This window comes from Amphiura filiformis, chromosome 16 (genome assembly GCF_039555335.1).
Source record: "Amphiura filiformis chromosome 16, Afil_fr2py, whole genome shotgun sequence".
In the NCBI taxonomy this organism is placed as follows: domain Eukaryota; kingdom Metazoa; phylum Echinodermata; class Ophiuroidea; order Amphilepidida; family Amphiuridae; genus Amphiura; species Amphiura filiformis.
In genome coordinates this window covers 42,610,974-42,745,293 of record NC_092643.1, presented here as the reverse complement: position 1 = coordinate 42,745,293, position 134,320 = coordinate 42,610,974, and the positions used below count along the sequence as shown (strand labels likewise).

Genomic DNA, 134,320 nt, shown 5'->3' with positions numbered 1-134,320 from the left:
TAACTCAATAAATACAGCATCTATAGGTAAGCAAATATGATCATCGTAAAAAGCATGATCGACTCAAGAAACGGTTTTCTCATTTTTTATATTTTGGTCTATTTCCGATTTTAGGCATCATTTTGTGCAAATAGGCGTTTGTGAATTTTAAAAAGTTCAATTTGATGCCTTATATGGTCAATATTTCAAAAAATAAGCCCAATATCAGCTAAAATATTGAGCTAAAAACTAAATAAAATATTTTGGAAAGAGTGTTTTTCTGTTATGATGTACCTAACAAATATTGCCAAAAACTCACTTTTTTGTGATTTTCTTCAGAATTGTTGTTTTTACCCCAAATCTGTATTTATATTAAGATTTATTGATGTCTTGCCTTCATAAAAATGTATACTTTTATATGTCTTGCGCGAATAATTACAAAGTTATTGCACTTTTACTACATGCATGTCTGAGGGTACACAGCCACCTTAACATGTTCACTCATGGTGAGAGCCAGGGGCAATGGGGCTTGCTATGTTAAATGTTGACCATGTTGACGGTAAAGTGAAAACTCACGACATGGAAGTTTTGCATTTGTACCTTCCATCGGTTTCAGTTTTATAACTTGTTTTTTTTTCTGTATCGTTGCCTTCACAAATTAAAGAAAACATCCTTGCAGTCATTTTGGTCACCTTGATTTTTGAAATCGACCCTCACTTTGGCTATAAGGCTATGATTTATTATCTGCTAACTTATTTTCTGGGCTGACTGTATGTTCTGAAATAGAAGGGGTCCAATTTGGTATACGTTTGGTGTCGGAGACCGGGTCGGATAGCGCGGCCAAGTGGTCATGGTGGTCAGGGTACTTGCCTTTGGAAAAGTATGGAACCTATACAAACATACTCCTTACCTATACAAACATACTCCTTACCCATAATTCTACTTTTCCTGCTATATTGTTATATGTATTAGCATACTTTGTTACTTACAGCACCGAGTGGTGTCCTCGTAATGGTGTACCACAATTTCTTGCCCAACATTGTTGTCCCAAGGTCTGTTGCATCAAGTCCGATGTCTTGCTTTAAAACATCGATGTATGTCCTGACCTTCCTGATTTCCTTTCTCCATGTTTCCGGTTCGAATTATTTAGTATTTTAAAAATCAGAACATATCATACAAACTGCATTTAGGTATTCAATATTATACCGGGTGTCCATTTTCCAAAATTCTGAATAAAGAATGAATCACATTTGATTTTGACTGAAAATTACTTCCGGTAATCATGGTTTGTTGTCACGTCACTTCGTAATTGTTAAAACGTTATTACGTCAATAATATAGGTTTGGATTGAACCATAATTAGTCGGGTTCACTTTTCGAACACCCTTAGATTTAGAATAACATGTTTGTCAACGATGAGAAGATGATTGAATTAACTGTGTTGTTAGAGTTTACAAGGCACAATGTTATGCATCATCAGTAAATAATCAAATCACGGCACTCCACGCATGAAATCAAGATTACTTCCAATCCGTCGTGCTTTCTCTCCAGTTTTTGCATTATAGTGAAATATTACCGAAGAAATAGGCTAATTCAATTTATACTTTCATGATTTCCACTGATTATACCATGTTATTTCGGTGATATTCTGTCGTATTAGAGAAAAAATGATGAGAATGTACATTGCAAATTGTCGCGTTCAACCAAAAGAACACGATTTTGTTAATTGTGACCTAGCATATAAAGGATGACTTTAGATTTGAGGTCTTATAATTCTAGCTTGTACTCCATGCCCTAGTGGCATCCTTCGGGGCGACTTGGGATTTTCCAAGTGTAATGACCCAAGTTTATTGATACTGATATTCTAATGCCTATTAATCCTCACCCTATTGAGCCACATTTTGTAACACAAACAACAAAGATGGGGGCGGGGGTGGGGTGGTATTTCAATCCCATATATTTGTTTATAGATTTGTTTGTGGTACCATTGCATAGCTTTGTGTCTCCGCTACCCAATGATACCAACATAAGTACAAACACACCATGTAAGGTTGTTATGACGTCATAAAGTGAAAGCGCCCTCGCAAAATTGAGAAATTCTAATGTACACAATTATATATACAAAGATTTAGGGAACATTGATATTTAGTTTAACCTTAGAACTACGAAGAGATTTTTTCCGTTATAAAAAAATGCGAGTGTTTACGCACAAACGACCTAATCTAATCGTAGATCCATCCTTTGCGCTCATTTTAGTGATAAAATAATTACCTCAGTACCTTACCTGAAGGTAGGACCGGCCATCAAAAATGATCATAGAGGGGGGTTGGTGAGGCGCACCATTGGTTTCTACAGTAAAACTCATGATTTTCAGTTCGTTCTTGTAAAATCATTTTAAGAGCTACTGACTATTACAATATTCCCTTTTATATTTAGGAGAAAATTCGGTGAAAATCGCATGTTCGTGGAATTTTAAAATCAATTTTGCCAATGCTTTATGTACACAGCAAGACTTCCCAAATTTGCATGGGCGCACCCACATTATGGCATCATAGCGACATTATATGGGGAATGGTTGTACTTATTTTGGTATCAATGGATAGAAGAGACCCATAGCTATACATTAATATCAAATATAACGGTTATAGGGCCCATTCGTAGTCCGTGTTACAAAATATGGCTCAATAGTTCTAGCGTTAAATTCCACATCCCTTAGAATAATTTCACAAGAGCCAAAAAAAAGAAGAATTTTACTGTAGACCAACCACCCTTATGGTCGGCTTTTGCGATATGCCTTTCAACCAGGTAAGGGGGGGGGGAAGGTTAAAACACAAACGATGGATATACGATTAGCTTAAGCCATTCGGCCAACCACAAGCATTTTAGTATTGCGGATGAAAAACGTGCGGGTTGATACCCCCGAGGATTAACAAGGGTCGTATTGTTATTGCTAGTATTCTATTATCAAATTTAATGTTTTTCTGAAAAATGTCCAAAAGACATTGTACAGGGTGTCCCAGAAAAAATTACCGGGCGAATAAATTTGGACATAAGTCGAGAAATAGCCATCAGAATCCAAAAATCTAAACATCATCATGTAGCCCATCTTATTCTGCATCCTATATGTCAATTTTACTGGAATCGGTTGACTGATTGCGAAGAAATGAGCGATTACATAACGCATGCGTCAATTCACTTCATTCCAAGTTTGAAAGAAAGACCATTCAACACAACGCGCACTATAGTGGTTAACTCAGTGGGCTTCATGTTTTGTTGAAATCCCTTTCGTTCTATTTAAACAATATCATTTTCTTGCAAAACATTTAATTAGGTTTTGATCAAATTTGAAAACCTGCACGATACTGAAAATGAAAGCTTGCATGTAAGATGATGCTCGGTACTTGTAAATATCTTTTTCGTTAATGTTGATATAAATGTTGCATAAAAAGTATTGCATGAAAGAATTCCAGCTGGCTTAAAACATTTCTCACACACATTAAAGTTTTTGGAATATTTCGTAGAAATTGTAATGCAAAGTTTAAATCTTTTAAAACTTAATGTTGCATGGTATCAAAAATCACACGTAAACTGTAAGTGTAAGCACTTGATCATTGTCATTCGTGGCTCAAAATGTTCTTTGGAAAGTTAAAACATAACATATTTGCACAAGCTAAAGAATTAAAGTTGGAAAGCTTCCATATACAGGAAAAAGTTTTCTCGGACAAACTGTTATTCATCGGCAGTGAAAGTATGAATAACATAACACCGTCGGATTATAAAATAGATAATGTGGACTAAATTTAATGAGATACTCAAACTTTAGGAAGTGGTGAGCGAGTACGAAAAAAAGCGCCTGTGATCAAACTTGGAATGAACTGCATTGATGCGCGCATTATGTAATCGTTAATTTCTTCGCAACCAGTCAACCGAATCAAACAACATTTTCGTACGTGATGCACATGAAAATAGGCTATGCACTACATTTTAAATTGTTTGATTCTGATGTTTAATTCTCGACTTACGCTCAATTTTATTTACTCGGTAATTTTTTCTGGGACACCCTGTATGTATTAGGGAAAAAAAGGCGAACTGAAAGCATTTTAATCCTGCTATGGAAATGTCACTTGTTAATTTTGATTTGTTAATTGAACCAAGGGAGCTAATTTGAAAATAGCAAGTGACAAAAAGTGGTTAGGCGGGATACGCAGACATATCATGTAAATAATTTGTGATTTTTGTCCAGTTCCGGTATGTCAAATCTAATTTTGGTTCTGAGGTCACCTACAAAAATCTAGTAAAATATCAAAATACATTTGACCTTAGTTGTAGGTGACAAATAAATGTACAATCGTGCGGTGTTCAAAGAAGCCACCCTTTACAGAACCAAAGAGTGGAGTTAGTTTCCACTGGATATACCGTATTTCTTACCCGGTAACACCCGTCAATTGATTAACCATTTGACGGATAACCATCACGTTTCCACTGACATGCTGACGCTCTACTCGGTAAACGATGGTGCGCTCTGGTGTAGAGCGGAAGTAGGTCTACTGTATTTTGTTTTCATGACCTTAGGTCGTCCTGTGCCACGCGCATTGCATTTTGGGCATGTGTTCGTAATAAACAAACATGCAGAAATGTAAAAACATCGCCTGTGATTTGCACTAAACAGCGGTCGCTGACCAGACCTTCCACTTACTAAAGTGTGTACAGAAATACGACGGATCGTACCCAAATATGACAGCGCTGCTCATTTGAATAAATTAAATGACATCATCATGTTTTGGGGACAACATAAGCGTTGGGCAAATCAATCGATCTCCGAATTTGCAAACATTGACTTGCCGTTGCAAACCAGGTGACGATACTCTTCCGGTCAGCTTCCGGTGTCGTCTTTTCTTGTATGAGCCCAGCACACCGGTAATACTCTAAACTAAACCGCTTTACCCGTGCCAACCTTTCCCCAGTAGAAACACGCAGATTGAATGACCCGAGAAGTTTCCATATTTGCAGCAATAAAGGTATTATCTTAGTCAGACTCATTGTGAGTCAAGGGCCGTGCGACATAAATTGATTATATAATATTTACAGTTTGCGCGAAATAGTACCCAATGTCTGGTATGACGATGTTAAACCAGCACCTGGTGATACCTAAAAAATCAAATGGGGAACTTGGTAGCTTGGTGTAACTTACGTTATGTATTTTGAAAAATTATCGATGTATAAAGCAAATGCTTTAACAAATAGTGGGTAAGTCACAATTTTAGCTTATCTTGACGCAGCGTTCCATACATTTTGACTTGGGCTGTTAAGGTTCTATTCCACATTCAAAACAGACAGAAAAATCCAGCGCGTGAACATTTGAAGGTTCAAAACTAAGCCTTTACGACCCAATGAAAGTAGTAAAATTTACGAAAAATACGAAGTAAGCATTATGATTTGTATAATATATACATTTTATCGCCCTTAGATAATTTTGGCATCCTATAAGTAAATTGAAGTTGTTGAATAGATAGATAGGATAATATTTTACCTTCAGTGTTTAGCCAGGATACATATACCTTGACATCTTGACCAAACTGTAATGTATCCGACCACTTAACTGCCTATGACACGTCAATGTGCTATAGCCAAAATATACTCAATATTTCCATAGAGAGAAGCTGCTTGTTTTATGGTGTGCGTTCAAATATATAACACGTCTACATAGTCTATGTGCACCTTACCCAGTCTAACATTGTTTTCTCGTTATGTTTGTAAAAATAGTTGAATTAAATGTTGATTACATGTTGTCTCAATTTAACAAAATTTCCATAAAGAAGAACAGGTTTTGAAGATTTCTGGGTACAACAACGTTCCACAAAACATTGCAACTTATGTGATGTGTTTTCAAAAATTATCAATGAATAAAGTTAATGCTTTAAGGGCTCGGATAGCGACGTTTTTACGTATTACGTGGGGCCTGAGAGCACATCAAACATATCGAATTGCATTTTGAAAACGAGGAATGGCCTTCTGATATCAAAATTATTTGACATCAGAAGGACATTCCTCGTATTCAGAATGCAATTTTAATGTGTCTGATATGTTCTTATGTCCCACAAAAATATTTTGCAAACGTTGCTATCCGAGTCTTCAAGAAGAGTGGGTAAGTGACCATTTAAGCTTATCGTGACGCAGCGAGTCAAACATTTTGATTTCCTTGTAAGATTCTATTCCACATTCTGCGCGGGAACATTTCAAAGTTAAGAGCTAAAAAGCATTATGATTTGTATAATATATTCATTTTATCGCCCTGAGATCATTTTGGCATCCTCTAACATTTTCGGAATAGATAGATAAGATACTACCTTCAGTGTTTAGCCAGGATACACATACCTTGACATCTTGACCAAACTGTAATGTATCCGACCACTTAACTGCCTATGACACGTCAATGTGCTATAGCCAAAATATACTACAATATTACCATAGAGAGTGTAGTGAAATAACTAACACGTGTACATGGTCTGTATACACTCATGGGTTTGGGCATTAAAATATCCAAAAATGAGTACTTTCCAACGGCACAGCTCTTTCATGGACAACTTACCCTTTTTATGGCCATAGTAAGAAAAGTTTTTGGGATTTAAAGATATGGACAAAAAATATGCAACAGAGCAATCATTCAGGGACTCTTCTGTCACATTACAATGTCTTGACATACTTCTTTAATATGAAACAATGTCAGCAGAACTCCTCCTGGAATTTTCTACTGTAAAATATATGAAACTACGATTATGACATTGAACTTTGGCTATTTTTAGCGTTTCATTGGTTGATGAGTAGTAGCTAGTTCAAGTCAAGTTAGCTCAATTGGTAAGACGTTCGGTGCAGTGGTATTTGGCGATGCGAGTTCAACTTTTTTGAAGGGTCGAAGGTCATTATTGAAATTCACTTAAACAAAAAACCAGAAATGTGAGGAATTCGCAATTATTTAGGGGTCCTTCGGAGCTGAAATGATCAACATCAAGGGTCTTTCAGAAATTTGGTAAAAGTCAGGGGTCTTTCAGAGCTGCGTGGTCCAAAACAGGGGTATTTCCGGGGAAGCGTATCCGTATGGTCATTTGTGTTGAGTGCCCCCACCCCCATTGAGCTAACTTGAAATTCCCATATAGGCAAGGAACTATCTGCATAATATCTCGGTTACCTCATCCGTATTCGGAGCTAATCCTATCTGCGATCGTTTAATAGAGGTTATCCGTGTTCTATAAGCTGCATATCCTACCAGCGACTCATATACCTTGTTTAGGACTTTCAAAAGAAGTACCTGCATGTACAACCATGACTATTTCAAAATAGCCCGCCAAAGTCATGCAGGTAACTCCGAGGTCGTGCATTGAATTAGTTTGAATGAGGAATACTACGGGAACCAGCGCCTTTTGTTAGAAGTCACGCATGAGTAAAGTGGATAACCTCTATATTGTGGTACAATGTGCACTTATTATTGCTAAATGATTTATATGGTGTGTCTTGGGCCACAGTGGTCGACGAAGTTTCAGTACTTGTAAAGTGTGCCGAGGCTTGGAGGGGGGTATGAAAGTGCGTACTGCGTAACGAATTACAAATCTCTGTGCTTGTGTATTTTCTTTTTCTCGTTTTTAGTTTTACGATACTAAATGATAAAGAGATAGACATTTGGAAATGAGGCAACGGATTAAAAAACACGTAGTCAATCATTACTGTCATAATCTTTTTAAAAAAGTTTTTTTATTAATACCATTATTGGGAATCCAAGAAATATTCCCCACATGAAAAACACACATCAGTTGTACGTTCGATGTACAATGTCTTTGAAATTTTCAAATAACATAGTACGTAAATATAATTTACAGCGAAAGCAACAAAAAATACATAATAATTATTAGGTTATGATCATATAAACAAAAATAAGTTATCAGCAACAAAATGCTACAGCTGCTTTACAATTTTGACAGAGGTCAAAGGTCACCTGTCATAACAGCAACAAAATAACGTATAGGTGGTGTAGTAAAAAAAGTAAATGGGTATTCAAACGAATTTGACGTCTCGAAGACGTGTAGTATGAGATAGATGACTTGATAAGTGTTAAAATATCACAATTACAATTACAATAGTATAAAATAATACAAGATGATGCTCCATAGCAGCAAAAATCGGTTAATTGTTGTACTATATTTTACATAGGAATTCAAATGATCTGTACCCAAGCTTGACAAAACTACCAGTATTAAAATGATGGTTTTTTTTTTATAACAGCCTGTAATTTGTGAACCATTTATATCAAGTTCGTCTTGCACTCTCAGGTGTGATTTTTAGACGGAGGTATTAAATAGATCATATTTTCATTTTCAAAGGACTTGTACAGTACATATTTTAAAAATATTTCAATATTACAGTTGTTATATTGATTAAAAACGGTCCTTCATTCCATCTACAGCCTGCCAATGAAATGCACCCCTGTCTCACATTCTAGGAATTGTGAAAGGGACCAGCTTCAAAAATGAGGTGAACAGCTATCAAGGCGCCAACCCGTCAGCTTTACCATGAAGTAAAACTGTTAATGTCTTAAAATGTCTTGTCATAAATAATGAGTTTACTTGTCAGCAGAACATTTCGAGAAATCAGATCCACTCCGTGTGTCGACCCGAAATCTTCTGATAAAACCCCTTTTTCATCAACCGATCTTGTGGACGGTATATGTACAATAGTGCCTTATTTCATGAGTTGTTTCTTGTTAAAGGTAAGGTATACCATGACGTCGTAAAAACTCTGCCAAGTTAGGTACAAATCATTTCAACTCACCCTGTCTGACCGTCATCTACAGTATCGCAAAACGCATATAACAGATTCCGTCCGCATATTGTGGCACAGTGCCACAACTAGTTTTCTTACCGAATAACCACGCTATTCATTTTTATGAATGACCTTATTCCGTTCCATTAAGAATTAAAAAAAACAAACCAGGAGAGTCAGTTGCGTAGTGTTGTCTATAGAACTTGGATGCTCAATACCAAGATTGCTGGTGCGAATCTCAGTGCAACTAAGATAGTTTCTCTTATTTAAAGATAGTTAGTTTAAAGGTTTCAAATCATTTATTGTAAATAAAAAAGTGTTTGATTCTGTTTAAGATTAGATTACGTGAATAGCTGCCCGTTAAGACAAGTGAATTAGTCGTGGTACTGTACCACAAGATGCGGACGGAAAATGAAACATGCATCACAAAACAAGGAAATGGTATAGGGACTACAACATGCTTCTACGTACAGATTTCTAATATTGGGTGCACAAAAATAGTTGTTCTGCGGGTATTTTCATGTACACTACCCATAAATTCTTTTACTATGTCCATTATGTAACAATGTGTATAAATCTGAATACCATCTGCGTTCTTAATATCTTGTCGAGTTATTTATTAGTACAGCTGCCAAGCTCCCACGCGGCATTTTGTGATAAAGGCATGAGGATGTCCACACATGAAGGTCCAAAATTGATTTTACTATATGTGGAGCCATATTTGGGATTTAACATTTGGCCGCTAGAGATAGATTTTTGAAACCCGAGTGATCCTACGAATAATTTGGTATATCTTTCAACAAGATGGTGGATTAAACAAAAAAACCCATGTATGACATTTCGTGACCTCTAGCAGTCATTAGGGGTCGTATCCAAAATGGCCCTACCAGCGTGTTTCCACCAACTGATTAACCGTTTGACGGCTAACCACCACGTCCCCACTGGCGCACTACTCGGTGAACAATCGTGCGATCTGGTGTAGGGCGGAAGTACTGTATTTTGTTTTTATGACCTTGGGTCATCCTGTGTCACGCGCATTGCATTTTGGGCATGTTTTCGTATTAAACAAACATGCAAAAATGTATTAACACATGTGGATGTGCGTATATCATTTGTGACTTTACACCAAACAGCTGTCGCTGACCAGACATTGCACTTGAATTTCACTATACCAAATAAGGCAGATCATATCCAAATAAAGGCAGCGCTGCTCATTTAAATAAATTAAATGACATCATCGATGTTTTTGGGAAAATCCAAGCTCCGGGCAAATCAATCGATCTCCCGATTTGCAAACATTGACTTCCTATTGCAAACCAGATGGCGATATCCTTCCGGTGTCGTCTTTTCTTGTACACGTGAGCCCAGCTCTACATTTTGTTGCATGAAATACTTTTTACCCTCACAATTCTAACAAATATTAACGAAGTTATAGCAATTTTATCATCGCTGTTTCGAGTCAGTTAAATTGCCGCTTGAGCATATTAACAGGTAACACTCTAAACTAAATCTCATACCCGCCAACCTTTCCCCAGTAGAAACACGCAGTACGTCTTAAAATAAACTTTGGACCATACTTCATGTGTGGAAACTCGCATGCTTTTATCATGTAGTGCATAATGCTTCATCCGTGTAACAGATGCACTATTTTCTTGACATGATTTAAGTCAATTTTCAACAATGCTCTGCTGTCTCAATTTACAGGTTACATATCAAAATGCATCAAACATTAACAAACAAAAAATAAAAAAATTTAATTGTATAATAAACCAAATACAAGTTTTTCTAGCTTGCTCTACTTTTTATCTCGACCTCGCCTTAATTGTGGTGGCTGGATAAATTCTGGTTTGTAACTAACCAGAGTGATCTTATCAACCAATCAGAGTGTTTTGAGGGCAATAAGACTTTTTGCTAGCTTAATGTTTGAAGCTGAAAAATACACCTCATTTGCCAATGACGAGCAATCTAGAATTATGTCCTGGTAACGCTATAATTGTTGTTGTTGCTCATTGTTGTTTGTGTTGACGTAGTTGCTGTTGCTTGTTGTTGTCATTTGACGATTTGTCGATTTTCAGTTACATTTTGACCTATTCAAATTGTCATCATTAGACTGTGTTAAGATCGATTTAATTGCTGTTTTGGTCACGTGATGGCATCAATATTCTTTTGAAACAACTTTGGCTATTACCATCACGTGACCAATACACCCAATGGGTAGTCTCTGCGAAGTCTCGATAAATACTGGTGAACACGTCAAAAATAATTCAAATCATTGGCGATTTCAGAATTGTTATTATGTTTTTTACTTGGAAAATATTACTGGATTCATTTTAATTGATTTTTTTCATAATATCAGTCGCTCGACGCTAGCAAATGGAGTATAAATTAAATGCTTTTTGATGACTTATTACTAGAGATCGAAGTCGTATGAGCTTAGTTGTACATACCTTTATAACGAAATATGGGGGTTTTTTTTGCCCTTTCTTTTCGATAAATTGTCTTTTTGTTAGTCAAAGTCATTTTGATTGCATTATTAGCACATTTGAGACTTAAAATCCTTTAAACCTTATAGCATAGTTGGATTTGCGTAAAGAACCACAAGTGTGAAATGTCTTTCGGAGGAGACTTCAAGCGTGTGTGACGAAAACCACTCATAAATGTTTTAGACGTTTCTTAATTTCCAATTTAAGAAAGACATGATATGCGCTTATGAGAAGCGGTATGAAGAAAGGTAGCTGATTCTGATATCTAAATATGGAGAGTTACTTGAGCTCTCTGATGTGTTAACTATGCTATTACAAAGCGTTACAATGGAGGCTGAAAATAGCACGCACTACTGCAAAACAAAGTCGATAATAGACAAGCATTTGATAAATTACATCTTAATGCTATAGTGACGGGCATTATGCAAACTGATATCAGTGTGAGACATTTAATTACAAAATGGATTATTCAATATTGCTTATGATATTCATCATGTACATCAAATATCATAGTTGATATAATGTCCTGCTTCACAACAATCAAACAATAAATACAGGACTCAGTGAACTTGAAAGGTGTATGTATTTCTATAAACAATTATCAAATGAGGAAGTCAACCACGTGACTTCCGTACAAAGTTGTAATTGAAGGTCACGAAAAAGGGTATTATTCCATCACTTATTGCCAAACTGGAAGTGGCAGTGAAGTTACAAGAAACACCTGTACACACATTTGCATCGGGCTATTCCATTTAAAATCCACACTACCCCTGTGGAAGATTTCGACATATCTTCCACAGAGGGAGTATAAATTTCAAATGGAATTAACACATTAGGCAGCTCCATTTGAAATTCATACACACTCTGAGAAATATTTAATCTGAATCTTCCATAGAGAGAGAGAGCGAGTGAGTTTCAAATGGAGCTTCCTAATCATGTTCATTCCATCTGAAATTCATACTCCTCCTGTGACAGATATTTCCAAAATCTTCCACAGGGGTAATGTGGATTTTAAATGGAATAGACCATTAAAAGCCATCTGGTGTCTTTGTTGTTTCCTTTTTGTTTTCATTTTTGAAATTGATATATTTGTTTGTCCGATGGAAGTGCGTCTGTAGGACGTTACATATTCCCCACTGTAAGCATAAGGCGGAACGTCCTTTTAGGGCCGGTAAAGCTATCGGCGCAAAATAGGGGATAATAACATTTATTATTTGGGAGTGGGACCCAACAAACACAAAAGGGCTCAAGATAATAGGATGTAAATTATAATTATCTTTAAGCCATGTTTGCTTGCTGGGTCCACAATTAAAATCTTATTGTCTCCACCGGTGCACCGGTGTACCGATAGCTATATCGGCCATAAGGAGACAAATAAAAACGGGCACGAGTGACCCAAATTTTACATTTTGGGATTTGGTAGGCGCATGAAACTAAAAACAGCCGTTTTTTGGCTAAAGTGGATTGATTAGGAAAGTTGTTTGAAAACAAGACATTTTCAAAATATATTTGCAAAATATCAGATTTTTTTTCAATTTTTTCAAGCTTTGGGTGATATTTTAGGGGTGTTTTGCCGCCAAAGTGAAAGTGTAGAGTGGAAACAAATACGATTCCACTATACGTTTCAATGTTCTTGTCAGAAACGTAAAAATCAACATAATAAGGAAGTATCAATAGATTTCCTAAAAAGCCCATTGTTAATTCAGTGAATTAATGAAATTACTGACAGTATATTGAGATTTATCCCGTTTATTTCTGTTCACCATTTGGACATAGTATACATAATTATCTATCAAAATATGTACATCACTTTTAAACTACCGTCCGGCAGTAGGTTCAATTTTTTGAAATTTTATTTTGAAATTATTTTACATTATACATAATTTCTATTATCATTCTAATTAAAAACTATTGTACATTATACACTAAGAACGATTCATGGTCTATAACAATGCCTGAGCTGAAAAATGTGCAATGGCGCTGAGTTATAGTCGAGTCGCTTCCATAGAGATGTCGCTTGACTGTGGCCAGTGATATTATAGGGAGATATATTTTCGTGCTGATACGAGTACTCTTATTGGTCAGTTCGTGTTGATACGAGTACTCTTATTGGTCAGTAATTAATTGCTCATTAATAAGCTTATAAAAACCAAGGCGGCAATGAGTTTGTATAATTTAGATATCTGAATATATGAACTTAACATCTTGCGTATTAATTTAAAATAAAAAACAAATAATGGGAATAAATAAACAAAAAGGAATTTGGTATAAGCTTACCAATCATTTAGAGCATCAAATTTAAAAAAGCTTGCTGAAGCTGTGAATATCGTGACACATTAGGCTTATGAAATCCATTGTTTGTAAGAATTGAATTGGATATGGAAAACTAATCATCAGCGTGGTACATAGGAATTACTGCATAAACGATCTATGTCCAACAGCAAAACATTAAACCCGTATCCGCTGTGACCCCTTACTAATATATGCACATTAATTAGTTGGTATTAGCATGGACTCTATCTGATATAAGGCAAATTAAAGAGTATAATCAATCTACAAAAACGAACTTCTAAAGTCCCCGGGAAATTCTTTGGTAATCTTTTTTTATTTTCATTTATTTTATTCATTTCTGACAAAACTAATTGCAACTAATATTTCATTCATATGCAACATTTGCTGCAATTGAAACGATGAATAATTTTCAAAAATAAACAAAAACAAAATAAATCAAGTGCTAAAACAACAGACCAGTCAATATTTGTTCTAAAAAAATCCACACAAACTTTTCGGAAATGACTCAAGCAATGCTTTAAATTAATACTAAACTTAGTCATTTTGTAGCAAGTCGTCGCCAACCCAATATTTGACAAGATTATAGTAGATTTTGAGGCGTTGTTTTTGAGAAACAATAGGATAGTCTTGATTTAAAAGTGCCCTACATCTGATGTATTCTTACTAGGTCATGGGTCACGGGTCATCGTGAACTTTGGCCTTGATTTGAAGAATGACTCAAATCATAACGTGGACTTACAAAGGACTGGTTCATCATAAAATTGAATGATGACATTTCAAATGTAAATGTAAACTGGACTTTGCAACATGCTATATAAATGTTGGAAATCCAACCAGTAAGTTAGATTTAAAAAAAATAAATAAAAAAAGTTAGTATTACATATTTCCCTATAATTGTATTAAGTTTATGACTACTTTTTGACGGAGCAATAAGAAAATAATTTGATACATCAGATAACTTGCTCGCCCTCCATCCATAATACCACTGTCCCAGCATTTATAGGCAGTGAAACTGTAGGTTTATGGTAAACACATGCAATCTTCTATCAACATAAGCTATTCTTAAGATACATAATATACATTTCCAGCAAAATGCGGTCAACGCACTTTTAATAGAATCAATCTAAATCCCCATACTGGGTGTTTAAGGAAACATGCTTGGCTGTACAGCAATAATTCCGATTACATTTAAAGAGAGCTACAAGAAGTTTATGTGCAATAAAATAATACAATAATAGGCACTCCATTACAGTATTTGGATAACTCATTAACAACACAAATCGTACCTAATTGCAGCTTGCATTCATGTGTTTATGCATACAAATCAGTACAATGAAGTTAAAAGAAACCTATTCAAAATAAGGTATAATTCATTCGCTAATTGGATGCCTTCAAGGCAAATTTCTACATTACTTACGGGATATTACAATTAAACATATTTTGCAAAAGACATGCTGCCACAGATATATCCACAATTATGTTGAGTTATTTCAATCCCATATATAAGTCAATGACAACATGAAAATGATTTCTTTTTATCGTCTACAGATTTGTATTTCAAAAGAAAGATATAAAGCGAAAATATGCCACGTGCAAAATCGATGTAGCTGAAGTGAATAAAAAAATAATTCAAAGCCATAAAGCGCCCACGTGCATTTGTTCGTATTAAGGTGCTATATGATTTCTACAATGTTATACATAAAAACAAGATGTATTGTTATTTTTAAGGTATAAGGAATTACACCCAGTTTGTACCGTTGGCGCTACCGGTAGCATGACTGCAATGATGCCTTTTCAGTCACGGTATAATAGCGATCAGACATGCATTTTTAGCTGAACATGGTCACGTGTAAAATATCTAATCGAGTCAATGCTATTATTATGAAACAGCTTCGTGTAAGATCTTACGAGTAAAGTTGGATCAAGACTAGTGTTATTTCCAATGGGTTTAAATGTCAATGAATTACATAGTTGACCCAAATTAAGTATAAATCTTTACCCAAATTAAGTATAAATTTCTTATAATACCATGTCGCGAAAAAAGATTGTAATGATGACCACTTTTCAGTACCACGTTAAAAACGATATGTAGTTACATGATATATCATACGGCGTTACAAATCAGCTGATAGCATTTCCAGTACAAACCGGCTGTAAAGCCTAACCTAATAATTCCCACTGTCGTCAGTTAGCTTAGGTGATTAAAGATACTGGATTAAAAATAATCGCCACGTGATACACTTGGGCGCTGACATTACAGCGTACAGACAGGATGTATGGATTGAAAGTGTTTGGCTTTCTTGTAGCATCCATTTGAATGGAAGGCGGCAAGCATGACCAGCATTTGCAGCAAAATGTTAGACTTATTTGCAACTTTCCGTTTATAAATATTCCGTTAATAGTTTCAAAATTTAGTTCCTGATATAATTATAAACATTAAAAAAAAATCAGAGCCCCCATATGTAATAAGTTACCAATAACTTGTGCCTGACAAATTACCAACGTTTGTGTATAGTGATCCGTCACCTAAGTAATTATAGTTACTTGGTGGTCTTGTTATGGCAGCACCCGTGGGTCACGTGCGATTCTTCTTAATGGGTTATTTTTAACCACATATAGCGTACTGGTCGCATTGATATGACATAGTGAAAAAAATATGTTTGATTACGAGAGAAAACGCCAAGAACAACCTGTTTGTGCGAATTTGGCTTCAGAAACGTCAACTAGAACAGGTCAATGTCTTGGTCAAAGTTCAAAGTTCAGAGAGTCATGCAATTTACAATTTGAAATAAGCAAACATACAAAGATGTTTTTGCCTTCGGTATAATAGATATTAACATTGGCATGGTATAGATAGTAAACATTTTGAGATGAAAAATGAATAACCTTTGCAGACGAGACAAATATCAGTAATGATTTGAAGATAAACACCTTCTCGATCTTTTGGATCCATAATTCATCCATTATTTTTCCCAATAAACAAAATCCCGAAAAGTGCATAGCCCTTCGGTGAGTATACCTTTACGAATATAGATATACAATTCATAGAGATATCATTATATTACAAAGATATTACATGTATTAAAGATTATATAAAAACACCAAACCCAAACAAAAACGAAATAAATTAACAAATAATAAAACTACTTCAATTCTATTCTAAGATGCACGAGACTTTAGATGTTTAGTATCATTTTTTTCCGATATTACAAAAAATGCAGTGCGTCATCAACAAATACAATTATTTATTATGAAAGAGTATAGGAAGAATAAAATGCATAGCAGCTTTTCTGCCTAGCTTCCCGAAAATAATTTGCCACAAAACCGTCACATAAAGCTTCGTTAAACCTACGGGCATCGTACCTGACCGACCTGAGCTTCAACATCTATAATTACACATTTCCAATTGCATTTTTATTATTATATTATCCAGTAGGATTATTATATCACAAGATATAAGTGTGTATTTCTAAAATGAAGAAAAAATATGAGTGTTGTGGTTGGGAGGGGGGGGGGGAGGTAAATCCCTGTATATATATCACTGTGTGACGGATGTGTGACGAGTGGATGAGTGGGGTGTGTGGTAGGGGTGGGGTGTGTATGTAAATGTGCACTGTATGAACATGTCAATTTAAGGGTGTGTGGGCCGAATGGGGTAGGGGTGTGTGTGACAGGGTGGGGTTGTAGGGTGTGGATATTCGGATGGCTGGTTGGTGAGTGGTTTGCGTGCGATTTTTCTTGTCTTACACATGTGCGGACTCCTTTTTTGTTTCTTTAGTTGCAATAACATGCCATACAGCTTGATGATTACTTAGCAATATCTAAAAAGATAATAAATAATTTAACAAAAAGATATTAACGAACAAATTATTTGAAAATATTAAACCGATTCCCAACCTAAACCACTGGCGCCAGCACCGTCTTGTAGTTGGACTAATTTGAGATTCGTACGACCTCGTTGAGTTCCTACTTGGAAAATAATCATGAGCGTATTCTGACAGGCTAGCTGTCCGTGTGGCCAGCTATATCTAATGCACAGACTGACACCATTATGAATCTTCAGCATGTTTACCGGTATTGACTCGCTCCTGGCCATGTAATCGCCATCATGGTAAAAATCAATTAGCCAAAATATAGTAATATACTTACTGCTATTTAAAAACAGTTACTAATTATACACACTTTGTACTTTAATTAACAAAGCTGATTATTCATTATTATTTTTGTATGAATTTCATGTATTTCGTTGGGCCGGATTATTTGTGTATGTTATTTCCATAAAGTTTTTTGTGATTTTGTGTGTGGGATGTGTGGAACTTTACAAAGCTGAATATTCATTATTAATGTTTATGAATTTCATGTATTCTTGTCAGTATTTCGTTGGGCCGGATGATTTGGGTATGTTATATCATCAAGGTTTTTGTGATTTTGTGTGTGGGATGTGTATATAAGCACGGGGTGTGCCGGGACCGTATGTGGTGGATGTATGGTGGATGTGTGCGTTTATAAAGACCTGCAACCGCGGACCTTAATCTGACTTTTACTGCCTAAATGGGGACACACCTGCAAATGAGGACGTCCGTGGTTGCCGGAATCAGCGAACATGCAAAGCAGCGTGTAAGTCGCCGTTTAAACCAATGTTTGTTCGGTAGGGGATCTAGCACTGGTATGTAATAAGCCTGGTGTGCTCGTTGTTTGTCCTCGGTTGGGCGGTTAATTTAGGTCCCCGGGGTCCACGGTTTGGTTGGATTTTTCTAGTCGAAAAAGGTTCTCGGTTGCAGATCTTAAGTAGGGGTGTGCGGGGTCTATTTTATTTAAAAAATGTCCAGGACATTTTAAAATACACACATACACAGTGAGAATATTTTTGCAAAGCGTGGACGTTCTCGCTTTGGTTTTTAAATTAAACTTGTTTCATATTTTAAAAAAAATGTAGTTAAACCTGACGAGAAAGGTCAAATGTAAACCACTGTAAAAGGGTCATGAGATGTTCATTTTGTATTATTTTTAAAAACTGAAATAGGTCTACACCATGACTTTGGAAAGAGTAAGCAAAAGTACGCAATTACACCAAGTACACGTTACATGAACAATACTTAAGATTTCAAACACGATTAATTATTGCAAATCTGATTAATCTGAAATTTCAATTACAATATGTATCACTCGTAATTCGAACACTTGAATTTCATTACCACTGCCCTTGCAAAAGATGTAAATAAATATCACGCGCAACTGAAGTATAAAGCATAAGAGGTTTGTACATCCTCAAAAATGCATTAATTAAAAGTGCTGTAACTTTTAAAATAATTATAAATTCGAATGTGTAAAAGTATTCATTTTTGGAAGGAAAATTAGTCAATAAATCTAAACACAGATTTGGTGTAAAAACAAAACTAATGAAAATCACAACCCCTCCCCCAACACCACATTTTTTGCCCATATTTTAGGAAACACACTATAGTAAAAGTAAAAAACCCAAATTTGGCTTATGTGTATTTTTTGTAATCTAGCCATTCCAGGAACAGCTTTATACCATTTTTGGCTAAAAAAGGTAATTTTTAGTACAAAAGAATAAGTTACAACACCTTTAATTCATGCATTTTTGAAAGTGCATGGCCACGTTAAAGCAATATTTTGTTTGAGTAATCATAGTAATGGTGGAAATCGAACAAAACTTAATATAACACGGCCAGGTAGTCAATATGTTTATATTATACAACAAGCGAGAATAGATTATTTTAATTGAAAAGTCTGCATATATTTTAAGCTTTATTACTATAAGATTGTGTTAAAATACTGAGTAGGTTTGCTGATCGTTACGTCGGCTACTACTGTAATATAGCTGCTATGGCTGTGGCGACTGCTACTGCTGCTGATGATGCTGCTGCTGCTGTTGATGTCGATGTTAATGTGGAAGCACTAGTGAACTTGGCACAACGTGCCATTTGGTTTCAACGTAGCACAAATTATTGGTGCCATTCCTGTCCAACACATATCGTTGCATGGCTGGATCATTTTCCAATTATCCTCATTAAATTTTGTGCTTGCATGTCCGAAGAAGAAAAAAAACCCTGCTGTCCCATCCTTCCTTCCTTCCTTCCGTCCTCCCTCTCTTCCTTTTCTCCTTCACAGCGCATTTAATGAAAACACACACATGTTATTCAACGTCAAGTTAAATAGAGCCCTGTAAACGTCAGAAATCTGGGCGGTATGATTGGTTGTATTTGATAGTAGAAAGTACCTCTGGTTTAGTATAGTTTACCACTGGATGCATATTGCTTGCTTCCCACAACATAGGTGCGTTCAAAATAAGTCCAAGTGTACCAAATAGACATAGTATACTAAACATCCATAGGAAGATACGGTCAATTACCATAGCCACGAATTTCCACTCCTCTACCGCCTAAATTGAGGGAAAAACATAGAAATTGGTCAAAATTTGGATTTAATAGGCATCATCATACATACAACACATATCGATATTAAGGGGTACTACACCCTGTGGTAAATTGTGACTATTTTTGCATTTTCTCAAAAATAATAACACACTGGTAACAAAAGTTATGTATATTATTGGGGCAAGGAATACAACTACTACACTGAAATTTCAGTGATTCAAGACAAGCGGTTCGTTATTTATGATAAGAAATGAGGTACATCCTAATTGTACCTTATTTCTTATCATAAATAACGAACCGCTTGACTTGGGTCACTGAAATTCCAGTATAGTAATTGGATTCCTTGCCCTATAATATACATAACTTTGTTACCACTGTGTTATTAGTTTTGAGAAATATGCAAAAATAGACACAAATTTATCGAGGGGTGTAGTACCCCTTAAATTTCAATTTATAGGTTAGAACGGTTTTTGTGTGGTATATTGAATACCTTCATCAGCTTTCGATAATTTATGACACAATCAAGAGCACCACGTCTTGGATTTCCATTTTGGTCGGCCATTAATTGCCGATACGACACTGGTAATCAGTATCAGGAATGAAACCCTGCATGTCAAATCGGCATCATCATGCCTACAGCTCGTCGATATTATGGCTGCCATGTTTTGAATGGTATAGCGTCACTGCCGTAACCCATAATTTCTTTAACTCTTGCCACGCTGGTGTCGACTGCAGTCGACAAGTTTCAAATTTTATTTAAAAATCAAAACATTTTATAATTGGACATTTTCATGACCATATTTGGAATCAGCATGAGAAATGCATTAAAATGAGTACAAACAATTAGCCTAGTTTTGGTTCAGAGGTTCTTGACATAGCTCTTGATATTTTGAGAAAATATCGCAAAACTTGATCTTTTTATGTTGAAGCCAATGGCTAGCATGCAGAACATTAAGGGCGTAGCTCGTAGAGTATGTAAGCATCACAAGAGGGACGTTATAAGGTGTGACAACGGTGTTGTAAATTATATCATGGTTTGTGATTGTAAAGTCCTCGACTGTGAAATCTTACTTACTCAGCAAAACATATTTGACAATTCACAAAATTGGCAGGTTAAAGAAAATACAACTTTACATAGTCTGTACTCTTGATATAGTAGTCGTGAACTGTGCTTAATCATGGTACGTTTCAACCATGCAGTCATGTTATCTCGCACTAGACTAACAGACCAGCGAACAATTTGACGATCGAAAATAATGATACTTTTTCTGGAATTGAATAATGAATATGATCGTTCTGCTAGAATGAAATGGATCATAAATTCTTGCGAGATATTATGAATAAATTCGGCGTAAAGCTTTAATCAAAATTGTACGTTTTGAAAAAGGGATTTTGGTGTTTACACTAAAGATAGAAAAAGCATTTTGAAACCGAATATAGATGATTGAAATTGTTTTCCTGAATATTTTGAAAAATATCTTTGAAGTAGGCTTGCTGTTATTAGTTTCTAAGTTTTGCAACGGTTAATGCATGTAGTTATGAACAAATGGTTGAACCGTTTGTTGCACTCTATTGATGCTACGTACTTTGAATAAACATGTGTACATGCAGAGTTTATATGATATCTTTTGGTAAAGGGCTCGTAATTGATGGAAGACAATTTCTTTGCTCTTTATTCAAATTAAATAGCCAAGAAATTACTAATTTAATACGAGCCCTTTTCCAAAAAAAATTGACACCTATCATATGGCTGTTTTATTGGATTTATATTGTCATATAGGCACTCTGTTTACACAGGTTTATTCAAAGTCCGTAGCATTAAGACATTGCAACAAACGGTTCAACCATTTATTCACAACTACATTATCCGTTGCAAAATTTAGAGCGTTGTGTGCTAAAATACCCAAAGGCAGCTATTTATTTGTTCACCAAATCAAAAGTGTTTGTATCTAAATAGCTGTGTGTTGGTCAGGTGTTAAAACTGCATCAACCATGCCCTTCAGTTTCGTCAATTAAAACAAGTCTTTAAAGATATCTTATAGCCTTAAAAGTACAACCAGACCATTACCTTTGACTACCTTCAAGTTTGAGTCGATATCGTAAGTCGTTAGAATACTATTTATGTTAGTATTACGTGTGGCTAATTCTTGCTTGTAAAGAAAGAAAGAAAGAAAGAAAGAAAGAAAGAAAGAAAGAAAGAAAGAAAGAAAGAAAGAAAGAAAGAAAGAAAGAAAGAAAGAAAGAAAGAAAGAAAGAAAGAAAGAAAGAAAGAAAAAAACAAAAAAAAAAAAATAGAGAGAAAGAAAGAAAACAAGAATAAAGAAAGAAATAGAAAGAAAGAAAAAAAGAAAAAAGAAAGAAAGAAAGAAAGAAAGAAAGAAGAAAGAAAGAAAGAAAGAAAGAAAGAAAGAAAGAAAGAAAGAAAGAAAGAAAGAAAGAAAGAAAGAAAGAAAGAAAGAAAGAAAGAAAGAAAGAGAGGGGAGAGAAAAAGAGAGAAAGAAAGAAAGAGAAAGAAAAGAAGGAGAGGGAAAGAAAGAAAGAAAGAAAGAAAGAAAGAAAGAAAGAAAGAAAGAAAGAAAGAAAGAAAGAAAAAAGAAAGAAAGAAAGAAAGAAAAGAAAGAAAGAAAGAAAGAAAGAAAGAAAGAAAGAAAGAAAAAAAGAAAGAAAGAAAGAAAGAAAGAAAGAAAGAAAAAAAGAGAAGGAGAGAAAGAACAAATAAAAAATAAAGATATAAAGAAAGAAAGAGAGAAAGAAAGAAAAAAGAATGAAACAAAGAAAGAAAACAATAAAAATAGAAGAAAAAGAAAAAAACAGAGAAATGAAGGAGAAAGAGAGGAAGAAAGACAGATGAAAGTCAAAAAAAGCTTTTCCACTCACCTTTGCGTTCTCATCTTCAGATTTAAGGTGATTTACAATAATTTCCACACTATCTACTAAGTCAGCACATTCCGTATTGATTGGAGAAGCGTTCGAGCAACCAACTAATTCCTTGTCTCTGTGTTCTATTTCCTCTAGTAAAGATGGTGTTATTGTATTTAATATATATCTGGAAGTTGCTTTAGTAGTGCCGCGTTTATCTAATTGTCTATGACCATTCAAACCTTTAAAATAGTTTTTTTTAAGTTGACCTTTTGCAACTTTCTTTAATTCCTTATACTTTTTCATATCCTCGATCACATCAGGTCTTCGAAGACAAACTACAGTTGGTAAATATTGAAGAAAAACAGTTTTGACCCAATTAGGCATGGTGTGAGTTCTCGGTGACCGGAAATGTACATTAATGACCACTACAGTTAATGTTATTGATGACGTCACAAGCACCATTGTAAAAAGCATATATCTTCCAATCAGAGGCAACGTTGTGGAGGTTGGCGGGATAATGGACGGGATTAAAAGTAATAACACAATAAGCGCCAGTAAAATGGAAATTGACAATGTAATTTTCTCCTGGTTATCAGAAGGTAGATAGAACACCAAAATTGTCAGAAATGAAATCAGTAGGCACGGTACAACTAACGTTACCACATAAAATAAAGGCTTTCGATGTAGTATAAATTCGAAAGTAATATCAACGTAAAATTCATTAGGACAGCATGGGTAGTCCACCCGGCTTAATTTTGCCGGTGATTCCATGATCTGCCATTCGCCATTCTCCCAATAATCTTCCTGGTCGACGATTTTATCGCTCATTAGCATGTCAACTTTGGCAGTGTCATGTGTCCATGGTCCAAATTTCATAGTACATTTTTGTTCATCGAAGGGAAAATATTCGATGTTAATTTTGCATGAACTCTTATAGATAGCTGGCGGAACCCAGATGACCTTCCCGTCAGACGATACTACTGCATTCACCAGAAACTGAACATCAAAAAAGCCATCGGCACTGGAATAAAACAAAACAAACCAACAATACATTAGAATAAGATAGTACAGTACTTGTATGTAAGTTTATACTTTCTGGTGATAAACAATTTCTAAAACTTTAAACTGACTTTTAGCACAACAAATTCAACTAACCTTACATTTTCAATGTGTGACACATTTCTTCATTAGAAAAAGTCATATGGTGACGTGTTAGACTTGCCCTTTTGTTGACCATTGGCAACTTTTGGTCGAATGAGGGCGTTTTATAAAGATGGCAACTCCAGGCCTTGATAACGATTTAGTTAGACAACGCCCTCATTCGACCAAAAGTCGCCAATGGTCAACAAAAGGGCAAGTTCAACACAACATCACATGACTTCTTCTGATGAAGATCTGTGTCACACATCGAAAATTCAAGGTTAGTTGAATTTCTTGTGCTGCAAGTCAGTTTAAACTTTTAGAGATAGTATATTATACAGTAGCTTGATTCAAGTGTTTAGTTTCCGTTTGTTTATTTACAATTCCATTGAATGTGCTTTGAAGCTTAAGTAAAATCTGTTCTACCCTTTTGAGTCTCCTATACAGAAAAATATTTGGACAACACTTTCACAACCATGTTAATAGTCATCCTTCTTGCTTCTTGTTGATTTACTAATTTAGTCAACAATATAAGTTCAAATACAACTCAGCAGCAATCAAGACAAGCTCAGAGCAAAATAAACTGTGTCTTAATTCAATGAAATCAAGTTCTACGAAGAAACAATTAGCTCTCAAAAACAATGGAAAAAACTATATATAAGCCCCTAATAGAAGACAGAGCCTGAAGAATGAAGAAAATTAAGGGGTAAAAATAATATGAGTGACGGCTGTCCCTAAAAAGAATAACACATTCAACTTGCTTTCTTGCCCTTCGGGGTCAATATATATTGGAACTCTGTTAGTTGCAAGTCTTCACTATGGGAGTTTCCGGCCTCAGTCCTGCTGGGCTTACGGTCTTGATGTTTTTTGTTGATACTGGGCCCCAGCCCGTCAGGGCTTTAAAAAAACCATCAAGGGCTGAAGCCGGAACTCCTATAGTGAGGACTGGCAACTAATGAGGTTCCAATATATAATGGCCCCGCAGGGCAAGAAAGCAAGAGTATCCTTAATGGAACGTTGACCAACAGAGGGCGTCAGTGTGGTCATCCTAAACTGCTCTAGATAATCAGTTTAGAGCCATATGTAAAGTGATTATATACGGCAGTTTAGTAAGGAGACCAGGTTGAATGACGACGAACGGTTTGATAAGAGAACATTCGATTTGAAAGCCTTTACTCTAAAAAAAAGATACCGTTAGATATATGGAGCTTTATAAATTCTATAGACTTTGGATTTAATGATGAGATCGACGACCCATGGCTTGATAACATTCAAATTGAAAGCCTCTGCAGACAATGATTATCCAGAGTGTAGTAAGATACCGTTAGATAGATATATAGAGCTTTATTATTTCTATTTAATGGCGTACCAGAGTCTGGTACATAATAACTATTAACTTAAGTTTTGCGTTTGAAAGTTGTCTAATTATCTTGATTTTGAAGTGAACACAAGTTACCACTCTGTCATTTGTGGATACAAAATTGTAATTTTTTGGGGGTTTGATATTTTTCCCCTTAATAAAATCAACCATGAATGATTATAGTTGGAAAAATCGGAAAAAAGAAAAGAAAAAAGTACACTTACTTATTATAAAGTAAAATATCTGGTCTCCATATTTCAGAAGCTGGTATATGAATAGATCCTATTCCATCGTAGTCGTCTTTGTTCCAAGCTAAAGAGTGGTCTTTCCATTCCTAAAGAAAAAAACAATTGAATATTCAAATGGTGGACAATAACAATTGTCATATTTTAAGATTGTGTACCAGACTAACCAAACCAAAAGTTGCAAAGTATTGTACTTTACAACAATACAGGATTGAGAAAAAATAGTTCAGCATGGGTCCGTTTACTTTTGGGACATACTGCTACGGTATTGTTATGTTCTTAATTGAATGGTATTAGACATTAGAGTTAAACCTGCTGTTGCAATATATGAGGGTTTTTTTTGACAGTCAACCTTAAATACCATATAAAGTAACCATTAGATGGGTAGTTTTGTTCTGCGTATTTTGATACCTATTTTTTATTACTCAAATTGGTATAACATGGGAAAATAAAATCGAATTGTGCCGAATGAGGTATCAAAATACGCAGAACAAAATTCTTCATCTATTGATTACTTCATTTGGTAAATTAAGTTTAGTGTCTTTAAGCTATTGCTTTTATTTTAGGTATTCGGATACTTTTTGTGCTCAGTATAAGATACGGTAATATGAATGTTATAGTCCGGGTTTCCTTACAAATAATAAGAAATGTTGGGATTGTTCGTTTACTTATACCAATATACAATAATTAACACCATATTCTCAACTAAAATGAGACAGCCCGTTATTGTAACACGTAATGGCACAAAATCTTTCGACTTGAATACGGTCCAACTAAAGGTCTCATAACCTGGTCTCGTAATCATATTTCCTTAATAAAACAAAGTCTGTTCCAGCCTTTACATATCAAGGTATTCATTTAAACTGATTGCGTCTTTAATTTTCGTTACCACAGCTGTTTCAATTGTAGATTACTACCCTATAGAGACTATTATAAAATGCCTGTTGTAGTCATACAGATATTTTAGCTCGCTTGCCTGCTCGCCTAGTGTGCCGTGCTGATCGCCCTATTTGGCAGCCTCTAGTAGTGAACCGCTAACTTGGAAATCGTCAAAACAAAATTAGTCCCTAAACAAGCCTGATGAAGGGTTGTTCTAACGAAGCAAAATAATTCACGCAGTTGACAATGTTAATCATAAACGGAATACAAGCATAAAAATATAAGCTTATAAATTTCACTTGCACATAATGTAATGTATGAAATGAAAGCAATAAAAGTGTTCGTTTGGAGCCTGCTACACTTCACTATGAGCTACTACGGTATAATCTGTAATGGTTCTACCAGTCATAGTGTACACAGCTACGTATCAGGTTTATGTTAAATATTTGAATTGCTATCTCACAATGAGCCCGTGGAATACCCTACAATTCCACCTGGAATGTAATTTTAATATGTGTTTCGTGTAAAGTATGCGATATAGCTATACTGTCAGTAAAAGGATCACTGGCACGGTATCACTTGTCACAACAACGGCAGTGGGCTGAGTCTCTTTGTAAATACCAAGTTGCCTATCATCATAGTTCTTTGACACACAACTATACAGTTGTTTTTATAGTTCAAGCTTCAGGAATTGGCGACGCTTTTCCCTATTATAATTACAAAACACCATCACAAAGGACAAAAGGACAAAAAGGACATTGTCAACATCTAGAAACACTAAAGAATCATCAGTCACATCAGACACTGCTGATGACGGAGAATGGTTTCTCTGAAATATTCGGTTCAAAAAGTGAGTGTTGTTGACCAGTTTTAAATCTACCTTTAATGGTGCATTATGTCTAGCGCGCAAGCCATAAATGCTTTATTACTATCGTCCAATTGCTGCTGCTGCCGCTTGGTGTAATTATACAAATCATGCACATTTGTTAGGAAAAGACCAAATTTGGCACAGATGTAAAGTGTGATATGATGAATGATTCTGGATATATGACCGAATGAAGATGTGAGAAACATACAGTTAATTATGTGATTTTTACCCCAATTGCCAAATGCTTTAATTCTAAAATTCCTAAAACAATATGACCAGTAGCAATGATAGTCATAGTTTAAAAAAATTGAACGGTAAAGATCATTATGGGACACCCTGTAACTAGTTTAACCATTATTGCTATCACGTGCTCCCTTTTAGCAGAAAGGTCTTTTTCTTTCTTGCACATTAAGATATTTTTAAAACTTTTTTACAGGTCCCTATTAACCCGGGTCCGGGACGCGTAATTTTTTTTTCTGCAACCATAACGGGACGCAATAAAAAAAATCCAAACCCTAACCCTAACCCTAACCCTAACACTTACCATAACCCTAACACTTACCCTAATCCTAACCCTAACCCTTACTTATGTGTTCCTATGGGTTATAATATTTTAGCGTCCCGTTATGGTTGCAGAAAACAATGGTATCACTTGTCACAACAACGGCAGTGGGCTGAGTCTCCTTGTAAATACCAAGTTGCCTATCATCATAGTTCTTTGACACACAACTATACAGTCTTTATGAATTGGCGACGCTGTTCCCCCTTATACATAAGATCACATCATGGATGGTCCTCCCTCCTTCTTGCAAATATGCACTCTATCCCATATACACACACCCTACACACCCCCGTACACCCCACACCCACCTAATACACCACCTCACCCCACCACCCACTCTCATACGCACCCCATACCCGCCCACCTAACACACCACCTTACCAACACCCCCCCACCATACACACCCCTACACACCCCACCCACCTAGCACACTACCTCACCAAAACACCCCACCCCACCAACCACTCTCATACACACCACCTAATGTGCACGTGTTTGGTGGTGTGTGTAAGGTAGGGTCGCGGCTGGTGGTGTGGCTGGTGCGGTTATGTAACTTAAGGAACAAACATAATGTGGTATTGAAGGTGCAAGTCAAAGTATGCGTGCGTATATCTCTTAAAAAGAAATAAACCAAAACCTTCAATTTTCCTAGAAAGAAAATAAATCTATCAGTCAAGATTCTGATATGTTTTAAATTACACGAATAAAGTTGCTCGTATGCCTTAGTTCTATCGACAGCCTTACCGGTTATTTTACACTTTACTAATAGAAAAACGTTTGCTTTACGTTGCCTAGGGCCTTTAATGCACTTTGTCAAGCTGCGCCGCATCAAAACAAACTGCAAATGTACTCACTTTGAGATATACTATTTTGCAGTAGTTGATTTCCAACGTAAAACGGGTTATTTCTAAAATCTCACTGGTGTAACATAGACTACGAAACATTGTTAATGTTACATTTAAAGTTCAAACTGTACATTTTATCGTCGGTACTGATAAATATATTTTCATATATTTTCCCGTTTTTTGGACTCGAAAAACACATCGTTATTGTTTGTTTATTTGCTTATTATCAATATCATCATCGTCAAATAAACATATCAGGTATGTCATGGATTCCAATCAAAAATTAAACACATACACAGCAAGTTTTTAATGGACGTAAATATGATTAATTATTATTCTTTTACCCTCACGACCTATATAAATCGCGCACTGTGGTTTGTTAAAACACATCACGTGAGAGTCCTTTATTCTCCCGGTTTATTCTGCAATAACGGGTCAAGTATAATGCTTGGTTATGCGTGCAATATTTCCGCGATTCGCGCTGTCACTTACGCGTACGGCTCCACCTTTAAGTAAACAACTTAAAATAGTTTACAAAAAAAGGAAAAACGTTTAAATAATGGGTTCGGTGGGTTCAACTGCACCTCGCCCATTATTTACGTTTTCACTGCCTCAAAAAGATTATTTGGATGTATAGGATTCCTTAACCCTATAACTACAACCTCCTAGGATTTACGTCCAAACGACCTAAGCTAATCATAGATCCATCCTTTGCGCTCATTTTAGTGATAACATTTTTACCCAAGGGAGTAGGACCGGCCATCAAAGATGAAAATAATTCCAAGAGCTACTGACTTTGTACTTATTTTTGTAGATTTTTTACCCGAAAATCAACTTTGCCTATACTTTTGTACGTAGCCAAAATTTGGCATGGGCGCCCTCATATTATGACATCATAGAGACATTATGTGTGGAATAGTTGTACTTATTTTGATGTCACTGGATGGAGGAGACCCATAGCAATACATTGGTACCAGATATGATGGCATACGACGTTTATAATTGAAAATTAAGGGGTGCAATCCCGCCTTCGTAGTCTGTGTTACAAAATATGCCTCAGTAGTTCTTTTCTAGGGTTAAATAACATTAATAAATAGAAACTATTGGTATACTTACATGTTTTACCCACATACTAGTTGTCATAATTTGATTTCTTTCATCCTGTCGATAGAAAAAATGTATCATATTAGTTATTGCATCATTCATTTGCAATTTCTTGGAACTGATAAGAATGTCCAACTTGATGTTTATAAAATACTTATTTTGTTTTTGTACACTGGGTGCGTATTAAGTTTTACCTTAAAGTGCCATGACATGAGCAGATAACGAATAAATAGCACTACTCGTAGCATGAAAGCTGAGAGTTATGTTCTTCTTTATTAAAGTCCCAAAATATATTTTGCCGAATGTGTCAGTGTTATGAATTATTAAATGGTGATATTTTTAGCCTTATACTTTTTAGTATATAGAAATGGCAGTTGGTATTTGAACGTCAGAGAAAATAATTTGAAAGTAGAATGTGAAAAAGTTGTTGGTTGCCTTATTTTTTATTGATACATAGAATAGCAGTAGTTGGTCGCTGGAAAAAACACGAAGCTGATATGTTTTTTAAGATTAAAGATGTTTTTAATGCTGGCAATAATAATTGAGCTTGCCTCTCTCTCTCTTTTTCTCTCATGGTCAGAGAAAATGACCATGGTCTCTCTCTCTCTCTCTCATGGTCATTATCTTGGTCATTAGTCCAAGATGTTGGTGGACGTCCTCTTCCTCGTTTGCCTTCCATAGCCCCTAGCAAAATCTGTTTTTCTACAACACCATCTTTCCTGACAATAATGGCCAAAGTACTTCAGCTTTCTCTCCATTATGCCGCTACTGATGGTTAGACTTGTACCGAGCTTGCCTATACGTTTATATTTGTTTCAATAATGTTCTGTTTGCAAAACACTTGTATAATTATATAGAGCTAATTATGTAGCAAATCATGATTTAGTTTTAAAATTAATTTGTGTCATCTACCGAGATCTGTCAAAAGTATCAAGTCTGACCTTTTGTACAGATACATTGACCTATGATGTCACATGTTTACATTCAGCACGCCCTCTATAGTTTCTCCTAAAACAATACACTGGTAATCCAACTATTTGAGACCCATACTTCCTCTGTGAAAGATTTTAACTTTTCCACAAGGGGAACAAAAAGTTGGTTGCCTTAAGTTTGTGATTATTATGTAACTTGTAGCACATGTAAGCTAGTTGTAAAAGTAAAGGAGTTGAATCTGTATTTTACAGGACGGGTGTCCATCTCTCTTTCGATAGCCGTAGTCGATTAGGCCAGACTACACCGTGAAATGTTGCTGTGGGGATCACCTCCCCCACAGCGAGTCTGTTACCTTCCCAGCATTTACGAATGCCGGTACCCATTTATACTCCTGGGTGGAGCAGGGTAATCGAGATAAAATGCTTTACTCAAGGGCAAAACACGATGGCGTCGCCGGGGTTCGAACCCATAATCTTCCGACTATGAGTCGGAGACCGTTCCGCTTGGCCACCGTGCTCCATACACTAGTTGTACTGATTATGTACAATAGCATTATTTGCTTCAAAAGGTAATGCACAACACCAACTTCATCCGTGTAGACGATGGTGTATTTTGCCCTGCAGTTTTGTTCTTATATTTCAGACCAACAGAGGGCGTCATATATGTCAACTCATCTATAATCATGCATAAAAAACCACAAAAACACCAAAACTATAATTGAAGACCGAATTACAAAGACCAGTTTGCGTATGACGTCCTGTCAACCAGACCAAAAATGCCGTACTGCGCAGGTCAGCAACAATCATGTCGCCCCTTTGCCCTGACGTCAGACGCAAACTAGTCTTTTTAATTCGGTCATGAATTATATTTATTATACTTACAATATCAATTAGCTGTGATATGGATAATCCGAATTTGATCATTACAGGTTCTGATTCATTCAGCACAGGTCGTATTAGTTCGTCATAGTTTTGTGTTAGATGTGAATAGAGACGTTCGGCAGCTTCCGATGCTAACGAACCTATAAGCAAGAAAACAGAAAACATAACAATGAATATAGATGAAGGACAATATAAACTTAATCACGGCTTTTGATGAAATAATGCATGCATCAAAAATAAGATCAACCTCTTATGTCCATGTGTTTTTTTTTTTGCTATATATGTATTTCAATAATGGCCCCACAATTAGAGTAATTTGGTACTTGAGCAGCGCTATAATAGCATGGTCGATGCTAACGAACCTATAAGCAAGAAAAAAGAAAACATAACAATGAATAGAGATGAAGGATAGTATAAACTTAATCACGGCTTTTGATGAGATAATGCATGCATCAAAAATAAGATCAACCTGTTATGTCCATGTGGTTTATTTTGCTATGCATTTCAATAATGGCCCCACAATTAGAGTAATTTGGTACTTGAGCAGCGCTATATTAGCATGGTGGACAATAAACACCAAGGCGGATTGGAAGGTTGCAACAATAGCCTCCTGGTTAGACAATGTATAATTCAGAATGTTGCGCGTGTGTAGTATTAGATATAATGTAATAGAATAATCTAAGTTACAAATTGCGTCTTCAGAAAGTATTTCAACCATCAACATTAGGTAACTATCAAGTAAAGTAAAAATGATCAGCTTTCTTGTTTTGTCGTTTGCAAAGAAAAGTTGAATAACATATATGAAGATACAAAAAGAAATGGATTGCGTGGATTGCTTTCAGGATTAATATTTAATTGAAATGAATAAAGTAAACAATTACAAAAGCATTGTATATCAATACATAGTTATTTCACATTGTTTTTTGGATATTTTAATTAAAATATAAACCCCCTATAGTCGTAATGCATGGTACTTAAATTAATCACATGTTTATTCCAGGGGGTACATTAATATTCTATTCATACCTAAGTGTTAATGATCTCAGCAAGTTTGCATCTGATCAATGAGCTTGGTAAGATAGGGATACCCTATCTGCTACTAAACACTTGACTTGTGATCGTTTTGTGTTCACAAAATGCAGACCCTCCCAGGAACAGACGTGTATAAAATAAAGTGGTCGTGATAACATGCTATAAACATGTTCATCATGACCCGAATGCATGATTCGTATCCTCAATATTCTTTATTATTTATAGTATTTATCAATATTATAAGTTTATCACAATATTTACAAAATGCATTTGTGAATATCAATCATTGTGATCGTTTATTCGAGTAATCACGTTTGGCCGAGTGGATAAGGCGCCTGACTCATAATCCATAGGTTGCGAGTTCGAGCCCCGCTCGTGCCAACGTGTTGTGTCCTTGGGCAAGACACTTTATCCTAATTGCCTACTGGGGGATGGGGTTGGGTTGGATTGGATGTTTGTATAGTTGTTTGTTTCAATGTTGCAATATTGGCGCTGATTAAGCTGCTGTCTGCAAATTGCATTGTGTCTGTTTAGTGGTGTTACAATGTACAATTCTAGCAATTTGACCTGCGGGTCACCATTAGCGTTTGAAATAAAACCTTCCAACCTTCCCTTTTTTTAATCAAATTTACACAGGTCAAACCATGATCTTGCAACATCTTTACAACATTTTCTACTAAATTTAGTAGTAATATTATTGTACAACATACATTATACTGTTGTTTACTCATGATGAACTCCATCTTAGCCCGCGACATTATCGATTTAAACCGTGACATTTGAGTTTTCTTCGTATTAGTTATATGTATAATGCACACGTAAGGTTGTTTTAATTGGGCGACCTGGCCCTGTAGCCATTATGTTACCTCTGTCCTACTTTAATAACCAGTTGGATTTTGCCTCATAGTGTAACCGCATAACCAGTACAAAGTCGGAACAATTCACTATAAGATTTGGTTTAATTATCTTTATTATAGCACTTTAGCGACTTTGTCCAGATTTGGTAGACGCAGCTCGTATTATGAATAATGCCATTACAAAAAAAGTACACTTTTGGGATAGAGGAGAGGAGGCGATAATACCAATAGATAAAAAGGCGATTTCAATTCATCATGATAAATATCAAGCCTCAACTCCTGATGGTATCTCTACATTACGGAAACATTAAGTGGAAAGGGAGTACATCGCAACTCTTAGGATAATAATAGAATCCTCCTAAGGGCATCGGATCATGGCGTATCATCAAGAAATAATGTACTTATATTGTTTCCAATCATATTCCTGGATGCCTTTGTTAATATAACGTCGTTCAGGTCAATTGGTTTTATCAAGCTTATTTTCCCAAGATAAATTACATTGCAGTATGAAAAAGAAGAATCTAGGTAACTTTTACAATATTGTTTCTCCGTCGTTATATAATATTTAACGGGGGACATATCCCACCTAGGACCTCAGGCTTACCAGGCCGTGGCTTTAAACACAAACCCGACTTTAATTTGTCGATGATGTATCTTCTGAAATATTTAACTATTAAAGTTATAGATTACTAATTGATCATACACGCAAAATATATAATTGAAATGTAAATTTATATGAGTCTTCTAAAGTACGATTGTCCGAGATATCTGTTTTTACCTCTATCATTTATGGTACGTTACACGTGCCTTACAGAAAGTTTCATCTTCACTTAACAACTGTCACTCCTCTCATGTCTCTGAGGTGACAACATTAGAGGTTGCCATTATAGCCGGATGCAGTACACGATTCAGATAGGTCAATGAGTTACATAAGGTAACCTTGTGCAGTCATTTAATTCCTAGGAAGTGACCTAGACTAACTCCATCAGTCGTCTACACTGCGCATGTATTTGTATTATGCTACGTTGACGAATGAGGGCAGCAGTCTAGGAAGTGACCTTAACCTTTGCTATTTGATTGTAAAATGTTGACAATCTCACTACGCAGGTCCTGAGATATGGCTATTTTTAATCTTGCAGACAATAAAGTGTTTAACTCTACTTTTGACGGTTCTTAAAATCAACTCTTTTGTTTGATGACGATTTCTGCGTTTAGCGCAGGGAAACACCGGACGAGGTTATAATGTCAAAGGTCACTTCAATACACCCAATCCCTTGAGGGCGCTAGTCTGGCGTAATAACATAGCTATTATATGCGGGGCGAAAGGTACATGCCATTATGTGCGCAATAACTATCGCGTCATATCAAAAATGAAGACCGCGACAATTGGTCGTCACTTTAAACTGTTAAATATTTGCAACTACGTTTTTTTAATCTATCTTTCTTTCTATTCGGTCATCATATTTGTCTTTTATTATAGCTACATGCACCATATCCCCACACTCTATGCTACACACACCTGTAAGAGCTACCATCATGTTGGTTTGCCCTAAATCATGATTACATTATGGACATTATCATGTTATTTCAGCGACCATAATCTCACCACTTGGATGCAGCAAGAAATGCAAACAGTACACAAAATCACATAGCAATTTTCTTTAGTATGCATTCTGCACATACCATTACCAAAGCAGTGCCAGGTATTGATTAACAAAGAGTTATTTTATTCCTCGGGCATATGAGAAGGAAACAAATTTTCAATATAACGCTTCAGGTTTGTAGGTTTTGTAAACTCCCCTCTTGGTGATACTACTAATCAACCTAACAAGGGAAAATTTAGCCGAATTTAACTGCTTAAATACCAACCTCACGAGCATATACTGTTATTGCGTACATTTTAACAACATTAATACATTCAAAATACCTATTCAAAACATTGTCGGTGATATTTGTGAATGCATAATCTACTAGTAGTCAAGTTGAGAATGTACTATAAATTTCCCTTGATATGAAAACATGACTAGCCTAGGGTCCTTTTATGGTAGGTATGGCGCAAGTGTTGCGAGGTAACGAAACGGTTACATCATCACATAGTTATCCCCGCTGAATTGGCTTCGCCCTTCTCCCTTCTATCATTCTTTCATTTCGCTGCAAATCATACTTTTACGCTTTTTAAGTGATATCACACGGTTGCACTTAGCATGGTAAATATTAGACGTTCTCAATAATTTTGCGAGTGAAAGATTTATTCGTCCGAAAGTTAAAATCCGGACTAAATTGAAAGTAAAAGCATTCAATTGACACCTAAACGCGGTTGCTTTAATTGTACAATTTGTTTTTTTTAAATGGAGCAAGCAAAAAAACAACTACAAAATAATTGCTCAGAAATCTATTTCTTGTAAATAAACGAGGCGGGTGAAAATTGCACGTTTGTCTGTTATAAATAAAACATTTCCTACGCACTATGTATTTCTAAATTACTTTTTCTGTACAATTTTCAATTTGCGGTTAAGAGGGTTTTATGTATAAAATTGGCGTAAAAAATCTGCCAGAAAAGCAGCGGTTCAAATTGTGAAGTTTAGTGGTTAACTTACGAAGGTAGATATAATTTTCAGTGCTTCCTTTCTCTGTTTGGCATTTTACACCTCTATATCATCGCCAGGTAATTATTCAATAGCCGCAGGCACGTTGCAGGTCATGTTGTAGATAATGTAAATCGTCACTATACATCTAGGGCTTACTGATGTTTTGTTATACTTACACTCGTGCCTTATAACTATGTTGTACTCGAATGAACCTTTTAAAACGATACAATGTAAAGAGGTTTAGACCACCTTTTCGCGATAAAAATCTATGTATTTACTTCTTCCAATTAAAATTATCCGTTTGTTGTGGTACATTGTGGTAGTGACATACTTGATTAATGTACGTACTCAGTGTGTCAGTGTCAATTCAATTCATTACAGCGACATTTCATTTCTAAGAATCTGTAGTATCCCTAGCAAGTGTATTAAGGTTTTCGACTTTGGTTCGTAAGGTCACCGGGTAGATCAGACTTTACAAAGATTTCGCGTCTGTCAGTTCCGATACAAATTACGTCCAAGCAGCAGATAATAATCCGAACTGAAAACTGTTTTCCTACTTTGTAAGAAATGTGCCACAATATTGCATGAACTAGATTTCGCAAGAAATCATTCATTGAAATTTGCTGCACTCTATAAAAACAAAAACAAAAAAACAATTACGGAATTGCCGATATTCTGTTTCTGCTTTTAACTTTAAATTACACCTAAAAATCAGGAGACTACGACGACGACTAAACCAACATCGACGATGGTGATGATAGCATATTTACTCGTCTTGAAACTTTCCTGCTTTTATCATATATATAAAATGAACTTCTATAGCATTTGAGAGCGAGAGAGACTCCAGATAGCTTTATACATATCAAGAATATCTCATGTAGTTTAACACTCAAATATACCGGCATGTAGAGAATGCATCCAGCATTCGGAGCCGACTACTTGTCATCATTACTCCAATGGTTTGAATTTAATTAATTTCGAGGCAAAGTTTTTGGGGTACCATATTGATTTGAGGCCGTATATGGGGGGCTACGGTTTCTGAAAAGATATATTCAATAGCAAACTCAATGGCACTTTGGGTAATCCAAGTAATACGCCGTGATCAGGGTAATGTTTTTATGTAGCATTGGAGCTTTGTGCACCATTTGATAACTTGGCCTGGCGCGTAAAGATATAGCATCTGCGGCAGTGTAGAGTTGTTTCCTTTCTTCCATAGTGACAATAACTTGCATGGGAAAAAATAAGATATTGAACTAATTATGCCTGACTCTTAAAGACAAAATCAAATAATAAACACGAACGAACTAACAAACAATTAAACAAAAACTAAACGCATTCAAGCAACTGAAATCAGGAACTATCGTTTTTTTTGTGCTTTATCAAGTTCCTAAAACGACTGTGCCAAGAGTTAATTAGTTGTGTAGGGTGTTGGGGGGGGGGTGGCACGGGTGGATTGGGAGTGGGGATGGCGGGTGTGTGTGCAGGGGGCGCTTTTGTTCGTGTAATGTTTCTGTCCGTATATGCATGAACTACAATCAAGGAAATTAATGTTGGCACACTCTGGCATACTAAATGTAAATCGCCACCCCTCAATGTTGATGAAAGCACCTTTTCCATTGGGCTCTCCAGTCTCCCCAAAATTGATTTAGAGGGAATGGGTGAGGGATGGGGAAAGGAAAAAGTATGTACTTCTCATCAAACATAGTTATACTAATTTCACTGAACTATCAGAGCGGCAATGAAGAGTTCCAACATATTGTCAAGGTGTGCCAACTAATAATTTCGTTGATTGTAGTTTACCAGTTTAGGTATGATTAAAATGGTGCTGCAAGTTCTGGAAAAAACTACATCATTAGCAAGGTTGTCTTTTTGATGTGTCTGTAAAATGTGCGTGGGGTTGGGTGTCTGATTTTTGTGTGTATAACACTGGGGGAGGGGTGGTTATGGGGTCTGTTAGGGGTGTGTTTAAGTGGGTGGAAGGTTGGTATACCTTGGTGAGAGGATGGTGGACGTGTGTCTCTCATGTGTGTTTAAAATTTCTTGTTAGTATGTGTTGTTGTTTTTGCATTGTGTGGGGATGGGGAATTACTTGTGTATATTTTACATGTGTGGGTGTGAAGGAAGGTTGGTTGTGCTTCCATGATGTCAGTGTGTGCCAACCCCTCCCCTTATGTGGAGAGTGCTTTGTGAATGCTTAGTGGATGTGTGGTGTATGTATAATGTATGTAATGCTTTTATATGCGTGGGTTGGGTGTTATGCATATGTTCATGTTGAAAAAAAATCCGAAACTACATATTTAGCAGAATTTTAAGCAAAACTGAAATAATTACAAATGATCAACTCATCAAAGAGATTTATCCTTGCATATTTAACCTGTTTCATCTTAAAATTAACAATGTATTCAAATTTATATCTTGCAATATACCATTACATGTTGCTACTTAAGTCTTCGACTTTCCATTAAAATATAGGTTACCTGATGACTGAGCAATTTGTTCCAAGTCTCAGACGTATAGTTTAATTTCTTTTTTTTCGTAAGCGATTCTTTGTTACACAACCGTAGCTACAGCATGCCTCAAGCCATCCAATAGCTTTTTATTGCTCTGATATTCGAGCATAATTCCATTAAGATATACTTTGTGCGCGTCAGTTTAAATTCTCGCTAAAAACGAGAAAAATCATATATAAATTTGTAATTTTCTTTTGAAAATGATCACAATATGATAAGCATGAAAATAATACTTTGACACTTTTGACAGAAAATGAAGACAAAATTAGCTGCAGAGCTATGAATTTCAAGTGCTTGAACAGATTAGTTATATTAGTATATATTTTATATCAACTCAAAATTTAATATTAAAATGTGTAAAGCATTTGTGACTTGATAGAGTAAATTGAAGGAAAAGCGCGATTTTTAGCTAATTGTGTTAGCATGCGGTTATTTTGTTAAACAATATTTGCATATATTCTTTGTAGTGTTATATTTTATTGCGCTTTGAACACATGTAAGGGAGTCACATATGAAGCTAACAGTAACAGACAAAATGCTTTGTATGCTGGCCATAGGCTTCAACATAAACACTTTTGAAGATATTTTTTCAAAATATCAAGAGATATCTCAAGAACCACTGAACCAATATTGGGCTTGTTTGTACTCATTTTAATGCATTTTTCATGCTGATTCCAAATATGGTCATGCAAATGAACAATTTAGAAATTTTTGAATTTTTGGACAATGTCGTCTGCAGTCAACACCTGTGTGGCGAGTATTATTATGGTTTTTTTGGTGTGATATTTTGTTTGGAAACTTATTCAATAACAATCTTTGCTCATTAATCTTAGAAAAAGTATTATGCGTGTTAATTTAATTATTACTGATAGCTTCCTGGTAATCATATCGCTTTAATATTACAATTAAATGTTGACAACAAATAATGTTATCATTGCCTTAGAATATAATTTTGTGAGAGAAGGAAGATCTGTCTTTTAAGCCAATGTTGTTTGGTGATATTTTCTACAATTCGGGATGCAAAACATCTTTAGGAATCACACGATCTTGTTTTTACAATATAGTACGATTATGCTTAATGCCGCATGGTATTTCGATGTAATACCGTATGCACTTACATTACAATGTATGAGTTGAAATAATGTATAATTATTTATTTATTATTGCTTGTTTGCCCACACAATATTGATTTATTTCCCCTACATAATATCGCAATAATCCAGGGATGAAAGGACTAATTCACTTCGTACCAGTGTGTACGTGAACAACCACAGTGATAGATACAAATATAAAACAATTTAGCGTTTTAAAAAGGTGTGCGGCCTGATTTTATAATATGTGATGCGATCAAGCAAAACCAGTCGGAACTCGGAAATATTAAATTTTCTTATAGAATAGTAAAAAGCATTTACAATGCTGCATTTTGCAGAAAACTCCATGGAAATTGAACAACCAGTTCCAAAGATATGAACAATTAAAGAGTTTCTAAAACAATAGGAAACACAAGGAAATATTCCTTTGTTTTGCTTTATCTCAAAATCAACATTTCCGAGTTCCGACTGATTTTGCTTGATCGCATCACATGTGGGGATGTTTTCACCTTACATGGGGGCCCATTACCCAAACATTCTTATTCCAAGATTTGAGTCAAATTGCCCCCGTGGCATATTGCAGTGATCCACTAACAATGAAGACACAAGGTGCATCTATCCAATTACTATGGTTTTGTGTGCATACCACAATATAATTATTAATTAATGCTACAATTTTACTGGAGTAATGAGCAAAAGATATTATGAGCTTTCTTCTGATTATCAAATTGATGGGGTTAAGTCGGCAATCGAGTTACCCCTTTAAAAGAAGGATCAAAATATTTTTCATTTAATTTTTCACCGTGAAATCTATTCACGAGACTGGTACTGCTTTGATGTTCTACTTAGTTGCATGTGACATGACAGTTTGAAACAACGTTGAGATAAAGTGCTGGTATCAAATCAGTGCAAACATGTGAACAAGGCGGCAAAATAGATACACATCAAAGACAAAGGATTTGATTTTTTTCGTGACATCTTATTAGACTGGACTGGTAACGCTTAGGCCGTATAAAATTAATGTTTTGGTTCTCGTCCAGAGGATTTTCATGAATTGATGAGGGAGGGAGGTGTTTTTTTTTTTTTCAATGTAAAATTACCATTGTCAGTAGTTTTCGGTTTTCTCCAACAGTGCTCGAGGAAACGATGAGGCCCTTTTTTTTTCAAATGTGAGATTCTGAGGGATAAACCCCCTAGAGTACCACAAAAAGACTTGGAAGTGATGCTTGTTCTCTAATAAACTTATTTATATGTATGAAGATTTCACAAATCATTCCAAAGTCTAAAAAAATGGAAAAATCTAAAAAAAAAAAAAAATCTGACAAATCCCAGAAATTGAGGAGGGAGGGACGAGAACCAAAATATAAATTTTACACGGCCTTATATTTAAAACAGTGAAATGAAACAAGCGGCGTTACTTTACACTCTAGTACATTAAGTTACACTGCGGGTTGGATAGTTCCATACCGTTTTATACAAATCTACGTTTTGATCTGCTACATGACATGACGGCCGCATTCTATCATATCATCTCCACGACCTTTGACATCGCTAGTCAATCTATTGATGTTCTTCTTCTGACAGCTTTGTTTCAAGACATCTATAACTGTCGGTTTTGAGGAAGCTATTTTCTTTCAATCTGTGTTCACTTAAAGAAACCGTGTCAAAGGAACAACGTTATTTTGGGAGGGGGGTGAAAGGTGATTATGCTGTGATTATGTAGTGTCTTTCTTTCGTTTTTTTTTTTGTTGCTATCCATTTTCGGCTACAATGTTATACAGTATTGATGTAACTATCCCTTGAACTTCGCGTGCAATTACAATGTGACATTTTTTGAATTGAAACTCACAAAAAATATCAAAGAAACTGCATCAGAAAAAAAAAACTTGACAAAAATATGACCATCCACAATTAAAATATCTACAGACGATAGCCTTCAAATTTTCTCTTATTGTCTATTTAAGTAGATATCATTAAATGTTTTGAACATTATTTGTAATAAACTATGTGATTAATCAATTTTAAAAACCACGTATTCCATAAGAAAATACAACTACAAAATAAGGACTCGAGGCAAAAGTATCGAGCATCTTCCTACAATGTCCCAGCTATGTGTGCTATTTTGGCACCAGACTGTCCTTTGCGTAAGGATATTGAAAATGCAAGCTTTAGTCCCGGCTTTAGTCTTATCAAACCTGAATAATTCATGGATTGATTTAGATCAGTCATTACAATATCTATTTTTAGACACCGAAACTACTTTTTGTTAATACCTTTTGAAACAGTTGACCTCATATGCTTGACCTGTACACTTTGTTTTCGTTATTTTCATTTTGTATTGCTTTTAATCAATTTTTTTTCTGACAATTATAATTTGTCTTTCAACTATATAAGTAGGTATAATCTTGAGCAGTCTTATCAAATCAAAACATTAAGCATTGTTCAGAAACTCTCATTTGACTAAAATGGACAAATGTTCATTATGGGATTAGACCCGGGGATTAGTCGCCATTATACGAAGAGCTATGGCTGCTTTATCCAAATCCGGTGGGAGATCGAGAAAGTCTAATAAATTTCAATACAATTTTTTTGTATCCTATCCAATAACATTAAACTTTGCTGAATATATGATATTTACATAAAAGGTAAATAACCTTTAGTGCATCCGTGACTGCATCTTTTTTCCCGGGTATTACAAATGTTATAAATTGGCGCTAATTTTATTTAACTTAATTTTGCATATATACGTAAACACCGGTAAGACAGCAATGTTTAACCATAGTACTGCAGTAGTTTATCAAGGGGAATCTGACGCCTACGCCTAGATGAGGCTCTTCAATACAAAAACACATTATACTTTGGTTGCCAACAAAGGGGGATTGTGTGTTGCGTGTTCGTGCTGGCCAATGACCAAACAATTAGTTCAGACTCCGTCTGTTTGTCGCTCTTTTATGACAAATGAAGTATAACCTAATATTCTGAAATTGCAACCTTTACCTTTACTCGCAATCCCTCAACTAATAAATAAGACTACATGTATCAGTAACAAACGCGTGATCCCAACCCAGCTTATTGGAATTTAAATATACCAAACACACTCAGTAATCAAAACAAGTCGAATCTGATCTTACATTGAGGCCTTGATTTCAGCGTTACAGGTGTGACATCACCGTTATCATGTTACTTTCGGAATATTTCTACTTGAGGCAACCTTCACCTTCTCGACTGACAATTGGGCGCCGACACTTGTGAGCTTTATATGAGGTTCTGCAATACAAACACACATATGCGGGGTGCCAACAAAGTGCGAATTTTGTTTTGTTTTTTGCGTGTTCGTTATTGGCCAATGATTAAACAGTAAGACTTTACTTCGTCCGTTTGTCGCTCTTGACTGACGAATGAAGTATTACCTGAAACTGCAACCTTTACCTTACTAGCAATCCCTCAACTAATAACCAAGACTACATGTATCTATAACAAACGCATAATCCTTAACCAGCTTATTGGAATTTAAATATACCAAACACACTCAGTAATCAAAACACGTTGAATCCGTCCTTACAGTATGAGGCCTTGATATTAGTGTCACAGGTGTGGTATAACCGTCTCATGTTATCTCCGCAATATTTCTAATATTAATCCTACTTGAGACAACCTTCACCTTCCCAACTGACAAATACATGTATGCAGTTGTATTGCAGAGCTTACTTGAATATAACCCTAGCTATCATATCCAGGCTGAACAGGTTGAATATAAAGTGTTGTAAATACAACACATCCGACAACGAGTGTTTATTGTACTGCTTCCATCGTAACCAGATGATGTATATTTTTGGAATAAGGATTATGCCAAAGGGGGAAGATATAGGTGGTATTTGTTGGTATCTCTGCTCACAAAAATGTACGTGCTTAAGTTGACCTGGTAGTGGGGGTAAAATGACGTCGGGAAACATTGGATGAAACTAATAACGACATCCTTGAAGAAAAATAAAGCAGCATAAATTACGTTTTCTTAATAAAACTATGTTGCTTACGTTTTCTGACATGGCCTTTATATTAGGAAAGACCCGGAATTGACCCAAACAATACTTGTCTTCCATTGATGTCCTAAATCATAGTATTTAAGAGGTAAATAACCTTTAGTGCATATCCTTGAGTGCATCTGTTTTTCCCTGGTTATACACATGTTATAAGTTGGCACTAATTTTACTTAACTTAATTTTGTATATACCTAAACACCGGTAAGACAACAATGTTTAACAATTATAGTACTGCAGTAGTTTATCAAGTGTAATCTGGCGCCTACGCCTTTAAAGCTTTATGAGGCTCTTCAGTACAAACACATATCATACTTTGGTTGCCAACAAAGGACGATTGTGTTTTTCGTGTTTGTTGTTGGCCAATGACCAAACAATTTGTTCAGACTCTGTCCGTTTTTCGCTCTTGGCTGACGAATGAAGTATAACCTAACAACCTGAAGCTGCAATCCCTCAACTAATAAGAATACGACATGTATCAGTAACAAACGCGTGATCCCAACCTGCTTATTGGAATTTAAATATACCAAACACACTCAGTAATCAAAACAAGTTGAATCCGATCTTACATTGAGGACTTGATTTCAGTGTTACAGGTGTGACATCACCGTTATCATGTTACTTTTGGAATATTTCTACTTGAGGCAACCTTCACCTTCCCGACTGACAATTGGGCGCCCACACCTTTGAGCTTTATATGAGGTTCTGCAATACAAACACATATATGTTTGTCGCTCGTGGCTGACGAAAGAAGTATTACCTGAAACTGCAACCTTTACCCCTAACTAGAAATCCCTCAACTAATAACCAAGACTACATATATCTATAACAAACGCATAATCCTTAACCAGCTTATTGGAATTTAAATATACCAAACACACTCTGTAATCAAAACACATCAAATCTGTTCATACAGTATGAGGCCTTGATATTAGTGTCACAGGTGTGGCATCACCGTCTCATGTTATCTTCGCAATATTTCTAATATTAATCTTACTTGAGACAACCTTCACCTTCCCGACTGACAGTTGTAACATATTGTGGAGCTTACTTGAATATTATTAATACAAACCCTAGCTATCCAGACTTGAACATGCTGAATATAAACTAAAGGGTGGTAAATACAACACCGATATTGAAGTGGTATTTGACTGCTTACATCGTAACCTGATGATGGTTATATAGGACGAGGTTGAAGTGGTATATTTCGGTATCTCTGCTCACAAAAATGTACGTTATTAACAGTGTGCTTAGACTATAATGATAAATACGCACATGACCCATGGGCGCGATATAACAAGACCACCAGGTGTGACCAAATCCTCATGCTATTGACCACTATATTATCTATGAGCATTAGATAAATATCATTTTATACAAATTTGAATAGCAAAATTATCACACATTGGATATTCCAAATTCTGATATGTTATGAAAACAGCCTTTTGAAAGTATTTGCCGACAGAAAAAAATATTTATCAACGGAAACGTTTACAATAATATCACAAAGTTAAACAAAATATACAATTTTGCTACACAATATGGTGTCGTTTACCGCCTTTGAATTCAAAATGTACAGCAAGACAATCCGCCGTGCCGAAGGTCACTTCCAGACTTCCTGTCTACAAGCTGCTATGTCAGCGCAAAGGTGGCCACGTGCGTATTTATAAATACGTACTTATAAATATAGTCGAAGCACACTGATTAAGATGACCTTGTAAATGGGGGCAAACTGACGCAATGAACCAATGAATGTCATTAAATAACGATAACTGACATGTTCATAAATGAAAATAGAGTAATATCTTAATAAAACTATGCTTATGTTGCTTCGTGTTGCTTACGTCTCTCTTACCAGGTTTTATATTAGGAAAGAACCAGAATTGGCGAAAAATAATTGACTTAAACTGGTTACAAAAATATAGAATAAGTTAGGTCACAATTGCCTTCGATATTTACAGCAAAACCTATGCATGTTTATACATTTAACCAAGGCCAAATGTCTAATGTAGCACATACTTTGTGTTCATCAAGGATCGACCAATATTCGCAAAGGCGTACAAACAGTGACGTCATAATGACATCGTATGGAGAGTGCTGATACATAATATGTGACCGTTCACGGCGAATGAGCCGTAAATTCCTCCCCGGTCAATTTTGTTTTATTTCGTGTTTAAAAATAAACATCATAAACTTAAAATGGTATATCATTTGACTTCAAACGATATCCAGAAGCGGGGTTATGGTTTGTTAAACTTTGCTCCTTCAACAAAATTATAGCTTTTACGTTTTTACATGTGTCTCTTTTTCCACATTGCTGGCAATAAATATCAAACAGTCATAATTGGCGGTCATTTCAAATCATCCCCAAGTCAACGAGGTTTAAGAAAGTTCTCTCATTGTTAATTGTTGGTTATACATACCTGTACAAAATACAATGCCTGGTAACCCACCACTTGAACAGGATTTAGCAAAAGCAAACAAAGACCAGAGCTATTAAAAGTTCTATAGCCATCTAAGGTAGAAGCTTATTATCCACTTCAACAATAGGATTGTTGATTAGTTTTTGACTATCAAATGAGACAGATGTCGGGCCAGCTTAAGTTACCGATGAATACACATTTTACACCGTAACTCAGAATACAATTAGTGAATTTACGGCTCATTTGTGCTGCCGGGTCACATATTGTGTTGGTGTCATTGGATATCGGGGACTAATAACTATAAATTCATTGAACTAAATATATCAGAATAGCACGTTTATTATAGAAATTCGAAAATAAAGATGGGATTACAACATTCCAAGCTTACACAAAAAATGTTTCCCTGGATTTTCTATACTATCATTTTAACTTACATTAAATCACAAACAACAGCTTATGTGAATAAGCATGTCAACTACTGACTTGAACTATAACTTGCATTTGCCAGGTCCTAAATCCCAATAGCGGGCATTACCGGGCACCGGATTACCACATGATGTAATCATAGTAATGGATACATATATAAATCCTCAAAGTCTACAGGAGTCGTACCATTTCTGAATAAGGACATAAAAATTTGAATTACTCACTGGACAAATACAGCCCCTGCCACCATTTGCCTTAAGTCTGTGAAATCACACATTCCATATAAGTTGAATACCATCAGTCTATTATATAAATACCACAATACATTATGTAATATCTGGTTTCATTCAGTGATAAACAAACTTAAAGATGTCAGCGAATTGAAGCAACCTATCTTGACATGACTGTTTACTCGAGTCATATTTAAATCGACGATAGCAGCACACACCCTGACTGTAATGTATTATGTATATAAAATATGTATGGTGTAATGATGGTCATGTGAAAAACACATGTCTCTAGCTTCTATGATCAGGCTATGTACTTATAGCCAGTTATTTGCAAATGCACTTGAAGAAAATTAAAAATCTTTGACTTTAGGGAATGTCTTTAGTACATTAAGCAGAGAATTGTTATAAAATTGTCATATTTGAGGTACTCCTGGGTTTAGTTTTATATTACACGTTATTTTTTATATATCAAGTAAGTAAAAAACCTATTTCGTCGTTAATGCATTCGAAGAGTGTACATTTTTGTCATAGCGGTCAACAGAATGCACTTGTGCAATTCTGTAATATTTTCATAGTCATGGCCATTTTGGTTAATAATGGCATCTTCCTTTCCGCTTGTCTTCAGTTAGTGGTGCTAGGTGGACTGCACTTGTAACATTGGCAAGTAGTAGGGTTATTGATCGTAGAGCCAAGCTTGTCCAGAAATACTCTTATTTGGCTTCTTCTACATGATCGGATTCCACGGCCCGTGATAGATTTTCAAGGAGAACCTCATCGATCAAGATTCCCGTTTTTGACCGGTGGTGTATATCTGAATAACGCAACAGGAAGGCTAACGAGAAAACAAACATTTCAGCGAGCTACACTTACAGGGCCAACTTAAGGGAAGCAAGTATAAATGAAAGAGGTCATGTACTATGTAAACTTATTAAAGCAAAAAGGGGTATCCTCGACGTACCATGTGAGTCTCTTACTTCAGTTTGCCTTTACTTGCATGGTTTGGAACACCTCAAAAGAACTTAAGTTCACTAATATCTTGCAAAGTAGGAAATAAGTGAAAGCGTTTTCTCACCTTGCAAGTAAAATAGTAGTATCTACTTTGTAATTTAATGAGACAATGGTTCGATTCAAGTGTTTCATTTTCTTTTTGGTTTTTGTATGTCGACTTACTAATCTAGCCAAAGATTTGTAAGAGACCCACTCCAAACAATAGCCAAGTATTTCCACATACATCATGCCAACGGTCATCCTTCTTGATGTCAATTTACTAACCTAGTCAAAGATTTGTAAGATACCCACTCCAAACAATAGCCAAGTATTTCCGTATAAATCATGCCAACGGTCATCCTTCTTGATGTCAATTTACTAACCTAGTCAAAGATTTGTAAGAGACCCACTCCAAACAATAGCCAAGTATTTCCACATACATCATGCCAACGGTCATCCTTCTTGATGTCAATTTACTAACCTAGTCAAAGATTTGTAAGAGATCCACTCCAAACAATAGCCAGGTATTTCCACATACATCATGCCAACAGTCATCCTTCTTGATGTCAATTTACTAACCTAGTCAAAGATTTGTAAGAGACCCACTCCAAACAATAGCCAAGTATTTCCGTATAAATCATGCCAACAGTCATTCTTCTTAATGTAGATTTATTAATCTAACCAAAGACCCACTCCAAACAATAGCCAGGTATTTTTGTCTAAATCATGCCAGCAGTCATCCTTCTTATGTCGATTAACTAAATTGGTCAAAGATTTGTAAGCGACCCACTTCAAACAATAGCCAGGAGTTTTATTCGTGGAAGAAAAATTGCACATAACCTCCAAAACATTGTGCTAGTTCATTTTAACAACAACAACAACAACAAAATCCCGGGAATACAATGTATTGGGCCCTATTCACAGTTGATTGATGGTATGTAAAGCTGAGTCATTTTAAAGAAAAGTTGAACACTGATGGCACAATGTATCTAAAATCCTATTTGCATCTTTACGAGGGGTAGCACTTGTGAAATGGTACTAGAACATCAACAAACAGACTAACAAATAGCAAGGGAATTTTCAAAAAACTTTTTATCATTAAATAAGTAAGGTATAACTCATATTATTTGTTTAGTTAAGATTTAAAATATATGTAAATAGCGCCCTCAATGTGCACACAAATGTACGGTTAGAATTGAACATATGATTAACAGCTGTTTGAGTCATGTGTCTACTTCAAGAAGCGTATCAGCATGATCAGTTGCAGTATCATGAATGGAATAGATTACAAAACAATAACGAATAAACTAATGTATTTTAATTTGGAAGCAAGCGGAATCAAAACAATTCTGCCACCCAAATGCAAACACAGAATTTGCTTTATCAAGCCACAAACATTAAGTGGAAGGACATATTTAACATACATTTTTTTCTAGCTTTCCTTTAATATGAGTATCACAGAAACCAAATAGAGCACAAATGTCCCGAGCGTATTATCTTGAATGCATCTTGCTCATGGAAATCATTGTCCATTTAGATGGTTACAATTTCACGTGTCAAGCAATTCATCCAGAAAATTAAAACTTGTGAATGTTTAATGAAATCTGTGTTTTCTTCGCGTCAAAGCAATTATGTGGGTTAATTGATTGTATGAGTCTGAACGAAAGATTTGAGAACAATGTTCGAAATTAATTATCGTGGTTGTGGCGAAAATTGACAACCGTAATTGTTTCTGAGAAAGGGGAACACAGCATTGTAATGCGATGGATGGAATAAAATGATGTTAATCAATTCAAAGAAATGTGTATAATCATTAGGCTAAGATACATTTTGTTATATTGTGTGGTTAACATGGATATAGTTTTAGCTTTAAGGTGGTACTACACCCCTTGATAAATTTGTGACTACATTTGGTAATTTTCTCAAAAAATAATAACACACTGGTAACAAAAGTTATGTATATTATAGGGGCAAAGAATCCAGTTACTACACTGAAATTTCAGTGACTCAAGACAAGCGGTACGTTATTTATGATAAGAAAAGAGGTACCACTAGAATGAACCTCATTTCTTAACATATATAATGAACCACTTGTCTTGAATCACTGAAATTGCAGTGAAGAAAATTGGATTCCTTGCCCCTATGATTTTTGTTACCAGTGTGTAGTTATTTTTCTAGAAAAATGCAAACTTAGTCACAAAATTTATCAGGGGGTGTAATACCACTTGAAGTAATTTCCTCTTAAATGTATTTTCAATGAGAGTGCACATGTTAGTTTCATGAAATAAACATTGAATGATCACTAGTGTTGAAGCGCTTGTCGTATGAGGAGGCAGATTTTTGAAATGACAAATTTGGCAAAAAAAGAGGAAAATAACAATATTGACAAAGTTGAATCCACATTTAAATACATTTTGCTAATTTTTATACTTCACATACTTCAAGTGGTACTATACCCCCTGATAAATGTTGTGACTAATTTTGCATTTTTCGCAAAAAATAATCACACACTGGTAACAAAAGTTATATCTGTTATAGGGGCAAGGATTCCAATTACTTCACTGAAATTTCAGTGATTCAAAACAAGTGGTTCATTATATATGTTAAGAAATGTGGTACATTCCAGCGGCACATCTTTTCTTATCATAAATAACGTACCGCTTGTCTTGAGTCACTGAAATTCCAGTGTAGTAACTGGATTCATTGCCCCTATAATATACATAACTTTTGTTACCAGTGTGTTATTATTTTTTAGAAAAATGCAAAAATAGTCACAAATTTATCAAGGGGTGTAGTACCACCTAAGTAGAGAAATTAAAAATCAGGTAAAATGTCTTATTTTGTATTTAATACACGACTTTCGGTTTAACCACTAGCAGGCTATGTTAGTACATCTATGACACTGACAAAGGTGCCAATAGCGGAATTTTGATGATTTTTACGATCCTCCGGACGAGCAAATCACCGAGTAGTCCTTTAAACAGTATTCTAATAATAACACTAAGATATAGTTTCACGAGAAAGAAGTATTCTTGTCTGTCCTAAAGGCAGGATTGAACGTGCCGATGGACACTGATAAATATGACCCTGTTATCACCAAGCAGACACAAGATGTAGATCTAAATAACTTGGCTAAATTATGCACGATCAGGTGATAAGGTCAAGCGATAGACATGGCATGGGTTTCTGATGATGACCAGTGATACTGACCACCTCATTACGGACAGATCAAGGGATGTATAAACATCAACGGTAAATGCTTAAGTAGCATTGATTTTGTATTTGATATCAGTCTTACGTACTTTTGAATGGTAACGAGGGAAAAGGTTTAATGATTAAGGATAAACACACACCCACAAAATGCACAAAGCATACACCCAATATCGACAGACGTACGGCCATGAAGCTCCTTGTCGGCGGCAAGTTATTATCTATATATTGTAGTACTGACATTGAATAAAGTGTTGGGAGAATTACATTTTTTGACGGTTCCGTCCGGTTTCCATTGTTTAGAACAATAGAAACCGGATGGAACAAGCGGTCAACCAGTCGAGTTTGATTTCATACCTTAACCATTGTTAACGTAACTTAACTTAATTTATAAATGCGTCTGTTACAAAAAGAGCAAGTAAGTAATTATCCATTCGACTTCAATTTGATATAATACTTCTTAATAATAAATGATCAAACTTTTACAATGCAGATTGTCTAAGCACAATGTAATACATTTACCGAATACATTGTTACACGAAATTCCATTTGGCATAATCTTTAATGGAAAACGTATTTAATTTTGTGCCTTCAACATGGCAAAGTGATTGTTGATGTTTAGTTAAACTGGTCAGTGTTTATGATTATAGGTGTCTATCTAAAACTTTTTTTTTCGCAGAAGAGAGTAAATTATTGATAAATAAGCCGAAATATTACTGGATTCTAGCAGACAAAATGAACTAAAGAAGGCAATTACTGTAGATATATATATTTTAGACACCGTCGTTTCCAGGTTTTGATGAAATGCCAGTCAATTTTCGCAAAGTCTTGAGTGCCTATAGCAAGGTCAACAAATCTAGTGAAATTTAGAAGGTGATAGGAATCTTAAATTTCAAAATATTGTCAAAAATCGATATTCTGAATCAGGCTAGGGCTGTACCTAAATCACACCCAAATCACAGTGCTGTTGAAGAAGATGAGGATGAGGATGATAATAATGATGATGTTGATGATGATGATGATGATGACGACAACGACGAATGCTGCTGATGCTGATGATGATAACGATGAGCTTTCAGAGCTTGGAAAGTGTACTTTATACATGAAACTTGAAATTACAGAAGAAATGAGTCAATATACTATTGTTTATTGGCCTTTTTCATACGGTTGTTTGAGCCTGCTTCGCCATTAAGGAAAACTTCATGGCTTAATAATGCAATGGTAAACTGATCCAAAAAAATTCATTACAAAAACTTTTCACATCCAGTCACATTTCTATACAATACTGAAACAGTTAAGTTTATCACCAAGAGTATATAATGCATTCAGCATATAGCATGAATTATACATTTTCATTCACGCAAACAATGTCGGAAGTGATGCAGTTCTGTCAAGTTCTTGCGTTTCTTTGAATCAGCTCCAGTGTGGTTCAATAACCTTAAATATGTTAAATTAAATTAGTAGCACATATGATGAACCACACACTCCAACCCTTGGCAAGGTGTTTAACCACCGTGCCAGTTAACAAAGTATCACTTAAACCATTACTATGTTCGGCTTATATAATATCACGAGGATCCACAACAAGCTCATCCATCAGTGTGCAGTTCTTTAACCACAATACATTTGAACATTCATTGAATGACCTTTAAAAATTTGGGTACAAAAACTCATACTCTGCAACTTGAGTTCAAATTTTGTACTAGAATTGTTTTATTGAGTTTTTGAACTATGTCACAGGGATGAGGCCGTTGTGGTCCATATATATATGTGTATACGTTGCAAAGATTTTCCTTCAAGTTCCAATCGTTATTGATATGAAAGATTTAAAATTGTGGCTATTTAATTGAATTTGACACTAACTGAACTTCACCATAAAGCACATAGAACTCTAGAGTTACATTTCAGGGCAGAATAAGATTCTTTGATGTGTATAAATTATCAATCGAGATAACTATAGATAATCAATGAGTTATCGTGGAAATGTACTAAGGTCTTATGACTACAAGGTCCTAAGAATCCACCAGGTAAAGGCATCATTATGAATTGTATACATTGTTTCTGTCATTTTGGCACAAAATTTCGTTTGTCCAAATATACAATCGGACGTTTCAAATAATACGTTTTGGTATTGGTTTTGATCACATGGTTTCCTATTGTCCTGCCTAAGCTCTTGACTCTCGTCGTTACCAATACCTTTGTCTTTACCCTTTGTTAGAAACTTGAAAGCAGTTTTGGTTTTCATTTCAGGTTTGAAGTTACCTTGATCAAAGTACACAAAAGAAGTTTTTAAATTTCGCAGTGCAATATTCACAGCAGAGAAGTCGAACAAGTTAATCTACATTTGAAAGCGTGAGTAGTTTTCAAAATAATCCTAGGCTTAGTTCCCTGTAAAAAAATATAGACCATCGAAATATTTCCACCGTGATTACAAAAGAATAGAGGAAACTATAGCAAGTAATAATAAGAAATACGCGTATAGTAATTGTGTGGTTACCCTCCAACAAGGAAATCAGTTGTTCCAAACATATTTGATACAACATTCAACTGTTCAATCCAAACTAAGAAAATTCCTTACCCACTAACTCATCTACCCTGGTCCCCGACAATACGGTATCTATAACGAGTATCAAGAATGGGATACAACTCCTACCTTCGTGGTTACTCACTAAGTTGGAAACCAGCTGTGTATCCCATTCCGCGCATTTTTGATAAAACATTCTCAATCCAACGTAGGGAAATCTGTACCTACATGCATGCCTCCTTTTACCTGGCGCCCCAACAAGAAGGTTTATACAAAGACTTGTAATACTTATAATAAACATTTTGCGCCATAGGGTTTTGAGGCATCCGGGGATAGGTTCATGTCAGAAGTGATCGTATTTGATTCATTTTATTCTGTATACCTTTCAATGAAATATAATGGACAAAATATGTTACGAAAGACTGGATTGCTTTTAAATATGTTTGTTATGTCGCGCCTGGAAAGAACATAATATATTCTCTACTACAGACGACAATTTTTTTTCAAATGAAAAAATTTCAGAATTGTTAATTGTCATGAACATATTTGGAATCAGTATGAAAAATGCATTAAAATGAGTACAAACAAACCTAGTTTTGGTTCAGTAGTTCTTAAGAAAGCTCTTGAAATTTTGATGAAATATCTCAAAACTTGGACTTTTAATGTTGAAGCCTAGCACGCAGAGCATTAGGTAGACTGGCAGTCCTAAACTTCAATTACTTACTGAAGTCCAAACAACACGATGTTTATGAAATAAAACATTTGATGCATAAAATGACGAAATTATAAAAAAAATCGTAATCTGACATAACGTTTGAAACATTACGGGTAAGTCAAAGTCTACCGGCAATTTGACTATTATGTATGCTCAATAAGTTTGACACAAATTATTTACTTAATTTACATCGTTGCACATTGTCATGATTGTGATATTACAGTTGAAATCCATACACCCCTATGGAAGACATGTCTTAATCTCCCACACAGGGAGTGTGAATTTCAAATAAGGTTACCTGAATGGGTGACTCCATTTTGAAATCTACAACACCTTTGTGGGAGATTAAGATCATAGGGTGTATGAATTTTAACTAGAACAGCCCATTTACAAACATAATGCTTAGATCGGTCGGAACACACATGATTCGACTCCTAATAAATAAACACATATATGTTATACAAAACAGAACAAAAACATTCGACAGATGCGTAGGATTAAAATTTTATCTTCGACATTTATCAAATTAAAAAATCTGTAAACATAATATGTTATTAAAAACAAATCGCAGATTTTAATCATAAAACATCTTTAATGAGCGATGTAATTATTTATTTTAACGAATAAATGTTTAAGTGTTTCAATTTGACTGCAACCATTAGCAGATTCAAACATAAAATAACATAGATTGAATGATAACAACAAAAATGAAACAATATTTTATCACGCAGCAATTTAGAAATGATACTAAAAATATATTGCAAGGTGAAGTAACAATAAAATGGAACCGGATATCACCCTTTCTACAGTATACTACTAAACATGCTGTCTCCTCGTCTCGCTCAGATATAGAAGACTTGGTATTCCGCGGTGTAATTACCCCTAGGGTACTGGTAGGAGTGTTCACTAAAGAACGCTACGCTTTATCCTACTAGCTACAGAGGATGCTGATACTGCTAGAGTATTAGACATTAACATCTTACCGTAGGGGTATAGCTTTCGCATTGATAAAACCTCTTAAAACAACACCTTCTCAAAATAAATATTTTCACAAGGGTGCAAAAACGATCAAACTCGAAGATGCAAGTATAATTTGGATGCACTTTCATTTTCATTTCAAATGTGGTTATTTTTTTCCCTTACGAAAATAGAAGATCAGGAATTTTAATATATTTCTCTTCAGACTGCTATGAGATAGATTGTAGTGTGTTTGAAGATATTATGGGGTTAAAGTTCATTTTACAAATCTTGTCGAATGTCGATATATGGTCAAAGGGGATACAACTGCAGCTGCCTTGCTCAGAGAATTATATAAGCGGTTACAGCATTATTGTACCATTACTGTTTTTATGTAATGGTAAAATAAGAATGAAGATCTATTTGATATAATCGGTTATGTTATTGTACTATAGTACTTTCATGAAATCGTAAAAATAAGGGTATAGACCTATTTGATTTATTCTGTTCTGATATTAGAGTTAAAGTATTAGAGTTTCCTTAAATAACTTGATACCCTATACGGTTACCTAAAAGTATTATTTAAAATGCATAATTATTCTTTATAGAGGAAAGTATTTGAATAATAACTATGCACACAACATGTTGATTGTATTGTATTCTAGACACACAAAAAACCGACATGAATGGAATAAATAGATAAATAAATAAATAAATAATAAATAAATATACATAAATAAATAAATAAATAAATAATAAATAAATAATAATAAATTCAAAATGCATACCAATGCATGTTGTTTTATTTCAATATTCCCCCCCGAAGTTTGTCGTTGTTTGATTAAACTTTATAATCACTACCTACTGAAACCCACTTGCTATTGTACTCGTGTAGCCAGGAATGGAAAAACTACTCTACTGCCAAAATTGTATAGACTGTGACAATGTAGTGTAAACGTGTCATCCGCTAAGTACACAACTCACAAGGAATGAATGATCTTTGTACACTGTTAAAAAGGTTCCGAATGTGTTTTTTTTGTCTTATCAGGAGAACCCTTGGTGGTTCTTAAAAGGACCCATAAAAAGGTTCTTTGGTCACCCGTGCTTACTCTGGTGAACTTTTTTGTTCTCTAAAGAAGCTCCAGAGCCTGTAATGGTTCTCTAAAGCGTTCTTGGAACAGTTTTGAGGGGTTAAGTGTAAGAGTTCTCCCAAAATGACACTTTAGAACACTTTTGGATTTTTTTTGCTTAGAATGTTAGAGATTCTTTTCACATAAATTATTATAATCACTATTGAAGACCAATTGCCAATGGAAAAACTACTCTACTGCCAAAATTGTATACACTACTCGAAATAAGTTATTTGCATAATTTATATGAAATTGGGATCGAACATTTAAAGGTCCTAATTCTTTCTCAGAAGATCAAATAAAAATATAGTATCACATAAGACTTTGGTAAGGTAAAATACCATTTCAAATTAACTTGGTCATTCCCAGGAAAACCACATGCACTTTTATGAACCACCAAGAGTTCTTTTGATAGGACAAATAAAAACCCCATTTGGAACCGTTGTTGTAACAGTGTTAAAGATCATTCATTCCTTGTGTACTTAGCAGATGACACGTTACACACATTTTCACAGTGTATACAATTTTGGCGTAGAGTAGTTTTTCCATTGCCTGGCTACTCGAGTACAATGGCCATTGGTTTTCAATAGTGATTATCAAGTTTAATCAAACAACGGCAATAAAGTAATTGTTACGGATACCATTGAAAATTAATTTATCCAACAGTTGAGGGGCTCATTGTTGAATCAAAGTTGGGTAATAGTTACTCATCGCTTTAACAGTGTAATATTTGATTGTACCTACGACGGATGTGTGAATCGAAGGTAAGTATATCATTTCCCTTTCCATGTACTTTAAATAGTTGCAATGATATTATATTAGTTTGGGCATACTATAATTCATCAAATTTTCTCTATAGCCTTTTGTGCACGATTTACAAATTTACATTGTATTCGCATATCACCACCAGGTGTGCTGAAATGTGATAAGTGCTACTTAAATGTGATTTTATTATATCATATGGCTATAGGAGTCTATCGAGTCTTTAACCTCAGTAGCTTAAGAAGACTCAAAATAGAATCGCCTCGGCACTAAATAAACATTGCAATTTAAGTTTGTTTTTAGCAATATTGAAGGTTAACGGCCAAAGGTTTGGTAACAGAATCATACAATAGCGTGCTCAAGTATTATTTTATTCACTCCGATCACGACGTGTTTTCTTTTGCCATCTTTAAATCAATTCAATCCCCTCCGTGCCCTTTTCGCTGAATATAGTCTTTTAAAAATGTCAGCAAAGGTTTAAGTGAAGAATGCAGCGCTAAACACTTACTTTACTGCTGCGGTCAGGGGCGAGTCGAGTGCAGAATTATACAATATATCTATAAAATATCGCCCTGGACAATGTTTTCTTTTTGACGCGTCTTAAAGTAAACGAAGGTTATTAAAGGGCGGGATACTTAAGCACTAGGGATAACTTTGGAAAACGTTTCTATAGCTACGCGGTTAAGAATGCCGGTATTGGTAAAAGAGAGTTGAAAACATGTCAAGTTTCTCTGACTTGGATTTAACCTTACAGATATATAGACAGATATATAGACGATGTTATCAATAGAAGAGAAAACGATCATATCAGTGACGACGACCTGGCCAATACAGATTTAATTTTAGGTCAAATTCGGTCACAAAATCGATCAAGAAGTCTGGTATTAATATGCATTATTTAGCGCACTTTGTAATATAATACTCGCATATGATTACTCTATAATATGTTACAATATCAGTTGGGTTAATTTTACTTTCATGATATCAAGTAGCCAGTTTTCGGAACAAATTGTCATTACAAACGGACTAAATAACGGAAAGTTCTTTCGAATCTACTTGTATATCTAAAAGTAACAGCTTGAAACATTTTATAAAGTCGTGTTTTGATTTACTATCATTCCAATTTTGTTGTTTAATTATAAGCCTCCTATAAATCAAGCTACTCTAAAGCCATTGATCATCATCACATAAGAGTTAAATAAAGTAGAATAAATAAAAGAATGGATTTCTTGGAAGAGTACAGATAGGGTTGAATAGAAATATTGATCAATTGGTTAAATCAAAAGACAATAGTGTAATCAATAACCAATAACGTATAACACTAATTTACACTACGTCCTTGAAATCTTGTTTAATACGTCGTTTATAACACAGAGGAAATTGACAGGCAATATTTTCATGGGAAGTTATTTTGCCTTTATGATGCAAACATGTATGGAAATAAACATCAAGTAAATAATGCGACAACGACTACCGACATATTCTAGGCACACTAAATGCAATATAGACTAGTAGCATACACCGCTATATAGTTCTACATCCCTACGGCGGCTTCAATCGTTCAATATGACAACAAATATATTCATAAATCACCGTTGCCTAGTATAAAACGGGCAAATATATGGTGTGCGCAAGAAGTGCGATTGCACGTTGGCTGCTATTTCTCATCAGTCAAACCTTCTGGAAATAAACCTGTTCATTTTAATGCATGTTATTGTCATATCAGACTCACACGACTTATAATTCTACCCCTCCCTACAAACACGATGCCGGTCATCCGAACACTTATACGTTAATTTTCCCTGAAACGTTTACTCTAATTAGCATGCTAAAGAAAATGTTGTTATTTTTCTCAGCTACATTTACTAACATCCGTCCATACGGGCATTTGAAAGGTTTATTATCATAATATGAGGGCATTATGATTTAAAACCCGGTGGGAACTCATAACATGCAATCTAATTATGCTGATTCAATATCTATGGCGAGATTAACAGCAACGGGTAACTCATGTGAAATATCCGCGCAAAAAGAAACTGCCTATAATTGGCTTAGTAGGTAGTCGGAGCTAGGATTTTCACAGTGAATAGATGTCAGATTATTGTCTGGTACCTCTACCGCTACCGTGCCTTACACTTCATCCAAGCGACAAGGTCTTTGCCTTATCACCTTCGTAGACCAACTAACACCTTTGCTGGTAACAGCTACTAAAATAATAACATTACACGTTTTAAGTGATACTCGGCTTGTTTGGTTTACCATCTTCGTTACTTAACTGTTGGGACATGTGTCATTCCATTTCAAATCCACACTACCCCTGTGGAAGATTTAGCTCAAGTCTTCCACAGGGAGTATGCTTAACTTCCATTTGAAATATTCACTCCAGTTGTGTAAGATATAGGTAAAATCATAACACAGGGGGAGTATGGGTTTCAAAATGATTAACCTTGACCAATTACATTTGAAAAACATACTCCGTCTGTGGAAGATATTGTCATAATCTTCCACAGTTTCAGTGGGGATTCCAACTGGACCAGCCCATTAAAAAATGAAGCATTCCAAGCCCTAGATTTTTGTAGCATATGAATCTGGGACTTTAAATTTTATGGCTAGAAAGCATATTTCATTTATGATTGTTGATCGCCTAATAGCTGCTCCTGACTGACTTTTTTAAAACCCGTTACACTGCTAAAAATATTTTACTCAACATTGAGCTCATATTTATAAATATTACCCAACATTGAGGGTAATATCTATTAAAATGAGCTCAATGTTGGGTAATATTTACTCAATTTGAGTAATGTTTTACTCATTTTGTTGAGTTGCGACCTTTTTACTCAAGTTGGGTAATATAAGAGTGTATGACACCCCGACGTGAATCACGTTATAACAAAATACATCAATGAAGTATCTTTGAACAATGTTGAAGTATAGTCTCATTGACTGCCCACCACACCATGTTAATTGAAAAGAACACCCCTTTTCCTAGAATGGTACCACCGGTGGTCATACTCGAGTGAACAAGTTATAGTACTCTCTACTTATTCTTAATAGAGTATCACGTTCACATACCTCGCATATTTGGCTCAATGCCAACATAGAGAGCAGGTGGTGCAGGCATTTTTTTTTCAATATTTTGCTACAGTGGCTAGATTTCAAATAGAGTTTAACCTTGCGGAATTTCACAAAAATGGGTGGTATTCATTTCATGTTTCCTACCAATTGTAAACTTATGACATGCAGCAACTTAATACCGCCCGAATAACCGATCCGGTCATTAATTAGACCACTGCTTCTTAGGAGCAATTTTATCCACCGTGTGGAACTGACTTATGTTTCTTAGCTTACTACTTCTTATCCAATAAAATAGATGGTTACTTCTTGCACCATATAGAACGATTTAGTTGATTGGCTGAACCCAAGCACTCATCGTTAGTGACTGAACTACGAACCCAACTTACTACAGTTAATGAAGTAAATAAATCCCCTACTTGGGTGCACATGATTAGAGGTGGCCTTCATATAACCTTGACATGGGATTGAATAACCTGAAAATAAAAACTGAATTAGCAATTAAAACTAATAGTATATCTTCTTCACGATGTGTACTTAGACAACGCTTAGAACAAATTGAATTTTCATTGATGAGTACATGAATTGCGTTGGGGCATTATTATGCTCAGTTGCAACTTAAAACACGGCACGGAATGCAATCATACCAGTTTAGTGAACACTAAAGTACATTTACTGCATGTTTCTACCCCGTAAAACCTCTGGTTCGAGAAACTGAAGAATTCAAGAAAAAAGTAAAACGGGGTTGAATTTTGCATGTACACTTTTTTCAATGAAATTCTTTGAATAAGTCACGATATGTGGATCCTACTTTTTGCATTAATATTGTGAAAAAGTAACCATTGCTCGAAATAAACGACGCACATTAACTTCTGGTGTAATGAAGTGCAGGTGCCAAATCTCAAATACGCCATGTTATCATGTTATATTGCTTATTAGCTGAAAACATAGACGTTTTATATAGTTTGTAAGTCCAACAGCCTACGTAGCCTTGATTTCGAGAAACCAGCCCTTAAGAGTTTCCGGCGTCACCATCACTGGAACATACGCGAGTCATTAATTCCGTTTCAAAAGAGGTTCTTCTAACATTACCGTATTATAGGTACGTTGTAATTTAAACATTACAAGAACCACGAACTTATGACATGCAGCAACTTAATACCGCCCGAATAACCGATCCGGTCATTAATTAGACCACTGCTTCTTAAGAGCAATTTTATCCACAGTGTGGAACTGAATTATGTTTCTTAGCTTACTACATCTTATCCAATAAAATATATTGTTACTTCTTGCACCATAGAACGATTTCGTTGATTGGCTGAATCCAAGCACTCATCGTCAATGACGGAACTATGAATCCAGTTTACTACAGTTAATGGAGTAATAAATCCCCTACTTGGGTGCACATGATTAGAGGTGGCCCACATATAACCTTGACATGGGATTGAATAACCAGAAAATAAAAACTGAATTAGCAATTAAAACTAATAGTATATCTTCTTCATGATGTGTACTTAGACAACGCTTAGAACAAATTGAATTTTCATTGATTAGTACATGAATTACGTCGGGGCATTGTTATGCTCAGTTGCAACTTAAAACACGGCACGGAATGCAATCATACCAGTTTGGTGAACACTAAAGTACATTTACGGCATGTTTCTACCCCGTAAAACATCTGGTTTGAGAAATCAAAGAATCCAAGAAAAATGTAATAGGGTGCTGTATTTTGCATGTACACTTTTTTGTATATTTGGCTCCATGCCAACACAGAGAGCAGGTGGTGCAAGCATAATATTATTTTCTTTTAATATTTTGATACAGTGGCTATATTTTAAATAGACCTTGCAGAATTTCCCCCAAATGGGTGGCATTCATTTGATGTTTCCTACCAATTGTAACTGAAAACTGTAAGCTTTTTTCTGGTGCAAGAAATTATGCATTTGATAATCAAGTATACTGCATTTACACTTTTTTAAGAAATTCTGTGACTAAATCAAAATATATTTGTGTGTCATTTTGTATCCATATTGTAAAGAAGTGATCATTGCTCGATTGAATAAATGAACGACGTCGAACTTATGATGTATTAAAGTGCGGATACAAAATCTTCAATATAGCTTTGCATATTGCTTATTGCTGAAAACATAAAAGTTCAGAAACATGGAAAGTGACAACTAAGATCCACAAATTATTGAACGGTTACACCAGGCTACTTAGATCAGCTCTTGATTTCAGCTAGAAGGCACACACCACTATTATTAAAGAATTGTACGAAGAACTCCCAAAAGTAGCTGATTAAATCAGGAAAAGAAGACTACAATTTACCGGTCACTGTTTAAGAAGTACAGGCCGGGGTGTGTCAGATCTAGTGTTTAGGAAGAACCACGAACTTATGATATGCAGCAACGTAATACCGCCCGAATACCCGATCCGCTCATTAGACCACTGCTTCTTAGGAGCAATTTTATCCACCGTGTGGAACTGGATTATGTTTCTTAGCTTACTACATCTTATCCAAAGAAATAGATGGTTACTTCTTGCACCATATAAAACGATTTAGTTGATTGGCTGAAACCAAGCACTCATGGTCAATGACTGAACTATGAATCCAACTTACTACAGTTAATGAAGTAAATAAATCCCCTACTTGGGTGCACATGATTAGAAGTAGCCCTCATTTAACCTTGACATGGGATTGAAATAACCTGAAAATAAAAACTGAATTACCAATTAAAACTAATAGTATATCTTATTCATGATGTGTACTTAGACAACGCTTAGAACAAATTGAATTTTCATTGATGAGCACATGAATTACGTCGTGGCATTATTATGCTGAGTTGCAACTTAAAACATGGCACGGAATGCAATCATACCAGTTTGGTGAAAACTGAGTAAATTTACTGCATGTTTGGTAAAACCCACACTTCTATAATCTGTGGTAAAACTTTACGATTTTTCGCGCGAGTTCCTTTTAACGGAACATTTCCTGATTCTAGAATCGTCTATGGTTCAATAGACATACACTAAAGAAATGTTATTTCGAAAGTTTAGTTCATTCGGATATTGAGTTTGTAAGTTACGTATATTTGTAGGTAATAAAATGCTCCATAGGCTAGTTTGTTGTAATTTCTGTTAGTCGATAACTTAGATCAGCTCTTGATATAAGCTAGAAGACACATACCACTAATATTAAAGAACTGTACGAAGAACTCCCACAAGTAACTGATAAAATCAGAAAATGAAGACTACAATTTGCTGGTCACTGTTTAAAAAGTACAGGTACAGGGCAGGTTGTGTCAGATCTAGTGTTGTGGAAGAACCACGAACTTATGACATGCAGCAACGTAATACCACCCTAATAACCGATCCGCTCATTAATTAGACCACTGCTTCTTGGGAGCAATTTTATCCACCGTGTGGAACTGAATTATGTTTCTTAGCTTGCTACATCTTATCCAATGAAATAGATGCTTACTTCTTGCACCATATAAAACGATTTAGTTGATTGGCTGAACTCAAGCACTCATCGTCAATGACTGAACTATGAGTCCAACTTACTAGATTTAATGAAGTAAATAAATCCCCTACTTTGGTGCACATGATTAGAAGTAGCCCTCCTATAACCTTGACATGGGATTGAATAACCAGAAAATAAAAACTGAATTAGCAATTAAAACTAATAGTATATCTTCTTCACGATGTGTACTTAGACAACGCTTAGAACAAATTGAATTTTCATTGATGAGTACATGAATTACGTCGTGGCATTATTATGCTCAGTTGCATGTTTCTAGCAATTAAAACTAATAGTATATCTTCTTCACGATGTGTACTTAGACAACGCTTAGAACAAATTGAATTTTCATTGATGAGTACATGAATTACGTCGTGGCATTATTATGCTCAGTTGCAACTTAAAACACGGCACGAAATGCAATCATACCAGTTTGGTGAACACTAAAGTACATTTACTGCATGTTTCTACCCCATAAAACCTCTGGTTCGAGAAACCAAAGAACGCAAGAAAAAATTAAAAGGGTGTTGTAATTTGCATGTACACTTTTTTCAATGAAATTCTTTGATTAAGTCACGATATATGGATTCGACCTTTTAGATCCGCATTGTCAAAAAGTAACCATTGCTCGATTGAATAATATAAACATTGGTAAACGACGCACGTTATAAACTTCTGTTGTAATGAAGTGTGGGTTCCAAATCTCCAATACACCATGGTATATTGCTTATTGCTGGAAATATAGAAGCAAATAAGAAAACTACGACGTTTTGCAGCTTGTAAGTCCAATAGCCTAATCGGGCAGCCTAAGTAGCCTTGATTTCGAGAAACCAGCTCTTAGGAGTTTCTGGCGTCGCCATCACTGAACCAATACAAACGCGATTCATCAATTCAATTTCAAGAGGTCCTTCCAACATACCAGATTATAGGCAAGTTGTAATTTATACATTACACGAACCATGAACTTATGACATGCAGCAACTTAATACAGCCCAAATAACCGATCCGGTCATTAATTAGACCACTGCAATTTTATGAACTGAATTATGTTTCTTAGCTTACTGCATCTTATCCAATGAAATAGATGGTTACTTCTTGCACCATATAGAACGATTTAGTTGATTGGCTGTACCCAAATCGCACTCATCGTCAATGACGGAACTATGAATCCAATTTACTACAGTTAATGAAGTAAATAAATCCCCTACTTGGGTGCACATGATTAGAGGTGGCCCACATATAACCTTGACATGGGATTGAATAACCTGAAAATAAAAACTAAATTAGCAATTAAAACTAATAGTATATCTTCTTCACGATGTGTACTTAGACAACGCTTAGAACAAATTAAATTTGCATTGATGAGTACATGAATTGCGTTGGGGCATTATTATGCTCAGTTGCAACTTAAAACACGGCACGGAATGCAATCATACCAGTTTAGTGAAAATTGAGTAAATATACTGCATGTTTGGCAAAACCCACACTTCTATGATCTGTGGTAAAACTTTACGACGAGGATGAGTGAGTGAGTTCCTTTTAACGGAACATTTCCAGATTCTAGAATTCTCTATGTTTCAATAGATATACACTAAAGAAAGTTTATTTCGAAATTTTAGTTCATTCGGACATTGAGTTTGTAAGTTACGTATTGACTTGACTTAATAAGGTAATAAAATGCTCCATAGGCTAGTGTGTTGTAATTTCTGTCAGTCGATAACTTAGATCAGCTCTTGATTTAAACCAGAAGACACACACCACTATTATTACAGAACTGTACGAAGAAATCCCAAAAGTAACTGATAAAATCAGGAAAAGAAGACTACAATTTGCTGGTCACTGTTTAAGAAGTACAGGGCAGGTTGTGTCAGATCTATATGGAAGAACCACGAACTTATGACATGCAGAAACGTAATACCGCCCGAATAACCGATCCGCTCATTAATTAGACCACTGCTTCTAAGGAGCAATTTTATCCACCGTGTGTGTGGAACTGAATTATGTTTTGTACCTTACTACATCTTATCCAATAAAATAGATTGTTACTTCTTGCACTATATAGAACGATTTAGTTGATTGGCTGAACCCAAGTACTCATGGTCAATGACGGAACTATGACTCCAACTTACTACAGTTAATGAAGTAAATAAATCCCCTACTTGGGTGCACATAATTAGAGGTAACCCTCATTTAACCTTGACATGGGATTGAATAACTAGAAAATAAAAACTGAATTAGCAATTAAAACTAATAGTATATCTTCTTCACGATGTGTACTTAGACAACGCTTAGAACAAATTGAATTTTCATTGATGAGTACATGAATTACGTCGTGGCATTATTATGCTCAGTTGCAACTTAAAACACGGCACGGAATGCAATCATACCAGTTTGGTGAACATTGAGTAAATTTACTGCATGTTTGGTAAAACTTAACGACGCTTTTTGATATAAGAGGATAAAATAGATGAAGATATTTCGCGCGAGTTCCTTTTAACGGAACATTACCTGATTCTAGAATCCTCAATCGTTCAATAGATATACACTAAAGAAAGTTTATTTCGAAATTTTAGTTAATTTGGACATTGAAGCTGTAAGTTACATATTGTAGGTAATAAAATGCTCCATAAACCAGTGTGCTGTAATTTCTTTTAGTCGATATGAGAACAATACAAATTGGACAATAATTTTGTCAAACGACCGAATCTGCAAAATGGTATAAAAATCTCAATTTTGTTTTGTATAAATAGGGGGATGAGACTGTGGATCACGAAGGTCCCCTTGAAGTTCCTTTCATAGAAGGTTTCAAGTAATTGTCATTCTGCATTTCGATTGTCTCGATCAACACAAGTATCCATGGCATATAAACAATAAAATAACAAATAACAAAATTCCGTAAGGGATCGACCGGCGGTGCGGTGTTCTAAACAATGGAAGGCGGTTCAACCGCCGGTAGCCACCGGTCAACCCGCGGTCGAGTTTTGATTTCATCCCTAAGTTTGGTTCCAAGTTAAAGCCATAATGTAAAACCACTGTGATGTAAAACATTTTAAAATGAATTTGGTTATTTTATTCAAACCTGGTGGTTTGGTATCTTTGTAATGTTTACACATGTCCCAACTGACACGTAATTGGTATCAGCCAACAAAGTCATCATTGTACAACAATAAATCCCCCATAGAACACCATAGTTAAGTGGCCAAGATAGCAAGCAGAGCAATATTTTACCACATTGTTTCGGCTACAAATGGCCATACGTTTATAGTTTTTGACAAAGTATAACGACCAAAATGGCCTTAATTGAGTGACAAAACATCTTCATCTCTGTGTTGTATGCAAGTAACATTTCTTTGTTGCTTGTTATTTTAAGTTTGTGACCTATATTTAGCTACAGTTATGATTCGTCATCCCAGCTTAAATATTTAAGAAACATATCATGCGTGTACAGTCATAAGTTGCTCATGTTTATGAATAAATTGTTGTTTTTATTGATATTCATAGGTACATATTGATTGCTATTCTATGGTTGTCTATATAGGTATCGCTATAACGCATAGCTAGTTTCTGGATTACCACAAACGAAGACTCACATCACCCAGGGACCGGGCCCAGGGATACCACCAACGCATTGAAATAAATCAAAGCTTGTAAGATAATGGAAGAAACCGCAGTCTACGTCACTGAAATATTGCTATTATTCCGTATTAACCTCACCCCTATGATTTGTTATCCGTCATATAAAAAAACGCACGTGTTTACGCCCAAACGACCTAAGCTAATCCTAGATCCATACTTTGCGCTCATTTTGTAATAAAATTTTTACCCCAGCACCTCACCCGGGGGTAGGACCGGCCATCAAAGATGACCATAGAAGGGGGGGCTCCAGTGATTTTTATTTCGCTCTTGTGAATCCAAGAGCTACTGAGTTTTTACTTGTTAGTTAGGTGGAAATAGTCATTTCCTTTCGCATTTTTGTAAAAAAGTTTTTGCCAAAAATCAATTTTGCCTATATTTTTGTACATAGCCAGAATTTCCCAAATTTGCATGGGCGCCCGCACATTATGACGTCATAGCGACATTATGCGGGGAATGTTTGTATCACTGGATAGAGGAGACCCATAGCATTATATTAGTACCAAATATAATGGTATATGACGCTTATTATTGAACATTAGGGGGGTTCCAACAATTCCCTCCCCCGTCGTAGTCAGTGCTACCAAATATGGCTCATTAGTTTTAGTGTTAATTAATCATATCATAACCGTTACCGCAATCTTCTTTTACTTTAATAATAAGAATAAAATGGTCAGAAACTTTTCTTTCTTAAATTTAAAACCAACCAATACTATACTCTGGTGATTCAATTTTTGAAATCTCTTCTATTTAATCGTTTAATAAATCATTCGTGGTTGATTAGCCATTTGAAGCCAGGCAGGTGACGATGGTTCTAGTTCATACTATCTGGGCCGAGATTAATTGCAAGAGAACAGCGGAATACTAATTAAATTTTATTGATACAATAAACAATACTGTGATACGGTCATCTATCTGATTAGGTTTTCTTCGATTTCCACATAATAATTGATATTTATAAGGTTTTAGAACCACGTATTAAAATAAAAGTATGAGGACAATCTAATTACTCCTTTATGTATTTTTAATCAAGTTATTCACATGATATCATTTGGCGCCAAATTATGTAAACTTTTATTTATTAAACTTTTAATGGTTATTCTTGGTATATTGCTATATAAACACACGTGGTTTTAATTTCAACTTACATTGCGCACCAAGTTAAAATGTAATACGCTCAAATTTCCGCAACATTAAACAAGCAATTTCATATGCCATGTTAGAGAGTTCAAAGATTCACCATCAATTCAAAGCACGATGTTCAACCATTGAAAACCAACAGATATGAAATTGTCAACAAGATATGACAGAAAACACTACAACCCATTATTTATAAACAATAAAGAATATTAATTATGCATTAAATGCATGAACTATGAATTGATGATACAAATTTTGATTTTATATTTGGTGTAATATTCTTTTAATTCAATGTTAATATTATGTAATTAGCCTCAAAATATGTAAAAAAAACAAATATACGTACTCTTAAAAATCTTGAATTTTAAGTCCCAAACCCTCAACTTAACCTTTTGAAATAAGTTATAAAGTTATTAAAAGATACACGTATATGAAAGCTAAGAACAAATTTGTTCTTAGAACAAATTTGGTTCATTATCTCTTTAAAAAAATAAAAAGGATACATTTGTAAGTTATAAACTTTTATCGTGGAAGGTATTTACCCTTTACCCGGATCCGCCATCTTGCTACCAAAACGAGGTTTTCCCTGCAAACGCAAGCACAAAATGTGCATTTTTGTTTCTCGCGCTTTTCTAGCAACGCGCCAGAGGGCTTTTGCAACGCGTACGCGGTAATTAAAGCATGCGTTTGACAGGCGTACGCACACACAGTGCGCACTTTGTGGTAGAACCTCGTTTTGAGATGACCGTGCGATCAGTGAATAGTAGCAGTGCATGTATATCCTATATCATGATATACACAAAGTATTTAATGAGGTGAGCTAAAACGCTTGAGGCTTGGTCACGCTTTATGCAAATCAATATCGAACCCAGTAGATATAAGATACTCATAACTGACCAGCTGATAAAATGAGGCTTATTGCTTCTGCAATGTTCAGCCATGGATATTTAAACATTAGCTTTCATCGAAAAAAAATTGCTGATTCTCTCTAGGAGCATTAAGCAAGACTCGGCATGTTTGAACTTATCTTGTATTTTAACACACGTTATTGTGCTATTATGTGGTGTAATATCTAAAGTATTTTTTATGGCTTCAACATTATACATAAATTTAATACAATATACTAAATTATTATGAATCCGCTTCAGGGAATATCAGAACCAAATGATGTACATTGCACACGTACATGTGATAAGTTTGAATTCACGGGGTTCGTGAAGAAAATCTCGCTTTTAGTAAAAATATAAAAAAATATAGGCATTATAACAGTTATTTGCTATACTCAGAAGTATTAATGTAGACTATTTTAGGCATCCAAAGGTATTTCAGTTTGTATATATTTTGATATTTTGGTAATAAAAAAACTAACGGTCCTGTGACTTTGTGACCATCGTCCCAGATATTTGCACCAGCTGAGCATGTCGAGAAATGGGCCCAGCAGATCGAAACATAACGACAATGACGAAAAAGAATCTTTCGAAACAAAGCAAGCTTATAATGAATTCCTGACAATGGCTAAAGAGAGACTACTTTCTAACACCAATTTACCCGTATCCGATAACAATAATAATCTTAACCAATGCGCCTATAAAACAGAGTTATAACATATACTAATTAGATCCAATATGTATTCCTGCCACCACGAAATGATAATAAAGTCAGAAGTTGGTAGTTTCGAGACACCCTGGCTACTGCGTTGGTGTTCTTTGTTTACGCACCTGTTCAAGCCAGTAGTATGTCTGTATGTCCTTTGTGAATGGGGGCACAATGGGCCATTCACGAAGGACATACTACTGGCTTGTACAGGTGCGCGGCAAACAAAGACTATCGACTGCTCAGTCAGTCAGGATGGCTTGAAACTACCAACTTGCGACTTTACACTTATTTCGTGGTAGCAGGTCCCGTATGTAATGCTGTCTATCAGGTACCTCAGTGACCTCACAGACTGGTATCAGTAGAAGTAAAAGGAAATCGCCTTACAAATGACAGTTGATAAGATGACTTTTAACCCGCCATTACAGCCAAATCCAATTAGGCAGCTTTCTGATGGATAGTAATAATACCTTGTGACGCTCGAAAAGGTTTTGTGAACTACACTAACCACAGCAACAACAAACTGCAATTTTATAACGCCTTACATGTTATATACATGAGGAAGACCTTCAGGCTCTTTGGAATTTACAAATTATGATGCAGCTATACACGATTAAACTTTACTTACACTGTAAAAGAGAAACGCCTTGAATACAAGCAGTTTTAGTAAGCGTCATAAAACAAGTACAAATATAATGAAATATTAAGGGGTCTCATGGTGATCTTTTTTCAGGTTAGCCCCTGTTGAAAAGTAAACATCATATGTAAGAAATGCCATGGGTCAGTATATGCATGTTATTTGTTTACAACGTTTATATCTGGTAAGATTGTTGGGCTACCTGAAGGTTGCTATGAGACCCCTTAATGCTTAACACCATTGACAAAAATGCTCGTAAAAGAAAGGGTTTTACTAACCAAACGACGATTATGAAACAAAATATTTAATGTTTATTGTCATGGTATTGTAAAGCAAAACTCAGACTGTGATAGAATCCGACAGTTTCAAGTCCTCTACTAAAATTTAAAGTGTTCTCAAAATGTAGTTACATTTTTTAAATACAAAGCAGTGATGTCAATTGCTGACCACTGAAGTAGCTCTTTTGAGATCAGTGATACAGCACTTTACAAGTACTAATAACATTCATCTCGAGTGACTAAAATAAATCTGACAAATTTATCCAAATAATCCAGTTAAGCTCTATAAATGAAATAAATATCAAAATCTTTATTGAAGTTGACACTAAAACAGGTTTGCACTATAATACAGGTAGAAGAAGAGGTTGACCTATAAGTACGTTTAAGTATAAGATGTACCAATTTAAGTCGTCCTGCATTATACAAGAGGACGTGGAGTTTGATGGACTCTCTGTGTATAAATGTGAACAGTATGCTGACCAGATAACAATAATGACCATAACAACTCCAGCACTATCTGGCCAGTCACTTTATGGATCACCGGTGTTTCATCATGATCAAACTGTTCACAAGTTAATATTGGTCAACCTGGAAATGTATTTGACATTGCTAAGTATTGCTCTACCACAGTCTTAAGTTAGAGAGCATTATAATCTTAATGAAGTTCTTTAGCAACTGAAATACACGTGAACACCAGATAAATAACAGTGAAAAACTTGAAATGAACATCTTCGAATTTCGAAATATATTTTCTTTTAATCTTCCCCTTTCTAAAGTCTTCTCTGCATTTATAGGACCCACATATATATCTTCTTAAAGTTACGTCTGGTTTGAATAGCATTAAACATGTCAAGAACATCATCTAAACATTTTAATTCGATATAAACAGCTGCTAATTAAAAGCAATAAGAGAAATGTCATCGTTGAACCTAGAAGCAAATGGTGGGAGTCTTCCAGTCAATGCTAATGTAATACCAGGCACAAACATGTTTCTAATTTATTGTTCCTCTCTAATATGCTGCACTACCTTTCGAAGTGGTGAAAGAACGTTTCAACTCATGTTCAGCTGGTAATGTTCAAATGCACTGCACATTTATAATGTCCTCTTGTTATGTACTGTTTATATACGAGTATGTGCGATATGAATTATTCCAAGTATAGCTCTTTGAGCTACTACGGTATGGTGCAAGTATTAACAATAACAAACACTCTGAGTGACTAAATTAAATCAGACACATTTATCCAAATAATCCAACTAAGTATTATGAATGAAATAATTATCAAAACCTTTATTGAAGTTGACACTAAAACAAGCTTGCTCTATACAGGCAATAGAAGAGGCTGACCTATAAGCCCGCGTAAGTACAAGATGTTCCAATTGAAGTCATCCTTCATTATATAAGAGTTATACGAGCTGTGATTCACCTTCACTTCATTTACCAGATGATCATGATAATCATAGCAACTCTAGTGATCTGGCCGGTCACTTAATGGTTCACTGCTGCTTCCACATAACTGTTCACAAGGCCATATTGGTCAACTTGGAAATGTATTTTTACATTGCAAAGTATTGCTCGACCTAAGTCATGCTCTACAAGTCTTAATTTACAATGCATTATAAACTTAATGAAGTTCTTTCGCAACTAAAATACATTTTATTTGCTTACGTGAACATCAGGTAAATAACAATGCAAAACTTGGTCTAAACATCTTCGAATTTCTACCAGTGAAATTTTTCTGCACATATTTTCTTTTAACCTCCCCCTCTCCAAAGTCTTCTCTGCATTTATAGGATCCTGTGTCTTATTATAGTTACGTCTGGTTTGAATGACATTAAACATGTCAGGAACATCATCCAGATATTTTAATTCAATATAAACAGTTGCTAATTAAAAGCAATAAGAGAAATGTCATCGTTGAACCTAGGAACAAATGGTGAGAGCCTTCCAGTCAATGCTAATGTAAAACCAGGCACAAACATGCTACTAATTTATTGTTCCTCTCTAATGCTGCACTACCTTTCGAAGTGGTGAAAGGACGTTTCAACTCATGTTCAGCTGGTAATGTTAAAATACAATGGATATTTATATTGTCCTCTTGTCATGTACTGTTTATATACGAGTATGTGCGATATGAATTATTCCAAGTATAGCTCTTTGCGCTACTACGGTATGGTGCAAGTATTAACAATAAGAAACACTCTGGGTGACTAAATTAAATCAGACACATTTATCCAAATAATCCAACTAAGTATTATGAATGAAATAATTATCAAAACCTTTATTGAAATTGACACTAAATACAGGTAATAGAAGAGGCTTACCTATAAGTCCGCGTAAGTGTAAGATGTTCCAATTTAAGTCATCCTTCATTATATAAGAGTTATACGAGCTGTAATTCATCTTATGCGTATGAATGTGAACAGTAACCTCGCCAGATTATGACCAGATGACCATAATGACCATAACGACTCTAACACTCTGGCCAGTCACTGTATGGATGACTGGTGCTTCATCATAATCAAAACTGTTCAGAAGGCAACTTGGAAATGTATTTGCTCTACCGAAGCCATGCTCTACCAGTCTTAAGTTATAGTGCATTATATACCCAATGAAATTCTTTCGCAACTGAAATACGTTTTAGTTGTTTACGTGAATATCAGGTAAATAAAATTACAAAAATGATATGAACATCTTCGAATTTCGACCAGTGAAATTTGTCTGTATATATTTTCTTTTAACCTCCCCCTCTCCAAAGTCTTCTCTGCATTTATAGGACCCACACATATGTCTTATTATATAGTTACGTCTGGTTTGAATGGCATTAAACATGTCAAGAACATCATCTATATATTTTAATTCGATATAAACAGCTGCTAATTAAAAGCAATAAGAGAAATGTCATCGTTAAACCTAGGAGCAAATGGTGGGAGATGTTCCAATTGAAGTCATCCTTCATTATACAGGAGTTATACGAGATGTGATTCACCTTCTGCGTATGAATGTGAACAATAACCTCACCAGATTATGACCAGATGACCATAATGACCATAATGACCATAACAAATCTAGCACTCTGGCCAGTCACTTCAATTACCAGATGACCATGATAATCATAACAACTCTGGCGCTCTGGCCGGGTACTTAATGGCTCACTGTTGCTTCTACATAACTGTTCACAAGGCCGAATTGGTCAACTTGGAAACGTGTTTTTACATTGTTAAGTTTTGCTCTACCGAAGCCCTGCTCTACCACTTATAGTGCATTATAATCTTAATGAAGTTTTTTCCCAATTGAAATACATTTTATTTACTTACGTGAACATCAGGTAAATAACAGTGAAAAACTTGGTATAAACATCTTCGAATTTCAACCAGTGAAATTTTTCTGCACATATATTCTTTTAACCTCCCCCTCTCCAAAGTCTTCTCTGCATTTCTAGGACCCTATGTCTTATTATAGTTACGTCTGGTTTGAATGGCATTAAACATGTTTAGGAACATCATCGAGATATTTTAATTCAATATAAACAGCTGCTAATTAAAAGCAATAAGAGAAATGTCATCGTTGAAACTAGGAACAAATGGTGGGAGCCTTCCAGTTAATTCTGATGTAATACCAGTGAGAAACATGTTGCTAATAGTAGGGCTGGGCAAGTATAAACTTTTTCATTAAAATACAAGCAATTCATGTGTTTTCTATGGCGAAATTTGACGTAGAATCCAAAAATGTCGTTATTTTTGCCGTCAGATGACTCCTGGGGTTGGTTCTATGGCAAAATTCAAAATGGCCGCCAAAGCATACATTTTTTTGTCCAAATAACCAATATTGTTGTCATAACCTCATCTAAACTCTGTTTTTCTATGTAATTTGAGCCTTTAAATTTAAAGCTACCATGTGGGTACCATTATTAATTACATATGTATTAATACTGGTCTGTTTGATGCAATAAATATTCAAAATGGCCGCCAAATTGACCAAATCACCACTTTCCTGTGTAAATGGTCATTGTAATTGTCGTTACCGTAATATTTCATACGATTTTGGGCCTTAAAAACTACAAACTATTAAATACAACTTACATAAGTAATATTCACTAAAGCTGTTTTGGTTTTTTCAACCTAAAGGTTATTCAAAATGGCTGCTAAAATCACAATATTGATCATTAATTCAAATTTTTATGCCATTTGTATTGCATTCATTAGCAAACTGTCAATGTCATTTGTAAATTAGTCTTCCACTGGCTGTACAGCATTCGTGATAGATGTTCGCAGCTGATCAAGAGAAAACTTCTCCATTTTGAATCTTCCGTCACCAGCTTTCACACAGCGCATTTGGAGTATATCTGGAGCTATTCTTGCACAAAGATAACATACCTCAGCAAGAAGCTACTTTTCATCCCGGCTTTTCATTCAGGCTATCTAGAATATCCATACTATTTGGTGTGACAGGCCCAGAGTGTTCTTTCCATGTTTCAAGCAGTTTTATGACTTTCACTGACTTCTTCTTCTTTAATTCCTTGACGGATTGTCTGTTTGCGTTTTTAACAGTTTGTATGAAATTTCACTCCACTTTCTTTGCATTTTGCCCCTCTGAGGTCCTGGCCCACTTCCATCTTGATCATCTCTTATCATCTGCTGACTGCTCTGTGAACGACGGATCGACAAGCAACCTGTTGGTCAAGATCACATTCTTCCGTGAAAGGGTTTCTACCGAGGTAGACCCTCCACTGATATTGATCCGGTTGTCCAGTTTAGCAAACTCGCTCTCACAACCCAGATTTGTGGGAGGGGCATAGGTTAGTTTAGATTCATCAACTGAGCTATCTTTGCCAAAGAAAGACATTTCAGAAAGTTGTCTATCTATTGCTGTTATCACCTCGTCTAATACTGCGGCGTACAGCCTGTCTTTCCCATTATTTGCAGTAGCACACTCTTCCATTTTCTGTTACAGCTCTGGCATCTACGTTGTAAAGAATTGACGGACTCCGGTCCAAGTCCTTTCATAAGTGGACTCTTCTCGCTTGTCTTTCCCTAACAAGTGCATTAGGGGGAATATGATGATATCTCCCATCATCTTGTACACTTCTGAGCAACACAGGAACCAATTGTTTTGTATGTATGTTGAGACGGCCAGCACCAGTTTGTTAATGTGAATGTCTACTGCTGCTTCAAAGAAGATAGACTGACGTTGACGCAAGTACTCTTTCGCAATTTCAGCTATTCTACCAAATCGATTGGCCACAAAAAAAGCCCTTGAAACCTACATGTTCGTGTTCGCTTGCAAGTAGGCTTCATCCATTCACCCTGTGTATTCATTATAGCGAAATAGAATGAGCGGCATGGCTAGGGGACAGCAGTTTGTCGAAAGCAATTTGAGCCAGTGTGTGTACACTCGTACTGGGAGAGGTGAAAACCCTCTCACCAGCCGAGACTTGCAGCAGTTTCTGGACACCTATCTTCTGCTCTATGTCTCTGAACACACAAGCATGGTCAATGCCTACTGTAACGTGAGCACAGCATTTGATTATCTGATTTGAATTGATTCCCAGATTACCTAGTAATGTAGCACAGTCAGCAGCTCTGTCTGACATCCAGAAGTCGACTTGATGTTTTATTTCATTCACAGAAGAGTTGGCTAAAATAGCGAGGCAGCGCAATTTAAACTCGTATGCTGCAGCACCATCTTTGCCTGAATGGGAAATATTCTCCACGTACCCATCAGACGTCATTGTCCGTCTTTTCCTACTAGGTCCATCAATTGTTATATGGTCAGCCTTTACATCATATATGTGTCCAGCAGCTTTTGTTGTGTCATCTAGTCCTACAGTTACTACATTATCTTTTTTATCAAGTAAGCATGGTAAGTGCTCTTAGAAGTCCCTTGGAAGCATACCATATGTCTGTTTCATATTGCTCACAGGCTGTTTAGCTGTAGGCAGATGGGGTCAGAAAGTGAGTGGTGGACATTAACTCCTTACTTGCAGAATCAAATTTAAGGAACAAACAATCCAAGAAATTGTCCACGGTCTCTCTGTCAAAAAAACACAACATATTTTGGCCGCCATTTTGCTTTTGATTTTGGCATTGCCTATCATGATATTATTAATACTTAAATGTATCAGCCATATACTATAGCCTATATAGTGGTACAGAAATACATCGTTTGGATATTCTATTTTGATTGTCTTCTAAAGCGAATAGTCATCGAAATTGTTTGAACATTAAGAATAATGTCATTTTGGCGGCCATTTTGAATTTTTAAGGATCAGTTAAAACACTGTGAATACTTTGGTGAATAATATCATTAACTGTGTTTACCTTGAGAGGCCTATATAACATAAAAAATATTATAATGTGATGTTATAGGCTAATAATGCGTCCATTTTATGTAAAAATGTCATTTTGGCGGCCATTTTGATTTTTTAAGGATCAGTTAAAACACTGTGAATAATATCATTAACTATATGATAAATTTACCTTGAGAGGCCTATATAACATTTAAAAAATGGTATAGTGTGATGATATAGGCTAATAATGCATCCATTTTGTGTAAAAATGTTCATTTTGGCGGCCATTTTGAATTTTGCACAGAACCAACCTAAGGGATCATCTGATGACAAAAAGAACCAGATATTTGGATTCTACACAAAATTTGGCCATAGAAACCACATGAATTCAAAAAATGATGGTTACTTGCCCAGCCCTACTAATAGCTGCTAATTTAATTTTTCTCTCGGATGGTGCGCTACCTTTCCAAGTGATGAAAGGACATTTCAACTCATGTTCAGCTGTTAATGTTACAATGTTAGGGTCTTTTTTCGGGGAATAAATCCACATCATAGACAGTAGCAAAAAAACCCGCAAATGTGACCGACATGTTGCAGAATATATTTGCGTCACTTCAAGGTCATTCAAAGTGTTTTTGAATCTAACTGAACTTGTTGCATATTTTACACATTGTAGGGCATTTATTTACAGTAAGGTATCCTGTAGTAAGAATTCTCAAAAGGCTAACAAGCTAAGCACATTAAATCCTCCAAATCTCTGAAAGAATCCGAGCCTGCGGAATGTTCTTTCTTCAATAAACAACATACTTCGTGATAGAATGCCAACAGCCTTGCACAGAGATGACATGTCTGGACTGAACAAGCGCAAAAAACATAAAAGTACTTCTGGACGTGAACGTTTTGTCCCCACATCGTGTACTATATGCACGCTATAAAATTACTCCTAGTATACAGCTCTTTGAGATACATGTTCTACCGTACGATGCAAGTACTAACAAAAACTTAGAGTGATTGAAATAAATCTGCCAAATGTATCCAAATAATTCATTTATTTGTTACGAATGAAATAAATATCAACATCGAAGTTGACACTAAATCAGGTATGCACTGCACAGGTACCAAAAGAAGATGTTGACCTATAAGCTCATTTAGGTGTAAGATGTACCAATTTAAGTCATCCTGCATTATGCAAGAGTAAGCACTGTGACGTATTCTCTGTGTATGAATGTGGAGAGTGTCCTGACTAGATTATGACCAGATGACCATAATGACCATATTACAACTCTAACGCTCTGGTCGGTCACTTAATGGTTCACTGGTGCTTATTTATAATTAAAACTGTTCACAATATTAAAGACGAAAACATTGCCGCGTACGGTAATCAGCGTGGCGAATCATGCCAACGGATTGTACAGTATTACAAACTGTGACCCTGACCGCTGTGTTAAAGAACCTGAAACAGGGAACCTTTCAAGAAGATAAAGCAATACTTGCAAACAACAACAACAAATCGAACGACTATATACAAACAACAGTGTAGTATAACTCAAATGGTCAAAAAAGTATTTCTCTATGGTACTCGTACATAAAAAATTATATTTTGCGTTCTTTTGCCACTAAAAACATACATGTAATTTTCTTCTTATGTGATTGTGAACACATATAAATAACAGTGAAAATGTTGCATTGGATTTGAACTAAGGTCAACCAAGCTTTTCTGTGCTTATTTTCTTAACCCTTAGTCTTCCTCGAAGTCTTCCCTTTATTTGTATATACATGGCCAACGTATATATCTAATACGTCTAGTTTGAATGGCGTTATAGATGTCAAGAACATCCTCTAGATTTGTTAAATTCAATATAAACAGCTGCTAATTAAAAGCAATAAGAGAAATGTCATCGTTGAACCTAAGAGTAAATGTTGGGAGGCTTCCAGTCAATTCTAATGTAATCCCAACGGGAAACATGGCACTAATGTAATTTTTCTCTCAGATGCTGCGCTACCTTCCGAAGCGTTGAATGGACATTTCAGCTCATGTTCAGCTGGTAATGTTACAATTAGTTTGTATTTCTTGAAAAACAATCCTATAATAGACATGGACAAGTAAATGTGACCGACATTTTTGAAGAACGTTAGCGTCTTTTCAAGGTCATTCAAAGTATTTTTGAATCTAATAAACATCTTGGAGTTTTTACATCTTTTATAGTCCTTTTCTTGTTCCAGCAAAGTATCCTATCGTAAGAATTCTCAAAGGGCTAAAGCTAAGCACATTAAATTCTCTAAATCTTCCAAAGAATCCGAGCCTTGCGGAATGTTGTACTTTCAACAAGCAGCATATTTTGTGGTGTAATGCCAGTAAGCGTTGCGGAGAGATGATATGTTTGAACAAACGCAACAAACATCATAAAAGTGCTTCCACACTGGACATTAATAATGTTTTGTCCCCTTGCCGTGTACTATACAAGCATCTTCTTAGAAATTGATATAGCATGACTGGTGTGCCTCTCAGCATGTAGCTGTACATTCAATGTTGTCAAATTAACCATCTTAGGCAGATACCGACTTACTTTAGTCTTCAAATCTCAAAGTTAAAAAGAAAACATTTTGAATGTTTTTAATTAAATTTAGAATCTTCGTATGGTATCAAAAATAATGTGACATACATTCATGTCCAGTTTGGAACAATATTTCCGGAAATATACCACTTTTTATAGGAAGGAATCTGAAAGAAAGCTTAAGAAGTTTTACACGGTTACACTGCGTAGAAGCAAAGTCTTAATGTGAGACGTGCGTCACCGTACGCAGCTGTCTCGTTGTATGATAGTCACGGTGTGTGCAGCCTAATTGAAGAGTCTTGTTGTCATACATGTGCTGAACAAACAGTCAAATGACATTAGCCGACTGTGGCCTAGACTTGGAGAGGGAGGTTACTATCTACAAAAAGCTCAGTGACTTTGATTTCTTGTACACTGGGATTATTTTTGCTACTCCGCCTGCTTAGTCGTCAGAATACCACCAAATCATTTCTCACATTATCATTGCTTTATATTATAAATTTGTGACCTCTCTCTCTATATATATTATGTCCATTGTCACCATAACGGCCGGGCATAACGGTCTACTGCATATCCAAATTGCATTGCATCGCCTTTTCATTTACATTCCGTCTGTTATATCGTCAATTTATTACGACAAACTGCATTGAAATCTCGATTGAGTGCAAAAGCACTTCCAGTATACTAAATGCAATTAACAATGTCAATGTGTTATATAAATCTTCTAGGAATGATATTACACAAAATATATATTTTCTCTAGAAAATACTTTGAGGTAACAAGACCCGAACCAAAAGTATCGTGTTATCAGACGAGCCAATGATAGTAGTCCGTCATGTGTATAAGTTACTTCTATTACAGAGATAGCTATTGCAATGTGTTCGTTTGCCAAGATAGTGCAGTATATTCAATACAAGTCTGGCCGCTGGGGTAAGGGTTGGAATACCTAAGATGTCATATGAGAACACCCCGCTGGCGTCTATACCGGACACTGCAAACACACGGAAATTCTTGTTGCGCACATGCTTGATTTGAAGACCGCCAACGCCTTCATCAGGTCATATGGAAAATCTTATGCAAAAAAGACAAGAAAATAAAAATGTATTGTTCTCTTATTTAAGGTATTGACCAAATACAGAATCTGTTGTTCGCTTATTTTTATGGTATTGACCAAATACCGAATCTATTGTTCGCTTCTTTGTGGCATTAAAGAAATACCGAAACTATTGTTCTCTTATTAGTGGTATTGACCAAATGCCGAATCTATTGTTCGCTTATTTGTGGTACTAAAGAAATACCGAATATGTTGTCCTCTTATTTGTGGTATTAACCAAATACCGAATCTATTGTTCTCTTATTTGTGGTATTGACCAAATACCGAATACCAGAAATACATACGTAACATATGTAAGCTTAAGCCATACATAGCTATATGTTGTTAACTTTATCCTTGAATGACTGATGAGGCCGGTCTAAAAATGAAATATATTTGTTACCACAACATGCACTTATCAAGAATATATGTGCACAAACACACCTACATTACGTTCAAAAATTCTTTAGAAAGGTCTGAACATTTTATTCAAGATCTTGGAACTTTTGTAAATTAAAACCGATAGGCGCGTGCCAGTAAACTAGATTTTTGGAACAAGCTCTGTGGCCCCAGCATGTGCTCCTTACAAGCTCATTACATCCCTGTGCGCTCCTTGCATCCTACATGTTATTCAACCGACCCATTTTGAAGCGCTAGATTGTGTTGTAGCAAGACTTAACCTGCATGGCTGTGTAACTTGAACAATAAATAAGCCAGGTTTTCTTTTTACCTTACTACTCAACTACGGGGTTCCTTGAAGTTAAAGTTTACATGTATCATGCTAAAATTACAGTTCATTTTGGATGCGATGATAAAGATTGATGACTAACCAATTAGAATCACCGTTACAAAATGTACGCCGAGTATGATGCAACTTAGAAGCAATCGCTTCTCGCCAACGAATAAGCTATGAATTAAGCAGCACGTTTCTATGGGGTAAAAAACATGAATGAAGCAAGTGGTAGGAGATAAAGTGTCCTATAATGTAGAACATTATATAGATTGTTGGAAATAGTCGACTAGTTAGAGCAATTTGGTATTAAAATGAGTAACCCTCGCCGTGCTCTTTCTACTATCATGACTATCACTAGGATCCACAAGATTCTCATCTATCAGGGCGCAGTTCTATAACCCCAATACATTTGTACATTCATTGAATGACCTTTGAAAAATTGGGTACAAAAACTCGTTCTCTGCAACTTGAGGTCAAAGTTTGCACTACGATGGTTTCATTGAGATTATTGAACTGTGCCATTGGGATGAGGCCACTGTGGTCCATAGTGTATTAGTGTCCATAAAAAGTTCCCATCGTCTGAATGAGTAACAACAATCACTCCGTAACTTCTAGGGGTCGGGTCAAACGGCTACCTTTTATCATCAACCCATTAGGTCAAATATTGCATGTGTATTTTTTTCCCAAGACTGAAGTTTATTTGGATAACATTAAGGCACAACAATTTACCTTTAAATTTGTTTCTAGAGCTTGTATAATACACCAGGCTAATCTGACATATGCGATACAACCAGCAGACTATTTGAAAATCGTATCCACACATTAGAAATGACTTCAGTTGATAGCGCAGAAATTATCCAAATTTGGTGAAAGAGCAAATTGAGCTCTGCAAATCCTGATCACGATGCTTCAAGTGTGATGCGAAAAAGTGCAATTTTATCTGACGTAGGAATCGCTGATAGCAAGCTAAACAAACTCGATTCAATTAGCTTACAGTCATTTTGAAAACAACTTGTATCAAAACTTATTAACACACGTCACTATGGACCACAAGAGCCTCATCCCAATAGCATAGTCCAATAACATCAATTACATAATCATAGTGCAAAATTTGACCTCAAGTTGCAGAGTATGAGTTTTTGTACCTAAATCTTCATAGGTCATTCAATGAATTTACAAATGTATTGGGGTTAAAGAACTGTGCCCTGATAGATGTGCATGTTGCGGATCCTAGTAAGTTATTGTGTAAATTGAAATGTTTAGTTACTCTTGTGGCTAAATTGCAAATGTCTATTCTAATCAAAATCAATTTTCAAGAAAGGATAAAACGGTTGCATCATCATTTACGAACTTACAACCTTGCATGTTTTTAAATAACATAACGGTCATATCATTGTGGTATTATTCGGCAAATGGACAAAAGGTCCACGCAAGAACCACTAACTAATTATAAGCGTATTAGTACTATGGTCAACAAAGTTATACTACAAAATACTAAAGCTGAAATATATACTGTAAAATTCAAACCTCCGTTTTATCCACAACAAATGTTTTCTAATGTTTTCATCAATGACACCAGATACAAACATGGCCACTATCCCCAAGGAATGGAAAGACTTATATTACAAACAGGTATATTTAATTATCTAGACATTTCTGAAATGACATTAAGAGATATCATATAGCCATCATAATATACTCAAGGCTCCGGAAACAGCGCAATTAGTACTTAGATTGAAACAAGTTCAAGAGAATGCTATCAATACGATTTCTGAAAACGGTGTAGTGGATAGAAATGAAGCAATCTCGTGTAATTAAGTCCACTCAAGTACTTTTAATGGCCGCCATTTTGAATCTCAACAATTTCTAGACTAATGTAGACAAAGGCGAACCACAACTTTTTTAAAAAGCCCTCATATTCTAACGTCGTTTTACTTGTGCCTGGATTACCATTGACTACAACTTTACAAAAAGAACCTCATATTCTAACGTCGCTTTACCAGTGTCTGGATTACCATTAGCTACAACTTTACAAAAAGAACCTCATATTCTAACGTCGCTTTACCAGTGTCTGGATAACCATTGACTACAACTTTACAAAAAGAACCTCATATTCTAACGTCGCTTTACCAGTGTCTGGATAACCATTAGCTACAACTTTACAAAAAGAACCTCATATTCTAACGTCGCTTTACCAGTGTCTGGATAACCATTAGCTACAACTTTACAAAAAGAACCTCATATTCTAACGTCGCTTTACCAGTGTCTGGATTACCATTAGCTACAACTTTACAAAAAGAACCTCATATTCTAACGTCGTTTTACCAGTGTCTGGGTTAAAATTAATTACAACTTTTCAAAAAGAACCCCGCATTCCAAAGTCGTTGTACCAGTATATGGGTTAACATTAAATACAACTTTACAAAAAGATCCTCATATTCTATTGTCGTTTTACCAGTGTCTGGATTACCATTAGCTACAACTTTTCAAAAAGGACATAATATTCTAACGTCGTCTTACCAGTGTCTGGGTTACTACTGACTACACCTTGAATCTGATCGTATATTCTAGCGTCGTACTACCAGTGTTGGGATTACTGTTACCTAATAACTTTACGAAAGAAACTCACATTCTAACGTCGTTTTACCAATGCCTAGACTACAACCTTGCAAAAAAGGACATCAAGTGCTAACGTTGCCTTCCAGGATCTACAATACCATTAAAGACTTATTCAGTGATCCCAGCGAATGTGTAAAAGAGTAGAAAATTGTTTATAAATTGCCTAAAGTAAAGGATAAGTCATTAAGTATTTTTGAAATGAAACATTTGGCAAAAAGACGAGAAAAACAGCAGTATTGACAAAGTTAAAGCCCCATTCAAATACATTGAATATCTCTACCTAAGTAGGTAAATCACTGATTCATGTAAAATGACTTATTTTGTTCTTAATACACGGCTTTCAGATTAACCACCAGCAGGTAATGTTAGCACACATATGACACTAACAAAGCAAATTACTGCATACGCCTTTCTGCCTTTGTCTACAATTTGAACATGTCGAATGGGACCTAAAATTCAAAATCCTAATGTCATTTAAACTGGAACGAGTCTTAACATTTAAACACCACCTCCTTAGGCGACTTCTTTATTTACCAATTGAAATCACCAACATTTTTTAAAATATATTTTCTACATCTACATGCCCATGTAAATCTCACCCCAAATCTCTGTCATTATACACATAATTGAATACATGTTAATGTCAGATAAAGCCGCTAATTAGAGGCTATATTTTCTTCCATAAACACGCTCATATATAATATGTCTATCAACACCCCCAAGTCTTGGATACCCTTAGACCACAGACGAATAATCAACCGAGTTTTTTACATAGCTGTGATAAGAGATATCATACCGACTTGAAAAGTCCGCAATAAATCAAGAAGACCAAGTAACTTGGTATTTATGAACGAGGTTAATATACGATATTGATAATTTGATATCTGTAAAATATTTTAACAGTTTAGTCATGGTATAATTGGATGACAATATGATGTGCTCACAAAATAATTCACCTACAATGATATATTGTTAGTATTGCAATATAAAATGGCAACTATGAAATTAGCCTCTGCTCACTGACTGGCAGCTGTTATATCAATCGCATCACATCGTATGTTGTTCCAACATTATTGTGTGTATCAAAAATAAAACATTAACAATCTGCTGATCACAAACAAAATCTATATAAAACTATGAAAATATGTGACCTGCTACAACCAAATGAGTATAAAGTCGCAAGTTGGTAGTTTCGAGACATCCTGGCGGACTGAGTTGATGTTCTTTGTTTACCGCGCACCTGTATAGACCAGTAGTATGTCCGTCGTGAGGGGCCAATTGTTCCCCTATTCCATGTATTCACAAAGGACATACAAATACTTCTGGCTTAAATAGGTGCGTGTGAAACAAAGAACACCAACGCAGTAGGCAGGGCATCTCAAAACTACCACACTTGCGACTTTACGCTCATTTCGTGGTAGCAGGTCACATATGTATTTTAGAGCGATAATTATGTCAACATGGTTAAAATATTAATGAAATTGTAGTAAAAGTACCAATAATTTATTTTAAGTGTTTGTGGGTTTCCCATAATGCACTTGGAGCAAAAAACGCTCATGCGCAAACATTACTTAATTGACCTTTCCATGTACTTTTGACCACAACTGTGACAAAATTCCGTCCCATGTTATTCTTCTCTATAGGCAATAATCTGGATAGCTATTAAGAGTTAATAGCTATTAAAAGCATAATATAATTCGGTCAAAGCGTCTGGAAGACGTTGCTCCCTCAGCCATCAGGCGCTAGCTGAAAAGATGATGAGTATGAAAAGAAAAAACCAGCAAAGAGAGTGTATCGGCTTGATGCTCCCGGTGATATAATTACAAGTACACCTGAGATGATGGGACTTTATTATGATAACGTCCTAATAACAAGCAAGTGCAGGTGATGTTCTACACACAAATCACACTGTTTTTAAACACAATATACGTTTCACCCGGCCATAAGGTTTTCACATACTATAATCATTAGTTTTGTGTATACCATCCAGGAATACAATCAGCTATTTCTTGATGCAAATCAATGAATATTGCGTATGTTCTTACTAGCTTGAATATTGTTTTCATATGGATATCAAATATCCTCATACCTGAGTAAAATTTTACAATTATTTGCAATTTTTATATTTTTTTTAAAGTCTGTCGTCTACGAATGACAACACGCGCGCTTCGGGTTAACACATGCCTCCTTTGGTAGCGTGCTGAATGTTCTCGTTGTTCGTCGTACGTCCGTAAGGGGTTTCTCCTTTACGAATAAATGTATATACATGAATGTCGTCTTTGGCAGTATCTGTAGTAGAAAAGGCGTTATGGTATAACATCCTCAGAATTTCAATTAGGTAATAGTTTGTCTTCTATTATTATGCTGTTTCCCACGCATTCTGGAAGTAGTATCCATAAAGATATTGCCCTCTTGTGTTGTTGTTTCATTATACTGGAGGTTTTATATGTAGCACAGTCGTTGATGTAATGTTGTATACAGTAGTACTGAATGTAACATTTTCAATAACAAAACACATTTTATCTGTTACTAATCACTGGTTATTAATAACCCAGGAAATAATCAAAATATATTCTATATAATTCTATAATGCATAACTATAAATAAATAACAGATCTATTTACAGAGACCACATATTAAATGCAGCAGATGAAATAAAGTATTATATTGCACAGCTTCATTATCAGTATAATAATAACAAAAAGAAGAAATTTATGACAAAGAGATTGGTATCCAGTTTTACAATCAAGATGGAATTCCGTGCATTTTCTGTATACCAAACGTGCCTTATCGCTTTCTGTCACTGTCTCTGGAACATTACTTATATACCAATCGTGCCTTAAAGCTGAATTTGTACTTCAGTTTCCAGCGACAAGCATCGATTGATTTTGACCAATGAATTAGCTCATTCTCTCAGAAGATACATAAAACGGTCTATCTCATAGATCGGATCTAAATCGCTTTACGCTAGCCACATTAGAATAAAGCCAGTTCTTCCGGTAGCGATAGGAGTATAAACCCAGTTCTCCAGGCCTTGTCACATTTGAGCACTGGTAATTTACCTTGTATAACAGGGGAACCTGTCATTCACCTTGCCATGATGGAATGCTGGTATGACATGGTGGAGTTAACCAAGGGAGACTGTTCAAATGGAGATATGCAGTTCAGGAATTCAAGTCGATGTTTTTCCTAGCTTTGTTTTTTTCTTTTACCAAAAAGATAATAATAATGATAAATAGTGATTGTATTAAAACTAAATCCAGACGTAGTATTTCGGCAACACTCATGACATAATGAGGGGATTCTTGCATGATCAAGTCATAATAATAAGAATTATCATCAAAGGTAGAGAGAGTAGCATTTGCCTAATAATGAACCAATCTGTGCTAGGAGGCTGGTTTCATTGGCCAAATATCGGCTGTTAATATTGACTTACTGTAATTTTGCTCAACTAGCATGTCCAAAATTTGGTCCAATGATGGAATTTTGGCCAATGTCAGTCCAATATTGGGCCACTGTCACTTCCAAAACTATACGATGATGGTCCAACCAACGTTGGTTCAAGCTTTCATTGATAAGATATCATCTGGCAGTGTTGGTTAAGCAACATTAATCGTCCTACTATTTCTATTTAAATTCCCACATAAAAACAATTATCTTTTCTTAATTGTGTAATTGTGAAACAGCTCATAAATATATCTCCCTTACTACAAACAGGACAAAATAATATCGAAAAGAACTCATAGCCTATTCCAGTATTATAATAACAATCAGCTGATATAATTCTATAAACCAAAACGATGTGCTCTACAAGGGGCCTAAAAGGATTTTGTTCTAAAGGCATACTGTCCAACTATCTGATGACTGACACACATGTCAGTACCATCGTCTTCTCTAAGTAAGTATAGCTTGAGGTTCTTAAGGTAACACAATTATAAAATTTACCTTGCCAGACACATAAGGTGCACTTTGGAGCTGAAGTTTTACTCCGGTCTCAAGCCTCGTCCAAATTGATTTCTAACCAATAAGTAGGCTTGTATTTTCATGTGAAAGGACGTTACAAGAATGCGTATTGGCGGAAAAACAGTGGCTGGTGGTCAGTGGCGACCGAAATCAAAATTTAGCTTCTATCATACAATGCTTTCTATTAAAGGTACGTTGGACATGGGTACATGTCCAAGACGATACAGACGTCTGTAATTATACTTATAGTTGCTGAAGCCAAAAATAGGAACAAATTAGAAATGTCTGTTTACAATCCTTGCTTACTCAAATCACGTATTGTAGACATGCTGTCCGAGATAAGCTTACACATTTTACTCGTTGTCTCTATTTTTACCATTAGATTGTACCCGTCTGGTCTCTTTAGGTAAGTAATTTGTATAAATACATCAGGGAAATCGAGTGTGTTTTCTTCTTACTTACAGGCTTCACTCAATCACCTACAATTTTACGTTACACTAGAAACTACACACTCCTCCAAAGAATAATCTTTGAACATTTTTGTTATTATAATTGAGCCAATTTCAGGAAAAATAAACTTGATGCTTATGAAATATGTGTTTTCAAACAAAATGTTTCTAATAACTATACATATTGTTGAACCATTGCAAATGAAGCAACATTGATTTAACTGACGTTGGCCTAGACCAATTTTGCACCACGACCAGTTGAAATCTAACACAAGGAGCGAAAAGACAACTCGTAAACCTCGGTAATGATTATTTCATTTAAGTATATACATCGTACATAACAAATATTATCCTTCCTTAGTTATGAAAACGATTATACATTTATCTTCCTTTCTACCACATAACAAAATGGTATCAGGAACAACTCCTAGCCTATTCCAGCATTATAACAATCAGCTGATATAATTCTATACACCAAAACGATGTGCTCTACAAGGGGCCTAAAAGGATTTTGTTCTAAAGGCATACTGTCCAACTATCTGATGACTGACACACATGTCAGTACCATCGTCTTCTCTAAGTAAGTATAGCTTGAGGTTCTTAAGGTAACACAATTATAAAATTTACCTTGCCAGACACATAAGGTTCACTTTGGAGCTGAAGTTTTACACCGGTCTCAAGCCTCGTACAAATTGATTTCTAACCAATAAATTGGCTTGTATTTTGATGTGCAAGGACATTACAAGAATGCGTATTGGCGGAAAAACAGTGGCTGGTCGTCAGTGGCGACCGAAATAGAAATTTAACTTTTATCATACAATGCTGTCTTTTAAAGGTACGTTGGACACGGGTATATGGCCAAGACGATACAGACGTTTGTAATTATACTTATAGTTGACTAAGCCAAAAATAGGAACAAGGTAGAAATGTCTGTTTACAATCCTTGCTTACTCAAATCACGTATTGTAGACATGCTGTCCGAGATAAGCTTACACATTGTACTCGTAGCTTTAATCTGTCTCTATTTTTACCATTCGATTGTACCCGTCTGGTCTCTTTAGGTAAGTAATTTGTATAAATACACCAGGGAAATCGAGTGAGTTTTCTTGTTACTTACAGCTTTCACTCAATCACTTATCATTATACGTTTCACTAGAAAACTTCACAGTCCTACAAAGATTAATCTTTAAACATTTTTGTTATTACAATTGAGCCAATTTCAGGAAAAATAAACTTGATTCTTATTCAATAAGTGTTTTCAAACTTAATGTTTCTAATAACTATACATATTGTTGAACCAATGGAAATGGAGCAACATTGATTAAACTGACGTTAGCCCCGGAACAATGTTGCACCAAGACCAGTTAAAATCTAACACAAGGAGGGAAAAAACAACTCATAAACCTCGGTAATGATTATTTCATTTAAGTTCATACATAACAAATATTATTCTTCCTTAGTTATGAAAACGCTTATACATTTATCTTCCTTTCTATCACATAGCAAAATGGTATCAGGAAGAACTCCTAGCCTATTCCAGCATTATAACAATCAGCTGATATAATTCTATACACCAAAACGATGTGTTCTACAAGGGGCCTAAAAGGATTTTGTTCTAAAGGCATACTGTCCAACTATCTGATGACTGACACACATGTCAGTACCATCGTCTTCTCTAAGTAAGTATAGCTTGCGGTTCTTAAGGTAACACAATTATAAAATTTACTTTGCCAGACACATAAGGTGCACTTCGGAGCTGAAGTTTTACTCCGGTCTCAAGCCTCGTACAAATTGATTTCTAACCAATAAGTAGGCTTGTATTTTGATGTGCAAGGACATTACAAGAATGCGTATTGGCGGAAAAACAGTGGCTGGTCGTCGGAGGCGACCGAAATAAAAAATTTAGCTTCTATCATACAATGCTTTCTATTAAAGGTACGTTGGACACGGGTATATGGCCAAGACGATACAGACGTTTGTAATTATACTTATATTTGTTAAAGCCAAAAATAGGAACAAGGTAGAAATGTCTGTTTACAATCCTTGCTTCCTCAAATCACGTATTGTAGACATGCTGTCCGAGATAAGCTTACACATTTTACTCGTTGTCTTAATCTGTCTCTATTTTTACCATTAGATTGTACCCGTCTGGTATCTTTAGGTAAGTAATTTGTATAAATACATCAGGGAAATCGAGTGTGTTTTCTTGTTACTTACAGCTTTCACTCAATCACTTATCATTATACGTTCCACTAGAAAACTTCACACTCCTACAAAGATTAATCTTTAAACATTTTTGTTATTACAATTGAGCCAATTTCAGGAAAAATAAACTTGATTCTTATTCAAACAAAATGTTTCTAATAACTATACATATTGTTAAACCAATGTAAACGGAGCAACATTGATTTAACTGACGTTAGCCCCGGAACAATGTTGCACGAAGACCAGTTGAAATCTAACACAAGGAGGGAAAAACTCATAAACCTCGGTAATGATTATTTCATTTAAGTTCATACATAACAAATATTATCCTTCCTTAGTTATGAAAACGCTTATACATTAATCTTCCTTTCTACCACATAGCAAAATGGTATCAGGAAGAACTCCTAGCCTATTTCAGCATTATAACAATCAGCTGATATAATTCTATACACCAAAACGATGTGCTCTACAAGGGGCCTAAAAGGATTTTGTTCTAAAGGCATACTGTCCAACTATCTGATGACTGACACACATGTCAGTACCATCGTCTTCTCTAAGTAAGTATAGCTTGAGGTTCTTAAGGTAACACAATTATAAAATTTACTTTGCCAGACACATAAGGTGCACTTTGGAGCTGAAGTTTTACTCCGGTCTCAAGCCTCGTCCAAATTGATTTCTAACCAATAAGTAGGCTTGTATTTTGATGTGCAAGGACATTACAAGAATGCGTATTGGCGGAAAAACAGTGGCTGGTCGTCAGTGGCGACCGAAATAGAAATTTAACTTTTATCATACAATGCTTTCTATTAAAGGTACGTTGGACACGGGTACATGTTGCACCAAGACCAGTTGAAATCTAACACAAGGAGGGAAAAAACGACTCATAAACCTCGGTAATGATTATTTCATTTAAGTTCATACATAACAAAATATTATCCTTCCTTAGTTATGAAAACGCTTATACATTTATCTTCCTTCCTACCACATAGCAAAATGGTATCAGGAAGAACTCCTAGCCTATTCCAGCATTATAACAATCAGCTGATATAATTCTATACACCAAAACGATGTGCTCTACAAAGGGGCCTAAAAGGATTTTGTTCTAAAGGCATACTGTCCAACTATCTGATGACTGACACACATGTCAGTACCATCGTCTTCTCTAAGTAAGTATAGCTTGAGGTTCTTAAGGTAACACAATAATAAAATTTACCTTGCCAGACACATAAGGTGCACTTTGAAGCTGAAGTTTTACTCCGGTCTCAAGCCTCGTCCAAATTGATTTCTAACCAATAAGTAGGCTTGTATTTTGTTGTGCAAGGACATTACAAAAATGCGTATTGGTGGAAAAACAGTGGCTGGTCGTCGGAGGCGACCGAAATACAGGGTGTATCAAAATGATTGGTACCGGGCTATGTGACATGTTCAAAAATATATCAAAAATATAAAATTTCAAATAAATATAGTTTTTTTACTATCAATAGAAAGGGGCATATGTTAACTTATTGATCTGATAATCTGAAGATAATAGGTTGACGCATCTGGGAGCTATTGTCATTTAAACGATGATCGACGTAATCGTGGTTTTACTTACACAACACAAGATAAAACGGTTCACTGCTTGAACTATTTATTGTATACATGCTCTTCAATATCTCACGGTTCTCACCTCAGTCTACATGACAGCATTGCACATGCTTTTAGAAAGATAGTTCCTGAAATTCCTGCCTTACGACTCTGGCAATGTGAGGTGAAGCCCTATATTGAATGAACTTAGCACCTGGGATGGATCCATTCTGTAACTGCCCATATCAAATTTTGAAACATTGCAAGTTATAGCATGTTTGCATGGGATACTCATTGCTCTTGGAAACTGTCTTCTAAATCTTCTCTGCACCTCTCCATAGCTTCGTGTCAACTAGTAATTCTTTACTATGAATGCACAATGAAGTGTGGAATACTGTGAAGCCATTCCAAAAACTTTCACCACGTCTAACCTAACATCCATGCACTGTCTACAGTCTATAGCTATTCTGTCACACCATCATTAATAATCTTTATACTACAATTTAAATTACCGCCCTAAAAAGTGTTGATACATTAACTTCTTTCACCCACCTAAATTATTCAAGTCAATAATATTACTCTCAACCAATAAAATATTGATTAGAACATTTATTTATATTATGAATGAAGAAATAGGCAAAGAAAAAATTTCCATGATTTTCAACATATCATTCTCACAAGGTATTGGTAGTAAAATAGAGCTTTGAAAATGATCCAGCGTTACGATGAAAAGTGTAAAAACACCTACTTTCCTTTATAATCATGTAACTTTCGAACGGAATGTGCTATCTTTATGATCTAAAATTCTTAGAGAAGATAAAACTACTATAATTTCAAATATTTAAACAATTAACCCCAAGCTGGTACATAAAATAGTACAAAAAATCGGCAAAAATGAAAAGTCGTCGGTACCAATCATTTTGATACACCCTGTAGAAATTTAACTTTTATCATACAATGCTTTCTATTAAAGGTACGTTGGACATGTGTATAAGTCCGAGACGATACAGACGTTTGTAATTATACTTATAGTTGACTAAACCAAAAATAGGAACAAGGTAGAAATGTCTGTTTACAGTTATTGCTTACTCAAATCACGTATTGTAGACATGCTGTCCGAGATAAGCTTACACACTGTACTCGTAGCTTTAATCTGTCTCTATTTTTACCATTAGATTGTACCCGTCTGGTCTCTTTAGGTAAGTAATTTGTATAAATACATCAGGAAATCGAGTGTGTTTTCTTGTTACTTACAGCTTTCACTCAATCACTTATCATTATACGTTCCACTAGAAAACTTTATAGTCCTACAAAGATTAATCTTTAAACATTTTTGTTATTATAATTGAGCCAATTTCAGGAAAAATAAACTTGATTCTTATTCAATATGTGTTTTCAAACTTAATGTTTCTAATAACTATACATGTTGTTAAACCAATGCAAATAGAGCAACATTGATTTAACTGACGTTAGCCCCGGAACAATGTTGCACCAAGACCAGTTGAAATCTAACACAAGGAGGGAAAAAACAACTCATAAACCTCGGTAATGATTATTTCATTTAATTTCATATATAACAAACATTATCATTCCTTAGTTATGAAAACGCTTATACATTTATCTTCCTTTCTACCACATAGTAAAATGGTATCAAGAAGAACTCCTAGCCTATTCCAGCATTATAACAATCAGCTGATACAATTCTATACACCAAAACGATGTGCTCTACAAGGGGCCTAAAAGGATTTTGTTCTAAAGGCACACTGTCCAACTATCTGATGACTGACACACATGTCAGTACCATCATCTTCACTAAGTAAGTATAGCTTGAGGTTCTTAAGGTAACACAATTATAAAATTTACCTTGCCAGACACATAAGGTGCACTTTGGAGCTGAAGTTTTACTCCGGTCTCAAGCCTCGTGCAAATTGATTTCTAACCAATAAGTAGGCTTGTATTTTGATGTGCAAGGACATTACAAGAATGCGTATTGGCGGAAAAACAGTGGCTGGTCGTCAGTGGCGACCGAAATAGAAATTTAACTTTTATCATACAATGCTTTCTATTAAAGGTACGTGTGATACGGGTATATGGCCAAGACGATACAGACGTTTGTAATTATACTTATAGTTGACTAAGCCAAAAATAGGAACAAGGTAGAAATTTCTGTTTACAATCCTTGCTTACTCAAATCACGTATTGTAGACATGCTGTCCGAGATAAGCTTACACATTGTACTCGTAGCTTTAATCTGTCTCTATTTTTACCATTAGATTGTACCGTCTGGTCTCTTTAGGTAAGTAATTTGTATAAATACATCAGGGAAATCGAGTGTGTTTTCTTGTTACTTACAGGCTTCACTCAATCACTTATCATTATACGTTTCACTAGAAAACTTCACAGTCCTACAAAGAATAATCTTTAAACATTTTTGTTGTTATAATTAAGCTAATTTCACGAGAAAGAAATTAAATGCGTATTAATGTTCAAACTTAATATTCAAATATTCCATTTGACTTGAACATTTGATAAAATTGCCATATTTCCATAGCAATAGTAATGCAATGCTATAATAATCATGATACTAAAAATTACTTGGGTATAAAGAGTAATGCATTGATTTTCATATCAACAAAGTTCAAATAAAAATTGCACTTCATTTATCGCCACATCTGTATTTTATAACCACAATAATTTATGAGTAACCGATACAGAGTTAAAAATACATCTAGTCAGTTGTTACTGTATTAAGTTAACACCAGAATATACTTTACGCCAATTAAAGATGTCTATAAGAGTAAATTACGTCATTAATTACCGTTGTGACGTACGGGAAACATATCATTTTGTTTAATCTAAATATATGCACAATCTATAAATAATGCGTTGCGGAAAATAGAACCTAACAAGTTACGGAAGTCTTTAAATAAATGATAGTAATTGTTTAAGGTAATTGGCTAATCTGTCAACGAGACACGTCATGTACTAGTCATCTATCAAGGTCACGATTATCATTTCTGATAGCTTGATATTTATTTATTTATTTATTTATTTATTTATTTATTTATTTATTTATTTATTTATTTATTTATTTATTATTTATTTTTTTATTCATTTATTTAATTATTTAATTATTATTTACTATTATTTATTGATTTATTGATTGATTGATTGATTTAGTGTGTACATTAAGCGTTATTAAACAAGTTTGATACGTTTATAAAAACTACAAACAAGAATGAAATACAATTTCACAACTTTTAAGGGTAGACGAGGTATTGTTGGTCGAAGCAACCTAAACATCGATTTCCATTACCTAGAACAATATATTATTGAAAAATAACACCTTGATGTTTAGCAAAAGTTCATTCTACAAATCGTATACTTTGCAAACTTGCTTAATGTATTGGTGTTAATGAGTTATGTACGTTTTACAAAATTTGTTGTTGTTTCAGCCCTCTTTACAACGTAACTCAAGAACCGCAGCACATATAAAAATATATCTGTGATATTTTAATTCTTCTACACGCTCGCTATGAATTGAGCAATGAAGTTTTTGCCAAAGCTCACTACCATTCGTAAGATGCTGTGAACTACCAAATCACCACAGTTTAAAATAATTAATAACCTTAATCAGCGATGAAAGAATAATTAAAAAATATTTATGATAAGTCGTCAAAAATGTTCCAATGAAATGGCTGGGAAAAATCAAGTGTACAATCACCTTTAATTCCATCTTATCATCGGAATTTAATAAGATAATATGCAGAAAAGCTGTACGAACAATCCTTGACAATGCTGCACATTTAGTACTACAATGCTGATTGTAAACATTAATATATTTGTATTTTAACTAGTAAATCATGAAATATGCATGGTTGCATTATTTTATCCAAATTATTCAACAAGATTATGAGCATCTAATAATTTAATCGTTAAAAAACAAATGTGCAGAATTATAGATAAACTCGTGTACAAATTAAGTTTATAATCATAGTAAAATTTCAAATTTGCAACTAGTGACAGTACTAGTATCTTTCCACCCACTGGTTAAATATTTACATGATTTGAAATGTCTTATATATCATATACGTCCCATGCTATTAATTATTGGCAATAAATTTGGCTTAGAAATGTGTCACCTACTACTGACTTGATTGACGCCTTCAGGTGTGGAAGCTGTGGTTGTGTTACTGGTGATGATCATAATTATACTATTGGCAGTGGGGGACGAGTGCGTGCGCGTGAATATGATGTGTAAAGCTTTCTTGTTTGTTTGTTGTTGTTTTTTTGTTTATTTGTCGTTTTTTGATTTTTGATTTTATTTTACTTGTTATGACTGTAATAATAGATGTACTAATAATAATGTACATGTGTGTACAACCCTTCACAAACACTTGTAAGGGGGGGGGGGCTGCTGCAAAAAAAATTCATCGCGAGAATTTTTCGGGGCCCCCTTTACAGACCTCAAAATTTTCAGGACCCCCTTTTTGACATGAAAATTATGGGTCAACCCCATAGAAAAGCATATAAACTTAATTTTTCCAGGAAAATTTGTGGTCATTTTTTCAGCCCCCCCCCCCTTAGGAGGGTCCCAATTTTTCAGCCCCCCCCCTTTTTTTTGCATCAGGCCCCCACTAACAAGTGTTGTGAACGGTTCCTAATTGTGTATGTGCGTGTTTTATGCTGTCTTATGGTCGGCACAAATGCATAATGCATGTTTGGTATTTTTCCATGTAGCATTTGGTACAGACATGTTGACCTATCTATCCTCAAGGCCACGGGGTAACGTAATATGTTTCATATGTTATACAACAGTTAGTCTGGTTTAATAGTGGTCTAACATCATTTCAACACATGTGTGCATGTTGTGGTTATATCACATTGTGAAGGCTAATTTTCGTTGTGTATATGTGGGAGGGGTGTGGGGTGTAAGTTGCTGTGGGGGTGTGTTGTGAGTTGTTAGGCCGAAAACATTAAGGTTTTGGTTCTCCTCCCCTCCTCAATTGCTGGGATTTGTCAGATTTAAAAAAAAAAAAAAACTTTTTAAGACTTTGGAATGCTTTAGGAATAAGTTTGAACATTAAATAAGGACCACTCGCAAGTCTTTTTGTGGTATACTCTTTCCCCAAAGCACTGTTAAAAAGACCGAAAACTACTATCGATGCTAATTTTACACTGGAAAACAAAACAAAACAAACCTCCCTCATTAATTCATGAAAATTATCTGGACGAGAACCAAAACATTAATTTTACCCGGTCTTAGAAAGAAAGCAACAAAGAGGCTACAGAAGAAATTATTACGTGCACCTGACTGTTAATGCTGTCACATTCAAAGTTGGCAGTAATGTAGTTTTTCCATGATCCGGTTCTCCGCGCAAAACTCATTGTTTGATTTATTGATTCTTTTGCGTTGTGTGTTGGATGGGTGGGTTGGGGTGGGGATGTAGGGGTGGGGTGGGGTGTGTTTGTGTCAATTCTAGTAAATGTAGTGTTTATAAATGTTTGTTTATCTTCGTCAAAATGATGGCTTCTACTCGATCAAATTAATTATAGTAAGTAATAATATTCCCCAACGCAACATACCTTTGTATTTAACAAATCCTCATAATAATGATTATTATCATTATAAATATTATATATTATTATCATTAACAAATCATCATACCCATCTCAAAATAAAAAGAAATAATACTGAAGAAAATACCAGGCAATTTTGATCAATGATAAGCTTCCTGTTAGCTTACCCCATAGCAAGCTTGATGACGATCTCTTTTTTTAGAATTAACTTACAAAATAAAACACACGTAGACTGATAGGCCTATCGGAAGAAACTCTTATCCGTTAATTGTGTCATTCCATTTAAAATCCACACTACCCCGAGGGAGAATGAATTTTGAATAGAATAGACCATTGGGTAACGTCAATTTGAAATACTCACTCCAGTTGTGAAAGATATAAGTTAAGTCATAATACAGGGGGAGTATGGGTTTCAAAATTATTAACCCTGTTCATTAACATTTGTAAAACATACTCCCCCTGTGGAAGATATTTCCAAAATCTTCCACAGGGGTAGTGTGAATTTCAACTGGAATAGCTTTTTGCACAAGTTGTTATAGGCCTTTTTTGCTATACAGAGTGTAACGAAAGTTCAAACACTCTAGACTAAAAGTGCAAGCGCCTTGTCAAACAAGTTTTGTAAACCGATATACGACCAGATGATGTAGACCTACGTTTGTCCTATGGTAATTATATATACAAGATCAAGGGTAGTAGAGATGTGTTATACCGCTGACACATTATATTTATGAAGGGTGTTATATATTCATCACGCATTAGGCCAAATAAAAAATAACCATGTTTCACATCCCCTCCCGCTTCCGTTTTTGAGGTTTCTTCAATTATACTTTTATTTTTTTTAATTCAGTTATAACTTTTCAAACAAATATGTCTAGGAAGTATAGATGTTTTCTACAGCCTTGTTAATTGTTAATATGCAAGAAACACTTTTAGAAAGTTTTGTGATCATTAGGCCCCGTATCCATAGGTTGTTCCCTTGTGGCGTGTGCCCTTGTTCCGTGTTCACTTGTTCCCATGTGACCTGCCACACAGACAACGAACCTTTGTTCGTAGCGGCCACTAAGCAAAACAAAGGTTCGTTGTCTGTGTGGCAGGTCACATGGGAACAAGTGAACACGGAACAAGGGCACACGCCACAAGGGAACAGCCTATGGATACAGGGCCTTAGAGGGGTCTATCTCTCAGAACAAAAGCTATAAACAGCTCGAATTATGGGTATTTACACTGATTTTGCGATAAAAAATAAAAAGCCCCCTCTTCCTCCTTTTTTTTTCAAAAACCCGGACATGAAACATGTTTTTTATTTTTATTTTATTTTAGATTTTTTTTAAAATTATTTTAGGAATGTAGTTGTGTTATGTTTTTTTATTTATGTCATTTCATTGTATCGCGGGCATAATTTTAAGATATTAAACTTATGTAAAAAGCATTAACACAAGATAGTCTTAAGATATTTAAACTTGTGCAATTAATTTAACGCAAAAAAGATATTTTAATATGCTGCATAATAATCTATCAGGCCCCGGGGGCACAAAGGTGCATATACTAGTCACACTACTCCTGTCAACAGCATAAATAGCACTCACGTTCGACGTGTATGATACACCACAGTGATTGGCATATATGAAATTTTATTTTAAAAATAATGTTCTCGTATTTACCTGGGTATGTCAATAAACAAGATCGTAATAAATATGATACCACTTCTTTCTTACGATATCATTCCCCTGAACAACTGCTATTGTTTTACATAATAAATTCAATTGATCGTAAGTTTTTTTACGAATCTATAAAATATAGGTAGATCGGTAAGCATTGGTAAGACACACACACACTACGTATGGGACCTGTGTTTATTAACAAATACCCTTGCACCGATTGGTACCAATTTTTACCACTGCGATATCGTACATGTTGAACGCGAATGCTATTTTATGATGTTGATATGAATAGGGTGACTATGCACCGTTTTACCCCCGGGTCTTGATAGATTATTATGCAGCATACAGCATTATGCAACTGCTTCGTAAGAGCTAGTATATACTATAGTCATCTACATAAAATACGAAACGGTAGTTCAATGCACGTTTTGGTTAAATTCAACCGATATTCATCTAAATTGGTTGATTTAAAAACCAAACACAAATTTATTTTCTATATTTTAAAGGAATATTTCATGATCCTAGCATCCTCTTTTTATGACATTTTTCATTAGATATCCACGAAAAAAGCTTATTCCCAAAATCTCAGTTAATTCCGATTTTGCGTTTTTGACTTATGCATGATGTGTTGTAATTTCGTTCTGGTATACCAGAACGAAATTCAAATTGGTACATCAACATTATGTAGCCAGAGGTTTCCAGTGGTATAAAAATCACAACCTTTTTTTGAGAAAAGTGGATGGATGAGGTTAATTGTGGATCACGAAATGCCCTTTTAAATACAACCGCATCCCAGGAATATATAGGATTAGCTGCGTGGGGCAATGTAACTCTAGTTTGAAATTCAGTTTTAGACATCACTGTTATGTAACAGGATGTTACAGACAGTTACTATAAAGAATAACAATAGATAAATATTCTATTTGTTTTGGTAATACTAATATGTCTGACTCCATTTATGGATTTTGTCTTCCTGAAAGTTTACCCGATAGATACCAAATCAATCCATTTTATTGGTTTAGTCATGCTCACGGAATTCATTACCACCCAAAACAAAGTTAAACGAAAGCAAAAACAAAACAAACACCCCCTTCCAAAAAACAAACAAACAAAACAAAACAAAAGAACAAAACAAAAAAAGAATACAATTATTTAAAAAATTATTATGAAAACACAGACAAGTCATAATCATAATATTGGTTTAATATCCATGGAAATACCATGGTTTATCACACCACTGCTCATCCTTCATTGAAATCGAAGAAGTCTAATTGATTAAGACAAAAATAATAGTTAAATAGTTTTTATTGATTGAAATTGATTCATATATGTCCAGTCATCTATTGTCATCATATTATATTAATGGTCTTGATACTAAGTTATAAAACGATGGATAGGCCCTATGTATTCGTGCGTTAAAGATTAAACATCTTAAAATGCCAATACGTAGATTGCTGTAAGCATGTTAACTATGTCTTACATATTATTTATCCCCATCAAGTAAGACTGGCGCTACGAGATAGCAGAGCGTAACTATGGGAGGTATATTTTGATTCAATTAATGCACAGACCTTTGCTTAATTCATTTCACCAACAATATTCTATGCTTTAACAGCAAGGGTCATTGCTTGATGTCTTCGTCATCAAAATTATGTATACTCATATCACATGTATTCTTAACTTCACATCTTGTGTGTTTTGGTGGGATTTGCCTGCTGAAACTGATTTAGTTATTGGTGCAGAAATCAAGCAAGACAATTATTACTTGTTTAAAGCCAATTGTGTTTTTCGTAACAATAATTACCCTGCATTAATTTGGGCATCTTGTCCAGATTTTGTCCTGGGTTTTTGTTCCTCCTTGTATTCTTGCATTGCTTATATTTTGTATTTTGCATTCCTGAATAAAGGTTGATATAACACACAACACAAAGAATCATAAACAGCTGATAAAACAGTTGAATAAAATTAGAAGAATATATTTTCCATGAAAAGAGAAATATTATTGACTAACGAAGATGGTGATATAAATAAAATACTTGTGGGATAGGCTTTTACGACGGGAATTCATAACAATTAGTAGGTTTTTAGCGGGTTCTAAACTTGTCCGACGGCGAACCCGCTAAAAACCTACTAATTGTAAATAAAATACATTCGCCACTTGCACGGTTCCGCCATTATGCACTATGTGCGGGGAGAGCCTCGAACTGGCAGCATACATGAATGGGAATTGAACCAGTCATATAACATTCTGTGTAAGGTTACGTAATTCTTCCTTTCATGTATGCTGCCAGTTCGAGGCTCTCCCCGCACATAGTGCATAATGGCGGAACCGTGCAAGTGGCGAATTGTACGTCTACCAACACATTCCATCTTTATCAATATTCATCATACTCATTGAACACAGAGTCATGGAGTCAAGATGTCAATTACATCTACCATGGCTATGGGAGCATAAGTATGTGATATGTTCAACTCAATAGTAATTTGCCAGGTCACGTATGTGATGATAGGATTTGGTTCTGCATGGAAAGCTATATGGATTGGAAAGTACATGAGTGTCTATTTGGGGAACTTAGATTAAAATCAATCGATGGTAGTAAGGTAGACTTTCCAGGCTCCGGTTTTCCATAAATGAATACATTTATGGTTTATATATTATCATGGTCATCATCATAATTATGACCATTTATCTTCGTCGTCGTGTCATTGTCGTTGGCACTATCATCATTTTCAATATCATCATCTTCAATATCATCATCATCATCATCGCCGTCGATTTATTATCATTATCATCATAATTATGATCATTTATCTTCGTCGTCGTGTCATTGTCGTTGGCACTATCATCATTTTCAATATCATCATCTTCAATCATCATCTTTTACCATCATCATCATCATCGCCGTCGATTTATTATCATTATCGTCATAATTATGATCATTTATCTTCGTCGTCGCGTCATTGTCGTTGGCACCATCATCATTTTCAATATCATCATCTTCAATAATCATCATCATCATCATCATCATCATCATCATCATCATCATCATCATCATCATCATCATTATCATCATCATCATTATCCTCGTATTAACATCATCATCATCGTCACCATCATCATTTTCAATATCATCTTCAATCATCATCATCATCATCATCATCATCATCATCATTTTCATCATCATCATCATCATCATCATCATCATCATCATCATCATCACCACCATCGTGGTCGTCGTTATCGTCGTCATCGTCATCATCTTCTTCATCATCATAACATCCGATCGTCGTCGTAATCATCATCATCATCATCATCTTCATCATCATCATCATCATCTTCTTCATCATCATCATCTTCATCATCGTCTTAACATCATCGTCGTCATCGTGAACTTCGTCATTTAGAATACGATATGTTAGCATTGAAAAATGTACATGTACATACCATGATTGTCAGCAAGTTCTTGTCTTATAAAGACAAAAACTCCGAGACAACAAGTCGTTAATAATCACGCCAATGAGGTATTTAAGAAAACGTAACAGTTGATGTAAAATTGATATGTTTGAAGCATCGGCTGTGCAATATTTCAAAAGACAAACTCGATGACTTTATACGTGTTGAAAATATGCGGAAGTCTTTTGCCATAAAAATATTTTCTTTTGTCCCTCCATCAATCATAATTTTATATTCCTCCGTATAATTTGATATTCCTTGTATCTTTGAACCCGACTGCGCCATTCAAGTCTCATAATATTATTAAATCACTTTTACATCTGTAAGGTAAACTACATCATAAATCAACATCTTTCATAAAACAGTTGATAGCTGATAACAAAACGGTATTTCTTCAAAATTATCGGTGCTTCAAATGTGGAAAAACCATAAGTTGATAACGACAAATAATATCATACTTGAAAACAAGATACATATTTGGTGACTTTATTTTACAGACACTCTATCAGAAATATGAAAAATAACAAAATTCTAAAGGCCAACCACTAATAAAATCAATATAAGTTTAGCGCTCTGAACATGCTAAAAAAGCGAACGTAATAAGAAGTGCAAGGAAAATAATATTCTTCGGACTGCGTTGAATTCGTTTTCATAGAGCTACAATAAAATGTGTTGTTTTTTGTCTAGACATTCTTAAGGCAAACTCCTATCCGCTTCCTTCTTTGATATCCTCTTCTCAAGAGGCAGATTTAGAGTTTATGATATGTATTCTTAACTTGTTCACAGTAGAAACACGTGTAGGTATAGACATGATAGACGGATACAGGCTTTCCAGTTTACGTTTTACAATTAAAATAGGCCAGTTTAATGAACTCCATATTAGACTAAATACAGCACTTAGCCCAGGCCGTTTGAAAGGATTCAGATTTATTTATCATAATTGTTATTATATTTTGTAATTCAAATTATGTAGTCGCATATAATAAAAATTAATTGCAGCAACTCTCGTCTTTCCTCACTCTCCTCTCCTCTCCTCTCCTCTCTCTCCTCTCTCTCCTCTCCTCTCCTCTCCTCTCCTCTCCTCTCCTCTCTCTTCTCTTCTCTTCTCTTCTCTTCTCTTCTCTTCTCTTCTCTTCTCTTCTCTTCTCTTCTCTTCTCTTCTCTTCTCTTCTCTTCTCTTCTCTTCTCTTCTCTTCTCTTCTCTTCTCTTCTCTTCTCTTCTCTTCTCTTCTCTTCTCTTCTCTTCTCTTCTCTTCTCTTCTCTTCTCTTCTCTTCTCTTCTCTTCTCTTCTCTTCTTCTTCTCTTCTCTTCTCTTCTCTTCTCTTCTCTTCTCTTCTCTTCTCTTCTCTTCTCTTCTCTTCTCTTCTCTTCTCTTCTCTTCTCTTCTCTTCTCTTCTCTTCTCTTCTCTTCTCTTCTCTTCTCTTCTCTTCTCTTCTCTTCTCTTCTCTTCTCTTCTCTTCTCTTCTCTTCTCTTCTCTTCTCTTCTCTTCTCTTCTCTTCTCTTCTCTTCTCTTCTCTTCTCTTCTCTTCTCTTCTCTTCTCTTCTCTTCTCTTCTCTTCTCTTCTCTTCTTCTCTTCTCTTCTCTTCTCTTCTCTTCTCTTCTCTTCTCTTCTCTTCTCTTCTCTTCTCTTCTCTTCTCTTCTCTTCTCTTCTCTTCTCTTCTCTTCTCTTCTCTTCTCTTCTCTTCTCTTCTCTTCTCTTCTCTTCTCTTCTCTTCTCTTCTCTTCTCTTCTCTTCTCTTCTCTTCTCTTCTCTTCTCTTCTCTTCTCTTCTCTTCTCTTCTCTTCTCTTCTCTTCTCTTCTCTCTTCTCTCTCTCTTCTCTTCTCTTCTCTTCTCTTCTCTTCTCTTCTCTTCTCGTTTCTTTTGGCCTCGTTTCGTCTCAACTCATCATGCTCATCACTTCTAAATCATATCACAAGAACGGGTTGGCGAAATAGTGTGAAGGGCATAAATGGGGTACCACAAGGAGCCACTTACAAAAAAGGGATCTTATTGCTTTAGAATACAAAATATTGTAATGTGATACCGGTCAAACATGTATGCTAATACTAAGTGTCATAGCTGTGTGACTTCTCATCAATTTGTTCATGGGATATCTCACTATTGATTCACGCATAACATGCATTAGATTTAACTGTACAAACACATTCTATATATACCCAACGTATTCATGGAGTGTTACACTATGTAAATCAAAGCGTGGACTCTATAAACAAGACAACCCTTAGAGCACTCCCAGTTGGTCATTTGATGTGATTTCAAATACACATAAGTATGTAAATAAATGAGTATTGTAATTAAAAGTAAACGCAGAGCACTAACCTTGTTTCACCTCATTTTCACAATGCTATATAATAGAAGGAATTATCTTTAGTAAAGATAGCCCGTAGCAACTATACGCCCCAGTACAACATGTCCCAAAAAAAGGTACAACTAAAATAGGCAGCCCGCGTAAATTTGCAACAGAATATTTCAATTTTAGCTACAGGATTTATCATTTCCAGTGTCTAAAATTCCAAAACTTGTCCCATCATTTCATTGTTTTCGAGGACAAAAATGAAAGTTGGTTCTAATAATTAGGAAGGTTCTTTAACACATTATGATGTATCCTTAAAAGTAGCTATCCATTATAATGTTTTTTTATTGTCATGTCAGCATTGTTCTAACGTATAATATACACAAAGTGGCACAAAATGAACTTGGCATAATTTCATGTAAAAGAACACATATCTCACCAACGACACACTGCATTGGATCAAACAAAAAGTTTCATTGAAAGCTGGGTATCAATACAACTTGTAGTGCAAACTAACCCTTTGTGGTTGCACCATTTTTGGGACAGACTGTAGTACATTCATTGGTTTTTCTAAATGTAAAACAAAAGTAAATAATTGCATACTCGTGGTGGAACATTGACATAAATTCGTTAGGGGCTGTGTAAATATTGGAAAGGTCCTTCCCTATATTGTTTACTAATTCATCATAAGTTGCATTAAATTGAAGTGTGAGAACTGTCGATTTGAAAGTGTCACATGAGAAAAAAATTAATAGATTTGTCAATATCATGTAATCACACCTTGAGCACTGTAAGCAGTAAGCAATCTGCGCATTATTGTTATTGTTTAACATATTTAAGAATGAATGCAGAATCTTCCAAACATATTCGAGAACTGACAGCAGTATGTTTCCACAACCATCAGCTCATGACAACCAGTGTCTTTGAAATTTTGAATATCGCTTATTGCTTTTGATGGTTTTCATTATTGCCAAATTTTCAAAATGGCGGCCCTAACCTGACATACTCTTGATTGAAATCAAGACTTGACGATATTCCCTGACATTTTAATATTAAACTGAGCTGCTATTGTCTGATACCTATACGTTCATGTAGTCTTCTATAATAACATGTCTGTATAATTGTTTTTGTTATACTGTTTCTTTTCTGCAAAACTTAGAAAGCTAACACAAAATCTGTTTACATTTCAGAAGATCATTTTCTCAAGGTCATAGCTTAAATCTCGCATAATGCCATCCAGAACCACAAACGCAATTGCTTTCTTGGGAAGACACCGCCATTTATTAAATGCCAAAAAGTTTATATTTACATGTAAGACCCAGAGGTGTACGAGCTGTCTTACTTTGATTTATATGATTCTGACATGATAAAGAATATATTGAGTATTGTGGGCACGTTTATCAGACGTGCAATACGTCCCATATGTTAAGGGTTTTGCTTCCCGTATTTCGTGTGTACGACACTTAGATGATCATGGTAAAATACTAATGTGGGATGTCGTGTTAAGCTTAAGTATAAGACTAATATCTAAAATAAAAATAATCAGCATGGAAGATGGTACTGATTCCTTTTATTTGCAAGTAGAAGGACTAAGTAATGGAGGAATCTGACGTGTAAGATGCCATAAACGTAGACTGCACTTACGCATGTTTGGGGAATACCTTTAATTTGCCACTGATGAGAACCACTTTTGACAGTTTTCTAACCATAAGAACTTGGCAAATATTTATCTTGTGAATTAATAGCGCTTCAAATGAGCTCAAATGGTTGTGAAGGGTTTGTTTCAAGTGTTAAGCCACTGCTCAATGAATGCATAGTACCTTGGGTTTATATTATATGTCACAAAATGCATGTAAAACAAAATTTAATATAGTAATAATAAGAATAATATTTAAATACATAACTAACAAACTCTTATTATTATAAGTAATATATCTGTAAATGTATTTGGAGTTATATGTTTTTCAGTAACTTCTGTATCATGACATGAGATACAAGAGAGAAGACATATACACCATCGTCCTGAAACCGTCTGTAACTTCTGTATCATGAGATACAAGAGAGAGTGTTAGATACATGCACGCCTTCGTCCTGAAACCGTTGAACGGTCCTTGACACGGTTTCCTCCCCCTCACCACGAAAAGCTTAGCTTTCAAGACTCTTAGGCTAACGACCCCCGTTCAGACATCCCAATAATTATGATTGTTTGTTTAGGGAGATTTGACATTCAGATGAATGTTACTGGATTGTAATATAACGTGACATATTATTTTGCCCTGGTCTTTCTCTGAAGACGATAGAAACAGACACTCGCGGAATGATCAAAGATTCTCATCATCCAGAGCACATAAATATCATACGTAGCTTGTTTATTGTAAGCAACATTACATTGCATACCAACTAGTAACCGAGTTAATAATGACATGGCATACATATATTGTACTCTTGTTTCCCTATTTTTCTTTTCAAGGTCATTTCTTAATAGATGACGACCAGTTGTCTTCCATAATCATATGGTATTGAAGTCCTCTGAACCCAAAGTTTGCCAATTAAAAACAAGAATTAATGTAAAAAATGAATGTAAAAGCAATCAAATAGTTCAACCATTCGTTGAAAACGTGTCATTATAATATGCCTTAGAAGTAACCCACTTTTCGCACCAAATACAAGTAGGGCCTACTTTCCACTTTTCAAATTGACAACCTTGTTCTCTCGACATAATAGTCCAAATATTCAGTACCTGTCAATAAAGGATAGCAGATATTACTCGTTTTCATGAAGGGCAGGTGTTTTTGAGTAATATGAGGGGTTGCCAAAGTACAGCTCCTGAATCTACAAGTTATAGCAAAGCATATTGCATTTTTGCTTAGGTATGGAGACATTATCTCATGTACTGCAAAGTAAGACCATTACGTTGATAGTATTTGCTTGTTCTTGAAGATGTATATAGTACAACCAGCGTAACTAAGACATAATACTAATTGTTGTAATTTTGGTACAACTGAAGAATCTATACGTGTACAAGTAAATAACAAAGCAAATTGCATTTTACTTACAATGTAGGTAGGGAGACCTTGTCCGATGTACTGTAAAGTAAGACATTGACGCTACTTGCTTGTTCTCGAAGATGTGTGTACTACATGTACCAGAGTAAAGAGACAATACTAATTGTTGTAATTTGACAATAGTTGTACAACTGAAGAATCTAAATATACAAGTAAAATTGCATTTTACTTATGGGTAAGGAAACCTTGTCGTATGTCATGTCAAGTAAGACCATTGCGTTGACGGTGCTTTCTTGTTCTCAAAGATGTATGTACTACCAGGTGCAGAGTAAGAAAAAACAAACACAATACTATTATTGTTGTATAAATTTGGTAATTACTGTTATACCAGATAAAAATTTCAACCTGGTGCGTTTTAACTTGTGCAATTGGTTCAAATATTAGGATTTATGACAGGACAGACCATGATCATGCAAATGAAAGGGACTATATTTCTTATATATTACATCCATTTTATAATCCACAAGCAATAGCAAAAACAATTGCTATTTCATCTTAAGTTAAAGCTCAATAATTTGTCTTCAACTCGACATAGGCTATTTCCCATAAGTTTCAGCATCTATCCCATCTATTATATGACTCACGTGATCAAATCACCAGAGGCGATATTCCATACAACAATATTATTAATTTCTCCTTTTCTTGGAAAATGCTTATTATTTCTATCGATGGTCATTATATTGAATAAAAGGTTCAAAGTTTAATAAAGGAGGAAGATTTAATGAAATCTAAATCAGTAGAAATGTAAGGACAAAACAATTTAATACACATTTATTTTGACATTAAAAACCGTTCACAAATCCTTCAAATTAATTTGAATATATATACTACATGTCATTTTTACAGAGATTCGTGGAACGTACATGTATTCTTTGAGTAAAATTTGAAAGAAGATACTATTTTCCCTAAGGGTTCGAGTATCTTATAGTTTAGCAGCTTTTGTTTGGTAATATTTATCAATGTTTTGCAACCGTCAGCGTTATATTATTTTACCAAGTTTCAAAGAGAATCTTAGGGGCAGCACTCTGTGCATTGACCACACAACAAAACAGATCCACGTTGGTCAGACCACAGCAGTGCAAAAGATCGTTAAAGATCATATTTTAACCGACTAGGTCATCGATATAAATGACACCTAAATGTCGATGGCCTTTCTTGTTTTGTCTAACTCCGCGACAAATAACCCTTCCCTAAACAAACAATCATAATTGGGATGTCTGGACGGAGGTCGTTAGCCTGAGAGTCTTAAAAGCTAAAGCTTTTCGTGGTGTGGCGGAAGAAACTGTGTAAAGGACCGTTCAACGTTTTCACGACTAAGTTATGTGTGTCTCTAACGATGTGTCGTCTCTCTTGTATCTCATGATACAGAAGTTATTGAAAAACATGCCTGAAACTCCAAATATGGAGAGTGAAAGTCAAAAGGTCATTCAACCAAGGATCAAATTTTCCCACCCACCCACCCATATTTTTTGTAGGTCATGCAAGGTCATGCATATGTATTATGTTCCTTATGTTCCTTTTATGCAGGTGGAAAGGTCATGCTTATTCATCAAGCTTTTTCATTATGTTCCTCAGATGCAATGCGCATGATCTTCATCCTGATGAAGCAACACTATTGGATGATGAGGTGTAAAAACAATGGACGACGACGTCGAACTATCCTCCGTTACGCAGTTTTACTGCTACCAACAAAATAAAACAAACAAATAAAAAAAACCTTTAAAAGGGAGGGGATGTAGAGCACCCGCATAATGGTAACCTACATCTTAACTAAACCTTACATTATATTAGTATGTAACAATGCACTGTACTTATCATGAGCCGTTTCCAGTTCATGTAACCAAAAAACGATTGTACATGATATAAATAGATAATATGTGTTTCCTAGGTCCATAAATAATAGGAACTTTGCAAGTTGAGCTAAGATGAAACCTCTCCCTGCATCTGAAAGGTGTTATGGTGGATTAACACTATCATACCAAGGTATGCCTAATCTTAAGATATTACATCCGTGTGAACATCACTACAAATGATCGGTGAACTCAATGACCTAAAAAATTGATCTTAGTGACTACACCATGGAGATTCAATAATGTAAAGAGACGCTGATTTTTTTTGACATACCGACTTTAAGTATGTTGTTAAAAGGTTTAACTTTATATCATATATGAACAAAAGAATTGTGTCTGTGAGGAGTCTCCTTGCATAAAGAAAACATACATGTAGACCCTGAAAAAAGAATAAAGACACTTTTCTGGTGTGCCGAACGAAAACTCTCTTTTGCATCGGCGCGGCATAGATGACTTTTCGCTTTATAGCTTCGAGTTGACTGATATGTTAACAACAATTCATTTTGTTGTGAATGTGATTTAGGTTTTCCTCTTTGGAGTTAAAAATGGAAATAAAAAAATACATTTCAAACAGGGGATAATTTTATCTTTTTAATTCAATAATTACATGTTTCATGTCTGGGTTTTCGAAAAAAAGGCTTGGAAATCGAAGCTCTCTAATGATTACTGAATGGAGTTGTAAAAGAGTGAAAAATTTACTCCCCAAACAAGTGATTCACTTACATGTATAAGACCACTAAAAAGATTGAAATGTGTTTTTTAAATTTAAAACCACTCTAAAAAGAGTGAAAACCACTCTAAAAGGGTGAATTTTATTTCTTTAAATCTAAATGAAGGACAGCTCTAAAAATGTGTTATCCTTCATTTAACTCCTTGAACGAGTTGAAATTCACTCTTTAAGAGTGGTTTTCACTCTTTTTGATTGGTTTTAAAGTTTAAAAAACCACATTTCACTCTTTTTTAAGTGGTTTTATAAATGAATCACTCTTTCGGGGAGTGAGTTTTTCAATCTTTTACATTTAGAGATTGCATTTCGACGATTTGGTTTCTAATATGCCAGAATGGAACAGGAATCAGGTGACACGTTATTTCATTATTTTACCGCAATTGCTTTTAGTGGTCAAAATATACCATGTTATAACCACATGACAAAAATTATATCATTTTGAAATACTTTTGATTTGATCCTCTGCACGTACACATGTACATAACTAATACATAACTAATAGTAATAGAGATTATCAGGAAACTGTGCTATAATAAGATTTTATTTTATTTATTTTTAGTTATATTCCTGGCAGTATATGTATATTCAATGGACGGCATATACATGTACATTTCAATTATACATGTATGTGGGCTAATAATGCATTAAATATATAGCGTTCTCAGTTTTTGCATTTGCCATTTCCACTATACAAACTGTATCAAAATGTTTGGTACACCCATCGATCAGTTTTTGGTGTTTATTGACCAGCTTCATTCCTTCTTCAATATGCAACGTTGGATCCCGCATGAATCGCCAAGGACTTAAAGTTTTATAAAAATATATAATAATATTTCATATAAATAAGGTAGCTCTTACAAATACATGTTGCATTTCATATATATATTATAAAGTGGCTCCTATGTTGCATTTTGATAGCAGTTCTGGAAGATGATGGGTACCAATCATTTTGATATAGTCTGTATGTGATATTTTCAATAAAAATGTTATTTTTATCGCTGATAGCTTACATACAAAACGAAGGTTGTGAAATGAAAGGGATAACACATTAACAGTGTGGCAGCGGTATACATTGTGTATAGCCTATAGCTGACAAGATGGCGGTGACTCAAATTATAATATGTGACACAAACATAATAAAGATGTTCACAACGTAATTTTGTGTAAAAATACATAACTTTGTTAACAGACAGGATTACACAACAAACATAACACAGGTGAGCTCTAAATTCTGCCAAATTTTATGTGCTCTTTTTATACACAATAGATTCTTACATCAACATTTTCCTTGGCGTTTCTAAAAATATATCTAAGAGTCTGGTAGTGTGATTTATACCGTCCTAGCAATTCCAGTTGAAATGCACAAACCCTATGGAAGATATTAACTTAAATCTCCCACACTAGGAGTGTATTTTTCAAATGGAGTCACCCACTCAGGTAGCCCCATTTGAAATTCACACTCCCTGTGTGGAAGACTAAGTTCATGTCTTCCATAGGGGGTGTATGGATTTCAACTGGAATAGCACAATATCAATGGGCTATATTCCAGTTGAAATCCATACACCCCCTATGGAAGACATTACACAGGGAGTGTAGATTTCAAAAGGAGTTACCCATCAGGTAGTCCCATTTGAAATCCACACTCCCTGTGTGGAAGATAAATTGTCATGTCTTCCATGCGGGGTGTACGGACTTCAACTGGAATGGCACAATATCATCATGAACGACAGATCTCAAAATATGATATACCATATTTGAAATTTTCTAAATGTTTGCTGGTATAAGACACTTCCTGTTCATGCTGGTATTTATATGTAGTCTATACTTGTTTTATAGAATTCTTTTAATGTAAAATGTGCTGTGAGCAAAAAGGTTATAGGGTTCAACTTCTGCAAGATGTATAGGCCTATTCAAGCATGCAGAAGAAATCAATTACCGGTACTAGTAATCAATGCATATTCAAAATCATGATACATAATTAACTTCGATCATTTAACGATTTTTTACGTGTAATCTATATGTTTGACTACGTTAATGTACTCTCGTTTGACAATAAAGCAAAAACTATGATGTCTACGTATACAACAGGTCCACTTCAAGCCGGGACTTCAAGTTACTTGAGTTCTTCAGTAGACTTTATTTAAATAATATTATGCCTATACTTTGGGAAGATCATTAATTTGGTGTTTTGCTCCCATTGGGACGGTCCGATTTGATCAAATGCTGTTACTATATGGTTAAAGGATGTTGAGCCCCCTGCAGGGACAAACTTTTGTATTTGAAGTATCTAATACGCATGAATGATGTGATCATGTGAATGCACATGGTTTACCCCATTATGATCGCACGAGGTCAAATGGAACATACTTCAGCATGTTCAGTCCTCTGAATCCGATATTTCATATGGTCAATCAGAAAGAAAAAACACTTTTCCACTGCACCAAAATCTCCATTTTGATCCTTTTTGATATAGGGGAAGTGTGTTGTAAAATGTGGTAGGCTCCCCACTATGATGATGTCCAAAATATACACAAAAGTATACAATTGTACAATAGTAGCTGTCGTTGCCAGGAGCTATCTACCAAAGATAGCAATTATGATTATGAGGGTACTCCGCGTATCTATTGTTTCTTAAATAAAAATATTTAGTTTCAATACCTCTAATGTTCATTGTATATAATATAATGATAAGTATATCAAAGCTTTCTCGTCAAAACTTTCTATCTTAATAATATATAGATCTCTATCCTTTCAACAGAAACTATCATGTCCACACACAATTTCCACAGGTCCACGTCAAGCTACTTCGATTCTTCAACATAATAATACTTCATATATAAATAACATTTATTCTACATCATGTACATTGGGAAGATCATTAATTTGATGTTTTGATCCCTTAGGGACGGCCCGATTTGATCAAACGCTGTTACTATGGTTAAAGGTTGTTGAGCCCCCTGCAGAAACAAACGTGTGTATTTGAAGTTTCTATAGAATTAACAATATGATGTGATCGTGTGAATGCACATGGTTTACCCCATTGTGATCACACAAGGTCAAATGGAACATACTTCAGCATGTTCAGCTCACAGATTGGTCTGATATTTCATGGTTGAAAAATGTTGAACCCCACTCTGCACCCCATGCAGAGACGAAAACGTGCATTTGAGGGTCCTATAGAATAAAGTGAATACAAATGGTTTGAACTCATTTTGATCACACAAGGTCAAATAAAATATTCTCCAGTCATATAATATTTCACTTGGTCGATCAAAAATAAAAATTAAATAAAATAAAATAAAAGCACACATCGTCTGCTGGTTCCAAAATCTCCATTTTGATAGGGGGAAGCTTTGAGCTCCCCACATACGATTATGTACACAAAAGTATGCAATCGTACAGAAGTAAAGCCGTTGCTGCCATGAGCTATCTTACGAAGATAGCAAATTATATCTTTATTTAATGTGGGGTTTCATGTATCTATTTTAGTTAGTTTCAATACCTCTTATGTTCATTGTATTTTAGTAACAAGTATATATCAAATCTTTCTCGTCAGAATTATGGCATTGGAATGTCTTAACAAATAAATATCTCTTCGTTGACAATAAAACAAAACCTTAATGATGTGAACAACGAATTTCCACAGATCCGCCTCGGTTCTTCAACAGAATCATTTAAATAACATTATCTATTATTAGGATAATCATTAATTTGATGTTTTGCTCCCTTGGGGGATGGTCCGATATTATCAAATGCTGTTACTTTGCATGGTTGAAAAATGTTGAACCCCACACTGCACCCCATGCAGAGACAAAAATGTGCATTTGAAGGTCCTATAGAATAAAGTGAATACAAATGGTTTGAACTCATTTTGATCACACAAGGTCAAATGAAACATGATCCAGTCATATCATATAATATTATGAAAGTGGGGATGTCATGGAAGTGACAGTAATCGTTAAATGTGTGTGATCCCTACCATGATGAGGCACACATACATACATTACAATAATGCATAAGACTGCATGTCGTTGTAAGGAGCTATCTACCAAAGATAGCAAATAATATTATTACTAATTTTCTCAATTTGGCTTTAATAAATAAATGAATAAATTCATTATTATAAGGGTAATGGGGAAAACTTTGTTGTCAAATAATGTATTTTAACTTTTTAAGAGACCTGGGGTCATAATATTAATTAATTCTGAATAAGATTACTTCATGTCGTTGAAAGGAGCTATCTACCAAAGATAGCAAATAATACTAGTAAATTTTATCAATTTGGCTTTTAATAAATAAATAAATTTTAAATAAATTCATTACTATAAGGGTAATGGGGGAAAACTTTGTTGTCAAATAATGTATTTTAAGAGACCTGGGTCATAATATTAATAAATTCTGAATAAGATTACTTCATGTTGTTGACAGGAGCTATCTACCGAAGATAGCAAATAATACTTTCTCAATTTAGCTTTAATAAATAAATGAATAAATTCATTATTACAAGGGTTAATGGGGTACATTTTTGTTGTCAACTAATGTGTTTTAGGAGACCTGCATGTGTCATACAACATGTTGTTGCATAAAAAAGCTGATGTATAGCTATCCACCAATTTTGTTAACTTAAACAAATAATACATCATGTAATAATTAATATTGGTACTTAATCAAGCTGTTGTGACAAGTGTCTGTCAATAGTTGTAACCTGTATATCTTTCAGGTGGTATAGAATTTTATTGCAATCAATAATGCTAATAATCTTATGGCAAGTCGCATTGTCATCAAATGTCACTCATGTAATATTATTTGATTTGATAAATTATGTAAACATTAAAAGTGTGTCAGATAAAAGGGTGTCATCAGATCATTGTTATCGTTATTTTTTTAGTTCGATTTTTTTGGGTTTTTAGCTCGGGTGTTACCCATCATAGAAAGCCCAATACCACCTCCATCATTACCATCACCAACATCACTAAATGAATATCAAATTGAAACTATTATTATTATTAATTATCATTATTATCAATATTATTGAAATTTTGTTAATATTCCCTCTTCCATCATTGTCATCATCATCATCATCATCATCATCATCATCATCATCATCATCATCATCATCATCATCACCACCCCACTTTGTCACTCAAATGATGCTAATATCCCCTCTTCCAGATCACCATCATCGGCATCAACATCATTATCATCATCGTCGTCATCATCATCATAAACACCATCATCATCATCATGACCATGATCATCACCATCATCATCATCATCATCATCATCACCACCCCACTTTGTCACTCAAATGATGCTAATATCCCTCTTCCAGATCACCATCATCGGCATCAACATCATTATCATCATCGTCGTCATCATCATCATAAACACCATCATCATCATCATGACCATGATCATCACCATCATCATCATCATCATCATCATCATCATCATCATCAACACCAACACCACCACCATCATCATCATCATCATCATCATCATCATCATCATCATCATCATCATCATCATTATCATTATCATTATCATTATTATCATTATCATTATCATTATCATTATCATCATCATCATCATCATCATCATCATCATCATCAACACCATTATCATCATCAACACCACCACCATCATCATTATCATCATCATCATCATCATCATCATCATCATCATCATCATCATCATCATCATTTATCATCATCATCATCATCACCATCATCATCTTCACCTTCATCATCATCAACATCATCATCACTATTATTTCACCATCTTTTAATTCGAAATGTGAGACTTTATCCAAATATAACAAGTTCACATCGAAAGCAGTAATAAAATCCAGGGCCAGGCCGTGAAATCAATTCCAATGTATCTCCAGTTCGGTGACCATGCGGCAGCCAAAATAGATTTGGGCCAACCGGGTCGTCTTTCAAATTAAAGCTGTCATATGCATCACATTTGTACTGTACAGTACTAATAGGAACACTACATGTCCTCTAACAACCCAACTGCTGACATGTCACCGCGTGCTTAGCACCAAAGCAGTCAAATAATAATAATACTCACTATTGCATGTGAATATTAATTATGACTTAACATCCGGTATACAAATTCTCTAAATTAATCAACGTAACACACCTTTGTTTCATTTAATTGCACTAAAGTAACAGGTAACCTCTGCACGCAAATAATTAAATATCAATTACCGCCAATAATAGTACGCTTGGCAAAATATCAAATTACATTTGAATATATATTTTTTGATTAACCCGCTACTTTTTAACAAAATGGTAAAAATAATGTTAAGTTGATGATTATGTAAGGATGAATGTCATCAACATAAAACATTAGAACATTTTGTATGCGCATGATTTGATTGAAGTTAAGAAATTGCCCTTGACGTGCTATAATATGAATTAAATGTCAATGCAGGATTGCACTGACGGCTAGGCTTCGTGGTATACGCGCTTGAACAGTACGTTCATATGTACATGCAGTAAACAGTGAGTATTATATATGTACATTACCTGGAAGAAGAGTGATGGTGAATACAAGATGGAACCAGAGGTATTTTAGCAGCCAAATTTTACTGACAATCTCCGCCATTCCTCTAGTATGATTTCCAACGTTGGCAGATACAGTTTCTGTGTTTTCACGTGTATTTGTGCTACAGCACGCACACATATTCAAACCATCATGATGTTGAAGATGATGTTGAAAATGTCGGCGGCGACGATGCTCTTGCCGCATCGTGAAGGTATTAGCAAGCTCCTATATTCACACACAAAACACAACATAGCGTCAAATTATATCACAAATAAATGATCCATAATCTCCAAAGGTAATTTATCGCATCGATTACATCTCCTAAATCAGGTGTAATGTTTCCGAATTATGTCAAAAACATCTTTTTTTTAGTGGTATGTTCCAAGGTAAATACATACAATCCGTTCTAATAATTCGGCGGCGCCGCAAACGAACGATTTTCCAGAAGTGTTATATTTTTTTCCTGTATAGAGGGCGGCCGTATAGTGTTGTGTCCACCTTTGGAATACTTCCGGGTAGACTCGGGTCGATTTTAATGAGCTTTAAAAGTTCTTCATTCAATGAATTTGATCACGGACGTATAGCTACGAAATACTTGAATGATTTGTAACATAAATGATCGATGTAATATGTTTTTATATCAATATTTTGAAAAGCAATTGTGACATCAGTTCAATGAAACGCAAACGGAAAGAGGCTTATACATCCCGTGTTTTGAATTCAAGTTCTTTCCTATTCAGGTGTAGCACTGTCTTTAAAACCAATACTCAATAACTATAAGAAGACCTAAAAATATTCTACTATTTTTTTTAGTAAAACATCAACACATAAGATTATTTTTTCAGTTTGCTCAAAAATTAACAATATCTCATCCAATATTTTAAAACTCATAGCTCGACCAATAAATATGGGCTCAATCGATCGAATTTTATATTTAATATCAATCTTGTAATGGAACAATATTATAGTATGAGAAAGTTGCTTCACAAGCAAAACATGTTCACATTTGCGTATCAATTAATCTTTCTCATTCTAATAATTACCACTTGTCGTTATATCCTGAAATCATGGAAATCCGGAGGTATGAACTTGATGAAGATGAGTATATTTGAATTGTTAAATCACGTTAGGGAAACGATTAAATAATGATATAAAACAGGTTCATGTCACGTACAATTCGCATATCAATTTCCATCATGATTCCAATGATAATCAAGAGAAGTTAAGTCTTGAGGATAGATGGTGGATCCTACTTAAAAGCCCGCTTAAAAAGGCGTCTCCTATGTGCACATGAAGGCACATTCTAGTGTTATATCGATACATCGACTTATAACGGTACTTATCTTCTCTGATGAGCATGGAAATAGTCTTATCTACTATTTCCATGCGGGATAAAGGCAATACTTGAAATATAAATAAAAGGATAATCAACATTGTTAGGATATTATATGATAGGATAGGAAGCTTTATTCCATCATAGAGGCCCAAATCAACTGAGTTGTTCTTCAAAAAAAATTTGTATTTTACAATATTTTGGCCCATGATCGGGCTGAATTTTGGTAGAAAAGGGGCTCATTGCCCCTTTTCTTTTCCGTTGCCCTCCTGATTTTCTCTTTCATGCCCCCCCGCTGAGTGGAGTAATTGGATTACTTGCCCTATAATATACATAACTTTTCCTACCAGTGTGTAGTTATTTGGTTAAAAAAATGCAAAATTGGTCACAAAATTGATCAAGGGGTGTAGTACCACCTTAATGACATTGATATCCCGACATTTTAAACAATGTTTGGGACCTGCCAGGTGACTTAATACAAATTGAATCTTGAAACTGCCCTTTGTGGCCAATTTAAACATGACTGCGGACTGATGACCCCAAAGACCTTGTCAACACGGACAAATCCATGTATTTGCAAGTTGTGAAATCGTTAACGCCCACCCACGCAAAGCCACGCCCATCTGAATGACACCAATTCACCCACGGGTAATCTTTTAGATTTTTAATGACAAAATATAATGTAATTCACCATGAATTATAATGTGATGACGAAGACGACATTGATAATAATATTAACAACAACAACAACAACAACAACAACAACAACAACAACGACAACAACAACAACAATAATAATAATAATAATAATAATAATAATAATAATAATAATAATAATAATAATAATAATAATAATAATAACACTAAAAAATAACAATAATAATATATACTACTACTAATAATAATAATAACACTAATAATAATAATAATAATAATAATAATAATAATAATAATAATAACACTAATAATAATAATAATAATAATAATAATAATAATAATAATAATAATAATAATAATAATAATCACAACACTAATAATAAGTTGCAGATAAAAAGTTGTACCACGAATGTCATAGTTCCTTACATTTTACCATTTTTTTTATTTTTGTGTTTTATTGCTGTTATTTCCGTATCATTTTATATTGTCGACACGATTGTTAATGTTTAAAGAGGAAGCCCCGCCATAGCAGTTCTTCTGGGGTGAACAAAACCTGCCTGGTTATCAAATCAATCAGTGATAAGGTTATCTCTACATTTGACAGGTGCTAATTGACGTTTTAATGTTATTGCATCAATTAGCACGTGTCAAATTCTGAGATAACATCGTCACTGATTAATATGATGACCAGGCAAGTTTGGTTCACCCCAGAAGAACTGTTTCTAGTGGGGCTTCCTCTTTAACGATACACATTTGCTGGCAATGCCATGAAGAACGATAGACCATCGAACATTTTTCGGTGGTATATATATGGTACCAAGCTGCATGATTGGTTGCAGCAAATGCCAGTTTGGTTCCAAGATATTGGAAATCTGTCACATGTTGATGGCTCACCTTAGACATGTGTTAGGAGCCGAAATGACTCACGGCCAAATCACCTTTTCCTAGTTCTCACACGAATGTACAACAATGACACACTGTTTGATTAAGTTAACAATATCTGAATCTTCAATGAAAATTAAATTATGATCGGTAATGAGAGTACACGTTAACAACAGATGCACATAAAATAATCACACTAATGATTACTACTTAACCGGCAGTCTTCGTCTTGTTGATTGATTACAATGTTCTGTTGCACTCAATGTTCTGGATAACTGATGTATATCCTTATTGTCCTGCGAAAATTACTGTTCAGCGAAGTTCACTGTACACTTAAATTTATATATCCTGTGCGTATAAAATCCTCGCACAGATGACAATTTCCAAAATGGTGCTACTTTCACCAATCACTCAACTCCTTCAGGAATTAACGGGTCGCCACCCACAGTGTGGGAACCGCTGACCTGATTGAACAACAACAACAACAAAAACATCAAAAGCATCATAGAATATGCAAATTTCAATATTCCATGAGTAATTTAAAAATAAGCAAACAAACAAACATACCATAAATCTTTGATAAAGATGTGCAAAAGACATCCAAAATGAAGTTCTTTTTGTCACTCAAAAAAGTAACAAATTTGGCCCAAAACAGCTTTTTCGAGGACTCAAGACTCAACATAACTTTAAGAGGATTTAATTTAAAGAGCATGTTAACCTCTCTAATTTAATACCAAATTTGCTATTATAGCATTTTTCATATTTGGGGTCATGTCCCTGTTTGCTCGGAAATGCTCTACTGAATGTGACTGAGCAAAGAGAAATAAACAAACAAACAAACAACCCAATAAGCAAACAATAAACATATTATTATGCAAACAAACAAAGAAAAGTACATAAACAAATTCACAGAGGGTCATCCAAGGTCATAGATCATCTAGGGGTTCAATCTTAGATATGAATTAATTGTGGTTAAGCTAAGTGACTATACATATTTTCCCGTATATTAATTATAAACAATTAATGATAAAAAAAAGTGGCGCGATCACGCTTTACTGCAGGTAATTAAATGCTGTGGGTTATCTAGTGAAACACTACATATGTCAAGTCCATTATGCTCTAGCTACCATGACAAAAGGAAGCATTGACCTTTTTTTCTTCAAACTGTGCCTTATTGCTTATATTACACCTAACCATGCTGCACTTTTATACTTGGTCGTTAAGTGAAACCGCAAAAAGCTCACTATACCTCATTGGTCAAAACTCAATCTGTACTTGTCGCTCAGCGACTGAGAACAAAATTGGTATAATAATGAACTTGAAAGATGTTCATTTAAACTGCAATATTTTTCCGTAGTTAACATTTGAATAGGAGAAACTTGTATATATAAGTTTCCTAAACCTAACCTTAACCATAACCATAAACATATAACCCTAACCTTAACCTTAACCTTAACCTTACCTTAACCCTAATCCTAACCCTAACCATAACCCTAACCATAACCCTATGGTTGTGCGGAATACCACGTATACAGTTGCTTCAACATTCAAATGTTAATTACGGAAAAATAACAGTCGCTCCCCGGGCAATCTGAAATAAGCTCTTTGAAGTAAAGATGTTTAGGCACAAGTCAGGATTTTGGGTAACTGCGGAAATCTGGTAATACATTTCACGACTGCACTAGTTATAATTGTTCGTCTGATTTCAACAAAATACCCAGAACCGTTGACTTCTTGAGTTTGTGCAACAAGCTCAAAACGCCTGATACTTGCTCATATCCTGTGATAGTGTGTTTGTGCAGTAAACACAATTGAGCAGAACTTTCTTTATCCTGGGTTTGTGTGTTCACCTCTTTGCGTGTTCAAGTAACAAACACAACCGTCTCATGTATATTCTGAGTTCGCGTGTTCGTGTGATTCACGACATAAGCTCACATGCGGGATCACATGATCACGGGATACCCAGTAGCTCCCAGTATCCCGTTGATACCAAGTTACTTAGCCTCACAAACACACCCCAACATTCCTATAGTTCCTGATTTAACCATAAACATGATAAACAAGATCCAATGTTAAGTGATTGTGAATTGTGAATCACATGAACACAGGGCTCAAGATATACACGAGGTGGTTATGTTTGTTACTTGCACACACGAACTCGTAAACACGTGAACCCAGGATAAAGAAATTCCTGTTGCGGTAGCACCCTCAACATACGAACTCGGAATGAAGATTAGGCGGTTGATAACTCAAGTTGTGATTGAAATAACTTTTCTATTTCTTTACTTTTAATGCGCCTAAGTCATGAACATGAACTCATGGTTACTGTCTAGAGTCCGTGTATAAACCCAGGCGGCTAAGTTTGCTCAGGGTGTGCTGCATAAACTCAAGAAGTCCGGAATTCTGGATACTTCTTTGATTGATTGAAGTATTGAAGTCATAAACACAGTGACTCAGGAATACCGTCCTGAGTTCGTGTGGTCGTGATTTCACAAATCCAGCAGCCTGGTCCAAAATATCTTCGGTAGTATTACCAAAGTATGAAGAGCGAGCTAATTGAAATTAAAATTGTGGGATTACTTAACACTTGGACAAGGCGCTTTCCCTCACTTGCTTCTCTCTACCCATGGGTGAAATGGGGAGCTGTTAGGAATAGTATGTCCATTGAACGCCACCTAAAGGTATGAGCATGCCTGGGGCACTGTGTGGCAGCTGACATCATTATTCCAACACGTGAAAGTCGCCGTATAATGCCAACATTTATTTATTGAATACAAACCAAAATATAATTAAAATGTGGTTTTTGTTAACATGGTTAAAGCAATACAGAAGCAGAATTGATAATAATTTTACTTAAGGGTAAAAAAGAGAAAGATATAAAATTTATGGAATTAATGCTGCCTTGAAGTCAAATCTACCCCGATGGCTGACCGCATTACTCAGTGTCTTGCATGATCTGAAGTTGTAGCTTCCGGCAGGAAGGCACTCAAAAATTGCCAGGAATTCTCGGGTAACACATGGGCCCAATATGTTACATATGATTTACACTAGAACACCCGAAAGCATATCGTATATTTGGTAACTAAAGATTGAAATTTACTGAAATATAATATATTATGGATAATTTTGCCAGAGCTTCTTATTGTGTGCTTATAGTGTGCGGTGTGCTGCTGTAACTATTTTCAAAATGATGTGTAAGTAATACTTATTATGAAGTGAGTCGTCAAAATGAGTGTAATACACCACAGCGAAAAAAGAAAACAACCAACAATAACAACAACAAAACACATAAACAAAGATTTACAGATTCACATCTTTTTCTTGCATTGTAATTTTATTGTAATGGCATATAAATCTATTCAATTCCGGCAAACTTGAAGAATAAGCGCCATGATATCCGGGGCACCAGGTAACGATGTCGCGGAATCCCGTAGGCTAAATTTCAATAGAAATGTATTTAAAAATGTATTGTTAATGTAAAAAACGGCGCAACATATCTTACGCGTACGATGTTAACACCTTTTTCATGATTGCTTAGAAATACAAGCCAGTCCGGGTTTTCAAAAATAAATAAAAATTTATATAATAAAGTTATTTAAAAAAGGGCTATTCCAGAAAATAGATTGCAAACCCCTATAAAGGAGTGTGGATTTTGGACCTTTTTGACCAGTTATGCTTGCTAGAAATTTAGAAAGTGTCTAAATATTTAAATAAAATCCAGCAAAAATTAACAAACAAATCACAAACAAAAACCCTAAATTTGAGCTCGTTTCTGGCAATTCCGTGATTTTGTTTTATACATTTTATTGCATTTCCAAGCTTTCCAGTAACCTTGGCAGTATCGTTTTCAATAAAGAAAACCTGAAACTCCAGACATTTCAAAAATGTATAAGGGATGTGCACTTATTTTCTGGCATAGGCCAATGGGCAGTCTAGTCTATATAGGATAAAAAGTGGAATATTCAATTGTGACTCCAATAATATTGTTTGTTGGTGGATGTTTGCTTCTTTTGATTGCTTTATCGTTAAGGGGACTTTCTATTAATACATATCTTCGACTATATTTATAAATATGTTTTTATAAATACGCACGTGACCACATCCGCGCTACCATAACAGCTTGTAGTTAGTGGCTGGTCTTCCTGTACATTTGAATGCAAAGGCGGTAAACAACAGGAGACTACTGTTCAGCAAAATTGTCTATTTTGTTCAACTTTGTAATTACATTGTAAACGCTTCCGTCAATAAATATTTTTTCCATCATCAAATACTTTCAAAATGGTGTTTATGATAACATATTACAAATTCGGAATCCCCCATGTGCAATAATTTTGCAATTCAATTAATACTAAAATTTGATGATATTTATCTAAAGAATTTCTGTCCATTTCAATAGCATGAGGATACTATAGTCTTGGTATGTCGTGCCCATGTGTCACGTGCGCATTTATAAATGCGTATTTATAGATATAGTCGAAGCATACTGTCAACGTCATCGTCACCTTAAAGTCTTCTAAATCTTCTCATTTATCTTGAATTATTGATTAATATTCAAATCAATTCTTAGAAATTATTTTTGTTACTTAACCATAATCTGCAATTCCCAAACCACAATTTAATTTGAAACTTAAACGCATGAAGTAGTATCAAAATCTCACGCAATTTAATTACACAGTTGAAAAAGCAACATTTTTAACCCAAGTACCCATTATGCATGAGATATAACGCATACACTGATACAAGCAAGTTCAATGTGTTATATGCGGAAACGAGAGAAGGATAATTTGATTTCTTATTTTGATCCATGGATTATGGTAGCTCAATGTCATTTCAAACATTCCTAACATCTGTCAGCATTTGGTTATTACATAAGGAATTGCTGATACTACAGTACGGTTCTGTTGTTTCTCTAGATTGGATTTCGTCAGATACTACTAGTTAGGAGCTGAAGCAGATGGGAGTAGATCGTCAAATATAACATATCCCACAATGCAGTTCGATTTAGAAGATTCGCCATAGAAGTGATGATGATTAACTACCATAGCAATAGGTTAAAACAATTTCTGGATATATTGCTCTGCACTATACAAGCAGGTTGCACTCATTAATACCGGTGTATGTCTGCAAACATATATTCAATATAATACCGCTCTTTCAAACATACTAATCTTACAGGTGCGAGTGATCAGCATGATATGAATATTCTATAGAATTATGATCCAGGTCTTTATCCCTGTTCTTTGACATCTATAGTTCAATGCAGAGGTACGGTACTACCTAAAAGTACAAGTGCAGCGCGATATATTCAAAAATTGTTTTAACCTATTGCTACGGTAGTTGGTCTTGTTACATCATCACTTCTACGGCGAATAGGTTTACGGTACATGACATACACACGCCCCGTCCATACACATAAAGTATATAAATGACCAACAACCACTTTGTTATACATGAGGAGTCATAGTTGAGATAGGATTAAGAATGTCCTATCTCTTGACCTAACAGGCTAACAGTAAAATTATTCACATAATTTGTTGGGAGAAACCTTCTTTTCCTTGTTCTTTATCTACAACTCTCCTTCTTATTTTTCTTTCCAAAGGCCATCATAGGCTTTTCCATTGTCTTGAACATTTTGCCTGAGCTTGGTACGATCTGGACCCAAGTGTGTTTCTGAACGGAGCGACTGTTTAAACCAAGCATTTGTCATGTTTGTATGTGTTTGTTGTGGACCCGTTACATCCAGTGCTAGAGCCAAATCATATGAAGGACAATAAGGAACATAACAAAAAGGAAGTTATTGTATGCTGCAAGTTGCTACAGCCTTAATTTAATTCCTTAAAATTTTGATTATCAACAACGAAAACTTCAACGCCGAGATCAAAATAATCATCTCAATCGCTATCACATAACGACCGAGATGCCCGCGAATACGTTATGTACACAAATATGTTCAATTCGGCACAGCAACAGTGGCGAAAACAACGCTCAAAATCACTTTCATTGCACATCTCCCGATTTCAGATGTATGTTTGAGGAATGTTTTTTAGAAATGCGCAGAAAATTGCATGACGATACATTTCAGCGAACGAAATTTCTGTTGACTATTGCTATCGAAAATCACGCCCAGTAAAATTCGATCGCACGAAGTGCTTTTCAGGAGAGCTGCGCTAAACTTACTTAACTGGGTCTGGTATTACATTTCACGACTGACTAGTTATGATTGTTTGTCTAATTTCAACAAAATACCCAGGACCTTTGACTTCTCGAGTTTGTGCAACAAGCTCAAAACGTCTGATACCTATCCCGAGCTCGTGTGCTCCTATCCTGTGGGGGTGTGTTTGTTCAGTAAAGACAACTGAGCGGAATATTCTTTATCCTAGATTTGTGCGTGTGCACCGCGTTCGAAACCAGGAGTTGAGTGTTCACAAACACAGGAATTCGAGGAGGTTAGACCCAAAAAGAAGTATTTCGAGGAGCTTCTCAAAGTGGAGAACACTATAGGGGGGTTAGGACGTCTTTTTCTGGCATTTTTGCCTTCAATTTGAGGAGATCCATAATTGTATTTGTGCTAAGTTCTCCTCACACACCTACTCACATTCCTGTGAAAACTCCTCGTTTTGTATGTAGAGTGTGTACAGTTTAACACACTTCACACACACCCCTTTTTCGTCTCGTGACGAGTATGGGGTGTGTTCACGAGTTCGTGTGTTCAAGTAACAAACCAACCCGTCTCGTGCATATCCTTAGTTCACGTGTTCGTGTGATTCACGACATAGGATCTGACCTTGAATCATGTTTACAAAGTACATGGTGGGGAAATCCTGTTGCATGATGGGAATACAGTAAATCATGCTGTGGAGTTGGAGCATGAAAACTTCCGCTATGCTAGTTCTCTGATTGAGTGCATTTAAATAATTGGGTTTCATATATTGCATATTTATTGCCGGTATAATGTTAAAACAATAATTTTATAAAGCGTGCAACAGTGTTACTAGAATGATACTTAAGGTAGGTGTGTCTCTTAATATTTGTGCCTCTTTAAAAAAAGTCCAGATTTCTTTTAGTGCAATAAATTTCCATAAACTGGGACTACAATTATGCAAATCGTGTTAAGGAATCGGTAAGCAACGTTTGCACAGTATTTTTATCGGACATGATAGCCTATCAGACACATCGAATTGCATTCTGAATACGAGGAATGTCCTGATGATATCAAAGAATACTGATGTCTTTTAAATTCGCGATATAATACAAATTTATGGCAAATTATTATAAATTGATATTTTTGAAATTTAACACTCTTCAAAGTAAACGTAATAAATCTAATGCTACGTACTTAAAGTGTACGTAGCTGGGAAGAAAAGCCGTCCATTGTTTGAAAATTATGAACTTTCGTATTGAAGATATACATTTTTTCCCAAAAGACCGAAAATTTTTACGTGTTTCCAAAAAATACCAAGTATTACCAAACCAGCGAGGCTACATGTAGAGGGCAGGCTGCCAAACAAAAGTTTAGTACCAGTAGCAGAATTTCCATTATTAATTCAACTTATTGAAAATCGAAAATCATACATTTGATTTTCATTGTTAGTGTACATGGAAGTCAACTGCTAAAATGACGATTTAGCATTCATAACACAAACGATTGGCTAGATATGTGTCTTGTTTAATAATAGATCGAATCAATATCTTAGAAGAATATAGCAAAGCAGGGGGGCAAATTTTATTATTATGATTTTAGTTGTGATATGACTAATTCGATTAGATAATCTTTAAAGAGCAAGTTTAATTTAGTGGAAAATGTTTTTATAACTGATGACACATCATAATATTTGTCCAGTTTGAAGTTGTAAACTGTCTTTTTTAATCATGAAGTAAAATGCATTTGACGTTTTTGAACATTACTAAAAGCTACTAAATCATCAAAGAAGACTTACATTGTACTAATATCAAAAGAAGTAGAAGACAACGCTCAACGATCTGTTAGGCTTAAAAGGTGTTGAAAATGTGTTAGTCAATGATGGGTTGTCCCAGGGGATACCGGTACGTCAATCGTGATGCGTCCTTCACCCCTTAAAATGGACTTTATGCCGCACCAATGTAGCATGAATAGGCTACATGCCTCTGACGAGTTGACGCAGAATGACGAGAAAGCTCGAGAAAAAGTTTTTGACGCCGAGTTTGCGACGACATTGAAGCTCGTCGTCGTATCATTTTTTTCTTGTCCAATTTGAAATGTGATAAGATCAGTACAAGTTTACCACAACATTTGCTTCGACATTTCGCCGACTCGTCATGGCCCTTCAGGACCTCCGTAAAATGAACCGTTGAAAAACGTTTGACTTGAACCAGAGAAGATGTACATCTTCTCTGATTAGCTAACACATAATAAGCCCTGCCTTTATGCCAAATACCGTTATTAATTATTGTCTATTTCAATTTTCGATGATATGCTATGTACCAAAACTATTGTTACAACTGTACTTCTAAAACTCTGGCTCAAAATCCCAGGGCTAAAATAATGTATAGTATAATAACATGTTTATGTTTACTGACAAAATTTTTCATTTCCAGATCATGCTACCACTAAAAGTTATAACTGCTATTAATCACATCTACGAAGGAAGCTTTTTTCTTAATATGTTTTTTATCTTAGACGTCTTAGAGAGCACTCATATTTATCTCGATACTTGAGACTGTCTGGACGTACGTCTTGACACGATAAACCTCTTATCTCATGTTTTATGAGGCTAATGAATCTTTTAAACCATGTAATAACTTCATGTTTACGATAAGGATCTGCAATAAACCATGACCCATCAGTTCTGCGTATTTACTGCTCTTGTCAATGTACGAGCACGGTGGCGCAGCGGTGCGGGCTCTGCATCGCAATAGGAGGATTCAGAGTTCGAGCCCCGGCGGTGCCATCGTGTTGTTCACTTGGGCAAGGCGCTTTACCTCACTTGCTTCTCTCTACCCAGGGGTGAAATATGGTGCTGTTATGAATATTATCCATTGAGCGCCGCCCAAAGGTATGAGCATGCTTTGGGCATTGTATGGCAACTGACATATGTGACGTGTCAAAAACAGACACTTTTGGGCAGGTTATGGTATTATAAAATTGGAACTTGAGATAACTATTATTGATAATGTTGAGAGTAGGAATTACCTTGAAAAATGTAATATTTTCCGGTCTGAAGTTATCAGACAATATTTTAAACATTAATAACATCACAAATTCGCAACAAACCCAAATTGTAAAAAAATTACCCCTGCAGATTTTTAGCTATTTCTCTAATTACGATTCTGCCCAAAAGTGTCTGCTTTCGATATACCACGTCACATATTCTAATGGGTTGAATAGCAGCGGAATAGATTTAAAGCGCTTTATACGTGAAAGGCGCTGTATAATTGCCAACATGCACTCTATTTTATTTCTGAGTATGATATGTGTCCGTGTCTAAAGCATCTCATTTAATACTAATTAATCGTGCTAAAAAGAATGTTAAATATTTCAATTTTAAGATGGTAAAATATCTGCCCTTGGACGGAAATGCTGCATAGTGAGCTACACTGCAATGAGTGCAGCAGAGCGTGCATGACCATTTGACTACTTTCTCTAACCACTGAACTGGAACTGTGAAATGTGTCCCATAGAATAAGTTTCTTAATGCATAATTATTACAAACCTATACGCTGGCGAAGTTACGTATAATAATCGGATTAACTACCATAGCAATAGGTGAAAACAATTTTTGAATATACCGCGCTGCACTGACACGTTCACTCGGTACCTCTGCATTGAACCATATCATGCTGATCACTTGCACCTGTAAGATTAGTATCTTTGAAAAGACCAGTATTGTATTCAATATATGATTGCAGACATACACAGGTGATTAGTTCAACCTGCTTGTAGTGCAGCGCGATATGTTCAAAATTGTTTTCACCTATTGCTATGGTAGTTAATCCGATTTATTACGTAACTTCGCCAGCGTATAGCCCTAAATCTAACCCTAACTTTCGGATTAGCGAACCATTTTTATAAACTTTGTTTTCGGACTATAGCGAACCTTTTTGCAGACTAGCAAAGCTTAGCTATAGGGACCAGACCCTATATACACTCTAAATTTGAGGGATTTAAAATAAAGTAAATCAAGTATTAGATTTAGAATTAAATCTTTAAGATTTAAAATTCAAATCTATAGACCACTTTACATCAATGTTTATCAACATAGGCGAGGGATTGGTCTTTCGATATGTTCGAACGAACCGCTTCACTGTTCAATGGCTTTCTTGTACTATATGAAATGTGGTGGGAGATTTAAAATACACATGCCCTGAGCAAACTACGATGCGCACGCACACTGCAGGGCAAAGAACAATGGAAAGTGCCATAATGCGTGCGCATACTGCCGGGCAATGACGTCACATGTCAAGTGGTCTATAAGATTAATTTTAAATCTAAAATTGATTGGTCCCTAATTGCAACCTTTTTAAATCCTCGTAATTTAGAGTGTAATTATTCATATTGTGCATTATTTCTGCTAATTATATTACGATATACAAATACATGGAATCTAGCTACCAGTGATAACGCACCACACGAGCATATGAGCAATAAGAGTCACATTGACTATGTATTCCTCTCCGTCACGAAAATATAATCCGACAGAATGTGACAAATGTTATAATGACATTCCGAGACTGCAATCTTTTGAAGATATCTGACTTTGGGCGGAAAGGCTGCATAATGCGCAACATTGCGCTGAGTGTAGCTGAATGTGCATGATCATTTGACTACTTTCTCTAAATCAATGAACTGGAAAACTGTGCAATGTCTCCCATGGAATAAGTTTCTTATGCATAATTGTAAACCTATAACCCTATGACTAACCCTTACTTTTTTATAAACTTTGTTTTCGGACTAGCGAACCTTATTGCAGACTAGCAAAGCTTAGCTATAGGGACCAGACCCTATAATACACTCTAAATTCGAGGGATTCAAAATAAATCCCAAAGGATTGTGAGTAGGGACCAATCAAGAATTAGATTTAGAATTAAATCTAATAGATTTAAAATTTAATCTGTAAGATTTAAAATTCAAATTTTAAATCTAAAATTGATTGGTCCCTAATTGCAACCTTTTTAAATCCTTGTAATTTAGAGTGTAGTTATTCATATTGTACATTATTTTTGTTAATTATATTACGACATACAAATACATGGAATCCAGCTACCAGTGGTAACGCACCATACGAGCATATGAGCGATAAGAGTCACATTGAAATGTATTCCTCTCCGTCACGAAAATATAATCCGACAGAATGTGACAAATGTTATAATGACATTCCGAGACTGCAATCCTTTGATCACCGCATCTAATCATATTATTCTTTCTAAGTCAAATGAAAAACAGATTGAAGTTGAATTCATGTGCAATTCACTCCAACACCAGACAGTATTAGTGGGGGCTCAGTCAGCGTATACTCTTGACTGTATGCAGACTATCCTGTTTGCTGGTCATGCTGGTTTTCAAATAGATTCATATACAGAGTATCTCAAAAACTGTTGAGCTTCGTTTTAATACACGATATTACTACTTTGGAAAAAAGTAATATACTTGTAGTCCATCAGTAGCCTCTTATTTTTTCTTTAGTCCCAAAGCGCAAAACAATTTTATAGAAAGTAGCATAGTTTCACCCTCAATTAATACCCACCCCACATATAAATGCCCACCAATACCTCTTACAAAATCAGACGAAAAGTTGTTAACTTGACGATCCAGGAGAAGGGAAAACTACGTTACTGTCAACTTTGTACATGCCAAAATATACACGTAGTACATCCGTGGCGTCTTTTGTTTATCCCAAAGATCACAATACTTACATGGAAAGTAATATATTCATTACACACCTTCACTGTACACACCCCTGCACTCTTAATACCCCCACATACATACCCCACACCCTCATAAGATAAAAACACAAATATTTTACGTTGGGATCCAGGACAAAATCAAACAAAATATGTTTTACGTGAAGATCCAGGAGAAGGAAAAACTACGTTACTGCCAGCAATTTGAACATGCCAAAATATTCATTTTTAGTCAGTCTTTTTTTTTAGCATCTTCAGTATATTATTTGTTTGACAAAAAACTCACAATACGTATTATAAGTATTCATCACACACACACACACACACACCCCAACCACCTCACCCCACCAAAATACCCCACCCCATACAACCAAATACATCCCCCAGGATACACCCTCCTCCACACATACTTGAGACATACTGTATAGTTTTCCTTTTCAATATTGCCTAATCAGTCATTGATCCACAGAACATAATCCGCACGTGTGGAAATGTTGGAATGTGTAAACACGCTGATTAGAATTATTGTAATGTACCCGAGGTATATTTCTCGTATAAATCTGACGTATAGATATGATTGGTGCACTTGGTTCAGTGACATCAACTTTACGTCATGCGTAAATGTCCTTTTAAAAAAAAGGGCATTTCGTGATGCACAGCATCATCCCCCCCCCCCCCCACTTTTCTCCAAAAAAGTTGAGATTTTTATACCAGTGGAAACCTCTAGGGCTATATAATGTTTATGTACAAAACATTTCTTGCAGATTAAATCGTTTAGCAAAGATATCGTGAATTTTGAAATACGTTCTGGTGCACCAGAACGAAATTACAACACATTGTTTATGGCGCAGTACACATAATCATGGATAACTCGCTAACGCAAAATCAGAATCAACTGAAATTTTTGGAATAAACTATTTTCGGAATGTCATAAAATGAGGATGCTAGGATCATGAAATACTCCTTTAATACGCATTAGTTGGCTTTTATGTATTTCCTTATTCGCCTTAAAATATAGACTGCCCACAGTCTGGGTTCCATCTGTGGGTAAATAATTAGAGCTAAAACCACCTGTGTGTCGACGAAAACTCAATTAATCTACAGACCAACTTGTTTTTTTTTATTTTTTATAATAGCTCTCCTAAACGGCTTATTTAATGTTGTATAATCTACATTACCAGTCGTTCTCCATGGACCCGAGGGAGGGTCTACTTAAAATATCGTCCACTATATTATCATATCATAATTATGTTACAACTCTTATGTTTAAGGTAGGATGGTTTAATTATCCTCATAGTCCAATTTTGAATAACCTTGAACTCCACTCTCCCTCGGAAGCCATTCATTGGGGTAAGAAATTTGCAATCCAAAAACCGAAAAGTATTAAAAAACGACTCCAGTAACTATTGTTCCCTTCTTCTCTGGAAAAAAGATAAAAACCCGAGTTCGTGAACACTGCCGCCACATGCAACATTGATACATAGATGAATGAAAATGCTTCGACGAACAAAAGAGCAGTTTTACGGTACCCGGATACACAGGCAAAATCATAATTACTACACATCGTTACATAAGTTAAATGATACACCATTTTTCACAGGCTATAGAGTTATTGAAAATATGAAAAAGCATGTTTAACAGTATACATCAGGATAGTCCATAAAAAAGTGTATACTTTATTTTTCAAAGCTACTTTTAACACATTTCAGCAAAACTATTTAAAATTATCATTAATTTTAATTTATTCACCTGATGATCGCTTTGGCGTGAAACACAGTGTTGTGAAATGTATTAATATCTGTGTCTATATTTTTTTTAAATTATCATTACATATTTTTAAAGCGTATCTTTCGCAAAATATGTGGTGCAAAAATGGCGAGAAAAGAAGATGAAGTAAAGAAATGGTTCCAGT

General features: G+C 35.2%; 1 protein-coding gene across 1 annotated transcript; it reads right to left on the bottom strand.

Moving 5' to 3' along the window:
* Positions 1-14,418: 14,418 nt before the first annotated feature.
* On the bottom strand, positions 14,419-118,142 carry LOC140136029 (neuronal acetylcholine receptor subunit beta-4-like). The gene is made up of 6 exons (XM_072157733.1): positions 117,641-118,142; positions 31,645-31,784; positions 29,843-29,887; positions 25,552-25,661; positions 22,843-23,848; positions 14,419-19,970 (listed from the first exon to the last, which is right to left on the bottom strand). The coding sequence occupies exons 1-6, from the start codon at positions 117,861-117,863 to the stop codon at positions 19,761-19,763; spliced, it is 1,734 nt and encodes a 577-aa protein (XP_072013834.1). The 5' UTR covers positions 117,864-118,142; the 3' UTR covers positions 14,419-19,760.
* Between the last annotated feature and the right edge of the window lie 16,178 nt (positions 118,143-134,320).

Bases quoted from the DNA above. Each gene is read 5' to 3' on its own strand.
- LOC140136029 (XM_072157733.1), bottom strand. From the start codon at position 117,863: ATGCGGCAAGAGCATCGTCGCCGCCGACATTTTCAACATCATCTTCAA. The intron at 29,888-31,644 runs GTAAGTATAATA...TTCTATCGACAG, and splicing joins TATCACAGCTAATTGATATT to GATGAAAGAAATCAAATTAT. The intron at 23,849-25,551 runs GTAAGTGTACTT...GTTTTATTCCAG, and splicing joins GATATTTTACTTTATAATAA to TGCCGATGGCTTTTTTGATG.